The 144,179-nt window shown below is 41.1% G+C and overlaps 1 protein-coding gene across 1 annotated transcript; it reads right to left on the bottom strand.

Annotated features, from left to right (window-relative positions):
• Window positions 1-55,278: 55,278 nt before the first annotated feature.
• Window positions 55,279-120,956, bottom strand: LOC148016634 (5'-methylthioadenosine nucleosidase-like). The gene is made up of 9 exons (XM_087664604.1): window positions 120,837-120,956; window positions 120,677-120,752; window positions 120,482-120,545; window positions 96,685-96,776; window positions 95,401-95,507; window positions 56,598-56,672; window positions 56,431-56,505; window positions 56,138-56,230; window positions 55,279-56,062 (listed from the first exon to the last, which is right to left on the bottom strand). The coding sequence occupies exons 2-9, from the start codon at window positions 120,744-120,746 to the stop codon at window positions 55,865-55,867; spliced, it is 774 nt and encodes a 257-aa protein (XP_087520730.1). The 5' UTR covers window positions 120,747-120,752; window positions 120,837-120,956; the 3' UTR covers window positions 55,279-55,864.
• Between the last annotated feature and the right edge of the window lie 23,223 nt (window positions 120,957-144,179).

Below are 144,179 nucleotides of genomic sequence, written 5' to 3'. Positions count from 1 at the left end.
AGCTTAGATGGCGATCTAGACAGAAGATAGGTGAAGAGCTTAAGGCTAGCTGGAACAACAACTCTGACTGGGTGAAAGATGAGTGTAAGATGGCTGCGAAGGGGTTTAGCTTTTATAGCCCGTGAAGGTCGTTAGGTCGGCCTGCTGACCGACCTACCATATGAGCCTCCACTAGTCGGGCAGGGAATATTCCAGGGAATATTCCCTTTATCATCGGGCCGGGGGCGCTGCCCTCGGACCCCTGCCAGGGGGGCCGCTGGCCCCCCTGGGACCCCCCAGCCAGGGGCCGCTTCCGCGGCCCCCGGACCCCACAATAGGGGCCCCTTTTAACTCCCTTACTACGCAACTCAATGCAATGTGCCTCGAGTTGCTACCAGCTTAACCACTCTATCTAACCCAAAGATTAGACCCACAACAGTCACCTTTTTGCCATCCGGTCACATAGACCTCATCTGATATACAAGTCAGGACTCAACCAATGTCCGGGCTCACATTTGGCTTCTCCTCATAATGGGGGCCTTACAACTTTGAGCACCATGGATCATTGGTAGCATCTAATGAGGGTGGGGGCATTGATCATATCTAACAAAGAGAAATAATTTTTCTAGTGTACCTATCTTTGTTCAATGCAAAGTGTCCTAACCCCAAAACATGCTTTGCAGATGGACTCAGTGCTTAATCACTCATGATTTGATAAAAAGTACAAAAATGAAATCTATGTCATGCAATCTATGTTATGCTATGTATGGATTTTAACGCATAGCAACGTGAAGCAATTTACTTCTCTTGACACATGCACTTCGCAAACTCCATCTTCGAATACTTGAGATGAAATTTATCCTTTTAGTTAACCTATTCTCGTGTGGCATAGTACGGACTAATGCATCTCATGCGGAAATCAAAGCAAGCATCCATCAATTTTGAAATACATTACTTACGAACGGTATGGCAACTAGATTGGCAGTGATGCCTTTGCCTGAGGTTGCGTTGCAGATCATGGGATCTCCGCCTACATTTGACATACTTTGCTTGGGGGCCATTCACGAATGTCCTTTCTTCGATGTGCAATTCCCATGAGATTTTCAAGAATCTCCTTCTCAAATAGCGAGGCCAATCAAGGAGGAAGTTAAGCTTGCAAGGTGGAGATTAATCTTGCAAGGAAGGGAATAACTCAGAAGAGAGACAAAGAAAAGCATGTTTGGTCACCCTCCCTCTAAGGAGTGGAAGGGAAACAAACCCTCTTGATCACCCTCTCTCTCTCCCTATATCTCTCTCTCTCACCCTCCTATCCCTCTTTCTCCCTCTCTCTCTCTCTTGCTTCAGCATGCTTGGGCATTAATGCCTCTCCTCCTTCCTTTCTGTCAGCATTCCGTTCAAAGCCTCCTCCTCTTCAGCTTGTTGCTCAGCATGTCTATCCCTCGGTCTTTGATTCCATGGGGGGGGACGTAGAGAGGAGGTGGAGTGCTGGTATCTCCACCAATCACAGATGCATGGTGGTAGTCTACGGAGGTGGCCTAGGGGGTGGTAGGCCACATGGCGTCCCCCTCAAAATCATTGACATTGCCTTCTTCTCCTCCTTTGTCATCATCATCCTCGTCCACGTTGACATTTACTTCTTCTCCCTCCTTGGCATCGGCATCATTGTCATCCTCCTTCCCCTCACCACTTGTTTGGCGGGTGGCAAGGGAGTGGGATTGAAACTTTTAACTACTTTTATTGGAATTGTAGGGGGGGGGAGTTCATATGCAGGGATATTACATCATCTCCCCCTTAGAGAACTCGAGATGTCCTCATCTCGAAAGAACTAGGGATTTTGTTTTGGAACCTATGGGATAGGATGACCCATCATGCATTCGTTGCAATACTCCAATCACTCAAAAGCATACAGCATTTTGAAATAACAACTTATTGTAATAGATATATCTAAGTCTGGATTACAATAGAAAATTTTTTGCAATTACATCTCATGAATATATTCTAGGTTTTTCCTAAGTATCTAGTAGATTTTGGATCACTAGAGCGTGTACAATTTCATTCCTTGTAAATTCAAGTTCTCTTTGGGTCCTAACTAACATGGATATGTCCAATGTTGGGGCACTTAGAGCATCGTTGTTTAGAGTGCTTTGAACATTCCCTTTTGAAATGACCTAAGTCCCTACAATAAAAACAATGCGGAGCTTTATCATTTGTGGTCACAAGATTCCTAGTTGTCCTTGGCGGGATTTTCTTCTGTATACCAAATTGTCCTAGGATCCTCTTAGCGGATGAAAGTGTTCCATTATCTCAGAAATTTTGTTCCCAAATTGTCCTTTTCTTAGTTCGGGACTGAGCTCCATGGACAATCAGCTTTGCTTGCAATACTAAAGAATACTTCCAAGCTTCAACATTGTGGTAAGACCCAATCTATATTAGTTGAGAAGACATTACTTAAGAGAAAATCATTGCAAGTTATAACAATCATTTCTTACCCGAGGATCTCTGATTATTTGCAAGTTCCAGGCTCAAAAATAGGTGCAACTCATATTACTCAAGTTAACAGTACTTACAAGAGTAAGGTTTATTCCAATAAAAGTTGTATTACATGTCGGAAAATTCTTGGGATTTCTAATTATCCTAAAGAGGTGTAGTGGCTTCTAAGTCTTTGTCCTCATCTGATTCCTCTATATATCTGAAGACTCCACTTGTGTAGCTTCATTTTCTTGGAGTCTCAATATCTTTCGGTCTTAAGTCTAGGGCAGTCTACTTGGATGTTCCCTAGCTCATTGCAGTTGAAGAATTGACATTAGGAACATCTCCTACGGATGTGCCCTATCTCTCTGCACATGTGGCATCTCTTATCGCAATCTAGGAAATCATCTTTGTCACAATTTCCCAATCCAAGTTCTTGGATGATTGGCTTCACTCGAAGTAATGCATCTTGCAAGTCTGTTAGATGCATTGCTTCAAGATGGTAGTTCAGAGGAGTGTTTAGGCCATGGCAATACTCGCTGCACAATATCCACAGGTAGCGCATATTTTAGTAGGGTTACAAAATTTGAGTAGTAAGCTTACATGGTTAATTCCATTTGCTTGAGCTTGAAGAATTTATTCATCTTCAAAGTCTGGTAGGTTGGCGGAAGATATCATCCATGTACAGCATCTTTCAATTGAGCCCAAGTAACAGCGGCTTCAGAAATACCTTGATCTGTGCCCCATTGCTTCCACCATATCCGAGCCTAATCAACTAACATAAGTTTGGCTATCATTGCTTGATTGGTAGAGGCAGTTCCTAAAGCAAAGAAATATACATCCATTGACTCAATGCATATCTCTTCCTCTACTCTCACATCTATCCCTTTTCCACCAAACTCGAGTGCCTTAATTTGCTTGATAAGGGATTTCTTCTCTAGCATGTTAGCATACATGGGTGCAGAAGGTGCTTGGCAATCAAGCCATAACACTTAGGTTACTCTAATTAGGCTATGTCTATGAACCATATGTTAATCAATCACATGTCATGATGAAGTTTTGCTCTAATACCAACTGTAACATGCCCACCTATCAGCTATCTAGGCATGTTTTTAGCAGTCCATTGAGAGACAAGTCTAAGTGACGCTGCCCAGCACTCCGATGGAATGTCACGAGGTTTATCGCTTAGGGTTTCTCGAGTCCATAGAGCATAGTCCCACCCCAGTCCCCTATAACATCATGAATTTGGGCTCTAACGTAACAATTTCTAGGGTTTGAAGTTGGCAAAACCTTGCGAGAATCCTCCAGTTCTCTGGCACCACCCTACTGTAGGACAGACCCATCGAGGGTTCTGCCCACCCACTTCCCTCAAGAGGTGTTCTTTAGTTATCTAATTAGATCCTATCACATTTGTATGTGGCATTTAATATTAGATTCCTTAATTAATCCTTTTAGAGAACAGGGTTCCTTTACGTAATTTACAGCATAGACACAAAAACAATGCAAGTAGTCCTTTTGACACCCAAGTTCAAACAAGCACCTTAACTTATCTTCAAGTTAATCTTCGTCTCCTGCCCATACATGAGAAATTATATATCCCTTATACCTTGCAAAAGTAACTGGCCCAAATTACATGGCACCATAATTTTTCGTCCTTTATCTAGAATAGGATCTTCCAATGCCAAAGACGTTGGGCTCATGGCAGTCTTCAACTCCCTTGCGAACTAGGCAAGGGGTGTCCAGAGCTCCACCTGACCTCAAGTAGCCTAGGAGTAAAACACAATTTCTGTGGTTGGGCTCATGGCAATCTTCAACTCCCTTGGGAACTAGGCAAGGGGTGTCCAGAGCTCCACCTGACCCCAAGAAGCCTAGGAGTGAAACACAATTTCCGTGGTTGGCCTTTTCACCACTTGACCTTCGGCCCATGAATCAAGCAATCCCCTCTTGGGTTAATCCGCGGTGCAATCTTGGAGATGATGCACCCATGCAAAATATCATTTCTTTAATTAATTCACATAGGAATCAAGCACAAACAAGGCAATCGGCCCAATATCATCTTCCAGGAAAACATTCATTTATCCCCATGGCAATTTGTCATCACAAGCCCCTACCATGAATTTACCATCAATCACAAGCACCTGAAATAATCATCCAAATTAGATTCCAACAATTGGTTTAATGCAAAAGCATTTAGGATGTTGTTTGATCAGCCAACAAAAGCAATGGTATTCTTTTTCAATTGTTGCAAGAATACTCACGATCAACTTTCCAACCACATTTTTGCTCCCCCCCCTTGGGATCAAGAGCAATACCATGCAGAATTTTAACTTGACTTTATCTTCATTTCAATGAATGTGAGAAAAATTTCTAACGGTGCAAGACTATCTTCTAATGTAAAATAATCCCCAAATTATTGTGCGAGTTGTAATCAACTCATGGTTTGGTAGCACAAGGTAAACTCCTTAACCGTTATTCAATCGAAACCTTTACAGGACAAATGCAAGCCTTCTTAAACATGAACATGGATGAGAAGTGCTTTTAACTTCTTGAATGATGTGATCATACTATAATCAGCTAACTTAAGCTTATGTTTGATGCTAGTTCTCCATCATAAATACATGGATTAGAACATTGCATAAATATCTTGTACCATTGATATTGTAGGCTATCAAGATTGTCCTCACTCCTTTCATCCTCAAAACAATCAAAACTATCATGGCTCTTATCCTACCTCAACTCTCCAAGCTTTCTTATCTCTTTCGATCTCCCCTCAAACTCAACTCCATCTCTAGCTGATCTCTCTCTATCAAAAACTTACCCGCATAGCCCTTATGCTCCAAAGTAGTATTCGTAAATCCCTCCTTATCATGTGACTCGGTAGTTGCTCTACTACAATAATCTATAGTCAATGGATAAGAGCTCACACTCCTAGATTATTCACTCCAATTATTCTTAGTCGAATAGGCATTTTTCTCCTCAATCTCCCTAGATATTTTCTTCCCACAAACTATGATTGATTCCTCACAAGTAAACTAATCCCTCCTATATAAAGATAATAAGCCAGACCTCTCTCGAGATCGGCATAACTAACTCTCTCCTCCTCAAACACATTTCTTTCAACTCTCATTGAACTCAACCTCTCCCATGGTTCCTAATTTGCTTGAGAGAATGGGAGTAGAAAGGAGGGGGCCCCCTTGGTTTATTCTCTCTCTCTCTATCTCTCACCCTCTCTGTCACCTCTTTCTCTCTCCCTCTCTCCCTATCTCTCTCTCTCACACCCTCTTTATCCCTCCCTCTCTCTCTCTTTCTTGAGCATGCTTGGCCATCAATGCCTCTCCTCCTTCCTTTATGTCAGCATTCCGCTCAAAGCCTCCTCCTCTTCAGCATGTTGCTCAGCATGTCGAGCGCCCTCGCCCTTTGATTCCATGGGGGGGAGCGGGGGGGAACATAGAGAGAGGAGGTGGAGTGGTGGTAGCTCCAACAATCCCAAATGCATGGCGGTAGTCTACGGAGGTGGCCTGGGGGGTGGCAAGCTAGTGTTCTCCCCCTCACAATCATCGACATCGCCTTCTTCTCCTGCTTCGTCATCATTATCCTCGTCCATGTTGGCATCTACTTCTTCTCCCTCCTTGGCATTAGCATCATTATCATCTTCCTTCCCCTCACCACTTCCTCGGTGGTGGCAGGGGGTGGGATTAAGAAAATTTTAACTAATTTTATTAAATTGTAGGGGGGGAGTTCATATGCAGGGATATTACATCCTCTCCCCCCCTTAGAGAACTTGAGATGTCCTCATCTCGAAAGAACTAGGGATTTTGTTCTGGAACCTGTGGGGTAGGACCCATCACGCATTAGTTGCAACAATCTAATCACTCATCAGCATATGGTCTTTTGAAACAACAACCTATTGTATTAGATATATCTCAATCTGGATTATAAGAGAAAAGTTTATTGTAGTTACATCTCATGAATATCTTCTAGGTTTTTCCTAAGTATCTAGTAGATTTTTGATCACTATAACTTGTACAATTTCATTCCTTGTAAATTCAAGTTCTCTTTGGGTCCTAATTAACATGGATATGTCCAATGTTGTGGCACTCACAGCATTACTGTTTAGGGTGCTTTGTACATTCCCTTTCCAAATGACCTAACTCCTTGCAATAAAAACAATGCGGAGCTTTATCATTTTTTGTCACAAGATTCCTAGTTGTCCTTGGCAGGATTTTCTTCTTTATACCAAATTGCCGTAGGATCATTTTAGTGGATCAAAGTGGTCCTTTATCTTGGAAACTTTGTTCCCAAATTATCATTTTCTTAGTTCGGGACTGACCTCCATGGACAATCGGCTTTTCTTGTAATACTAAAGAATACTTCCAAGCTTCAACATTGTGGTAAGACCCAATCTATATTAGTTGAGAAGAAACAACTTAAGAGAAATTCATTGCAAGTTATAACTATCATTTCTTTCCCGAGGATCTCTAATCATTTGCAAGTTCTAGGCTCAAAATAGATGGAACTCATATTACTCGAGTTAACTATAGTTACAAGAGTAAGGTTTATTCTAATAAAAGTTGTATTACATGTCAGGAAAATTCCTAGGATCTCTAATCATCCTGAAGAAGTGTAGTGGTTTCTAAGTCTTCGTCTTCATCTGGTTCCTCTATATATCAGAATATTGTGCTTGTGTAGCTTCATTTTCTTGGAGGCTCAATATCTTTCAGTCTTAAGTCAAGGCAATTTGCTTGGACGTGCCCTAGCTCATTGCAGTGGAAGCATTGACAGTAGGGACATCTCCTACGGATGTGCCCTATCTCTCCTCACATGGAGCATCGATTGTCCTGATTCGTGAATCATCCTTGTCACAATTTTCCGATCCAAGTTCTTGGATGATTGGCATCGCTCAAAATAATGCATATTGCAAGTCTATTGGATGCATTGCTTCAAGATGGTGGTTTAGAGGAGTGTTCAAGCCATGGCAAAACTTGGATACTCGCTACGCGATATCCACTAGTGGTGCATATTTTAGTAGGATTACAAAATTTGAGTAGTAAGCTTCCACAATTTATTCTAATTGCTTGAGCTTGAAGATTTCATTCATCTTCAAAGTCTGGTAGGTTAGCAAAAGATATCGTCCGCGTACAGCATCTTTCAATTGAGCCCAAGTGACAGCGGCTTCAAAAATACCTTGATCTTTGCACTATTGCTTCCTTCATATCCTAGCCTGGCCAACTAACTTAATTTTGGCTATCATTGCTTGATTGGCAAAGGAAATTCCTAAAGCAAAGAAATAATCATCCATTGACTCAATCCATATCTCTACCTTTGATGTGACGTCTATCCCCTTTCCACCAAACTTGGGTGCCTTAATTTGCTTAAGAATGAATTTTTCTCTTGCATGTCAACATTTGTGGGTGCAGAAAGTGCCTAACAATCAAGCCATAACACTTAGGTTACTCTATTTAGGATATGTCTACGAACCATATGTTAATCACTCACATATCATTATGAAGTTTTACTCTGATACCAACTGTAGCGCACCTACCTATCAGCTATCCAGGCACCTCTTTAGCCATCCATTGAGAGACAAGTCTAAGTGATGCCATCCGCCACTTTCTTGGAATGTCACGAGGTTTATCACTTAGGGTTTCTCGACTCCGCCTCGCAATAGAACATTCACGGCCGAACCCACTAGGATGGACCTAAAACTTGGATCCCTAGTGGTCAAGGTCTCCTGATAGCATTCTAGCGTTGGGTCATGGGCCTCCTACTTTACGCAGAGATATTCAAGCCGAAGTGCCTTCAAGAATTAGCAACATCTTTACTTTCCAGTCAAGGAATCCTTATTCCTCGAAAGTGAGGAACAAAATGTTGTCCAAAAGGAAATTCATTGAAGATTATCGAATTTGACATAGCTGGCTAAGAGAATACGTACAATATAATATCACAAAATCTACACACCATGTATTAAATGACGAGATGACAAAAGTGCAGCACAACAAATCATACGCAAAAGCTATGCTGTAAGAAAAGACGTTTAGTTCAAAAAACATACTCCAAAAGAAAGAGACTCAAGATAGATGAAACATGGGTAAGAATAAAGCAAACCAAAATAGACAAAACATGTGAGAGAAAAAAAAAAGCGGTCCAAAATAGATGAGAAATATGAACAACACTCAAAACATTATTGCTTTAATTTTTGGCCAAGAATAGATGATGATCTAGCAAATTTTGGTACAAATGTAGAAACACAAGAGTGAGTAATTATGACGAAAATTGTGTCGTAGAAGTCTGCACGAAAAACTATTGTCCTCTTTGTTTTTTAATTTCAAGTCCATTTTACCTAAACTGTCATAATTTTTGACACAGAACTCCAAATTAAGCACGGATTTGACAGGAAGAAAGCTTGTGGGTCCTAGCACATGAAAAAAACTTGTTTTCTTGAGAAAGGCATTCCCTTAAGAGTTTTCCGAATATAAACTTTTAGGGTATCCACCCAAGGCATATCTACAATTCAACATAAATGCAATCTAAATGATTATTGATGAGGATCGAGTAAGCTTCTTCTATGCTTAAAATTCATAACATAAGATGCTCTAACATACACAATACATCAAATTTAAACATGTAAACAACATGAATCAATAATTGGAGAGGATGTAGTTCACTTGGACTTGACAAGGGCTGTTATATATGCTCAATACCCCACCCTCATAAGGTTCCACCAATGATCCATGGTGCTTTAAGTTAAGGCCCCCATTATGAGGAGAAGCCATGTGTGATCCTAGTTGGGTATTGACTTGTATGTCACATGAGGTTTATGGGATATTGGAAGGTAAAAAAGTGATATTTGTGAACCTAGTCTTTGGGATAGATAACGTAGTGATGCTAATACCAACTCCAGACACAATACATCGAGTTATGGGATATGGGAGCTATCAAAGACACCTATTTTGGGATTCGAAGATTGTGCAAGTAGCCTTTGCCTATGTAATCTTAGGGGGGCTAGCGACCCCATCATGGGGATTTGAGGCTAACGACAAAGAGAATTTTTAATGGCCAACTAAGGAAGGTTCATAATATGGTTAGATAAGTCTACTAGACTACCTTTTGGGACTATAAAAGAAATACCCGTTCAAAGCTATCATCAATATATCTTTCACCCAGTTAGAGTTCTTCCAACTAGCCTTAATCTCTTCATGTATCATATGTCTTGATTGCCATCTAAGCTTTACAATGGAGTGCACAGGTGGATAGAGCTATCTTTTTATCAATTTTCTGAAAATTAAAGCATTTTCTATTCTTCTCATATTTTTTATGTATTCTCTCCTCCTTGCTCAAATTTTGTCTAGTACATCATCTAATTTCAATACATAGTGCATCCATCACCACACAGCACACTTCACGTATATCCATCTACATGCACAATACATTTGCTTGTAGATAGTGCATCCATTTGTACCTAAAGTACATCCAACTACATACGTAGTGCATCTCACCACATGTACTTACACATTCATAAACCATCCACATTGCACCATGCACTAGGATATCCAAGAGTGTCACAAAAAGATACATTGCATATTGACATATACCTAAAATACATCCTTGAGCACAAGTAAGAACTAGTAACTACACATGTGTGACCCAGTGTGCTAGTGTGCATCCATGTGTACTTGTGGAAACTCGTACAATACATCCTTGAGCATACGTAAGAACTAGTAACTACACATGTGTGACCCATTGTGCTAGTGTGCATCCATGTGTACTTGTGGAAACTCGTACATGCTTGTGAATACTATTGCACATAGCCAACATCCATTCTAACATTCATAGCTCTTAGAGTCCTCATCCTACACACAAAGATATTACAACACATGCATAACTTATTAAGTACCTATGAATATTGTACACTTATCTTGCATAACTAGAGTCCCAATACATACAATTACAAATCCACTTAAGCACCCTAGATGTGTATGTCTACTTATTTGTACTCAGATCATAAAGTGAATATGAATGAGCATCAATATGAACATGTAGGCATATTTGTGTATTCATGTATCCCTATGATAAGCATTTGTGCTTATGTGAGCGTACCTATGTTATCGTGCCCCTACACAAACATAGTATAAAAGACCCTAGAGTGCATCATCATCTGGATTTCTTACTAATCTAAAGAGTCAATGTCATATTAGTAATTAATGTTAGTGTTCATTGTATAGATGGTTCAAAAATACATGATTTTTGAACCATTTTAGCCTTTTAGCCAATTTTGAAAAATCTCATGAAAAAGAAGAGCGCTCAATTTTCGCGGCGTGCGATCACAATTTTTAGGTAGTAGCAAACAACACTTCGAATCGGAAGAGAGGAGGAGCGATTCATGTGAAATTTGGCCATTCCTCTTGCAGTTTTACCCCCTTTTGGAAACTTGCTAGCAAAAAATAAGCTAATATTTGGTGCATGTTTTGGGTATAACAGGAAGCTCCATGAGATCTAATGCTTGGATATTGCTTCTAAGTAGTAGTAGACATTGTCTAGATAATCCAAGAACCATTTATCTTGGAGTTTTGCCATCAAACAATCAGCATATGACTATCCTAATAATAGGAATAACAGTTTTGAAGAGTATTTGGAGTCCTATATACAAGGTTTTTGTTTACCTTCTAAGGTTCTATCAATATACAGTGCTTCTGGGAAAAGTACTTGAACACAATATTAGTGAGTTTGGGAATCTCACAATTTCCATTTTTTGAATACTAAAAAGGTGGCACCCGAATAACATGCCGATACGTTTCTGAAATTCATATGATGTGACCTATCATTGGAAAGGGCTTCAAAAATGGAATCTATTGAGCTATAGAGTACTCGATTTGGAGTTATAGTGTACAAGTTATGACATATCCAAAGATTTGACCATGTCTCCCAAACTTATGGGAAATTCCCATATTCCCCAATATGGTGTTCTTGGGCTTCTCCTACTAAGAAATCATCTAAACCTATTGATATTTGGATTGTTTGGACTCTTTTTCTTGGATGTACAATAGATTTTAGATATATTACATATAGATTTTGAATCATTGAGCTTGTCTTTATCTTGCGTAAAGGCTTTGGCAGACTTGGCAGAAGGTTTTATGATTGATTCATAATATATGGATATGTCTTGAAGAGAGCTTGATTTCCAACATTCTTGGGATTCATTTGAATATCATGCCTATTATTTTTTTTCTCTTCTATCTCCTATTCTCTACTTACTTCTCTCTCTCATCCCTCACGGATAAACCTTTCAACTAAAATCCTTTCGACATTAGTGAACTTGATGTGAAAGATCATCAAAAGAAAAGGTAGGATGAGAGGACCTTCAAGCACAATTTCTAATGATGTTTTGCAATAGTTAGTATTGAGTATAAACATACTTATGTAGGCACAACAAAAACAACAAGTGATGTAGACTTCTACTCAAACAAAAACTATTGTGATGAATGCTTTACATCATGTAGTAGAGCAAGAGATGAAGTCGTTTAATGGCAAGAATGTATCTTCATATCTTCATACCTATTATCAAAAGATGGATTTCTTTGGGGTGGCTCGACTTGCATAGAGCTAGTATTTTATATAGGTGACTGTACAAGAACTGTGAACCCGAGTTACTAAATTGTATATATAGGATATTGACTCGGTAGGTTTCAAGAAGGCACTCTCAAAAGAATTTTACATCGAAGATACTAGTTTGATTACGCACAAGATTTTCTAGGAGTGGACTCTAAAACCTAGTAAGGATCTTCTGGCTAAAGAGTTATTAAGATAATTTGAAAGTCAATTTGAGTAGTTAGATCTTACAAGACAGCAAGCTCTTGCGAGTGAGAAAATTAAATTATTTCTACAAGTGGTAGATCATGAGCTTCAAGACAAGATTCATGAATTGTTAGAGGATCTGACTATAGAGACCGAGCTTAAAATAGAGTGGAGGCATGTTGAGAATGTTGTCACTACATTGGTGAAAAAGCATAGAAGAATAGAAAGATTTCATGTATCTAGCTTGTCCACTATTACATGCAAAACAATTGATGTATACAGTAAACCACATGCTTCTGTGGTGGCTAACCCTATGGCTGCACCTCATATTCCCACTATTAGAGAATATGTATTAGATGAATTTGTTAAAGGAATACAAGATCCTCAATTGAAGGTAGAAATTTTGAATGAGAAGGGACAAAAAGAAAGGGGACATGCAGCAATCCTTCACTAAACCAAGGGAAAGACGTATGTGGTGATGGTTTTGCTTTAGAAGCAAGGATATGAGAAAAGAAGTCCAATTTCTTACTGTTTATGTGAATCAACTAGAAATTCATGTGAATTCTCGATTTATAGCAAAGAGTTCATGTTGGTCTAAGCCTATGGAAGCTATGTGCAAGGCTGAATGCATATCTATGAAATGGGCTACTAAGAAACTGAGAGCATTGGGGTCGTTATCTAAAAAGGGAGGCATTTTAGACCTCTCTTATGGGTTGAATATTAATGACACTATGGCTAAAATTTTAGCAACCATACATGCAAAAAATGAGGCTGAAAATAGAGTATTGCCATAATCAACCTAACTAGACCTGGATAAAAAAACATAGCCATCCAAGACAAAAATGAGTCCATCCTAAACAACTAATCACTCATAAAACAAAACATATGATTTCTATCATCGAAGGAACATATGATTGAGGAAGTATAACTTCTAAATAAATTCCAAGCACAAATCCTAGAGTTGAATGCATGAAATATTGTATTTTGACATACCTTCTTCAGGAAAAGCTCAAACCCCCCTCATGTCTTATAAAGAGAAATGATTTTTCTAGTGTACCTATCTTTGTTCAATGTAAAGTGTCCTGATCCCAAAATATGATTTGTAGATGGACTTAGTGCTTAATCACTCATGATTTGAGAAAAAGTGCAAAAATGAAATCTATGTCATGCAATCTATGTTATGTTATGTATGGATTTTAATGCATAGCAACGTGAAGCAATTTACTTCTCTTGACACATGCACTTCGTAAACTCCATCTTCGAATACTTGAGATGAAATTTATCCTTTCAGTTAACCTATTCTCGTGTGGCATAGTACAGACTAATGTATCTCATGTGGAAATCAAAGCAAGCATCCATCAATTTGGAAATACATTACTTACGACCAGTATGGCAGCTAGATTGGCAGCAATACCTTCGCCCGAGGTTACATTGCAGATTATGAGATTTCCACCTGCATTAGACATTCTTTGCTTGGGGGCCATTCACGAATGTTCTTTCTTCGATGTACAATTCCCACTGGATTTTCAAGAATCTCCTTCCCAAATAGTGGGGCCAATCAAGGAGGAAGTTAAGCTTGCAGGGTGGAGATTAATCTTGTGGGGAAGGGAATAACTCGGAAGAGAGACAAAGAAAACTTTTATGGTCACCTTCCCTCTAAGGAGTTTAAGGGAAGGAGACCCCCTTGGTTTATTCTCTCTCTCTCTCTCTCTCTCTCTCTCTCTCTCTCTCTCTCTCTCTCTCTCTCTCTCTCTCTCTCTCTCTCTCTCTCTCTCTCTCTCTCTCTCTCTCTCTCTCTCTCTCTCTCTCTCTCTCTTCCTTCAACATGCTTGGGCGTCAATGTCTCTCCTCCTTCCTTTCTATTAGCATTCCATTCAAATCCTCCTCCCCTTCAGCATGTTGCTTAGCATGTCGAGGCCTTGCCCTTTGATTCCATGGGGGGGTTGTTATAATCGTAAGGGGGGTATTATTGGGGGGGAATGCAGAGAGGAGGTGGAGTGGTGGTATCTTCACCAATCACAGATGCATGGCGGTAGTCTACGGAGGTGGCCTGGGGGGTCCCGGTGTTGAGATATTTGCAATCACACCTACTTTAGTCCCTTTGTGAGAAGCAGTGAGGGCTCAGGACGAGAATCCCATATGCACAGTAGGAGAAAGTGCCACCACTCAATTCCTATAAAGAATTGTACTTGCACTCTTTTTCTAATGCAATAATAGTACTCTTTTCTTTCCAGTAAAGTATCATATCACTATCAATACACAAGATTGTGTTTATGAGTCCAAGTCTCAATCTTGGAACCTAATTCACTTGTGTAACAATTTGTCCTAGTCAGGGTCAATGTCTTCATGTGTTTCTTTTTCCTCTTTCAACCTCCATAGCTTTCGCATCTGCCATGCTCTAGATCCTGCGTATTTCACATGGTATCAGAGCTCAGTTGAGCATGGCCCAACTCTCCTTTCACTCCTCTCAACTCCTTTCCATCTCTGATTAGCTCAGTTTGAGTATTGGACCCTATCTCCAACTTCATTTGCATTCCTACCTTCAACGAAGCTTTCATGGCAGCCATAGCCAGCAGCACCCTGTCAGTTTGAAGCTTTCATATCTCTCTCCACATGTCAAATATCTTTGAATTTCCTTCTAGATAAGTATTTCTCTACTTCTAGAGCTCCTCCTTGGCACCTCAATCATTGAGATTGGGCAACTATAGCTTTAGCATTCCCTCTTTTTAGAGTTGCTGCCATAACTGTGTCTGTGGACAACACCTACCTACCTCTGTTGGAGCAGCCATATCTCTTCAATTAGGCCATATCTCTTCAAGATTTCTTCTTGAGAGTTGTTATTCACGTCAAGGCAAAACTTCTTGGCACAAAAATTGAGAAGATTGATGCACACCGTGCCCGGCATTTGCATTTTCCCAAATCTGGGTGCAATTTTGATAGCGACCACTTTGAAGACTTAGATCTCTCAACTCGAGCAAAATGAGTATAAACCCTCTTAGGGGGAGTTAGATCCATTAGTGAGGGCCCTCCATCTCAAAGGGTTTGAGAATATTCAACTTGTGGAGCTTGTGGGAGCTCATTTACCAAACGTTGGTCTCTGTTTTGACAGGACAACCATAGCCACTTACCTTCAAGCTCATTTTTCCTTCATTGTCTCTCTCCTCCCACTTAAACCAAGCCAAGGCAACTCTAATCTAAAGTTTTCAGCAAGTATTCAACCATCAAATCAGTAACGAGGGGAAGCTATGAAGAGGTTTTGAAGATCATCAAGTCCAACTAAAGCAATAAACATCAAATTTCAAACTAGTATCTTTTGATACTTCATTGTCATTGCTTATGTCTTTTGACAATACAAAGATCAACTCATTGCTGGTTATTCTTAGTCATTTGAAGCTGATTTGCTGCTGGTCTCTCAAGTCAAACATGGTCAAAGATTCTCCAACTGCCCATTTCAAAGGAGTCGGATTTCATACCTCACAGACCCGCATCAAATGATCCTGATGAAGAAGGGCCTCTGGGCCATTACCACTGGAAAAGCAAAGAAGCCTCATGATGCGGATCTTGCTGTCACTTGGCAAAAGAACAATGATAAGGCTTAGGCCATTATCAAAATGGAGCTAGATGACAGCTATATCCACCATGTGGATAACTGTGAGACCTCACAAGATACATGGAAGAGACTTGACACCTTATTCGGTGCACAGTCTAAATCATCAAAGTATGGTCTCTTGATTGAGTTTTTCAGGCTTGAAATGAAGTCCAGCACATCACTTGCCACACATCTAAATTACATGGAAGGACTTCTAACCCAACTTGCAAGAATCAACATTAAAATGGAAGAAGATGTTTGCATCGGTGTTCTACTTAAGAGTTTGCCTCCCGAATATAATAATGTATCAACAACTTTAATCAACATGCCAAATCTTCAACTTGTTGATGTCCAAGCATCACTATTAGAGGAGGAAAAGAAGCTAAAAATTAAGGAAGAACCAAGTACCTCTAGAGATGAGCATGCATTATATGTTGGCAACAAGTACAAAGGCAAGAAGGATCAGCTCTTCTGTGACTTCTGCAAAAGGACCGGACACACCGAGAAGTTCTGCCATGCCAGAAAGAGGTCCCAAAAGGCCTATCTAGTTACAGTCAAAGAAGAAGAAAAAAATGGAGCAAAGGAAGAAGAAGAAGAAGAAGAAGAAGACCACTAGGAGAAGGACAAACCTCATCAGTCCTTCTATTTAGATAGACTTTTTTAGTTTTATATTTCCTAGCCTCAATGCCTCAAGCATAAACTTGTAAACTCCTCAGTTATCCTTGTACTACAGCCTTTGTACACTTTGTGAGGTCCGTGCTACAGCCTCTAGATATCCATCATTTTTGTGGTACCCACACTTAGCCTTTTCTACGAGACAGCCTCTGGTGTTTTTTGCCATGTTTATGGTGTGCCCACACTTTGCACGTGTTGCTTTCACTAAAGCCTCTACACACTTTGTACTTTTGGTTGTGATTGAGGAGGGGTGTTGAGATATTTGCAATCACACCTACTTTAGTCCCTTTGTGAGAAGCAGTGAGGGCTCAAGACCAGAATCCCATATGCACACTAGGAGAAATACCACCACTCAATTCCTATAAAGCATTGAACTTGCACTCTTTTTCTAATGCAATGATAGTACTCTTTTCTTTCTAGTAAAGTGTCATGTCACTGTCAATACACAAGATTGTGTTTATGAGTCCAAGTCTCAATCTTGGAACCTAATTCACCTATGTAACAATTTGACCTAGTCAGGGTCAATGTCTTCATGAGTTTCTTTTTCCTCTTTCAACCTCCATAGCTTCCGCATCTGTCATGCTCTAGATCCCGCGTATTTCACAGGCAGGTCACCCCCTCAAAATCATTGGCATTGCCTTCTTCTCCTGCTTCATTGGCCTCATCCATGTTGACATCTACTTCTTATCTCTCCTTGGCATTGGCATCATTGTCATCCTCCTTCCCCTCACCACTTGTTCGGCGGGCGGCAAGGGGTGGGATTGAAACTTTTAACTACTTTTATTAAAATTGTAGGGGGGAGTTCGTATGCAAGGATATTCCATCTCTCCCCCTTAGAGAAATCGAGATGTCCTCATCTCTGAAGAACTAGGGATTTTGTTCTAGAACCTGTAGGGTAGGACGACCCATCACGCATTCGTTGCAATACTCTAATCACTCATAAGCATATAGTCTTTTGAAACAACAACAAATTGTAATAGATATATCTGAGTCTGGATTACAAGATAAAATCTTATTGTCGTTACATCTCATGAATATCTTCTAGGTTTTCCCTAAGTATCTAGTAGATTCTGGATCATTAGAGCTTGTACAATTTCATTCCTTGTAAATTCAAGTTCTCTTTGGGTCCTAATTGACATGGATATGTCCAATATTGGGGCACTCAAAGCATCGGTGTTTAGGGTGCTTTGAACATTCCCTTTCCAAATGACCTAAGTCCCTGCAATAAAAACAATGCGGAGCTTTATCATTTGTGGTCACAAGATTCCTAGTTGTCCTTGGCAGGATTTTCTTCTTTATACCAAATTTCCCTAGGATCCTCTAAGCAGATCAAAGTGGTCCTTTATCTTAGAAACTTTGTTCCCAAATTGCCCTTTTCTTAGTTCGGGACTGACCTCCATGGACAATCGGCTTTGCTTTTAATAGTAAAGAATACTTCCAAGCTTCAACATTGTGGTAAGACCCAATCTATATTAGTTGAGAAGAAACGACTTAAGAGAAAATCATTGCAAGTTATAACTGTCATTTCTTGCTCAAGGATCTCTAATCATTTGCAAGTTCTAGGCTCAAAAATATATGCAACTCATATTACTCGGGTTAACTGTACTTACAAGAGTAAGGTTTATTCCAATAAAAGTTGTATTACATGTCGAAAAATTTCTTGGGATTTCTAATCAGCCTGAAGAGGTGTAGTGGGTTCTAAGTCTTCGTCCTCATCTAATTCCTCTATACATCTGAAGATTACACTTGTGTAGCTTCATTTTCTTGGAGGCTCAATATCTTCCCGTCTTAAGCCCAAGGCAGTCTACTTAGATGTGCCCTAGCTCATTGCAGTGGAAGAATTGACAGTAGGGACATCTCCTACGGATGTGCCCTATCTCTCTGCACATGTGGCATCTCTTGTCGCGATCTGGGAAATCATCTTTGTCACAATTTCCCAATCTAAGTTCTTGGATGATTTGCTTCACTCAAAATAATGCATCTTGCAAGTCTGTTGGATGCATTGCTTCAAGATGGTAGCTCAAAGGAGTGTTCAGGCCATGGCAAAACTTGGATACTCGCTGTGCGATATCCACAGGTGGTGGCGCATATTTTAGTAGGGTTACAAACTTTGAGTAGTAAGCTTCCACAGTTAATTCTAGCTACTTGAGATTGAAGATTTCATTCGTCTTCAAATTTTGGTAGGTTGGAAAAAGATATTTTCTGCGTACAACATCTTTCAATTGAGCCCAAGTGATAGCGGCTTTAGAAATACCTTGATCTTTGCACCATTGCTTCCTTCATATCCGAGCCTGGACAACTAACTTAATTTTGGCTATCATTGCTTGATTGGCAAAGGCAATTCCTAAAGAAGAGAAATAATCATCCACTGACTCTATCCATATCTATGCCTCTGATGTGACATCTATGCCCTTTCCACCAAACTCGGGTGCCCTAATTTGCTTGAGAAGGAATTTCTTCTCTTGCATGTCAACATTCGTGGGCGTAAAAAGTGCCTGACAATCAAGCCATACCACTTAGGTTACTCTATTTAGGATATGTCTATGACCCATACGTTAATCAATCACATGTTAATACCAAGTTTTACTCTGATACCACCAACTACTATCGAGGCACTTTTTTAGCAGTCCGTTGAGAGACAAGACTAAGTAATCCCATTCGACACTTCCATGGAATGTCACGAGGTTTAGCACTTAGGGTTTCTTGAGTCCGCCTCACAACAGAATGTTCGTGATGAACCCACCAGGATCGACCTAAAACTTGGGTCCCTAGTGGTCAAGGTCTCGTGATAGTATTCTAGCATTGGGTCATGGGCATTCTACTTTACGCAGAGATATCATAGCTGAAGCTGGCCGATGCCACACTTGGCTCAAGGAGAATGGGAAACAAGAGGGATGTGTTAATCAACCTCTCTGCCCGTAGGGCATAGTCCCATTTCGGTCCCCTAAAACTGCATGAATCAAGATTCTAACCTAACAATTTCTAGGGGTTGATGTCAACAAAACCTTGTGAGAAGCCTCCTAGTTCTCTCGGACCACCCTACCGTAGGATAGACCCGTTAGGGATTCTGCCCACCGCAATAGGCGTTCTTTAGTTATCTAATTACGTCCTATAACATTTATGTGTGACATTTAAATTTATCTTTCTTAATTAAGCCTTTTAGAGAACAAGGTTCGTTCACATAATTTACAACACGGACACGAAAATAGGAGAAGCAGTCCTTTTGACACCCAAGTTCAAACAAGCTTCTTAACTTATCTTCAAGTTAATCTTTGTCTCCTGCCCATATAGGAGAAATTCTATATCCATTTTACCTTGCAAAAGTAGCTGGCCCAAATCACATGGCACCATAATTTTTCATCCTTTATCTAGAGAAGGATCTTCCAATGCCAAACAAGTTGGGCTCCCTCACGGTAGTCTTCAACTTGGTTCCAGGTTAGACAAGAGGTGTCCAGAGCTCCACTTGACCCCAAGTGGTCTAGCAGTGAAACAAAATTTCCGTTGTTGGCCTTTTCACGACTCAACCTTCGGCCCATGAATCGAGCAATCCCCTCTCCGGTTAATCCGCGTTGCAATCTTGGAGATGATCCACCTGTGAAAAATATCATTTCCTTAATTAATTCACTTAGGAATCAAGCACAAACAAGGCAATCAGCCCAATATCATCTTCCAGGAAAACATTCATTTATCCCCATGGCAACTTGTCATCACAGGCCCCTACCATGAACTTACCATCAATCACAAGCACTTTGAATAATCGTCCAAATCATATTCCAACAATTAGTTTAATGCAAAAGCATTTAGGGTATTCTTTAATCAACCAACAAAAGCAATGGTATTCTTTTTCAAATGTTGCAAGAATAGTCACGATCAACTTTCCATCCGCATTTTCACTCTCCCCCTTGGGATCAAGAGCGATACCATGCAAAATTTTAACTTAACTTTATCTTCCTTTCAATGAATGCGAGAAAAATTTGTAACGGTGCAAGACTATCTTCTAATGTAAAATAATCCCCAAATTATTATGCGAGTTGTAATCAACTCATGGTTTGGCAACACAAGGTAAAATCTAACCCTTATTCAATGTAAAACCTTCATAGGACAGATGCAAGACTTTTAATGCAAGATCCTTTCATGTACCATTGAAGTATGTTTCGTTTAATCTTTCCCATACATGTATCATCTATGTGCATAACCCTTAGGGTAACCTTGTGAACCCTAAACAATATTGTCATAGGTGAGGATTAATTTGAAGCCTTATTGATGCTTAATAGTTTAGAGTCTCATATCCTGCTTATGCTACGCATGGATTTTAATGCATAGCAACATGAAGCAATTTATTTCTCGTGATACATGTTCTTCGCAAACTCCATCTTCAAATACTTGAGATGAAATTATCCTTTCAGTTAACCTATTCTTGTGCGGCATAGTAGGGAATAATGCATCTCATGCGGAAATCAAAGTGTAATATTTCCATGCAATTAAAACTTAGTTGGTTAGTTTGAAAGTTAGTTAGTCAATTAATAAGTTAGTAAGATTACTAACTAAAGACTGACTAAGGTTAAAAACTAACTAGCATTAATAACTAATAATTTTTATTTAATTAAAATATTTTATTTAGAAAAATTGAGAGTCGTAAATCTGATATTTTTCTCGGATTGACAAGGACCATAGCCATCCTTCAGGCAAGTTACAACATGAATGAGACTTATGAGCTATATTAATCACTAGTATTAATGTGTATAGTTTGGATAGTCCAAAAATATTAGATTTTGGGCAAAACTAGTATATTTTAGATATTATCCTTAAAAAAATATGAAGATTTCTAGAACGATATGTCATTTAAAAGAAAAGACAAGTGATGTTTTAGTTAGTTTTGGATATTTTATCAAAAAAAAATAAACAGAGGGATTTGTGAGATCACACGTGCCGCGATCGCAGCCTATATACAGAAAATAGCATTTCGAAATAGAGAAAAGAAGGAGTGAACTGAGAGCTTTCTAATCAAGTGTCTTGGGGTTTTACCCCCCTTTTGGAGCCAATGGAACCATCAAATTTATGATCTGAGCATCAAATCACTGATCTTTCCAAGATCCCCCTCCACAAAGAGCTCCACTTCTCATTCACAAGCCCTCTTCTCTAATTCACTATAAAATATGAGGCATGGGGAGGCACAAGGGAGCATAAGGAGAGCCTGAGAGGCTGTGAGAGAGAGGTAGAGAGAAGGATACCCCTCCAAGAGATTGTGAGAGAGAGCTTGAGAGAGAGAGAGAAAAGAGTCAACCCGAGAGGCTGCAAGGGAAAGAGTTAGCTCAATTCCCTCTATCTCGATCCTCAACTTAACCATCTTCTCTTACACTCTCCTATCTCGAATCTATTCTGCCTTCTTTATCTCTTGAATCTACTTGCGGATGATGGCCTCCAAGCGAAGAATGTCACACGCGAATGGCAATCTCATAACCAACAACGAAGCTTCAGACGAAGGTATCACCATCAATCCAATTACGGTACTGGTTGTAAGTAATGTATTTCCAAATTGATAAATGCTTGTTTTGATTCTCGTATGAGATATGTTAGGCCCCATACTATGATGCACAAGTATAGGTCATTTCATCTCACATATTCAAAAGTTCAAGCTTGCAAAGAGCATGTATTGAGAAAATTTCATTGCACCTAGTTGTATATAGCTTATTCATTGATAGAGCAATTACAAGGAAGAATTGGTTAGGGATTATGAATGGCATAATCATGACATTAAAATTTGTGCATGCAAGTGTTAAGTAAATTTTACATAGAATCCCTCTTTGATCCGAAGGGGAAGAGCTAATATGCGATGGTAATGTTATCGCGACTATTCTTGCATTGTTTTGCAAGAATACAATTGGTTTTTGTATGTTGATCTAACAACATCCTAAATGCTTTTACATTCAACTAGTTATTAGTTTGTTGTTTCGATGATTGTTCCAAGTGCTTGTGATTTATGCTAAATGCATGGCAAGGGTCTGTGATGACAAGTTGCCATGGGGATAAAGGAATGTTTTTCGAGAAATTGATATAGGACCAAATGCCTTGTTGTGTTGGATTCCTAAAGGATTTAATTAAGGAAGGATATGTTGCACAGGTGGATAACCTCCATGATCGCACTGCAGATTAACCCAAAGAGGGCACTGCTCGATTCATGGGCCGAAGGTTGAGTGGTGAAAAGGCCGACCACATGAATGATCTTTCGCTCCTAGACAACTTGCGAATCAGGTGGAGCTCTAGACACCCCTTGCTAGGTCTAGAATGGAGTTGAAGACCTCTGTGGCCCCTAACGTCTAGGTATGTTGGGAGATCCTATTCTAGATAAAGGATTGAATTTGTGGTTCCATATGATTTGGACTAGTTAATTTTTCCGGGCATAAGGGATACTTCTATTGGACAAAAGGGATACATAATTTCTCTTGTATGGGTAGGAGACAAAGATTAACTTGAAGATAAGTTAAGAAACTTGTTTGAACTTGTTTGTCAAAGGATTGCTTGCTCTGTTTTTGTGTCTCTGCTGTAAGTTATGTGAATGAACCGTGTTCCCTAAAAGACTTAATTAATGAAGTTGGCTTTAAGTGTCATACATTAATATGGTAGGACCTAATTAGAAAACTAAAGCTATTAAGGGAAGTGGGTGGACGAAACCCCTGACGGGTCCGTCCTATGACAGGGTGGTCCCAGAGAACTGGGAGGCTTCTCACAAGGTTTTATCGTCATTTGACCTTTGGCTATTGTTAGGCTACAACTCGATTCATGCTGTTTTAGGGGACCGAAATGGGACTATGCCCTATGGGTAGAGAGGTTGAGCGGTGCATCCCTCTCGTTTCCCATTCTGTTTGAACCAAGTGTGGCATGGGTCTCCTTCGGCTTGGGTATCTCTACATAAAGTAGGATGTCTAGGATCTGACGCTAGAATGTTGTTAAGAGACCTTGGCCACTAGGAGCCCAATTTCAGGTTGATCCTAGTGGGTTTGGCCGTAAACGTTCCATTGCAAGTTGGATTTGGGAAACCCTAGATGGCAAAACCTAGAACATTCCATGGGAGTGCCAGGCAACGACACTTAGATTTGTTTCTCGGACAAACCGCTAAAAGGGTGCCTGCACAGCCAATGGGTAGGCACCTTACACAAAGCAAGCATCCAACAATTTTGAAATACATTACTTACTACCGGTATCACAACTCAATTGGCAATAATGCCTTCACCCGAGGTTTCATTGCTAATTATGGGATTTCCACTTGCATTCGATATTCTTTGCTTGGGGGCCATTCACGAACACAACAGCATTTATTAGCATTGGATGATTTTTGCATACAAAGAGGCATGACAGTGAACCTTGGTAAAACCAAGGTTTTTATATACCATACATCACCTCAGATACGCAGACAGAGTATTTTCATGGCAGCAAGAGGGAGTATTGAGGTCACTGGATCATATGTATATTTGGGAGTCACCTTTACAACAGCTTCAGGGACTTTCTCGATGACACAGGCAGCTCGTGACTGCCTCACTAGAGGTTACTCAGCATTGGCTCTTATGGAGCGACAGTGTCATCAGGCACATTTCCAAGAGCCCCGCACCAAGGGGTGGCTCTTTGATACTCTAGTCACTCCAGCACTGATGTATGGAGCAACTATATGGGGGCCAGGCCTTGCCGATTATGTATGGACATTGATGGAGAGACCTCGGGTGATCATGATATCTAGATTGATTCGCAACAAGGCCTCAGTCCCACATGACATTGTGCGAGTAGAGCTTGCCACACCGCCCATGCTAGTCGAGGCATTATTTCAGACAGTCTGCTTCCTACACAAATTTCAGGATATGGACAGAGATCGCATTGCATACAGAGCATATATGGCATCTCAGGAGATGGCTCGAGCGGGGGATACCACATCATGGTATGCACAGACTAGAGCTTGGTTTGACAGACATGGGCTGGACATTGATAGACTCCCACCTCTTCTATATGATACTCAGGCTCCCACTTACACCCTCTCTCTCTCTCAGAGGAACAAAGTCATCAGACAGGAGATATGGCATATTTATATACAGAGGACATGGGTCAGCCCTGCACAGCCACTGCCATCGAAGATGGCACATTATTATACACAGTTCTTGAGCATATCAGAGCAGGGATTCATAGAGATTCCGAGATATATGCAGATCTATATGCCACATCGATTGAGAGTTCTTATTGGACAGCTCAGGGTATCATCACATCAGCTTATGATTGAGAGTGGCAGATCCAGTGGCATCCCACGGGAGGAGAGGATATGCCCCCTTTGCAGATCAAAGGTGGAGAGTGAGGAGCATTTTGTTCTCAGATGCCCGGCATACTCAGAGTTGAGATCTAGATACACATTGAGCAGCTCACTTCAGGGATGTATGACTGATATGGATCAGAGATCATTTGGCTATTTTCTGGGAGAGGCATGGCACATCAGAGAGCAGAGCACACAGTGGGTCCCAGTCAGAGAGGGGCCACCCAGATGACTATTACACAGTTCTTTCAGACAGATAGAGTGAGAGCTACTGTACCAGCCTCCAACCAGACCTCCGGGCTCACACTACAGCAGGCTGAGGACCAACGTACCCGATGCCGCACGAGGATCCGTGGGTTTCGGACCCCACAACCACACCGACAAGAGATCCGGAGGATTCTTGATCTACATCGATAGCAGACTGAGATCCGACGACACTCAACACATTGGATCTCAGATCTCCAGTTTGCTCTTTCTCCAGCGCCGATGTACCACATCCTGCATCCAGGAGGGATCACCTGCTATTAGCGACTTCGATGACTGCTACTACATCCCAGGATAGTATATCTCCCTGCATCTGTTACATATACACATCGCACCACTTTATCACAGCCGACAGTTGTTCCCCTATCACAGTCGACATTTGTTCCCCCTTTGTAGCCATTATCTAGAGTACCAGAGCTACATACGCACATACACATACACGACACTTATCACACTCACAGCACCGTATTTTCAGTTTCCAGTTTTTAGCTTTTCATTCAGCACTTTTATTTTGGATAGCTGGACCTCATCAGTTGTATCACAGTTTGTCTCATAGGCCAGTTTTGGTCTTTAGAAGATGTTAATATAACTTTCTTTCTTTATCTCTCTCTCTCTCTCTCACTTTAGTGTGCTTGGACATCAAGGCCTCTCCCACTTCCCTTATGTCAATGTTCCATTCAAAGCCTCCTCCTCTTCAGCATGTTGCTCAGCATGTTGTGCCCTCCCCCTTTGATTCCATTGGGGGGGGGGGGGGGGGGGATGCAGAGCAAAGGTGGAGTGGTGGTATGTCCACCACTCATAGATGCATGGTGGCAGTCTAGGAGGTGGCCTAGGGGTGGCATGCCACATGGCCTCCCCCTCACAATCATCAACATCACCTTCTTCTCTCCTGCTTCATCATCATCCTTGTCCATGTCCACGTCGACAACTACTTCTTCTCCCTCCTTGGCATCAGCGTCAACGTTGTTGTCATCCTCCTTCCCCTCGCCATCTGTTCAACCGTGACAAGGGGGTGGGATTCAAAAAAAGTAAATTAATCTTCTTAGAATTGTAATGAGGGGGAGTTCGTATGCAGGGATATTACATCCTCTCCCCCTTAGAGAACTCACGATGTCCTCATCTCAAAAGAACTAGAGATTTTGTTCTAAAACTAGTGGGGTAGGACCCATCATGCATTCCTTGCGACACTCTGATCACTCATAAGCATGCATTCTTCTAAAACAACAACTCATTGTATTAGATATATCTCAGTCTAGATTACAAGAGAAAATTTTATTGGAGTTACATCTCATGAATATCTTCTAGGTTTCTCCTAAGTATCTAGTAGATTCTGGATCACTAGAATGTGTACAATTTTATTCATTGTAAATTCAAGTCCTCTTTGGGTCCTAATTGACATGGATATGTCCAATGTTGTGGGACTCACAGCATCGTTGTTTAGGGTGCTTTGGACATTCCCTTTTGAAATGTCCTAACTCCTTGCGATAAAAACAATGCGGAGCTTTATCATTTGTGGTCACAAGATTCCTAGTTGTCCTTGGCAAGATATTCTTCTTCATACCAAATTGCCCTAGGATCCTTTTAGCGGATCGAAGTGGTACTTTATCTCAAAAACTTTCTTCCAAGATTGTCCTCTTCTTAATTTGGGACTGAGCTCCATGGACAATCAGCTTTGCTTGAAATACTAAAGAATACGTCCAAGCTTGGACATTCTGGTAAGACCCAATCTATATTAGTTGAGAAGAAACGACTTAAGAGAAATTCATTGCAAGTTATAACTGTCATTCCTTGCTAGAGTATATCTAATCATTTTCAAGTTCTAGGCTCAAAAATAGATGCAACTCAGAGTAAGGTTTATTCCAATAAAAGTTGTATTACATGTCAGCAAAATTCCTAGGATTTCTAAACATCCTGAAGAGGTGTAATGGGTTCTAAGTCTTCCTCTTCATCTAATTCCTCTATATATCTGAAGACTGCACTTGTGTAGCTTCGTTTTCCTGGAGTCTCAATATCTTTTGGTATTAAGTCAGGGCAGTCTGCTTGGACGTGACCTAGCTCATTGTAGTGAAAGCATTGATAGTAGAGACATCTCCTATGGATGTGCTCTATCTCTCCGCACATGTAGCATCTCTTGTCGTGATTCGAGAATCATCTTTGTCACAATTGCCCTATCCAAGTTCTTGGATGATTGGCTTCTGTCAAAGTAATGTATATTGCAAGTCTATTGGATTCATTACTTCAAGATGGTGGTTCATAGGAGTGTTCAAGCCATGGCAAAACATGGATACTCACTGCACGATATCCACAGGTGGCGCATATTTTAGTAGGCTTACAAACTTTGAGTAGTAAGCTTCCAGGGTTAATTCCATCTACTTGAGCATGAAGAATTTATTCATCTTCAAAGTCTGGTAGGTTGGCGGAAGATATCATCTGCGTACAGTATTTTTCAATTGAGCCCAAGTGATAGCAGCTTCAGAAATACCTTGATATGTGCCCCATTGCTTCCACCATATAAAACCCCATCAACTAACATAAGTTTGGCTATCATTGTTGGATTGCTAGAGGCAGTTCCTAAAGCATAGAAATATACATCCATTAACTCAATACATATCTCTACCTCTGCTCTCACGTCTATCCCTTTTCCACCAAACTCGACTGCCTTATTTTGCTTGAGAAGGAATTTCTTCTCTTGCATGTCAGCATACGTGGGTGCAGAAGGTGCCTGACAATCAAGCCATACCACTTAGGTTACTCTAATTAGGCTATGTCTATAAACCATACATTAATCAAGCACATGTCAGTATGAAGTTTTGCTCTGATACCAACTATAACATGCCTGCCTATCGGCTATCCAGGTATGTTTTTAGCACTCCATTGAGAGACAAGTCTAAGTGACACCGCCCAACACTCCGATGAAATGTCACGAGGTTTGTTGCTTAGGTTTTCTCAAGTCCACCTCGCAACAGAATGTTTGTAGCCGAACCCACTAGAATCGACTTGATACTTTAGTCCCTAGTGGTCAAGGTCTCCTCACAGCATTCTAACGTCACATCATGGGCATCCTACTTTACACAGAGATACCCAAGCCGAAGCTGACCCATGCTACACTTTGTTCAAGGAGAATCGGAAACAAGAGGGATGTGTTGATCAACCTCTCTGCCCATATGGCATAATCCCATTTTGGTCCCCTAAATCAGCATGAATCTGGGCTCTAACATAACAATTTCTAGGGGTTAACGTTGGAAAAACTTTGTGAGAATCCCCCTAGTTCTCTGGGACTACCCTTCCATAGGACGGGTGACCCGTCGGGGGTTCTGGCCACCCGCTTCCCTCAAGAGGTGTTCTTTAGTTATCTAATATATCCTATCACATTTATGTGTGACATTTAAAATTATATTCCTTAATTAAGCCTTTTAGAGAACAAGGTTCGTTTGCGTAATTTACAACACAAACACAAAAACAGGACAAGCAGTTCTTTTGACACCCAAGTTCAAACAAGCTCCTTAACTTATCTTCAAGTTAATCTTTGTCTCCTCCCATATAGGAGAAATTATATATCCCTTTTGCCTTACAAAAGTAACTGGCCCAAATCACATGGCACCATATATTTCCATCCTTTATCTAGAATAGGATCTTCCAACGCCAAAGATGTTGGGCTCACGGCAGTCTTCAACTCCCTTCCAAACTAGGCAAGGGGTGTCTAGACCCCAAGCAGCCTAGGAGTGAAACACAATTTCCATGGTTGGCCACTCGACCTTCGGCCCATGAATCCAGTAGTGCCCTCTTGGGTTAATCACCGATGCAATCTTGGAGATGATGCACATGTGTAAATTATTATTTCTTTAATTAATTCACTTAGAAATCAAGCACAAACAAGGCAATCAGTCCAATATCATCTTCCAGGAAAACATTCCTTTATCCCCATGGCAACTTGTCATCATAGGCCCCTACCATGAATTTACCATCAATCACAAGCACTTGGAATAATCATCCAAATTAGATTTCAACAGTTGGGTTAATGTAAAATCATTTAGGACATTGTTTGATCAACCAACAAAAGCAATGGTATTCTTTTTCAAATGTTGCAAGAATAGTCACGATCAAATTTCCATCCGCATTTTCGCTCTCCCCCTTGGGATCAAGAGTGATACCATGCATAATTGTAACTTGACTTTATCTTCCTTTCAATGAATGTGAGAAAAATTTGTAACTGTGCAAGACTATCTTCTAATGTAAAATAATCCCAAAATTATTGTGCTTGTTGTAATCAACTCATGGTTTGGCAGCACAAGGTAAACTGTTTAACCCTTATTCAATGTGAAACCTTCATAGGACAAATGCAAGATCCTTTCATGTACCATTGAAGTATGTTTCGCTTAATCTTTCCCATACATGTATCATCTATGTGCATAACCCTTAGGGTAACCTTGCGAACCCTAAACAATATTTTCATAGGTGAGGATTAATTTGAAGCCTTATCAATGCTTAATACTTTAGAGTCTCATATCTTGCTTATGCTATGCATGAATTTCAATGCATAGCAACGTGAAGCAATGTACTTCTCCTTACACATGTTCTTCGCAAACTCCATCTTCAAATACTTGAGATGAAATTTATCCTTTCAGTTAATCTATTCTCGTGTGGCATAGTACAGAATAATGCATCTCATGTGGAAATCAAAGCAAGCATCCATCAATTTGGAAATACATTACTTATAATCAGTATCACAGCTGGATTGGCAGTGATGCCTTCGCCCAAGGTTTCGTTGCAGATTATGGGATTTCCACCTGCATTTGACATTCTTTGCTTGGGGGCAATCTCCTTCTCAAATAGGAAGGTCAATCGAGGAGGAAGTTAAGCTTGCAAGGTGGGGATTAATCTTGCGAGGAAGGGAATAACTCAGAAGAGAGACAAAGAAAAATGTGTTTGGTCACCCTCTAAGGAGGGGAAGGAAAGGAGACCCCCGTGGATTATTCTCTCTCTCTCTCTCTCTCTCTCTCTCTCTCTCTCTCTCTCTCTCTCTCTCTCTCTCTCTCTCTCTCTCTCTCTCTCTCTCTCTCTCTCTCTCTCTCTCTCTTCAGCGTGCCTGGATGTCAAGGCCTCTCCTACTTCCTTTTTATCAGTGTTCCATTCAAAGCCTCCAATAACTCACGCAATTTGCTTCTTTAGTAGTGTTGTCAAGTGTAGCAGCATATGCTATATTATGATTTAAATCAAAATGCCTCTTGAAACATAGATGGGTTGGATGATCACTCTATTTGCAATAGTCAAAAGGAGAATAATTTGTGGATAAATGCAGTTGTTTATTTGTAATATCATGTTCTTCATCATATTGTTTTTCCCAGAAATCATATGTAGTGTGACCATTTCTATTGCAATAAGAATAATGTTTATTAGGAAACTTGAGACAAGAGAAGTTACCACCACAACAACTCCTATGTGTAGAGTGTTGAAAGGGATGCCTTTGAGCAAGTAAAGCTTAGTCGATTTGAGCGTTGAAAGGGATGCCTTTGAGCAAGTAAAGCTTAGTCAATTTGTTCTACTTGTGTGTCCTCTTGTGAGATCATAACTATTTCTTGATTTTTGTGTCATCGTTCATGTCCTTGTGAATATTCAATCAAAGATATACAAGCTTGATCAAAATTGATCCCATCTTTGTTAGATAATATGGTAACAATATTATCATAAGCAAGATCCTTTACAATATCAAGAAGCTGTCTTACCAATTTCTTTCGTGGAATAGCATCACCAACAGCAGCAAACTAATTGATAATGTTCTTGAATGATTTGATATGTGTTGTGAAACAAGTTCTAATGTTATATTGTAACTCATGAGCTGACTACAAAGATAGAGTATTTTTGTAATAGATTTCTTCTCAAAATTTGCTATCAAATACTCCCATATAGCTTGTGAGGTTAAAAGATTACATGTATCAAGCATAAGAGATTCTTGAAGAGAAAAAAGAATATACCGGCAAGCTACTTTGTCATGTTTGACCCACTCATTCTAAAGAGTTTGCCATTTTTCAAATATAGGTCATTCAGTTACAAGGATATTATCATGAGCCTAATCAATTGGTTGAGGCAAACATTCATAATTGCCAAGAACAATATCATGTCTTTACGTTCCAGAGCCAAGGAATCCTTGTCCCTTGAAAGTGAGGAACAAAACATTGTCCAAAAGGAAATCCATTGAAGATTATCGAATTTGACATAGCTGGCTAAGAGAATACGTACAATGTAAGATCACAAAATCTGCACACCATGTACGAAATGACGAGACGATGAAAGTGCAGCATAACAAATCATACGCTGAAGCTATGCTGTAAGAAAAGATGTTTAGTTCAAAAAACATACTCCAAAAGAAAGAGACTCAAGATATATGAAACATGGGTAAGAATAAAGCAAACCAAAATAGACAAAACATGTGAGAGAAAAAAAAAAGCGGTCCAAAATAGATGAGAAATATGAACAACACTCAAAACATTATTGCTTTACTTTTTGGCCAAGAATAGATGATGATCTAGCTAATTTTGGTACAAATGTAGAAACACAAGAGTGAGTAATTGTGATGAAAACTGTGTCGTAGAAGTCTGCACGAAAAACTATTGTCCTCTTTGTTTTTTAATTTCAAGTACATTTTACCTAAACTGTCATAACTTTTGACACAAAACTCCAAATTGAGCATGGATTTGACAAGAAGAAAGTTTGTGAGTCCTAGCACATGAAAAAAACTTGTTTTCTTGAGAAACGCATTCCCTTAAGAGTCTTCCAAATAGAAACTTTTAGGGTATCCAACCAAGGCCTATCTACAATTCAACATATATGCAATCTAAATGATGATTGATGATGATCGAGTGAACTTCTTCTACGCTTAAAATTCATAACATAAGATGCTCATAACATACACAATACATCAAATTTAAGCATGTAAAGAACATGAATCAATAATTGGAGAGATATTACATAGATATACTTCATGATTATCTTCTTCAAGGAAATGGTTGTAGTCCGTTGTGATAGCTCTAATACCATGTTGAGATGTAGAGAGAGAATATATGTGGAGATGCAATAGGGAGAGAAGAAACACATCATATACACTCCTAAAGACTACATCATATCGATCACAATCTACATATATATAGGTGAGACCTAGTCTAGATAGGGTGAGCTAAATATAGCTATAACACATTGGACTTGCATGATTACATAGATGTAGATTAGACTGGTAGTATTTTAGACATGAGATCTACTAGTATAGAGGTGCTACAATAGTAGCAAGTGAGGTAGCCTGGTTACACAAGCTACTTAGTGATTTGAAAATGTAGGTGGATAAAAAGGTTATCATCTATTGGGATAACGTTAGTAGTATTCAATTGGCTAGAAACCTAGTGTATCATGCATAGAGCAAACACATAGAGATCCATTACCATTTCATTCAAGAGTAGGTTATTGCGGGTGATATTCACTTGGTTTATGTCAACACAGATGAACAAGATGCTCATATTTTCACCAAGCCCTTGTGTGCAAAGAAGCTTAGAGTGCATCATCATCCTAGAGTGTATCATCTGGATTTCTTACTAATCTAAAGAGTCAATGTCATATTAATAATTAATGTTAGTGTCCATAATATAGATGGTTCAAAAATACAGGATTTTTGAACCATTTTAGCCTATTTTTTATATTTTGACCATTATTTCTTGTAAATATCCTCAAAAGATGTAGTAAAATTCTAAAATACAGTGATAAGTAGAAAGCGAGTAACTTTTTAGTCAATTGTGAAAAATCTCATAAAAAAGAAGAGCGCTCAATTTTCACAACATCTGATCACACTTTTCAAGTAGTAGCAAACAACACTTCGAATGGAAAGAGAGAAGAAAGAGTGATTCATGTGAATTCTGACCATTCGTCTTGGAATTTTACCTCCTTTTGGAGCCAATGGAACCATTAGATTTTCTATTTGGGTAGCAAAAAAGAAGCTAATGTTTGTTGCATTTTTTGGTTTTAACAGGAGGCTTCATGAGATCTAATGCTTGGAGATTGCTTCTAAGTAGTAGTAGACATTGTCTAGATAATCCAAGAACCATTTATCTTGAAGTTTCTCCATCAAACAATCAGCTTATGACTATCGTAATAATAGGAATAACAAGTTTGAAGAGTATTTTGAGTCCCATACAAGGTTTTTGTTTACCTTCTAAGGTTCTATCAATACACAGTGCTTCTGGGAAAAGTACTTGAACACAATATTAGTGAGTTTGGGAATCTCCCGATTCGCAGTTTTTGAATACTAAAAATGTGGCACCCGAATAACATGCCCATAAGTTTCTCAAAATCATATGGTGTGACCTATCACTGGAAATGGCTTCAAAAATGGAATCTATTGAGCTATAGAGCGCTCAATTTGGAGTTAGAGTGTACAAGTTATGACAAATCCAAAGATTTGACCACGTCTCCCAAACTTATGGGAAATTCCCATATTCCCCAATATGGTGTTCTTGGGCTTCTCCTACCAAGAAATCATCTAAACTTATTGATATTTGGATTGTTTCGACTCTTTTTCTTGGATGTACAACAAATTTTACATATAATACATATAGATTTTGAATCATTGAGCTTTGTCTTTATCTTGTGTAAAGGCTTTGGCAGACTTGGCAGAAGGTTTTATGAATGTATGGATATGTCTTGAAGAAAGATGGATTTCCAACATTCTTGGGACTCATTTGAATTCGTGCAATTTTTTTTTCTCTCTTCTATCTCCTATTCTCTACTTACTTCTCTCTGTCATCCCTCATGGATAGACCTTTCAGCCAAAACCCCTTCGACATTAGTGAACTTGATGTGAAAGATCATCAAAAGAAAAGGTAGGATGAGAGGACCTTCAAGCCATGAAACTTAGATAAATCATCAACCATCTCAACCAATTATCAATCACAAGCAATCAACACTAGGTCTCCCTCAAATCAAATAACCATGACAAAGTCAATTTTGACACTCCTCAATGGGGGCACCAAAAAAAATGTCACAGGAGGATTGATTAAGGATATTGATCAAGGATAATCATCTCATACAACATGAAGACATGATGACAAGGAGTTTCAAGCAGGATGCATGACTTTGTCTAAGCACTAAACTTGACTAGAAACTATGACAACACATGACCAAACAATAACAATGCCTCTTGTAGCTTCAAGCATACACAATGTAGAGCAATAACAACTACAAAGCACATATCTTGAATTTGATTTCATCCAAAATACATTCTAAAACCTTAGGAAAACAACAAAATAGTGCCTCATATAGCTCAAGGTAAACGTCAAGGCAAACAACTTAATCATCATCAAAATCACATGCTCTCTTTGAAGGTCCAAAGTATACATTATAACAACCAATCCTACATCTATTTTAAAACTTTTAGCTCCGCACAATAAAAATTCATTTTCTTAAAATCAAAAAATGGCCCCATCAATACATTGTTTTTTTAAGTAATCAATATCAAATCTAAACATAGCTATTTGTCTCATTCATATAATTGAAGGATGAAAATTCTTATTGATGAAAATTGTAGTTTACATCACAAATAAGCTATTGCCATAATCAACCTAACTAGAGCTCAAGAAAAAAACATAGCCATCCAAGACAAAAATGAGTCCAGCCTAAACAACCACTCCTCATTCACACCTCTGTTTTCTAACGTGAAGTACACTCCCTTCTCCACTTATATTGCCATACATTTCCCCCCCCCCCCTTCTAATTTCCAAAACAAGCCAATCAAACTAATGTGGGTAATCCCAAAAAATTGAAGTCTACTCAAAAAGTACTCTCTCCTTGCAAAACCAATTTGTGACCATGAAAATTATCTTCATCCTCTTCTCATAAGATAAATTTGAACCATATTTACCATCAATGCATGCTAATAAGATCTATGAGATCATGTAATCAATGGCTCCACTTATTCTCAAGGGCAAGGCAAACCCCAAAAAAACATATGGTTTCTATCATCGAAGGAACATATGATTGAGGAAGTATAACTTCTAAATAAATTCCAAGCACAAATCCTAGAGCTGAATGCATGAAATATTGTCTTTTGATATACCTTCTTCAAGAAAAGATCAAACCCCTTTCATGTCTTGTAAAGAGAAATGATTTTTCTAGTGTACCTATCTTTGTTCAATGCAAAGTGTCCTAACCCCAAAACATGCTTTGTAGATGGACTCACTGCCTAATCACTCATGATTTGAGAAAAAGTGCAAAAATGAAATCTATGTCATGCAATCTATGTTATGATATGTATGGATTTTAACGCATAGCAACGTGAAGAAATTTACTTCTCTTGACACCTGCACTTCGCAAACTCCATCTTCGAATACTTGAGATGAAATTTATCCTTTCAGTTAACCTATTCTCATGTGGCATAGTACAGACTAATGCATCTCATGTGGAAATCAAAGCAAGCATCCATCAATTTGGAAATACATTACTTACGACCGGTATGGCAGTTGGATTGGCAATGATGCCTTCATCCGAGGTTGCATTGCAGATTATGGGATTTCCGCCTGCATTCGACATTCTTTGCCTGGGGGCCATTCACAAATGTCCTTTCTTCTATGTGCAATTCCCATAGGATTTTCAGGAATCTCCTTCTCAAATAGCGGGGCCAATCAAGGAGGAAGTTAAGCTTGCATGGTGGAGATTAATCTTGTGGGGAAGGGAATAACTCGGAAGAGAGACAAACAAAAACATGTTTGGTCACCCTCCCTCTAAGGAGTGGAAGGGAAGGAGAACCCCTTGGTTTATTCTCTCTCTCTCTCTCTCACCCTCTCTATCACCTCTTTCTCTCTCTCTCTCTCCCCCTATCTCTCTCTCTCTCTCTCTCACCCTCTTTATCCCTCTTTCTCCCTCTCTCTCTCTCTTGCTTCAGCATGCTTGGGTGTCAATGCCTCTCCTCCTTCCTTTTTGTTAGCATTTCGTTCAAAGCCTCCTCTTCTTCAACGTGTTGCTTAGCATGGCAATCCCTCGCCCTTTGATTCCATGGGGGGGTTTATAATGGTAAGGGGTTTTTTTTTTGGGGGGGGGGGGGGGGGGGGGGGGGGACGCGAAGAGGAGATGGAGTGGTGGTATCTCCACCAATCACAAATGCATGGTGGCACTCTATGGAGGTGGCCAAGGGGGTGGCAGGCCACGTGACGGCCCCTCAAAATCATTGACATTTCCTTCTTCTCCTACTTCGTCATCATCATCCTCATCCACGTTGACATCTACTTCTTCTCCCTCCTTGGCATCGGCATCATTGTCATCCTCCTTCCCCTCATCACCACTTGTTCGGCGGCAGCAGGGGGTGGGATTGAAACTTTTAACTACTTTTATTAAAATTGTAGGGGGGAGTTTGTATGCAAGGATATTACATCCTCTCCCCCTTAGAGAACTTGAGATGTCCTCATCTCAGAAGAACTAGGGATTTTGTTCTGGAACCTATGGGGTAGGATGACCCATCATGCATTTGTTGCAATACTCTAATCACTCAAGCATACAGTCTTTTGAAACAACAACTTATTCTAGGCTCAAAAATAGATGCAACTCATATTAATCGAGTTAACTATAGTTACAAGAGTAAGGTTTATTCCAATAAAAGTTGTATTACATGTCGGTAAAATTCCTAGGATTTCTAGAGGTGTAGTGGGTTCTAAGTCTTCCTATTCATCTGATTCCTCTATATATCTGAAGAGTGCACTTGTGTAGCTTCCTTTTCTTGGAGGCTCAATATCTTCCCATCTTAAGTCAAGGCAATCTTTTTGGACATGCCCTGGCTCATTGCAGCAACTCATTGCAATGGAAGCATTGACAGTAGGGACATATCCTACAAATGTGCCCTATCGCTCCGCATGTGTAGCATCTCTTGTCCTGATTCGAGAATCATCTTTGTCACAATTGTCCAATCCAAGTTCTTGGATGATTGGCTTCACTCAAAGTAATGCATCTTGCAAGTCTATTGGACACATTGCTTCAAGATTGTGGTTTAGAGGAGTGTTCAAGCCATGGTAAAACTTGGACGATGTGCGATATCCACAGGTGGCACATATTTTAGTAGGCTTACAAACTTTGAGTAGTAAGCTTCCACAGTTAATTCCATCTGCTTGAGCTTAAAGAATTTTTTCATCTTCAAAGTCTGGCAGGTTGACGGAAGATATCATATGTGTACAGCATCTTTCAATTGAGCCCAAGTGGCAATGGCTACAGAAATACCTTGATCTTTTCCCCATTGCTTCCACCATATCCGAGCCTAGTCAACTAACATAAGTTTGGCTATCATTGCTTGATTTGTAGAGGCAGTTCCTGAAGCAGAGAAATATACATCCATTGACTCAATCCATATATCTGCCTCTGCTCTCACGTCTATCCCGTTTCCACCAAACTCGAGTGCCTTAATTTTCTTGAGAAGGAATTTCTTATCTTTCATGTCAGCATTCGTGGGTGCAGAAGGTGCCTGACAATCAAGCCATGCCAATTAGGTTACTCTATTTAGAGTATGTCTATGAACTGTACGTTAATCAATCACATGTCATTATGAAGTTTTGCTCTGATACCAACTATAACGTGCCCGCCTATCGGCTTATCGAGGCATCTTTTTAGCAGTCCATCGAGAGACAAGTCTAAATGATGCCGCCCAGCACTCCCATGGAATGTCACGAGGTTTGTCACTTATGGTTTCTTGAGTCCGCCTCGCAACGGAACATTTGCGGCTGAACCCACTAGAATCGACTTGAAACTTTAGTCCCTAGTGGTCAAGGTCTCCTCACAGCATTCTAATGTCACGTCATGGGCATCCTACTTTACATAGAGATACCCAAGCCAAAGCTGACCCATGCCACACTTGGTTCAAGGAGAATTGGAAACAAGAGGGATGTGTTGATTAACCTCTTTGCCCAAAGGGCATAGTTCAATTCCGGTCCCCTAAAACAGCATGAATCCACGTTCTAACCTAAAAATTTCTAGGGATCCACATCGGAAAAACCTTGTGAGAAGCCTCCTAGTTCTCTGGGACCACTCTACCGTAGGACAGACTCGTCGGGGATTCTTCCCACCCGCTTCTTTCAATAGGCATTCTTTAGTTCTCTAATTAGGTCCTATCACGTTTATGTGTGACATTTAAAATTAGATTCCTTAATTAAGCCTTTTAGAGAACAAGGTTCGTTTGTGTAATTTACAACACAAACACAAAAGTAGGACAAGCAGTTCTTTTGACACCCAAGTTCAAACAAGCTCCTTAACTTATCTTCAAGTTAATATTTGTCTCCTCGCATATAGGAGAAATTATATATCCCTTTTTCCCTACAAAAGTAACTAGCCCAAATCACATGGCACCATATCTTTCCATCCTTTATCTAGAATAGGATTTTCCAATGCCAGACACATTAGGCTCACAGCAATCTTCAACTCCGTTTGGGACTAGACAAGGGGTGTCCAGAGGTCCACCTAACCCCAAGTGGCCTAGGAGTGAAACACAATTTTCATGGTTGGCCTTTCAACCCCTCGACCTTTGGCCCATGAACCGAGCAGTGCCCTCTTGGATTAATCCCCAGTGGTGCAATCTTGGAGATGATCCACTCGTGCAAAATATCCTTTCCTTAATTAATTCATTTAGGAATCAAGCACAAACAAGGCAATCAGCCTAATATCATCTTCCAAGAAAACATTCCTTTATCTCCATGGCAACTTGTCATCACAGACCCCTACCATGAATTTAGCATCAATCACAAGCACTTTGAATAATCATCTTGAATAATCATCCAAACCACAATCCAACAATTAGTTTAATGCAAAAGTATTTAGGACATTGTTTGATCAACCAACAAAAGCAATGATATTCTTTTTCAAGCATTGTAAGAATAGTCGCGATAAACTTTCCATCCGCATTTTCGCTCTCCCCCTTGGGATCAAGAGCGATACCATATGCAGAATTTTAACTTGACTTTATCTTCCTTTCAATGAATGCGAGAAAAATTTGTAATGGTGCAAGACTATCTTCTAATGTAAAATAATCCCCAAATTATTTTGCAAGTTGTAATCAACTCATGGTTTGGCAACACAAGGTAAACTCTTTAACCGTTATTCAATGCGAAACCTTCACAGGAAAAATGCAAGACTTCTTGAACATAAACATGGATGAGAAGTGCTTTTAACTTCTTGAATGATGTGATCATAGTATAACCAACTAAATTAAGCTTATGTTGGATGCTAGTTCTCCATCATAAATACCTGGCTTAGAACATTGCATAAATAGCTTGTACCATTGATATTGTAGGCTACATGATTGAAGTGGTAACATCCATTTAATTAGTTGAAGCATGTAAACTGAAGGTGCAATTTTAGAGGCTATCCATGTGGCTATTAATAAGTGAGCTAAATCAAAATATTAACAACACCATCATTAATACCATGAACATGTTAATTTTGCAACTTTAATAGTGATCTTTTGATTCATAGCATTATGTTGTTTTTCAATTTTGTGTATGTATGTGTTTCTATGTTGAGAGATTGTAGCAATGACAAGGGAGCCATAGTCTCGCCATTGTCATATAATTTTTTGACATAGAGTGTGAAAGTAGGGTACGCTTTATCTTGTGGAAGAGTTCATGCTTTGTCAACAAAATTGATGAAGTGTGAGATCAAGAAGACCATTAAGTGTAGATTTAAGGGCACAAAAAAGACTAATTTGACAGTTGTTGTCCAATAGTGCCACAAAGGTGAAGGAAATGGCATGCTAATTGGGAGAGAACACAAGGGAAAGATGGGAGGGAAGGACAAAAAAAGTAAGTGGCTAGAGACTCGTACATTAGAGGAGAGGAATAGAGGATTGGACTATTTGTAACAATAAAAAAACAGGGAAGAAGAAGGCAAGAAGGTGTCCTTAAATATATTCATCTCTTACACGGTTTTGGAGGCAATATCTCATGTGATTTTTGGTCTTGAGTTTTGCCACTGGATTCTTAATCTCTACTTTTGGTAGACATAGTACAAACAACAAAGATAGAGTTTTTATTAGATTTGGAGATGCATATGTCTCATTAATCACTTTTGCAATAAACACGAATACCAATGTTTAGTAGAGATTCATTATTTATTAGTGTGAATTTTGAGCTACAACCTCAAAGTGTGTTGGGCTATCCTCCCAAGTATTTAAGTTTTCTCTTATTGTGGTAGTTCTATGAGATATATAAGATATATTGCAAGATACATTGGGGATTTTTAAGGTTTTAAAAGTGCCTTTTAGTATGTATGTATGTATGTATGTATGTATGTATGTATGTATGTATGTATGTATGTATATATATGTATATATATATATATATATATATATATATATATATATATATATATATATAGAGAGAGAGAGAGAGCGCTCTAGACTAATGAGAGAAAAGCCTCTATATGGGAAGTTCCATTTTTGAAAATATAAAAAATGATTTCATAAATAGACATAGATATAGCATTACTATGAATATTTATTATGAATATTTATTTTTATCATCTCCTAATTATAATTATGATATCCTTTACATTAATGATATAAGGCCTTGGCCGCTTTGTATTAATCACGTGTCTAGGATTGTTTGATAATGATAATTGAAATTAAATTCAAATAATAAAACACTACAAGATATAGGCCTTATACCGACGTTAAAAGTGATGAAAATGTTCATAAAGAAATTTTCCCCCGTCGTCATAAAAAGCGTCATTATTGGTGACGCCATAGAAAAGTTGACGCTGATAACGACACTAATAGTGACGCATGCAGTAAATTTGTAATGCTAATAGCGACGGTAATATGGGAAAAATTTTTGTGACAGGGCAAGGGCTATACAAAATAGTTTCAGTAATGTGTACAATGCTTGTGTAAATAAAGGCAAAGTGTACTTAAATCATAACACTGATACATGAAATAAATACATGATTGCATAATGAAAGCAACCGGTACAATCATGGCAAGATATTACTACTACATAGAAGATGTCTACACAGACCACGTAACCAAAAAAGAAGGGTATGTGAGCTCCAGGGATCCAAGAGCGAGCTACAGATCCTTGCCATCCGAAACCTCGTCCCACCGCAAAGGAGCATCGAACGGACTCTGCAAAAAAAGAAACAACTACACATCAGTCCACCATACAATAATGCATTCTTATTAAACATGGTAACTACGGACAAGAAAGATGAGTGACTTACAGGGCCGCCGTATCCATACAATCGGCCAATCAATGCAGTGAGACCATGCCTCTCTGTATATCAAAGTCTCAAGGCCAGTGGGATCGCAATTTGTAATGGAGTGCTACAAAGAAAACAAAATACAACTGTTAGAAACACGATTGTCAGTACAAATGATATTGCAAAAAAATAAGCAAGCAAAACAAAAGAAAAACTTACAAAGTCCTCCAGATATGTCCTGTGGCCACCACTCCCAAGATGACGGACCACTCCAGCCTCTAGTCGTGCCCTCGCTGCCTCGCACTGCTGTCTCCAACGTCTTAGAGAATCTATAGCCTCCTCCCTGAGTCGGTGCCAGTCGTCCACATCTACCCACTTGGGCTTTGAAGCCTGAGTGGGGCTTTGAAGCCCCACTCTTGAGTGCCTTGTATGCGTCCAATTGTCTGTGTGACATATATGCATGCATGCACTGCATCATCTAGCCTGTAGAAAACCTATTTGTTGCGACTGGTACCAGAAACTCCTCATGCAATGATGCTATTATGTAGTCCTTCCTCCCCTCATGTATGTTCTTCCAATGATCCAAGACGTTGTGCTGAAAAACTTGTCGGCACAACTCTCTCATGCGACCCATCACCCTTCTCCATTCATGATGATGGCTCCTGACCTATCATCTACAAGGTAGGTATATCCCTCTGGGGTATGCCTAAGATGGGTCCTCTCCCACCTGTGACCACGCTCCTGGGCATATCCAGGAGACCCATGTACATCTGGTGTACCTAGCAAGATAGTATCTATCGGAGTAGCACCCATAGGGGTGCCACCTATGGACGGCTGAGGAAAAACCGGAGTGAGTGGAGTAGACGTCCCCATAGGTGTGACAAATCCCGAAAAAGGTGACGCAACTCCAACAGAACGATGAGACGGAGACACTACATCCGTACCTCCACAACAACCACGTGACCACGCTCTCTCGAACCACCACGAGAGCGAGGAGTAGTACCTGTATCCCGAGCCGACCGCGGGCTCACTGCATCCAGATCTCTACAGCATCCCCCTAAACCACTCCCTCCATCTGGCCAAGTCTGGAGTGTCGATCTCGTCTGCTAGAAACTGAAGCATTAGAGCGCGTCAAAGTAGATCTAATAGAGTGGCCTGACAGTGTCTGAGATAGCTCCTGGTCCGTTATATCTCTGAATCTCGCCATCTGGTCTGGAGATATACGCATGAAGATCTCCTGTAGCTCCTCGTCGCTCATCCCTCGACTCATCCTGATGATCTAAATATCCACAAATGTCACTTGCACAAACAAAAAATGATGTTAGCATAATCAATATAAATCATACAAAGCACGATAATATAAATCTTTAAAAAATGAACTTACCTAAAATGCATATCTTATGTACCCTTATAAGTGATTCATCAACGAATTGAGTAGGTGGATGCTCCAAGTATGTATCCTATGGTCCCATGTCAATCTCCTGACACAACTCCGCATACACTGGAAGGTCGATAGACATGTCACCACAAAAGGATGAGTCCACCTCGTTCCTAAAGATTTCTTGGACTCCTGTATTTCCATCATTGTTACCCGATGATGGCACCTCTACATGCTCTAGGCTTTTGGTAGCCTCCACCCCTTGCAATATCGACCTCTCTATTTGCATATTATCCTCATTTATGCTCGAAACATTGCTTTGATCATATACTCTCACACTTCGGGGAGCTAAAGGTATAACATACCACCATCGAGGTTATCAGGGGTTTGGATAGAAAATTACATATTCACAATCACGTACAATAGAGATTTAACTATTCTGACATGTACCATATCGTAACACAATTAAAAAACACATGAGTTCATGCACATGTTCACAATGGGCCGGCAACACAAACGTGTCGCGCAAATTTGTCCTTTTTTTTCAGAATCTATTTCGAGAAATCCAGATGGACCTTGTCGAACTGTTGCTCTAGCTCCTTCAAGTACCACTTTGAACCCCTGCATATCGAATAGGATCATGGAGAAGCTACGATAATCCACCGTAACAATACTTTGCAAGTTCTAAAAATACTCCATCTCATCTATAACCATGTTTGGATCTGTTGCTCGTCGTCAGCTCTCTTGCTCGAACATTGCCATGATACCACAATCTGTTGTGGAGGAGCGCATTTTGTCAATAGGTTCCATGCGAAAATGTCGTCCGTGTGACCACGCTGCACTATATATTTTGTACTGTACATTGAAACACTCAATTAGTTATCACATATAAAATATAGATACGACAAATCCTAAACAAGTCATCACCTTTGGACTACATCCCCTCGAGAATTCCCGCTCCTCAGTTGAGACCTCCACCCCTTCGCGAGACACTGCGGTCAAAGCTCCATGCAGCCATCATGTTGACATAAACCGCGGCATCTCCTCTATGCCCTTGGGATATTGAATCGGTCAATGGTGCGTACTACGTCAAAATTTAGATCGCGCTTCCTCTCAATCTTTTCTAGCTTGTTGGTACCTAGCGAGCCACATCTCCATAGAGGCATGGTGCAACATACAAAATCGATTGACTTTCTACTCCATTGCAGCATCCATTCTTTTTTCTACCCCATTTCCAACCAGCACATCTCTGGTCAGTCTATCATCGTCCTTCGGCGACCATAGCATACTGTTGTCTCAATCCACTGTAGGTAGCCATTATGAAATATTCACTAGTGCCTCAGACACCAACCAACCTTCAGCCATGTTACCTTCTGGCCGAGCTCGTTGTCGCATCAAGCCTTTTAGGGTTTTCATGAAGCACTCCAAGAAGAACATCCATCGTGTTTGGACAGGTCCAGCAATCTCCACTTCATCTACAAGATGCACAATAAGGTGGATTTGTATCGTGAGCATGCTGGTAGGCAGGTATTTCTCAAAGAGACAGACTGTCTCCACTACTCCCCGCCTCATGGATTCAATAGAGGACGTCTTAATCTCCTTCTGTGAGATCCATTGTACTAAAGTCAACAACCTATAAATCGCCCTACGTATTTCTAGAGTAAGGCATCCTGCGATCGCGATCGGTAGTACAAACTGCCACAAACGAGAAAGCATTATGAACAACGACTACACTCTAAATAGCAAAGTACGCAGGCCACTTACAATCCATTCGTAGTACAAATCTCATATATCTTATGCCAATCATAGAATTTTAGCCCTGATAATTGGTCCTCTTTAGAAAACGCGGACCTGAGAGAATGCATCATACCCGCCGTCGAAGTGCGAATAGACTTGACTATTTGCTTCACAATGCGCTCTTCTTTAGTGGACAAAACCCGAGCGCAAGGTAGCTGCAACAAGTGACCATCAGCATACTCGACTATGGCCAAAGCACCTCCATCTTGCCTACCTCCTTCAAATCCATTTGTGCCCCTACAATGTCTCTCTTTCCTGTGATGCGGTCCCATAGCAAGCTGCCCACATTCTTGAAAATATACATGGGATCCAACAAGTGGTTGATCTGTAACTGGGTCAAATATGGCAACTCGTAAAACACTAAGAACTGTCACATTCTGTTTGGATGTGACTCCGTGTGGACCATTTTCAGCTCGTACCAGATTTGGGCATTCATACGTGATGGATGTCGTCCAAAAAAACCTTCCCTGAGTTCATAACCCTCTACAAGAAAGTGGCATGTCCTTGATATACCATCTTCTTCATGGTTCGTGACCTTCGAGAGTCTAACTGTGGCCCGCACAACCTCTATCCGAGGAATACAAACTTGAATGAGCTATGATAGATATTACCAACGAGAACGAAAGCCTACTTACCTAAGCACTCTCCGAATCCCGAAAAGTCATGCTTGAATATTGGCGGACAGTTGACCATCATGCTTGCTCATATCTTGCACGATGACTCCCTCCTCCCACAAAATCTTAAGCTCATCAACTAATGGATGAAGATACACGTCCATATTTTTGACTTTGTAGCGGCCGGAAATGAGTAAGCTAAGAATGAGATGTCATTTCTTCGTAGAAAGCTATGGAGGGATATTGTAGTTAACAAGGACTATAGGCCACACACTGTAAGAAGTTGACCACAGATCGAATGGGTTCACGCCATCCATAGCAAGACCGAGCCGAAGATTCCTTGGCTCTCGAGCAGAGCCTGGGAAGGTAGAGTCAATGTGGCTCCATGCGCATGAATTCGATGATATTCGTTGAACTCCATCTTTGGACCTATTCTGTGAATGCCACGTTGTCAAGCTCGCCATGTCGGACGTACGAAACATGTGGTTTATGCAGGGGATAAGCAGAAAGTGTCTAAGAACTTTTTGAGGGATGGTTTGCCCTTGCAAGTTCTGTCGATACCAGTGAGCACCACACTTTGGACATGTCTCCATAGTCTCGTATTCTTCTCAAAATAGTATGCAATCGTTGATACATACATAGATGTTGTTGTAATCCATGCCAAGCTTTCGTAAAATATGTCGTGCATCATCACGAGACTCAGGCATGGTATTTGCAAGTGGTAATATATGATACTTCAGTAACCTGAAAAAAAATCACAAAATACCTTGAAAAAGCACAAATATTTTTAATGATAGTGCCGAAAAGAAATCAATGAAGCATACATACAAGGTACTTAAAAAACTTAGTCACACTCTCATCGCTCCACCCGCATTTTGCTTGCACACTTAAGAATGCAAGCAGTGTCTTTAGGCAAGATACTCGGCACCCATCATATAATGGTATGGATACTTTCTCTCTAAGCGGATCAGAAGTCTCAACATCCATGGGCATCAATGCATCGATCATTGGCTCCATCTCAGGTTCCAAGATTGTAGGTAAGTCTGGAAGGTTGCATGTCTCCTCTGGTATTGATGGTATAGATTGGGTAGTACCTTCCAAGTGGTGGATTGGCTCATGCACTCCATCCATCGCACACCCACAAACTCTTTTAACTAGCTGTAAAGAGTGCACTCCTCCTTGGGACGGGATATCACCTCCTTGGATAGAAAATTTATCAGCCACACCCAATGTTTTTGTATATGGTATTCAATTAGCTTGCGAATACAATGCATGATTGATATACACTTTTCTTACCATTTGCTCAAAATCTGAGATCGTCGAATCAATGATCTTAGATTAAAACTCGCCAAAGCATCATGCATGTTCTAGACAATCGACATTTTTGTCTAATTGCAAGCTTACATTGAGAGCAAGGACATGGGACACGCTGATTAAGATACACCTCGTGATCTTGAACATCAGGACCTTCATCGTTTTCCATTTTCTCTACGTTACGATAAACAATTTGTTTTTTTATCATTCTTTTTTTCTTTCTTAAATTGTTTGAGAATGGATTTCTTCTCTTGTAACTCAGCAAAATTAACATATGTAAAGTCTCCATCCACCCACAAATTAACGTATGTCGGAGTGTTTTCCATCTCGTGGTATTGTATTGGACCTGGCCACCACTCTCTCTTTGTTTTTTATCCATTCATTCTCTTCTCTCCTTCCATCTCTCTCTCTTTTTCTTTTTCTTTATTATGTTGTATGTTTATTCCCTCTCTCTCATTCCTTCTTTATTTTTCTCTTCCTCTCCCTCTCTCATTTCCTTTAGCAAAACATCTCTCTCTCTACTACCAATTTCCTTTAATAAAACATCTCCCTCTCTCTACCACTACCACTACCACTACCACTACCACTACCACTACCACTACCACTACCACTACAATAAACAAGAAAAGAAGAAAAAACAACAACAACAACAACAACAACAACAACTACTACTACTACTACTACTACTACTACTACTACTACTACTACTACTACTACTACAAACAAGAAAAGAAGAAATAACTACTACTACTACCACTACAACAACAACAAACAAGAAAACTAAACAATAATAAATAAGAAAATAAAAAAAACTATTACTACTACTACAAACAAGAAAACCACTACTACTACTACAACCGCGACTACTACCACTACCACTACCACTACAATAAACAAGAAAAGAAAAAATAATAACAACTACTACTACTACTACCACAATAACAACAAACAAGAAAAGAAGAAAAAATTACTACTACTACTACAAACAAGAAAACTAAATAACAATAAATAAGAAAAGAAAAAAAACTACTACTACAATAACAACAAACAAGAAAACTACTAGTACTACTACTACAATCACGAATACGACAACTACGACCATGACTATGACTACCACAACAACTCTCTACCACTACCACTACCACTACCACTACCACTACCACTACCACTACCACTACTACAAACAAGAAAATAAGAAAAAACTACTACCACTACTATAACAACAACAACAAAAAACAAGAAAACTACTACTACTACTACAAACAAGAAGACTAAACAACAATAAATAAGAAAAGAAAAAAAAACTACTACTACTACTAAGGAAACTAAACAACAATAAATAAGAAAAGAAAAAAAACTACTATTACTACTACAACAAACAAGAAAACTACTATTACTACTACTAGTACTACTACTACAATCATGACTACGATAACTACGACCATGACTATGACTACCACAACAACTCTCTCTCACTACCACTACCACTACTACAAACAAGAAAATAAGAAAAAACTACTACCACTACTATAACAACAACAACAAAAAACAAGAATACTACTACTACTATAACAACAAACAAGAAAAAAAGAATAAACTACTACTACTACTACTACAAACAAGAAAACTAAACAACAATAAACAAGAAAAGAAAAAAAAAACTACTACTACTATAACAAACAATAAAACTACTATTACTACTACTAGTACTACTACTACAATCATGACTACGACGACTACGACCACGATTATGACTACCACAACAACAACAAACAAGAAGAGAAGAAATTAAACAGCAACTACTACTACTATCACTACCACTACCACTACTACGACTACCACAACAACAACAAACAAGAAAATAAGAAATCAAACAACTCCCACTACCACTACCACTACCACAACAATAACAAACAAGAAATAAAGAAATAAAACAACAACAACCTCTCCCTCCCTCTCTCTCTCCCTCCCTCCTTCTCCCTCTCCCTCTCTTTCTCTATTTCCCTATTATATTTAATGTTTTCTCCCTCTCTCTCTCGTTCCTTCTTTCCTTTTCTCTCTTCCTCTCCCTCTCTCAATACACATGATTTTTAACAAAAACAAGTAAAAGAAAAAGAGAAAAAACAAAAACAAAGCAAGAAGGAACAATGCACTCACCGTAAAGGCCCGAGGATGGATTCGGCAACTCCTCTTCGTGACGGCGGCTCCTCTTTGCCCTCCGTACACTTCATTCTCTTCTTCGCGAATGGCGGCAGTGGCGGTAAGAAGCTTTCCTTCTTTCTCTTTCTCTTTCTCTCCCTCTCCCTCTCAAATGCAAGATGGAGTTCGATGTCCCTTTCGCTCTCTCTTTCATTCGTTCGCGCAAAATAACGCGCTTGGGTTTCGGCCTGTATTTTTTATTTGAGCACCATCGCTATAGCGATGCCGCTATTTTGCGTCGGAAAGTGCCATCGCTATGTCTCCATATCCTTGTAGTGAAAAAGCTTAGTCTTAATACTTTTTCCCTTCCTTGTTTTAATATTCTCATCTCTTTCCTTCCTTGGTAGTTACTCATTTCTCTCCCTCCCCTCTCTTTGCCACGGATACAAAAATTCAACCTTCAATAAGTTACTCAAGCTCTGAAATCACATCCATATCTATATTGAGTTCATTCCAAATAGATGGAAGACGAATTTTTGCCATTATTAGAAAAGGAAGCTAGACTACCATGCAACAAGCAAAACAAAGGAAAAGACAGATATGTGAGAGCTCTTTCATTTCTGCTTGGAAGGATAGGATCAAAAATTTTAGACTTGGAGCAAATAAAAAAAGCATCAAAGAGGTTTAATACAACATGTATTTATACTTAGAGAGTTGCATTTGGAACTTGGAGCTTCAAGTCTTCCATTGTATAGATTGAATTGTAAGTATTTTATTCTCAATGTTTTTCTTTTACTCAACTTGGTATTAGGTTTTATTGTGAAAAGTTTTTTTTTTTTGTAGATATCTATCCTTTGAATCTTAAGGAATGGCAACCTATTGAGCCTATTATTGATATTCTTGATATTATGCATGGTTTGATTGGAGAAGAAATGTACAAAGCAGGAGAAAAATATAGCTTGTAGAGAATAGAATATTTTTTATGACTATTTTTATATTATTTCTATACATAATGGCCAATGGAAAGCAATATCCCCACTTCCTTTGCCTGATTTTATAAGACTTGAGTGGTCTTTACCAAGACCAATCACTAGTCAAAGCTATAGATGTAAAATCTATTCTAAGATACAGAAAACATTGAAATGTAATATCTCAAGTATTCTAAGCAAGATTACTTTGTTTATACCTATTAATGTATTTCTTGATTTTTTTTTCAATGCTGAGGTACAAAGATAAAGGCAATGGTGTCAACATATGGCCATGTCCTAGAATTTGTTGATTAGGGGTTAGATACAATGATAGAAACAAGATAACTTATAAGATAGATCAAGACTCTATTGCTTGCAAATATATACTTGCTACTCAAAATTTTATCCTTAGTTTTTAGCAAATGACATTATGTTAGTAGTATTCTAATGGCTTTGGATCAGAATCTTGAGTATTTTAGCAAAGTTCCTATAGTAGACATTGATGTTTGGCTCAATGAGAATATTATTACAATACTAAAGGTTGGATAATCATATATACTACATCAAGTGAGACTGAATTTATAGAATGAAGATATCAAATTGCCATGTTCATTTGCATTCGAACTTAATAACAAATGAGTAAGTTTGTACATCAAGTCGTGTGTGTGTGTGTGTGTGTGTGTGTGTGTGTGTGTGTGTGTGTGTGTGTGTGTGATTCCAATTTTTTAATGATAAACAACTATGCTAATTCTTTTTTACAGATATCAAAGAGTCTGATTTTATACAATATATAGAATGGTGTTCACTAGTCATTATCAAGAAGCAGAAGAATAATCAAATTCTGCTTTGCATAGATTTCAAAGAGATTAATAAGTAGACGGTTAAGGATACTATTCATTACGGTTCATTGATCAAATTTTATATCAATTAGTAGGTAGGGAAATCTATTCATTTATGGGTTACTTTGTTGGATACAACTAAATGGCTACTGCGGAGGGAAGATAAGTTGAAAATGACATTTATCATTGTCTTTGGTACCTTTGCATATCATGTTACGGTCTTTGAATTATGCAATGCGCTTGGTTCTTGGCAATGAACATGTGATAAGACTTTTAGTGACATTTCCCTAGAGGGGTTAAAAGTTTTCATCAATGATCTACGAGCACCCACTAGAAGGAATAAAGAGTTAATCATTTTAAGGAAATATTTTCAGCAATGCACACAATTTTGCATTGCTCTTAATCCATAAAAGTGTCTTTGGAGTGCCCTATGGGTTGTTATTGAGCCATATGGTTAGTTCGGCTGGTATCGTGAAACTGATCCTGAAAAGATAAAGGTCATAGTCGCTATGAGCCCACCATACACTCCAAAAGAGGTACACAACTTTCTATTATCATTGGAATATTATCAAAGATTTATCAATGCATTGGTAGAAAGAACATTGACATTGGACAAATCTATTATCTTTTAATTGTCTATTTAATTGGAGGAAAGTGTGTCAGATATCTTTTGAGGATGTGAAGTAGGAACTAGCAAAAGTGTCAGTCCTAAAAGTACCCAAAAGATATAGGGTTTTCTATATATTTTTAGCAACAACAATGCATAGTATTAGCTTTTGTTTAGCCCAAATTTGGGAAGAGAAATAGTATCATCCAATTGTCTTTACTAGTCATAAATTTGGGATATCTATATTCTCTATAAGAAGGTGGTATTTTTTACGAAGGCAGAAGGACTTCAATTGTTGATGAACAAGTTGCAATCGCCTGACCGTTTAGCAATGTGGTTAATCACTTTGAAAGGGTTTGATTATGAGATTAAGAGTAAGCCATGAAGGCTACAAGGCATTGTGAAATGTCTTGTGGATTTCGGGGAGCCAAAGGAAATTCTGGCTTAAGGAAGTGACATTGAAGGTTTATTCAAAATCGATACAACTTCCATTCCTTCCTGGTATGTAGCTATGATGCATTATCTATCTACATGAGAGGTTGGAGCTACTCTATCAAAGTCTGAGAAGAGAAAGATTAAGTAGCCAGCACTATGTTTTTCAATCATAGCAGTTGTCATGTAGTATCGGAGGGATGTGGATGAGATTTATTGTCCATTTTTGTACTTGATGGGGTACCATTTATTCTTGAGGAATGTCATGATTCAACATGTGGGGGACATTTTGTTGGATGGCTTATCGTTAAGAGAGCTCTACGTATTGGATATTAGTGGCCATTCATTTTCTAGGACGCTTGCAATTATGTTAAGTGATGTCGTGTTTGTCAAAGACATGATACAAGGGAGAATCGTAAGTAACCATTGAATCCTATTTTAGTTATGTTACCCTTCGAAAATGGGATATCGATTTTGTTGGACCAATACACCCTTCATTAACTACACGGAAGTGTTATATCATTGTAGCGATGGACTACTTTTCAAAGTGCTGTGGAGATCAAAATTGAGCCAAATTTTGATAGGCATGGCCTTTTGGCTTTGGGGAGAGGGAGTAGAAGTGGGAGGGGGGGGGGGTTGTTTTTTAATGGCAAAAATCAGCAAATGGCGCATCCTCTTTTTCTTAACGATTTGTAGATTTGGAGATTTGGGACTGAAAGCAAGCTATTGAACTGATCGTACTAATGAAATCTTTGATTTTTTCACTTTCCAATCGTCGCCTTCTATATGTGAAATGGCTACCTGAATGAAAATTCCAGAAATCAATATTTCTCTCTCCTCCCTCTCTTTCCTCTTGATGTATATTTTTATGTCTTAATCTATAAGAGAAGGAGGTGGGTTAATTGGAGAGACTTCGATTTTGAAAGATGATGCTGAGATACAATAGAGCCTAAACCAATGTTTTGAGGACTATTAGCGATGGTTAGTGAGAATCATCAACCTTCCAAATACGAGATACATGTGAGATAAAGCGTAGTTTTATAAGTGATAAATTTCATCATTTTATGATAAATCTTGATTGCAAGTGGTTGGAAATGATTGCTCTTGATTATCCATTATCTGTTTTATGGGAAAAATTAAGAAAATTAGCAAGAATTAGTCATCTATTGATTTTTCCATAAACACACAAAATCCATAAATTTACGATTTTAGAATAAATTATGGATTTTTTTGGGATTTTGATGAATTAATGATATTCTCATAGAATGAAATGAGGGATAAAAATAATTATCATCAAGTCTACTCAAGTCATATTAAAAAATAAAAAATATCAGCCTTTATTTATAGATAAATTTTAAAAAGTAAAAAATATAAATTTTTTACCCTTTAAAATAGAGAAAAATAATATATGTGTCTGTGGATGTATGGTAGGATTGAAGCATGAGATTTAGCCTTATATTTATGTTAAAGTGAGTATTTATCACTCTTTATGAAGAGAAATATATCAAAATGCTCTCTAAACCCACTATCGAATGCACAACTCTAAATGGTAGGGAGAGAAGGGGTAATAAGTGTTGATTACATGTTGAATCAATTTTTTTTCTAATACACTTTGCATGTAAGATACGTGTGTTTTGAGAATTAAGGGGTTCAATAGCACGAGTATGCTCGGTGCTGACTCTAAGCAATGCAATAATTACACTTAGAATAAAAGTATTAAAAAAATGGTTTCACATTGTCACAATGCTATTTTAAATATATAAAAATGAGTGAGCACTATTAATCATTCACAGTTGCATCGCATTCAACAAGTGGTATCATCCTGGATGCATGGCAATTGTCTTCATAAACATTGACCTACACTGAGAGAGATATCCCAAGCTGTAGGGTGAGTGATTCATTTTCTTTAGAGAACTTACTCAGTTAGGATTATCTTTTATCTCCTAGAATGATTGTTTAAAATATAGGATTATGTATCGTACATGTTTTATGTGTTCATGACGAATCTAGGGGCCAATCCTTGAGGTGTACGAGAGTCATAGAGGGGTCGTGGTAGTTAGCTGAGAGATACTTCATGTGTTTGTTTTACCTGGTCTACAACACCAATATGTGTAGGGACTCCTTGTGAGGAGTTTGAAAAGGATTATATATTGGACTACGATCCATACAAACACTCATTTGGTTAGATCATTGTGTAGCCCCTAAACTCTCCTAGTCGCAAGGCCATAAGGTATTTTGGTTGAGCATAGAGGCTCAGGTAGAGCCTTAAAGCTAGTGTTGGACTCATGTTTGATCCTGATACTCCATGCTCCATTATCACACATGAGACAAGAGAAAAAAAAAAAAGAGAAGAAGAAGAGAGGAGAAAATTGAGAGCTTCTCCATCACGGTCCCTCATCCTCGCACACTCACTCCCTCTCTCACTCACAAGCACAAACAAGAAAGAATAAGAGGAAGAAGAAAAAGAGGAAAGCTAGTTTTGACCTCACATAAGAATAAACTTTTTCATTCACTTTTTACCTTTTATGCAAGTTCTAATCCCCTTTGAGCACCCATTTCCTTTGTTTTTTACATGACTAAACATTTAAGCCTGGGTTTTCTTTCTCTATTTCTTTCCTATTTACATTATGCTTTCACCATGTCGTTTACATTTACAAATTGCATAGAAGAGAGCTTAGTGCTCTCCGATAAAAATTTAGGGTACACCTTTACATTTAAAATACACCTCTTTTTTGCACTTGCCTTGAACTTTTAAGGTTGTCCTTGTGATTTTGGCCTTTTTTACTTCTATTTATTTAGTAAGACTATATTTTTTCACTACCTTCTTTTTTTTTTGCACTAGGGTCAACAATAACTAAGAAATAATCTTCCCTAAGATTAAAAAAATATTGAATGTCAAAGTAAAACATACTTTTTTTTGTTAATAAGATAGGTAGAAAATATGGGGATATAATCCAAGGGGCCTTCTTCAGTTTGTGTACTCAATTCCATCTCCTCTTCTTCTATATTTGTAATGTTCTAACTCTTTAACATAACAAGATCAAAACCTTGCACTAGCTGGTTCTCAACATCCTTTTGAAACATCTTTGCCTTCTCTTCGATCTCCTTACCCATGTACGTAACATCCTCACCCTTCCTCTCTTACCCTTCCTCTCTTACCCGTCCTCTAAATGAAAATCCTTCATATATTGGAGGAACATTAAAAAACCTATGTCTTATTGAATCAAAAGGCATTGCTCCTTATCTCTATGAAAAAGCTGATTTATTTCACGCCTTCGTAAATAATTTTTTCTTGGTAGCATTAGTTTATTGGATCACATCATTAAAATGGACATAATTATCAAATAAGAGAGACTCTACATGTCTAGAATAGAACTCTCTATATTCCCGAAGCTTCTCATCAAGATCACTCAACACCTCTTGCAAATCAAAAGGGACATTGAGCATCTTCCTAATGTACATACATTTGGATGAGTTTCTTGTCTTCTGCAGGAAATCAAAAATCCTATCATGACAATTATTCTCAAGCTCCTCTTGCTCCGTTGCAATAAGGAAAAGCTTTCTCTTTGACATCCCTAAACACTGCAATAATAAATATTATGAAAGCATACCCCTTACTAGCCCAAAAAACAAAAAAACAAAAACAAAAAAAAAACTAGATTGTATAACAAAATCCTAATCCTTGACGTGTAAAATACGAGTTTAGTAGAAGGCACCAGAACTTGAACTGCAACAAGGTTGCAAGCAAGGAGTGAATGTACTCATTATTTGCACTTGAGGCAAACAGCTTGCAGCCTTGCTCACTGGGGGGGACTGGGCACAGCTGCTCTCAATCAAATTATTTTAAATTAATGTAAACATTGGAGAAAATTACCACTACTGAAAACCCTAGTTTATGAACTTGCAATACTGGGTGTTGTAATATAACATTACAGCGATGCAGAATATTAAAGCATGTGTATTGGCATTCAATAGAAGCAAAAGTTCTCTAGAGAAACCATGTGCCAAATTATACAATAATATAAATAAGGTTTGCTCCAATGTTGTGATAACATCTTTGGCAAATTGTCTATATTTGATACTTGAAATTTCATATCTCTATGGAGTACTTTATATCACATGAATGAGCTCTGTGTATCTCCCCTCTATTTGTCAATTCTGAACAAAGCAAACGGCTCCACTCAATCAGAGTGTAGGTTGAATTTTTCTGCCTACAGCCCAAGGCAAATTTACAATGACATCTTTTCTAGCATTATGAAAAGGCCAGCCTGTTTCCTATTTTGATACTTGAAATTTCATCTGTACGGAGTACTTTATATCACATGAATGAGCTTTATGCATCTCCCCTATATTTGTCAATTTTGAACCAACCAAATATCTCCACCCAATCAGAGTGTAGGTTTTTTCTGTGTGTTGTCCAAGGCTGGTTTGAGAATTATACAAGATGCAAAAGTGTATTTCTCAAGGACCAGAGGAATCTTGATATTCTAGTAAATTTTTGCATGGATGTGTGGCTTACTACAAATCACTTAGCTGCTTTCCAACAATAAAATCTAAGACTCTTTTTGCAGTTTCTAACAATACAGTAGCTGAAGCTGACAAATTTTCAAGAAATTCCTCTGAAGTTGGTCTGTCTCCATCTACAATGTCAGAGACTACTTTCAGTAGCACCACAGGCACTGATAGAAGACTTGCCACATACAGCACTGCAGCACCCTGTGGAATTCACAGCTCAGTAAACTTGGCATTCACTCATCGGGAAGGCTGACAATCTCAGTTATATACGCATACCTCCATATCCTTCACAGATGCATCGTTTGCTTTGATCATTTCTTCATCCTGAGGTGTCATATCTAGAGAATTACCAGTTGACAGCTTACCTTCCTGAAAAAACAATTAATCATGCAAGGATCTACTCAAGCAGCTCATCTCATAAGACAACTTTAGCAACAGGAAAGAGGAAAACTTCAGTGAATCACAAATCTGGAGGTTAACTGTTTTGCTAGACTTCAAATTCAAAGCCCTTGTTTTCAATACTTCAGATTAATTATGCATGATAAGTAAAGCTAAAGTTAAATAAAGACCTTCAGTTGCAAAGTTTCTACAAGATTCGGGGTTGAAGTTGCTGTTTTGGCACCAACACCATAGTTGTCAAATATCTGCAAGTTTTTTCAAGAACCTCACAAGAGTTAGGAAAGTGGGAAAGTTAGCAGAACTGAATATATCTACACTTGAATTTGTGAATAAATACCGGTATTGGTATTCGACGGTCATGATGAGCTACCTCGGTAGCAACAAAAGCATCCCCTATCCTGGCACCCTTTGCCTGAACCAGTCACCAACTACAATTTTAAGCACCAGAAATGTAGTGGACCAGGCAAGCAACAACATTCAAAATTTGTTGACAGCATCAATAAGAAATCTTCCTTGCATTCACATGACAACTACCAAAAAAAGCACAATGAAACATCTCAGAAAAAAATTATGATACTTTTTCATTTATAAAACTAACAAGTGGTGGGCCATTTAGCTATTACCAAGGAGGCCTCCAAATATCACTCAATATATTTTCCATGGCATGCATGGACATCACGGCACCATAAAAACCAATAGAGAATTTATTTTGTCACATACATGGGTCATTTGATCCCAGAAGTCACCATAAAAACCCCTGTTACATGCAAGGATCATTTAATACTAGAAGAGCTCTGTCGATTAATAGGGCAGCAGGATAGCCAGAGATCCAAACCCCACTTCTAGAGACTAGTCTGGACAGGAGCAGTTGATTTGTTGCAGTCAGACTTGGCAATTGATGAACAATTATATGAAATTATTGGAGCCCATTTCTAATCACGTGCACACAAGGCCCTGATCTGTTGTCCATCTGACCCTGGCCAAATTGTGTAATACACTCTTACAGTCCTTGTGTGTCAATTTTCGAAAGTTGCCTGTTCAGTAAATTTCCATCTCAAGGCAGTTACATATGGTGTTCAACTCACACATATGATATAGAACACACATTTATGAATTAGCATGTGCCCAGTTAGCATTCAAAGGTCTTCCCTTTGGCAACTTTGCATTCAATGCAGTCATATATATTGCCCAACTACAACTGCCCAATCATAGTTAGGTACGTAACATATGATACAGCATGAGATAATACAGTAACTAAATGGTACCTTCAGATTTTGTAAGGTATGTTCTTTTAATTTAAACTAACTTGATCATTTTGGACAACATACGATAGAATGCACATTTACAGGCAAAATAACAATGCCATTAGAGTGTAACATGAACCAAGGGGTTAATAAACCAAAATCTACTAGCATATGTCACATGCCAATATGCGCTAGAAGTATATAGATCAGAGTAGTACATGATACATCATGCAAAAAAGATAAGTATATAGGCCCATTTTTGGTCCTAATGCTCCATGCTCCATTACCACACACGGGACAAGAGAAGAAAAGAGAAGAGAAGAAGAAGAGAGGAGAAAGTTGAGAGCTTCTCCATCACGGTCCCTCACCCTCACACGCTCACTCCCTCTCTCACTCACAAGCACAAGCAAGGAAGAACACGAGAAAGAAGAAGAAGAGGCGAGCTAGTTTTGGCCTCACATAAGAATAAGAATGAGCTTCTTCATTCACTTTTTGCCTTTTATACAAGTTCTAATCCCCTTTGGACACCCATTTCCTTTTTTTTTACATGACCGACCATTTTAGCCTAGGTTTTCTTTTTCTATTTCTTTCTTATTTACATTATGCCTTCACCATGCCCATTTACATTTACAAATTGCATAGAAGGGAGCTTGGTGCTCTCCTATAAAAATTTAGGATGCACCTTTGCATTTAAAATGCACTTTCCCTTTTTTGCACTTGCCCTGAACTTTTAAGGATCCACTTTGTAACATGAACCAAGAGGGTAACAAACCAAAATCTACTAGCATATGTTGCATGCCAATATGCACTAGAAGTATATAGATCATAGTGGTACATGATACATCACGCAAAAAAAGATAAGTATAGGGAAAATGGAGAGAGAGACCTAGGATGAGATATCACTATCATCATTATCATCACTATCATCCACATCGGAGTGCTCAACAAGAGAGTCCAAAGAGGACTCCTCGTGGTGAATGCTAAGATGCTCGGGATCATTCTCATTGAAGAGGTTAGCATTATCATCACATTACCTACAACCACACTAATTGGGAGTGTTATGACTGTCCACTGTCGTGAGATCTCTATAGAGCTCCGGAAAAATCATATCCTCATCCCCACTGACCTCCTAATGCACATTGCAAAGAGTGTCACCTATCAACCTAAAGGTGTAACTTTGAAAAGTTTTAGGATTGCACATAGCACATTGCAATTATGAGGTTTAAAACTTAAAAGTGAATTGCTAACGCCCCCCTTACATCCTACCATGCTGCCCGCAATCCCTCTTCATTAGAGATTAGTCATCCCTTGGACTAGCATTCTCAAGCTACAATTGATGCAGCCAATTCTCTCGGTGGAGTTACACATTTTCCTATCAGTTTTTGGCATTTCTAGCAATCACCATCGCAATCACCATTTCTTGGGCAGATCAGATAGTAGTCGGGCACGCAACAATGCTATGTGGTGGCCAAGAGGGAAATCGCCGATTATTTTATTGTTTGAGCAACAATCGACAGCTTTATTATGCTAGTCTGCCAGTTTGCTAGCTGCCTACATTATTTTATTGGTCCTTTTCTTCCTATTTATAGTCAGTGGGCTACTTGCCCTGCTCACTTATCTTTCCAGGTGGTGGAGAGAGAGACCAGCTCGAGGAGATACTTCATCTGCCTTCTTCATTTCAACATTCATTGACTACAGATTTTTAAGTTCTTATGTCTCTTTTCTCTCTCCCTCTTCTCTCGTGTTCACTGTGTTTTAGTCTTGTCCATACGCTTCCACATTTGCTACACTCTGACATGGTATCAAAGCAGTGTACAATGGCTGATTGATTGTGGGAAGACATGATTGGGAGGATCTAACAAAAGTTTGCATTTTCAGCTTCGGAGGTTGAGGTGAACTGGTGAAGCGCGCAGGAGTGAAGTAGCTGTTTTTTGCAGGTTTTTGCTGTTGGTGAAGGAGAAAAGGCTGCATTTTCAGCCTTTTGGAGCAAATTTTCAGTTTTCATCACCTTCAGCACGTGAAACTCTTAGAGGACGAATGGAGGAAGCCCTAGCGGCTCGCGATACACTCCACGATTCAAGGGTTGAGATAGTCGCTAAGGAGTGGCAGACACAGGATGGCTAGCGGCACTCTTGGAGGAACCCTGCACATTCCACCAAGCTTGTTTATACTAATACTATTTTGATGACTCATGCCATGCAGGGGAGCCAACCTCCATAAAGGAGACTTTAAAGTCACAACATTGGAAGAAGGCTATGGAGCAGGAGTTGGATACTATTGAGTAAAATGGCACTTGGGATCTTGTGCCTAGGCTCATTCATAGGAAGGTGATTGGTGTTAAATGGGTCTTTAGGGCCAAATACCACAATGATGACACTTTGGATAAGCACAAGGCACAATACATTCCAAAGGGCTTCACACTACTGTCAATGGCTAGGGGTGGATTTCCATGATGCCTTTGCACCTACAACTTGGATGGCTACCATTAGGGTTGTTCTTGCCTTGCCCAACCATAGCGGATGGCTGGTTTATCAACTTGATGTGAAGTTTGTCTTCCTCAATGGTGATTTGAAGGAGGAGATCTATGTTGAGCAACCTCCTAGCTTTTTCTCATTTGATGGATAGGTGTACAAGTTAAAAAGGCTCTTTACGGCCTCAAACAAGCTCCACATGTTGAGCTAAAAATGCATTAGCTTTACTTAAACAGCCCCAAAACATGTTTAATTAATGAAGAAACCTTGTTTATTTAAAAGAAACACCATCCTATAGAGTTCCTGCGTCCCACATGCACAAATCCTTTTGGGAGGGCTCAAACTTTCTATAAATAGGTATGCTACCCTCCACTCAGCCCTAGTCTCGTTTTTGCAGATTTCACGTGTTTCTACTTGCTACCCACACCCCGTTCACAGAGGACATCTCAGTCGAAGCTATCCATTGCTGTCTCCATCAATTGGCGCCTAATTTTCAGCCCTCTTCACGTAGTTTGGAGCTGATTCCAGCCAAGCGACTATTATTCATGTGCAGACCTACAGCCGTACAGCCTGCCTTGCCTACGTTTTTAGTCTTTTTTTTCTTCTCCAAGCTGCCTTGCCTACGTTTTTAGTATTTCTCTCTCCTGCAGCCTCCGTCTTTAGTCTTTCTCTCTCCCTTCTTTGAGAGCGAAGACCACATGTACAAAGAGATCACACCGGAGGAGATAGGACTCAACTGGGCATCACAGGACACAGCTGAATGCACCGAATATGGTGAACACCTACTGGCGTTAGGGGGGGCACACGGACTAGCCATCCTCAACGGTCTCGACAAATGGCCCGGGTCGGAGGCCCTCACATGCTTTCCACACAAGCACGCGGCCAATTGCATCGGACGGGGGGCACATGGAGCACCCATACAGAATCTGGGAGCAAGCATAGTGGACTATATCCTCGGCCCTCTATCACTTATCCCCGACATCTAGTCCTTTAAAATATCACCTCGCCCACTCACAGTGGCTGCCGATCATGCCTACCTACAATTTGACATAACCTGCAGGTATGACCTAACCCCCCAACAAGCAACCCCCCCCCCCCCCAAGATTCCCCAGGTACCACTTTACCAGGCTAACTGCGAGCGCATACTCCGACCATCTCTGCTGGAGCCTGCAGGAAATGGACCCCCACGCACCCCTGGAGGAGGTCACAGCACAGTTGGCGGGCATACTACACACCTCGGCTACTGAATACTTCCTCCACACATCCCCCCACTTACCCCTCCGAACAAGAATGTCCCACAAAATAGCTAGTACGACGCAGAGTGCAGGGAAACCCGGCTCCGTCTTCAACAGGACGAAGCACGAGGAGTACACACGCATAAACAGGCACGCTTGATCTTCCGTCGTCTAGTGCAACGGAAGAAACGAACCTACCTCTCCAAAGTGGAACACGAATTCTACCAGCTATTCTTAGGACAGGACAGCAGAGAGGCATGGAAGGCGTTTCAGGAACCCAAAGCCCAGACGCCCATCACCTCCCCGGACACTTGGCACACATATGCAACCTCACTACACCAAGTACCCAAGCAGCCCCAGCTACCCAGGGCCCCAGGGAGCAGACCTAGATCATCCACATTCTTCAGTACGGGGCGGGTTCGGGACGCCATTGATAGACTCCAAAATGGCCGTGCCCAAGACCACGAAGGCTTGGTAGCAAAGCATTTGACCCATGCCAGAGACATACTAGCACCTCTCCTAGCACACATGTTCAACAGAGCCCTATGCGAAGGCTTCCCTACCAGCTGGTCAGCCAACACCATAATACCTATCATGAAGACCGGAGACCCCATGGTTCCCACGAACTACTGAACAGTCATGGTTGGCCATGTACTAGCCAAGCTCTATGGATCCATACTGGACCACGAGCTGAGCAAGTGGGCAGAGCAACACCAACATCGGGCGGCAGGACAAGCAGGGTTTAGGAGGGGTTTCTGCACCCTTTACCATATCCTCACACTGAGAGCCATCATAGAGGAGGGCAGAGCACATGGAAGACGGGTGTACTGCTGCTTCGTGGACTTCCACAAGGCCTTTAACACAGTCCCACGAGCGAGGCTCACACAGAGACTACAAGAACTGGAGGTCCCAACCGAAATGCGATGGGGGATACTCGCACTATACGAATCGGTAACGGGCCGAGTCTGGGCACCAGGAGGACTGTCAAAGAAGATAACCAGCACCATCGGAGTCAAGCAGGGATGCCCACTCTCACCCACCCTATTTGGCCTCTACATTGATGAGATCTCAGAGTACATAGATAGATTGGGCGAGGAGGGATCGAGCTTGGGAGGGACACTGATACCCATCTTACTATATGCGGACGACATAGTCCTCATCTCCAGCACACCCGAAGGGCTACAGCGCCAACTGGACGCACTACAGACCTGTCAAGACAAAGACCTAACGGTGAACCTGGGGAAAACCAAGGTCGTGGTGTTCAACACGTCAACCCAATGGCTCCGACGGTCGGTACCCCCCTTCACATATGGCGGAGAGACCGTGGATGTAGTCCAAAGATACGTCTATCTGGGGACTACATTCTCTGGACCGAGATTTACCCTGAGAAAAGCAGCAAAAGATAGACTAACCCGAGGCTATGCAACCCTCGGGTCAATGGAGAACCAATGTGCCCGCATACAGTTCCAGGAACACCAGACAAAGCTCTAGCTTTTTGACACCTTGGTCACGCCATCCCTCATGTACGGGGCTCCCATATGGGGGTCCAGTCTCTACCACACGCAAAAGGCCCCACAGGACCAGCCACTGCCTAAGGAGGAGGCCACCTATGAGGGATGGGCGTAGGTGGAGAGACCCTTAATACTTATGATCTCACGGATGATCCGAAGCAAGCCCTCCGTACCACACGAGGTCATCCGCGCAGAGCTGGGGGCATTGCCCCTCGTGGCTGAAGCCCTCTTCCAGACCGTGACCTTCTTGCACCGAATATGGGACCTGCCCCGGCACCGGTACCCTAGACTCGCCCTGGAGTCATCCAAACAACTAGCAACACAAGGGGACACTGAGCACCGCCCCTCGTGGTTGAGGCCCTCTTCCAGACCGTGACCTTCTTGCACCGAATATGGGACCTACCCCAGCACCGGTACCCCAGACTCGCCCTAGAGTCATCCAAACAGCTAGCAACACAAGGGGACACTGAGTGCTGGTATGCCCGAATAGAGACTTGGCTATGGCTCCATGGCCTGCACATGGACCACCTCCCCCCACTACAATACAGCCTAGACTGCCCACACCTGGAGCTCAGTCGAGAGGAGGTGAATCGCATCATCAGAATGGATATCATCCAGACAGACACAGCCAGGACATGGGTGACCCCCACGTCGGAATTAGGAACCAAGAAGGCTTTCTATCGAGAGCATTTCATGCACATCTCCCCGGATGGCTTCATCACCCGCCCAAGCTACATGGACACACACTTGTCTCACGGGGTCAGAAGTGCCATCGGACAGATCCGCACGTCCTCACACCAACTACGGGTCGAAACGGGCAGATACGGGGCCAACCCCCTCCCCCCAGAAGACCGAATCTATCAACTCTGCCATCTCAAGCCAGAGACAGAGGAACACTATATCTGTAGATGCCCAGTATACTACGAAATCCAGGGACGCTTCCACTGCCTATTCAACGAAGGATTCGGACCACTCTCCAAGGTGATGGAATTCAAAGACCAAAGATGCTTGGGGCTCTTTCTACTGGAAATACGACGCCACAGAGACCACCTCCTATGAACCAGGGAGCAAAGACAAGGAGCCACCAACCAACGCACACTCAACGAATTCTACCAAATAACAGCTACCCTCCCCACCACCGAGCCCCCACCAGTCCAACCGGCCTCCCGACTTAGAAATAGCCACAGCGAGAGGCAAAGCCTGGCGCCCACGCCCCGTCGGCCCCCGTCCCCGCAGAAGACACATGTCGAAGATACAAGGGATACTACGCCGCCATCGGAGGGCCCTGCCCCGCCGCTTTAGTCTCTCCATGTTAGACCCCGACCCATGCGGGACATCCTAGGATGAACACTCTAGGAGCAGTTCCACACCGCACTGGGAGTACCTCTAGATTGTATCTAGTCTAGATATCATTTTGTACCTACTCAATTTAGTTCAACATAGCATAAACGTTAGCTTCACTAGGACTTTTGAAATCTCCCAAACATTTTGTATGCAACATTTTGGTCTCATAGGCCAACTTGGCCTGTTGTAGACTTTAATATAACTTTCTTTCTTTCTTTCTTTCTCCTACAAGCTGTCCTACCTGCGTTTTTAGACTTTCTCTCACCTGCTGCCTGCGTTTTTAGTCTTTCTCTCTCCTACAATCTGCGTTTTAGTTTTTCTCTCTCCTGCAAGCTGTCCTGCCTGCGTTTTTAGTCTTTTTTTCACATGTTGCCTATGTTTTTAGTCTCTATCTCTTCTCACTGTTGTTTGCATCAAATCCAACTTCTCACTGCTGCGTTTGCTGGTGTTCAACATCCAAAGGCTGCCTTGCTGCAATTCGGGATCTGTTCAGAGTACGACACTCTCTCTAGCTCATTACCCCTGCCCTGATCCTGGAGATATAGGAGTTTGAGGTTTAGTATTCATTCACTGCATAGTGTGCTTGTTGCGTGAGCATTGTATTTTCAATAGTCATATCACTTCATTCATTCATTGTGTTCGTTGTCTTTGAGTTACCCTAACCCTAACTGTGTTCTTTTATTAGTCTGTGCTTTGTCGTACAATTTCTGTTTATATTTCTGTGTCAGGGTATTTCTTTACACCACATGCTAGGAACAAGAAGATAGACCGATTCCTCCAAGGAAAGTTAGGATATCCATATTCCTTTTCCAATACCCAGTTGTATGTCCATACCTCAACTAGAGGGCAAACATTGTTCATGCTCTATGTGGATGATCTTATCTTGATAAGTGACCATGTCCAAAAGGTCAAGCAGATCAAGGAGGCACTACATGAGTCTTCAAGATAACAAATATGGGCATTTTCATTTCTTTTTAGATCATGAGATTTTAGCAAACTCCGAGGGGAATTTTCATCTCCCAACGATGCTATGTTTGACATGGAGGAATATAAGGCCATTTCTACTCCTATGGATCCAAATTGGAAGGCTATGGCACATACAGATTTTCAAATTGCGGAAAGGATCCGCTACCGGCCATTGATTGGGTCCTTGATTTGAATTCTTAACACTCAGATTGATTTGTGCTTTCTTGTAGGTTTTAATCACCAGTCGTAGTCACCATTTCTTGGGCAGGTTGGATAGGCGACAATGCCACGTGGCAGCCAAGAGGGACATCATTGATTACTTTATTGCTTGAGCAACAATCAGCAGCTTTATTATGCTGGTTGGCCAAGTTGCTGGCCGCCTGGATTATTTTATTGGTCCTTTTCTTCCTATTTATAGTCAATGGGCTGCTTGTGTTAAGCCAACATAAGCATTACATGCTGAAGTAGCCACTTAGACACCCCCCAAAAATGCTTAAGTAATTAAATCCCTAAAACAATGCGCAGTTGAAGAGAGTTTTAAAATGGTGTGTGGTATGAGGTCTCAAAACTCTCTATAAATAGACATCAACCCTTTTATGCATGGTTTAGGCTGACCTTCTTCTTTAGTGCTTAGATTAGATCAATACTTAGATGAGAGATAGATAGGAGAGTACAAAGCATGTGGCTGAAATTTTAGCATGGGAGCTTATTCCCAATGAAAAGAGAGACATCCAATATATAGGTGTGGGGCTTTGGTGCTCAAAAGTGAAAAGTAAAGGTTACAAATGACAATTGTAAGGACACTTGTCTCTTCAAAATGACACATGTCCTATTCTAAGATGCCACATGTAATTTTTCTAAAGAAAGAAGCTTTCAAACCTTCTACTCTAAAAATCTCTCTAATGGTTAAGAATTTGAGATAGTTGTTGAAGACAAAATTGTTCTTGTGAAGTTTTGAAGCCTTTGATACACACAAAATTTCCATTTGAGCAACTTTCAAAAATAGCAACCTCCTAAATTTTAGAAGTCACCAAATTTAGATTGTTGAGAGCTTCATTATTATAGGTTCACCGGTTCAAGATTTGTTTCCTTCATCATGAGCATTTGGTTTCACTTTTTGAAACCACTCATTATATGGGCTTCTAGTCAATTTGACTATCTAAGTGTAAAAGTCTTAGTCATCTGAGCTTTCTAGTCAATCTAACCACCCGACTAAACTTTTAATTTCTCTTAGGCATCTCGACAATGACAACCCAAGTATAATTATAGAGCGTTTCAGCCATTGGTCACCCTTAAATAGAAAGATGCACATTTAATCATATCTTGAATACATGAGCATCAAATTAATTTGAATCATTGAGCCAATATGTGTTGATAGCAATTGATATACACAAGGTTAGTTACAGTAGATTAAAGGTAAATCTGAGCTTTCCCCTTTAGATTCGGTGCGCTAGTCTAATAATTTTACAAGGACCAAAGTTTCCACAAAGGATTGATCTTCCTTATGGGGAAATTGACATGGAGTATAAGCCATTCTCTGCTCCACCTTCATTCACTCCCATATCATGTTTCCATGCTACTTCTCGATCCTTTAATTTTACTCCCTCTTTTTCGCAAGATTTCAAAGATACTCATGATAAAGGAACTATTTATACCAAGTATTGGTACACTAGCCCTAAAGAGGATAGGTATTTCAAATTGCACTCAAGAAAAGATGAACAAAAATTACATGAATTTGTGATGAGTACTCCATCTTTTCCTTCACTGTTTACATCGTATATTCAACATGATTTTGGTGATTTATCTACTTCTCATTTGCATTTAATGAACAAAAGGAACCTAGCTTTTTTCCATAACAACTAAAATGACAAATCCATTTAATCTTCTAATCATCCCACCCATTATTCCACTACACCTTCCTTTCAACCTCCATTAAGTGCACCATACATATCTTCTCACATCACACCTGGAGGTCCTTCACCCATATGCACGCCTCTTAGGACCTCATCTTTTTCTCAGCCGAATGGTGTCCCCATGATGGACGTTCATCCTTCCATCCCCACACTTTGGGGTTTTTCACGCCTTGGCAATGCTACCTAGACACCACCAAGTGTAGATCAGTTGGTTGGTACCACATTTTGCCTCCATGGCATTACCCAGTGGACCTTCTAGTCATTTTTCTATACCCTAGTCATCTATTGGATAGAGCTTACGTGTCTCGATGCCTCCACCTCCATCGACACTTCATGAAACATTCATGTTCCAATATCTCTATATCAATTGGCACCCATTGGACACTATTAGCCTCTTTTTGTCTACCATCTCCCTCTCCTACTTATCCCTCTTCTCCGTCTCCTTCCTATTCCAGTTTTTTGATACCTCATGGTCTTCGTCCTCATCACCCAAACATGCCTTTAATGATAAGACTCATTTTGATGGATCGAACTTCACTACTTGGTCAAACCTGATGAGACATGTCCTTGACTCTTGGAATCTATGAAATCTTGCACAAGTGTTAGAATCCCACCCTAATCCCGAGGTTGTCCGCCCATGAAAGGCTAGAAAGGCCTCCACTATTGTCGAGCTAATGTAAGATCTATTATCTAAATTTCATTCACAACTTCAACATTTTGACTTAGTATCCGAGCATTGGGCACACTTGACTATGACCACTGTTGAGATCCTTGACTCTCAAACTAGTTTAGTGATTGCTCGCAATAAGACACAGTCTAGTGGCATGTACCACATGACAGTTGTCTTTGGCATTTTCGCTTAGGGAATCTCGAATACAACCTGATTTATGAGTTGTCGCGCTGGCAGATGCTTGATAGCCTCCCTCGCGTGAAACTATCGTGGGATATCTATAAATCCTGTCAACTTAGGAAACAACACCATACCCATTTCCTCAACAATCTACACATAGAGCTAAGGCGCCTCTTAGATTGATTCGTGTTGATCTTTGTGGTCTGCCAACATTCACCACCACCTTGAACGGCACATTGTACTTCTTTTGTATTGTGGATGATCATTCTTATTACATGTGGGTGTACTTTCTCAAGTATAAATATAACATCTTCACATATTTCTCTACTTTGACGCTATTGGTACATAACCAAATTGGTCGTCGTAAAGGATGCATGAGGAGTGATAGTAGGGGTGAGTTCACCTCCTACGAGTTTTCTGAGTTTCTATAAGAGCATGACATTTCATGCTAGCTCACCTTTACCCACTCCCTCTCATAGAATGGAGTCATAGAGTAAGAAATGGATCATCCTGAGCATGGCACACTTTATACTATTCGAAGCAGAGCTCTCTAAGCACCTTTGGGTCGAGGCTGTTAACACTTCGGTGTACATCCTCAACCAGTGCCCGACTACAATTGTTTCTCAAAGGACTCCATATGAGGCATTCTTTGGCTCTCAGCTTGTAGTTTTATACTTTAGATTCTTTGGGAGTTGTGCTTGCACACACACCCCTAATGACAAAATAGACACCCTCACTCCCCAAGCTGATCTCTTGATTTTTTTTAGAATACTTCGCTGAAGTAAAAGTCTATCATCTTTCAATCCCCGGACAAACAAGGTAATCATTAGGAGAGATGTAGTGTTTGATGAAAGGGACATTATGCAATCTTCTATACTCGATATTGTGCTCTTTCCTCACATTGTTTCTATTGAGATAATGCCTTCTGAGCCAGGTCTCCTATCTGCTCCTCACCTACCCACAGATTCTTCACCTCCCAAGCCCCCTCTACAAGACCCATTACCTCGTTGGTACCAGCAAACCATGCACGATTTAAAGATCCTTTCACCAAATTCCAACACGATTTGGAGATCCTTTCACCAAATTCCACTCTAGAGGGCTCTAGAAGATTTATCCAACTTGCACCTCAGGCTTCATTTGCATCCTTGTTTACAACTAATTATATAAAGCATTTTGAGCCGAATAGTTGGTAGGAGACTCCTCAACACCCCCAATGGCAAGAGGTGATGAAAAAGAAGCTTGAGAGTATTGGCCAAAATAAGACTTGGACCTCGATGGATCGTCCAAGCCACAAGAAAGTCATTGGGACAAAGTAGATTTTTAGGACTAAATCAATAGCCACCTCGCCTTTTTGAAACAATGATAATCACAACACAAAAAGCAAAGAAAAAGCTTACTATAGTTCCATCCGCCTTTCCACGACTTGGTAGGCCACTAGACAACCAACATGCATCCTTTGTCTGATGTCCTAGCCTCTCTAGGGTGACCACTTGGACTTCCTTGGTAAGATAACTAGCGCCTCTGACTCTTGGTAGGCCATGGTGACTACAGTGAATTGCCGGGCAACTACTCCTACACCTATGTTTGGATCTTCCAGCTGCCACCCAACACTTTTCTCTCTTGAAACTATTGCGTTTGGTCCCTACTACTGCCACCCAAACTGCCTACACTCCACAAGTATTTGTGTTTGTTGTTTTCTCTCTCATCCATTGCATGTCTGCATCAGATCCGGCCTCCTTGGCTGCATTTGCTGGTGTTCGACTCTCAGAAGCTTCCTTTGCTATGTTTCGGGATCTGTCAAGAGTACGACACACACTCCCGCTCAGGACCTTTGCCTCGGTCCTTGAGACACGAGAGTTCATGGTACGATTTTCATTCCTGCACAATTTATTTGCTACATGAGCATTGTACATTCAACATTCATTCATTCATTCAGATTCTTTGTGTTCATTGTCTTTGAGTTGCCCTGATCCTAAACGGTGTTGTTCTCAGTTTATGCTTTGTTGTACACTTTAGTTTATGTTTTTGAATTAGGGTTTTTCTTCACAGCCAATCCTCTTCACTTGTCTTCTCAAGTTATGGAGAGAGAGACCGGCTCGAGGAGATACTTCGACAACCCCTTGTACATATGCCTTCTTTATTTCAGCATTCATTGACTGCATATTTCTACGTTCTTCTATCTCTTTTCTCTCTCCCTCTTCTCTCATGTTCACTCTCTTTTAGTCTTGTCCATATGCTTCCACATTCACTGCACTCAGACACCCTCATGCTATTCACAAGCATCACCTTGTGTGCTAACCACTCATGCCACACACCACACTATGCCTCTCACCTCTACTTCCCACCTATTCCACTTAGCCACTGACATTACTTCCAAACACTGTCAAGACCTTTGCAATTCATAATAAATTCCCCCAATACTTGGTGACCCTTTCCCCAACTAGCAAATGGGTACTGCCACCTAGTGGAGGACTTTGTGTGCCTTTTTAGCACGGTCCTTCCTCCCTTATGTGTTGATGCAAGGATGTACACAGGGGTTCCAAAAGTATGGGTAGCAATGAAGTACACCAAGAAAATCCCCAAGTGACAAGACAACCAAGAAAGGCACAAATTCATGCAGCAAATCATATCGACAAGACAACCAGGAAAGTGCCTTTATTGCCGTAGCTTTGGGCACCAGGCCATCAAATGCACACACTTCAAAGTCAACACCACATAACAAGCAATTGCACATGTGGAGGATAATTGCTTTACTAGGGTCCAAAGACACTGAGGTAGAAGGTAGCTAGAGCCCACAGTGCCTTTATTACCTTGGCTTTGGGCACCAGGCCTTCAAATGCATACTCTTCAAAGCTAGCACCACATAACAAGCAATTGCACATGTGGAGGATAATGGCTTCACTAGGGTCCAAAGACACTGAGGTAGAAGGCAGCTAGAGCCCCAGCAAACCACCCAACCCCAACATCCTTAGTCGAGGGTGGGTGGCCGCACTAGTACTCACCACCAAGGAGTGCCCCTATAGCAATCATCCCACCCCCGGGGGCACCCGAAAGAAATGAAGGGAGGGGAGCACAATCACACCCCTATAGTGGCAACCCCAATAGAAGAGGAGCCCGTGATGTCTAGAGGACCCTACATTCCATAGGCATTATATCTCACTAGGTTTCTCTTGGGAATATATGCAACTGGGTGGTATACTCCTAGAGCAGCTAGACAGGTTCTATGCGAGAGAGAGGGGCTGCTAATAAGGAGGGCAGGTGGGGCAACTTGCAAGGACTACCTTATCAAATCGTGCCCCGATTCTCCTCGTACTTGATACCTATGCTTCAGCCCTTGATCCTTGCTCCTATCATATCCCAGACTAGACCTAAGGGCATGATGAGGTGAGGAGACAGATTATGCAACTATGGACTAGAAAATGGATACAAAATATATTAGCTTGCCTTAATTAGTCTGTTACTCGATCATCTCCTGTTGTTAGCCCTAGTCAAAGTCTAGCAGGGACATCAGAGCTCTGAATGTGTCTTCATTCATTTTAGTGTGCATTTCCAATGTTTGTCAGGCATTTCATAGCCTGTGCTGCCCCTACAAGATGCTGTCCAGTCCCAGACTGCAGGCAATTTTCCCTGGACCTACCACCCTATCACATTTTGCCGTATTAAATGCAGCCGTACTGCATTAATTGCAGTCGGCCAGGATTGACAGGTCGGCCATGTCAGCAATCAACCAGTTTTTTCACTTTTCTGCTATTTATAGTAGTCGCCAGGGCTGGATAGATGATCCTTTTGTCTTCTACGGGTGCTCCAACAGTTTGCAGCAGTCTTCTCCATCTCTGTCAAGGACTACAGGCTGCACACTCTCCGTCTCCACCACCGTCAATGTCTCCATGAGTGTCACAAGTGCTGCCATCATTTTTCAATCTGATCTGGTGCCTTCAGTGATGCTTTGAGCTACGTGCAGGGACTGATCAGTCCATTCCAGATTTCTCCTCTTCTTGTTGTCTTTTCTCTTCTATTTCTCTCATGGTGTTCATGATTCTCTTCTATTGTGCACTCTAACATGGCATTATCGCCTACATGAGGATAGAGAGTTTCCAACCAAAGAGGAGACCACATTGTTGCTAAAAACTCAAATTTCAGCTTGCTGTTCACTGTTATAAACACAATGTAGTGGATGGGTTCTTTCGATAAAGGTGTCCACAACTCTTCTCTTGCAGGCGTTGTTGATTTTCCCTCAGTTTGGGCTCTCCTACAGCACAACGCAGCAGCCATTGTGTGTTTGCAGGTTATACGAAGATATCTTATTGCCGGTTCCAAGGCTTTGATGACTCAAAGGAGGAGGTTTCTCATCACTTCTTTGAATGGCAGTGTGATTATTGTGAAGAACAAAAGTCACCGAGCCATTGTGTGTTTGCAGGTTATACGAAGATATCTTATTGCCGGTTCCAAGGCTTTGATGACTCAAAGGAGGAGGTTTCTCATCACTTCTTTGAATGGCAGTGTGATTATTGTGAAGAACAAAAGTCACCGAGCCCTTTTGTATGGTCTCATCATTCGGAGTAGCCTTCTTCTCCCCCTTCTCTCCATGTTTCACACAAAGGCCACTCTACTAGCTTTAAAATGCCTAACATGGCACCTCCCGTTCAAGTGTCTATTCTCCCTTCTTTACCCAAAGAGAGAGAGGACCAGCTAGATGGTGCCAACTATTCACTTCGGTCGTGTAAGGTGAAATGCATCCTTGACACCTTTGATCTTTATAAGCTTGTTACTCTACCTATATCCCGTCTCGTGGAGGATCCCAAAGAGAGATCATCAATGGATCATGCAGTGTTGTGGGATCGGCTCAACTCTCAAGCCCAATCCTTCCTTTTCATGAGCTTACAGGATTCTTTCCGAGTGCATGTTCACAAGTTAAAGACAGTGGCAAAAGTGTAGAAGAAGCTTGCATCTTTGTACCACAAAGGACATTTGCCCACAAGATCTCTCTTGAGAAGAAACTTCAAATGCTCAGTGTTAATGACTCTTCTTCCATAAAGGATCAAATCAACAAACTACAAGACATGAGGGATGAGCTTGCATCCCTTCGGACGACGATACCTTCGGAGGATATGGCAATGATTATTCGGACTCAACTGCCATCTCCAAAGTTTGATGTGCTCTATACCAAACTTCTTACATCAATGACTGAAGAGAGACTTCTATGGGAAGAGGTAGCCCCACTAATCTTGGAGCATAACGAGTAGCTCAAAGAGCTCGTAGCTAGTGGATCCGGCTCCACGAAGGCTTTCACAACAAGTTCAGGAGGATGGAAGAAAATGAAGAAGCCAAGGGCAAAGAAATGGGAGGAAAAGAAGGACAATAAAGAGAAGCCCAAGTGCACACACTATTAGAAAGGGTACAAATCCGAAGGATAAGTGTTGGCAAAAGTACCCCCATTTGAAGGCCAAGGAGGGGTCTAAGGATTCAAAGGCAACCCCACCTACCACTCAGTTCGTCTTCGATTGTCCATGTGTTCAAGGAGAAGGATATAGCTCTTGCTTCTTCCGTCACGAAGAGGCCTTGGCTCATGGACAATGGGACTTCTTCCCACATGACCTATTGGCAAGATTGGCTTCATGACATGAGTTCTAGAAGGGGATCTATCACCATTGGTGGCAATTCTTCTGTACACGATCATAGAGTGGGAACCATTTCTCTCTTGTTGAATCGGCACCATTCTTCCGCCAAAGTACTTTATGTGCTAGATTTGGGTTTTATCCTGCTATTTGTTCATGGTCTTACACAACTAGGTACCCATGTTGTTTTTACACAAGATGTAGAGACTATGGAGGATGCTTCTACAAGAGCGGTTCCTTGGACATGTACATGAGAGGGTGGGCTTTATATGCTCACAACCCTTGCCGCAAGGACTTCCCACGAGCTAGGACTGCTTTGGCATGCCTGATATGGGCACCTAAACTTTAATGCTACTAGATGGGCTTCTCAAAAGAAGATGGTGGAGGGCCTTTCTAATTCCCCTCCCATTCACACTCTATGCCCTAGCTGTTGTTGAGGGGCAAGCAGCATAGGCAACCCCGTCCACAGGTTGCCACTCGAAGGGCTTCTACACCACTTGAGTTGGTCCACACCGACCTATATGGTCCTATGGGCATAGCTTCCCTTGGGAAGACCAAGTATTTTATGTTGATCATTGATGACTTCAACCATCATGTGTGGCCTTATTTTTCAGAGTACAAAAGCGCGGCGCACTCCAACTTCTACGATTGAAAGGTGTTTATGGAAACACAAACATCTTTCGAGATTCGAGGTATTCGAGCAAACCATAGCAATGAGTTTTGTTCTAACCTCTTTTCTAAGTTTTGCAAGGATAACAACATTCGAGTGGATTACTCCCATTCAAAAACACCATTCTCAAATGGTGTTGTGGAGCATGCCAATTGGACAATGCTAGAGGTGGCGCGATCAATGTTGGAGCATAGAAGACTTTCTCACTCCCTTTGGGGTGAGGCGGTGGCTATTGCGGTTAACATCCACAACCGATCTCCTATCTTCACGTTACAAGATATACCTCCCTATGAGGATTTCTTTGGAAAGAAATGGGTGTGATACTTTTGTCCATGTGGACAAGAAAAAGATGTCAGAGTGCAACGATGCGGAAGCGTAGGACAAAGACTGAGAGAGAGTGAACACAGAGAGAAGAGAGAGAGAGGAAAGGAGACTGTGTAAAAGCAGAAAATCTGCAGTGTAGTATGCTGTATAAGAGTGCAGAAATACACAAGAGGGTAGAGGAAATATCTGCATATGTCTCTGGCTCGATAACCTCGATCTCCATCAGCCCGAGCACAGTCCCTCTCAATCACCAGATCTCAAGATCAAAATCTGAAATCACTGAATAATGTACAAACAATGTGCTGGAGAACTGCTATATAAAGCAGAAATAAAAGGCATAAAATAAACAGGTCGGCTCATTAAATGCAGCCGACTACAATAAAATAATGCCTAAAAAAACAGTCCGACTGCACTGCAGGCTGCCACGTGGCACCTACGTAGTCTGCAGCCTGTCCAAGGGATGACTCAAATGCTAACACCCCCTCTCAGATCCTGGACGAGGCATCAAACTGAGGGATCTCGAATGTTGCTGAAGAAGAGCCTGGGGAAGCGCCTTCGTAAACAAATCTACAAGGTTAGCCTCCGTCTTGCAATACTCCACATCAATGGTTCCCATCCAAAAGCTTCTTCCGAATGAAGTGGTACTGAATCTCAATGTGCTTCGTCTGAGCATGGAATACTAGATTCCGTACCAAGGCAATGCAACTCTCATTGTCTCACCGCAAAAGAGTAGGACGAGTCTGGGGGCAGCCAAGCTCCTCCAACAATCTCCAAAGCCACACAACCTCACATGTGGTGGAAGACGCAGCCCAATATTCTACCTCAGTAGAAAAAAGGGCTACCGTGGACTGCTTCTTGCTACACCAAGAGATAACACTTGTACCCAAGGTAAAACAGTAGCCTGTAGTAGACCGTCGGTGGTCCACATCGCCATCCCAATCCGAGTTACTCCAACTTGCAAGAACCAAATCTAAAGCCTCTGTGCCTGCGGGATAAGAAATCCCTAAGTCAGAGGTCCCCCTCAAATACCGAAGAATCCTCAGGGCAGCCTACCAATGCACCTGTTTGGGTTCCGTCATGAACCCAGCCAAAAGACCCACAGCAAAACAAAGATCAACACGAGTGTTAAGAAGCCAAATCAAGGATCCAATCAACTGACGATAGCGTGAAGCATCCATCACGAGAGAATCTGAGTGTGAAGTGGCCTTCCAATTCGGATTCATAGGAGTAGTAATGGGCTGACAAGTCTCCATCTCAAAAGTCACCAAGAGCTCCTGAATGTACCTCTGCTGAGAGATGAAAATCCCCCTCTGAGACTGATAAATCTCGTGACCCAAGAAGAAAGGAAGAAGCCCCAAATCCGTCATCTCGAATGCCTAATGTAAAGCTGTTTTGGTCTCTCGGACCTTCTGTGCATGATCCCCTGTCAAAATCAAAACATCAACATACAACACAAACAACACACGACCAACCTCGAAAGTGTGCACATAAAGATGCGGATCGGCCTTGGAGCGCCAATATCCCAACTTCGACTGAAGAAACAAGTCAATCTTCTCGTTCCATGCATGCGGAGCCTGCTTTAGGCCATACAAGGCCTTCTTCAATCTGTAAACTTTCCCATCCGAAGATCCAAAGCCAGGAGGCTGCTCAACATATATCTCCTCCTGCAAGTCACCATTTAGAAAGGCCGACTTCACATCCAACTGATAAACAAGCCATCTCCTATGGCCAGCCAAGGCAAGAACACCTCGAATAGTCGCCATACGAGCAGTGGGGGCAAAAGTATCATGGAAATCAATGCTTGGGCGCTGAGCAAAACCTTTAGCAACAAGGCGAGCCTTGTGCTTGTCCAAAGAACCATCGCTAAGGTACTTGGTCTTGAAGACCCACTTGCCACCAATCACCTTCTTGTGAGAGGGACGAGGTACAAGAGACCAAGTGCCATTCCTCTCAATAGCCTCCAACTCGGCTTCCATGACCTTCCGCCAATGATCAGACTACAAAGCCTCCTTCACTGAAGTGGGCTCTCGATCCTGTATAACACGGGTCAGTAAACAATAGTTGGAGCAAACAAGCTCTGAAGAATGTGCTCGGTTCCTCTGTGACCTCCACGGTCCATCCTACGGTTCCCACTCCTCAGGGATCCCCTCGATCCTTGAATCTCGGAGTGTGTCGCGGGCCCAATGAGGAGAAAGACGAACTTCTCCCCGTCGCTCTCCATCTACAGAAGACTCAAGAACATCCACCGGCAAAAGCTCCTTGGGGGTTGCCGATGGAAGAGAAGACTCTAAATCAAAAAAAGAATCGCCATCAAGAGGCTTTGGCTCCAAAGAAAATGTCTCAGGATCCCAACTCTCCCCTGGATCTCTAAGAACGGGGTGTTCCTCACCCCCCTCTATGGTCGGAACCTCCACGAACCGCACATCTCGGCTCGTATAGACATCCCGCTTAACGGGATCAAACAAACGATAACCTTGGAACTGGGAGCTATAGCCAACAAAAACCTACCGTCGGAAAGCCGCCTCGAACTTATCACACTGCGTCTTCGGAATGTGTATATAAGCGTCACACCCAAAGATCATAAAATAAGAGACATCAGGCTTAGTCCCAAAGTAAGCCTCAAAAAGAGTCATCCTATCAACGGCCGAAATGGGAGATCAATTGAGGATGTGAACTGAAGTAGCCACTCCCTCGGCCCACAGAAACTGAGGTGCCTGTCAGTGCTCCATCATGGTGTGTGCCATCTCGATCACACTTCAGTTCTTCCGCTCCAAAATGCCATTCTCTTGGGGAGTGTTGGCATTAGCAAACTCCTGGTGAATGCCTCTATCTGCACAAAAACGAGCAAACTCGTTAGACATAAATTCACCTTCCTTGTCTGAACGCAAGGTCTTCAGTCGCCGGCCAGAACGGTTCTCCTCAAAGAGGAGCCAATCCTTGAAATGAGAGAAAGCCTCCAACTTCAAAGTCAAGAAGTAGGCCCACGTCATCCTGCTGTAGTCATCTACGATCAACATGAAGCACAAGCTCCCCTTCAAGGACTCAGTCCTCATCGGGCCACAAAGATCCGTAGATACAAGCTCCATGGGTAAAGTAGACCGTCTAGAAGCTTTATTGGAAATCGCATCCCGATGCAGTTTTCCACGAATGCAAGAGACACATGGTTGATGGCTCACCACTATGTCCGACAAGCCTCGGACAAACCACCCTCGCGATGCCTTCCGAAGATACTCGTAGTTCAGGTGGCCAAACCGAGCATGCCATAGCTCAGACTGTGTCTAAGAAGTAAAAAGGAGAGAAATAAGAGTTAAAGAAGACTTCAATTTACAGACTCCATTCTCCTCATACCCTGCAAAGAGAACCTTCCTCGATCCACGATCAAGGACTCAAATAGTATCATTGTCAAACTCCACCAAGAGGCCAAGAGCACAAATCTTATGAACCGAAAGTAAATGATACCCCAATCCTGGCATATGCAACACCTCAAGGGTGTGGATACCACCACGTCCATCTGGAATAAGCTGCATCTCACCCCGCCCAGCAATAGACACAGAAGAGCTCTCTCCAATGAGAATCTACCCACACGAAGGTCGCAAATGGGCAACACCAATGGAAAAAGGAGTCATGTGCCGTGAGGCACCACTATCCACAATCCACTCTCAAACCTGGGGAGCTGTCATCGTAGCATCAGAAGTTGTCGGTGTAGAGTCCTCAATGACTCTAAGTGTAGAAAAGCAGCTGATGAGGGTGCAGCCACCGCTCCAAAGTCCTTCGTGCCCTTCTTCTTGGTATCCTTCTTGTCTTTGTCGGGGCAATCCTTCTTCCAATGACCGGTCTTTCCACAAATATGGCAAGTCGATTCCTTCTCATTGTCCTTCTTGGATTTGTTGTCCTCCTTTTTCTTCTTTTGGTCCTTCCCCTTCTTCTGAGAGGCTTAACCAACCAATGCCTCCGATTTGAAAGCATTCTGTCCCTTCAATTATTCCTCTTGGTCCAAGACCATAGGAGTCAACTCTTCCTACCGAAAAGTCGACTCCCGCCCTGAAGCAATAAGAGCGGAATAAAAAGTACCGAATCATGGCGGCAACTGGGATAGTAAAGTGATCGCCATGTCTTCGGATGAAATAGGCTTCCTTGCATTTTGAACTTGTATCTAAAGCTGCCGAAGCTTGTTGATGTGTTCCCGAAGCGAAGAAGACTTATTCACCGACAAAGTCCGCATCTACACCTCCAAAGAAACCCTCTTCATCGAGGTCATCCGGTTGTACATCTGGTCGAGCTCCAACCATATCTTGCGAGCCACCGTCAAGTGCTCGATGTGAGCTATGACAGCTGTGATGCAAGACAGAAATAAAAAAGATCGAATACTGGCATTCAGTTTGTCCCAATGAGATAGGGCCTTGGACAACTCCGCACGAGCATTGGAAGAGAGTTTGGACTCATCCCTCACCGAGGGCATATTAATCTCCTCCATCACCAATCCTGCCAAATCATAAGACTCTAAAGTGGCCAACATCATCACCCGCCATATGCGGCAATTATCACCATCAAGCTTTTGATCTGTTGGAAGAGCCGATAGGGCAGACACCTTCCTGTCCATGATCGCATGGAACTCCAAATCAGTCTCTGTAGACATATTGACCTGCAATACCTGCACAAACGCAAAAGTAGCCCCCTCTGACTGTGAAAACGCAGCCTTCTAGGACCGATTCCTCTGTTGCCCAAACCTTCTCCACTGGAGGTGATGAAAAGGTAAAATCTGCAATGGAAGGCCTCAAATGCAGCCCTCCTCCCCTTCAAACACCAATAACTTGCAGCAAATTCACCGATTAGACTCCTTTTCCGCACGCCCACGCTTGCTTCAGCCTTGATCCGATGCGCAGCCTTCCCGCTCGCCCTCGAAACCTGGAAATGCAGCCTTGTGTCACACTGAAATCTCCTATTCAGATAGGTTCAGACCTCAATCAGTCCATCTTCACCACTCTGATACCATGTCAAAGTGCAACGATGCGGAAGCGTAGGACAAAGACTGAGAGAGAGAGAGAAGAGAGAGAGAGAAAAGGAGACTGTAAACGCAAAAAATATGCGGTGTAGTATGCTATATAAGAGTGTAGAAATACACAAGGGGGCAAAGGAAATATCTGTGCATGTCTCCAACTCGATGACTTCGATCTCCGTCAGCCCGAGCACAGCTTGTCTCAGCCAACAAATCTCAAGATCAGAATCTGAAATCACTGAATAATGTACAAACAATGTGCTGGAGGACTGCTATATAAAACAGAAATAAAAGGCATAAAATAAACATGTCGACTGCAATAAAATAATGCCTAAAAAAACAGTCCGACTGCACTGCAGGCTGCCACATGGCACCTGCGCAGTCTGCAGCTTGTCCAAGGGATGACTTAAATGCTAACAAAAGAGAGGGAGCAAACTCAACTCCAAGTCAAAGAAGCTTATCTTTGTGGGCTACAACATGACCACGAAGGGGTATCAACTCTATGACCCAAAGAAAAGAAAAACCGAGGTAAGCAAGGATATGATCTTTGATGAGGCTTCAACCACCGAAGATCTTGTTGATGGTTCTAACTTCTTCTTGTACAAGTGGTTCTTCGTCAACAACTCTTTCTCACTCCCTTTGGGGTGAGGCGGTGGCTACTACAGTTCACATCCGCAACCAATCTCCTACCTCCACGTTACACAATATGCCTCCCTACGAGGCTTTCTTTGGAAAGAAGCCTTCCGTTTCCCATCTTCGCATCTTTGGGTGCAATGATTTTGTCGATGTGGATAAGAAGAAGAGAGGGGGAAAACTCGACCACGGATATGATCTTCGATGAGGCTTCAGCCTCTAAAGATCTTGTTGGTGGTTCTTGTGCAAGTGGTTCTTCATCAACAACTTACCCTCCCTTCCCCCCCCCCCCAAAAAAAACACCAACAACCCCTCCCTCTCCATCCAAGTTACCTATATACACTCCTCTGCTTACGACTCTTTCCCCTCCTCCATCTCCGCCTGCTTCCCTTCCTCCTTTGATGGCTCCTTCATCTTCTACTACTACATCTTTGGGTATTCCTATTCCATCCCCATCCCCTCAAGTTTTTATGGGGGTGTTAAGCCATCAAAAGGAGAGCTTTCCTCTTCGAATGAGAAGGATTTACCTTCACCTAGTGAGGGGGGGTCTATCTCCCAGACATGTATATTGCACGTACGAGAGACTACTTAGTCTCCTTCGAAGTAGGATAAACCTATCACCATTCCTAGGTGGTATTGGCGACTTATGCAAGAATCAAGTGTTTCTATGATCCCTTCATGCCCACATAGATCACCTAAATTACAAGCCTAGCGAGATAGTTCACTTTGTGTGAACTATGCCCTTAAACAAATTCTTTAAGATCATGAGTCTACAATAGTTGATGAGGCTCTTGCATAGGATATCTAGAATCATGCTATGTAGGAGCAGCTCAATTCTATTGAGCGTAACCAGACTTGAGAGTTGGTTTCACATCTACAAAAGCGGCGGGTCAATGGTGTGCATTGGATCTATAAGACCAAGTTCTTGGCTGATGGATCCTTGGAAAAGCATAAGGCTAAGTGTGTTGCCAAGAGATTTGCACAAAAGGCATGGTTAGATTATGTGGAGACTTTCGTACCTACAGCTCAGATGTCTCCTATATGAGCGACCTTGGCTCTTGCAGCCCATCACCACTAGTTGGCCTTTCAAATGGATGTGAAATCTGCCTTTTTGAACAACATCCTAGAGGAAGAGATTTATGCCTCATAGCCTTTTAGTTTTCTTATACAATGGAAGGAGGATCATGTTTACAAGTTGCGGAAGGCCCTCTATTGCCTAAAGCCTGAAGCAAGCTCCTAGGGCTTGGTATCGGAGGATTAATTGATTCTTTTTATAGAGTAGCTTCCATTCATTAGATCATGATGCCAACCTTTATTATAAGGTTGTAGGTGACAAGTGTGTACTCGTCCTCTTGTATGTGGATGACTTGATTATCACAAGGAGTGACTCATAGAAGGTTGATCAGACTCAAGAGCTCTTGAGATATGAGTTGGACATGATGGATCTAGGGATCCTACACTTCTTTCTGGGCTTGGAGATCTATCAAATGGCATGTGGCATCTTCATATCCCAACACAAGTACATCTCCGAGTTACTTTCAAAGTTTTGTATGGTAGAGTGTCACCCTATTTCTTGCCCCATGGACCCAAAGTCCAAGCTTTTGGCTATTAGAGATCCCCTTCTAGATGCTACTCATTATAGGTGCCTTGTTGGTTCCTTCATCTGGCTTATTCATACTTGGCCGAACATTTCCTCTATGGTGGCATTGCTATCTTATTTTATGAAGGCTCCTACTCAAGCTCATTTAAGAGCCACTTTGTGCGTTGTGCACTATTTACAAGGGACTTGATCCTACAGGATCATGTAGGGAGAGGGGAGTCACTCATTTTGGATGGAGTGACTCAGATTGGGCAGGTGATGTGGATTTGAGATGATCCACTACAGGTTATGCTTTTTCCATTGGATCGAGAGCTATATCATGGAGCAGTAAGAAGCAGCCTACTATGGTGCCTTGTTTGATAGAGTTCAAGTATCGTGCCCTATTCTACACCTATGGAGGCCGTTGGCTCCGTCAAATGTTGGAGATTGGCTTTCCGTATATAAGACCCACTCAGCTGTGCATAGATAACCAGAGTGTCTTAGCTCAAGCAAAGAACCTCATATTTCATGTCATAAGAAGCACATAGGGGTTCAGTATCATTATGTACGGGAATGGATTGTGGATTCTGAGTTAGCAGTGGCCTACTGTCCTATGGCAGACAATGCGACGGATCTCTTCACGAAGCCTTTGCCCAAGGCTTCTATACTTCATCACATGAGATTGTTGGGTCTTCAAACACTCCCGTGATTTGAGAGGGGATGTTAGCATGCCTTATTCCATGATTTGAGAGGGGATGTTAGCATGCCTTATTTAGTCTATCAATCTATCGTCTCTTGGTTGTGAGCCCTAGTCAAAGTCTAACAAGGGCATAGGAGCTTGGATTGTGTCTTCATTCATTTCAGTGTGCACTTCCAATGTTTCTCAAGCATTTCATAGCCTGTATTGCCCTACCAGGTGTTGTCCAAACCCAAACTATTGCGATTTTTCCTGAACCTGCCAGGTCATCACTTTTCAATACATTACAAGCAGTCATACTGCATTTATTGCAGTTGGCCGGGATTGATAGGTTGGCCAGGTCAGCAATCAGCTGACAGTTTGCAGCAGTCTTCTCCGCCTCCATCAAGGACTGCAGGCTGCATACTCTTTGTCTTTGTCACCATCACAAGTGCTATCAACATTTTTCAGCCTGATCCAGTGTCCTAATTGACACTTTGGGCTACATGCAGGGACCGATCAGTCCACTTGCATTCAGCATTTATCTCAAATTCAGTGCAGAGTTCTATCCAAAGGTTGCTACAAGAGTCTATCAATGATCCTATCCTCCACACCCACAAGCTGCAAGCACGGATGCCCCTCACAAGCCTAGAGGACAAGGAACAATGTTCTCTTTTTGCACCTCAACTACTTTTTGGGCACATAAAGGAGACACTATGTGTAGAGAGCTCTTCTAAATACACTAGCTGCGCATCTCAAGGGACTAAATCTGCAGCCTCCATGACCACTATGGGAGGGATCTTTCATGTCCTAAGGAGGTGATGGGACTCGCCTCTAACTTCTACAAACAACTTTTTCAACGGGAGATGGTTTCAACTTGGGTGACGCAATGCAAGTATTAGGATTAGGACTACATCCCACCCCTAGCTCATACTCATAATAATAGAGCCATAGATCTTGGCCAAATGGTAACAAATCACAATCCTTTGGCAGTTCATGGGGATCACAAGGTTTCCCCTTCCAAAAGCAGCATAAAGCTATACTCAATCCAATTGTCAAGAAACCCCTCATATTAGAGCCAATGTAACATGTGTTGAGATATCGAGCTCCACTCATGATATGCCAGGGTGACCGTTGTGCATTTATGTCACCGACTTGTTAGCTGTAGATACGGTTGGTACACTGCCCATGAATAATAGCTAGATTACAGCTATCCTTATCTACTCTAGTTCGTGGCTCAGTTAGTATGCCACCTTAGTTAGTTGAGTTTGATTTGAGACCCATATATAGGGTTCTTCTATTTCTATGTACTTGAGTTCTTTTTGGCTTACACAACTAAGAAGATGAAAATTGTTTTCAGCCTCCACCTGTGTGTGTATTCTCCCATTGTGCAAGCAAGAAAGCTACAAGTGAGACTCCTTCCTTCTCTCCCACAATCTTGACAAGGTATCAGAGCCTGGTTCGTGGTAAGGAGCTCAAGAAAGCAAACCAAGTTCGCGGTGTTCTGGTAAGAGGACCAGTGTTGCTTTCATTTTTCGAGTTTGGGAGCAAGTCTCTGCAGGTAGCACAGCCGGAAAGTGCAAGAGTGCATTGTCTCTGATTGAGACGCCCTTCGCAGTGTAGAAAGAGAGCAGTATATGCTGCGAGAAGAAGCTTTAGCCCTCCGTTGCCCTGTTTTTTTTATTCGAGGCCATTTTAGGGCCTGTTTTGGAGGCGGAAATTTTCCGCATACACTCAGAAAAATGCCCTGTTTTATGCTGTGTCTGTTCTACAGGTCGGTGAAAAGTTACTGTAGAAATTGCATCGTATGCCTGTGCACAAAGACATTGGGAGTTACAAAATCATCCTTGTTACCTGTTGATACAAAATTGTCACTAAGAAGTGACTGTGTGGTCAAATACCACTTTCATCAGTTTTGCAGATTTGCCCTTGTGAGGCTAAAGTTATGTTCTTTGCAGTGACAGAATTTTTTACAGTGTTTCTCTTTCACAAATTGTCACTGAAAAACTTGACAAGAACAACTTCCAAGCATGGAAGTTTAGAATGACGAATTTCCTTATGGGAAAAAGATATTGGAAATTCGTTGCAGGAAATGAAGAAGAACCAATTCTTCCTGATGTTCCCAATCAACAACAAATGCAAGCATTTAAAGGATGGCATAAGAGAGCCGGAAAAGTTATACATTGGCTGTCTATCAGTATTTCAAACTCTATGATTGTGCATATTCAAGATGCAAGTATGCCAAAGGAGGCATGGGATACTTTGTCAAAAATGTATAGTACAAATACGCAAGCCAGGAAAATGCAGCTCAAGCAAGAGTTACACAATGTGCAAAGAGAAAGTATGAGCATCAATGACTACCACATGAAGGTAAAGAAGATTGCAGATGCACTTGCTTCCATTGGGTCGCCAGTGGAAGATGATGATTTAGTTTCTGTGACCTTGAATGGTCTAGGAAAGGATTATGCACAGTTCCGAACATCCATTTCCGTCCATGAAAGATTTCCTGATTTTGAGGAGTTGATTGCTCTTCTAATTTCTGAGGAGCAGAGAAATGGTGGTGCATCTTCATCAGGAGGAACTTCAAAAGAAATTGTCTTCTACTTAAATGCTGGAAGAGGTAGAGGCAGAGATAGAGAAGGCCGATCTGGAGACCGTGGTAGAAATCAAAATATGCAACAAACTCAAGAAAACCAGTCCTATGGAGGAGGACGTGGTAACTCTAGAGGCAAGGGGAGCCAAAGAGATCGTGGTGGATGGCAAAGAGGCCAAAATGCAAACAACAATGTTGAATGCTACTACTGTGGTAAAATGGGTCATATAGCTAAAAATTGCTATAAAAAGCAGAATGACATCATGAATGGAAATTTGCAACAAGGGAATTATGCATCTTCTAGTAGACAGGGTGATGATAGAAATGAGCATTTGTTTATGGTATAGCACATGACCAATTCTGTGACAAGTGCAAAAGAAAGCAACAATGTATAGTATGTTGACTCATGTTAGAAATGCGGGATCTAGAGCATGACATAACCGGAAGCTATGGAGGATGGAAGGAGAAGTGTAGACTCATGATGGAATGGACACTGTTTGTTACACAAGTGAATTAGGTTCCAAGATTGAGACTTGGACTCATAAACACAATCTTGTGTATGTGGACAATGACATTGACACTTTACTGAAATGAAAAGAGTACTATCATTACATTAAGAAAGGAAGCAAGTACAATGCTTTATAGGAAAGTAGGAAACTGCAGTAGGCACTATTGTGCATATGGGATAAGTTAGCCTGCATATCCTTAACCCTGAGATTCCATACAAAGAGGCTGTTTGAGCGTGATTGCTGATTCTCAACACCCCTCCTCAATCACAACTAGAAAAGGCACAAAGTGTGTAGAGGCTATAATGAGAACCACCTGCAAAGTGTGGGCATACCACACACATGGCAGAACACCAGAGGCTGTTGCAGAAAAAGCTAAGTGTGGGTACCATAAACATGGTGGACATCCAGAGGCTGTAACAGGGGCCTCACAAAGTGTACAGGGACTGTAATGCCAAGTTACATAAGGAGTTTACAAAGCTTATGGCAGGAAACATTAGGGCAAGGAAAATACAAGGCTATTAAAACAGTCTATCAGAATTATGAGAGTACAAGGACTGATGAGTCTTGTCCTTCCGATCCTGGTGGTCTTCATCTTCATCTTCCTTTGCTTCATTTTCTTCTTCTTCTTTGACTGCGACTAGATAGGCCTTTTGGGATCTCTTTCTTGCGTGGCAGAACTTCTCGGTGTGTCCGGTCCTTTTGCAGAAGTCACAAAAGAGCTGATCTTTCTTGCCTTTGTATCTGTTGCCAACATATAATGCATGCTCATCTCTAGAGGTACTTGGTTCTTCTTTAGTTTTTAGCTTCTTTTCTTCTTCTAACAGTGATGCCTGGATATCAACAAGTTCAGGATTTGGCATGTTGATTAAAGTTGTTGATACGTTATTATATTCAGGAGGCAAGCTCTTAAGTAGAACACCGATGCAAACATCTTCATCCATTTTAATGTTGATTCCTGCAAGTTGGGTTAGGAGTCCTTCCATGTAATTAAGATGTGTGGCAAGTGATGTGCTGGACTTCATTTCAAGCCTGAAGAATTCAATTAGGAGACCATACTTTGATGATTTAGATTGTGCACCGAACAGGGTGTCAAGTCTTTTCCATGTATCCTGTGAGGTCTCACAGTTATCCACGTGATGGATATAACTGTCATCTAGCTCCAATTTGATAATGGCCTGGTTGAAGAGTTATGGAAGCTCCAAGAAAGGTAGGTCCTGTTTGGCTATGGCAGACACAGAACAGAGATTTGGGATTTTCACAATGCTGAGCTCTAGATGGTCCAATGTCCTGGATTGATGTGATACAGAGAAGCTTTATGAGTTGGGGAATACTTTTCCAGAAGGAAGCTGTAAGAGATTTGACCTGTGGAGTGAGATATAAGCAGTTCAATCTGATAGGGTGCTGCTGGCTATGGCTGCCATGGAAGCTTCAGTGAGAGTAGAGTTGGGAGATGAAGTCATGAGCTGACATTGAGCTGGATGGAGGTTCAGAAGAATCAAGAGAGGCTAGAGAAGCAATGCCATGCCCAACTGGGACCTGATACCATGTTAGAAATGCGGGATCTAGAGCATGACATAACCGGAAGCTATGGAGGATGGAAGGAGAAGTGTAGACTCATGATGGAATGGACACTGTTTGTTACACAAGTGAATTAGGTTTCAAGATTGAGACTTGGACTCATAAACACAATCTTGTGTATGTGGACAATGACATTGACACTTTACTGAAATGAAAAGAGTACTATCATTACATTAAGAAAGGAAGCAAGTACAATGCTTTATAGGAAAGTAGGAAACTGCAGTAGGCACTATTGTGCATATGGGATAAGTTAGCCTGCATATCCTTGACCCTGAGATTTCATACAAAGAGGCTGTTTGAGTGTGATTGCTGATTCTCAACAACTCAGGTGCATCAAACCACATGACAGGTCATGCAGAATGAATACAGGACGCAAAGAAAATGGAAAAACCAGGATTTGTGGAGACTGGTGATGATACTGCACATCCTATTGTGCAGATTGGAAAAATTCCTTTGTCTATGCAAGATGGGAAAAAGAAATACTTGTCGGATGTATTTCATATCCCGAATATCACCAAGAATATGGTTTCTGTTGGTCAAATGGTTAAGCAAGGCTTGCAGGGCTTGCAGGGCAGATTTAATTCTCATGGATGCTTTGTTGAGGATATGAAAAATAAAGATCGCTTGATAGCAAAAGGAAAGAAAAATGGTAGAATGTTTACGTTGGATGTAGACATGCCTAAATTGAGTGTAGCAATGCTTGCACATGGAACCGATGTAGTTACAGATATTGATATCTGGCATAAACGCATTGGTCATGTTAATGTACAACGACTTAAATCAATGCATGCCCAAAATATTGTTGCAGGATTGCCTAAATTTAAGGTTGCAGAAATGCATAAGGTATGTGAAGCTTGTCAATTTGAAAAACCGGCAAGGAAACCATTTCCTAGACATGTTCAAGAAAGTAAGAAGCCATTGGAATTAATCCACTCTGATGTGTGGACTACTAAAGCTGCATCTATTGGAGGCTGTCATTATTTTGTCACTTTTATTGATGACTATAGCAAAAAAGTTTGGGTGTATTTTATGAAAAAGAAAAGTAAAATGTTTCAGCATTTCAAAACTCTCAAAGCTATGGTTGAAAAAGAAGCAAGCTTGCAAATAAAATACTTAAGGTCAGATGGAGGGGAAGGGTAGTTTGCAAGGTTCCTGCAGGAGCATGGCATAAAGCAGCAATATTCATGCAGTCATATCCCACAACAAAATGGAATTGCAAAAAGGAAAAACAGGCACATTGGAGAGATATCTCGTGCCATGCTCAACGAAAAAGACTTGCCAAATTTTTACTGGGCTGAAGTAGTTGCTACAGCAGTCTACATAATGAACAGGACTTCCACTGCAGCAATACATGGGATGACTCCAGAGGAGAGGTATACTGGTAGGAAACCAGATATTTCTCATTTGAAGATTTTTTGTTACATTGCTTATGTTCATGTGCCAGATGAGTTGAGATCCAAGTTGGATCCAAAAGCTGAGAAGTGCATCTTTATTGGTTACTCTCTGCAGTAGAAGGGTATAGATGCTATAACCCTTCTACTCGTAAGTTTATAGTGAGCAGAGATGTTTTTGATAAGATGAGTAGCTGGTATAAACCAGTAAATATGATTGATGATGTAGATACACAAAATGGTAATGATGCACAGAATTCACAGCAGCAGTCACAAAATATTAGTGGACCTGGAGTATCCTCTAGCAGTGGTTCACATTCTTCGCCATGGACAGGCAGATTGAGATCAGGAGAATCTCCTCAAAACAATGCAGATAGTGGTATGCAAGTTTCACGAAAAGGAAAAGAGAAGGTAGATCAGCCCATGTTTGATGTGAATGCAGGTCACTCTTATGTGGATGGTGAATCCAGTGGCTCAGAACAGAGCATTCATGATGAGTTGGGTATTCCTTCTATTGTTACACCTGGAGTAAGGAAGACCAAGGATGTTTTGAGAGCACCCGGGAGTGAACCTACTTTGCGCAAGTCTACCAGAGCTAGGTATCCTATGGATAGGCTAAAATATGATGGATTTACAGCCATTCACTATGCCTACATGGTCAAAGTGATGCAGAAACCAAAACCTACTTCTTTTGAGCAAGCCATGGGAAAAGAAAAATGGAAGAAAGCCATGGATGAAGAAATGGATGCCTTGGAAGCAAATGCTACATGGAAATTGGTACCTTTGCCTAAAGATAAGAATGCAATTGGTTATAAGTGGGTTTATAAGGTGAAGCACAATGCAGATGGTTCTATGAATAGATACAAGGTAAGATTAGTAGTCAAGGGGTATGCACAAACATATGGCATTGATTATGAAGAAACATTCAGTCCGGTTGCAAGGATGGCAACCGTAAGAGCTGTCATTGCTATGGCTACATCAAAGGAATGATCTTTACATCAAATGGATGTAAAAAATGCCTTCTTGCATGGTGATTTGCAAGAAGATGTATATATGGAGCAACCACCAGATTATATGCATGCTGTTCATCCTGAGTTTATTTGCAAGTTGAAGAAAGCCTTGTATGGCTTGAAGCAAACACCTAGAGCATGGCCTGACAAGATAGGACAGTATCTTGTCACTATTGGCTTTCAGATTTCCAAGGCAGATTTTTCACTTTATGTGAGAGAAACAGAGAAAGATATTATGCTGCTTGTCATTTATATTGATGATTTGATTATCACAGGTGATAGTGATGAAGATATCCTTTATGTGAAAATGCTATTGAAGTAAAAGTTTGAGATGAAGGATTTAGGAGAGCTGCGTTATTTCTTGGGCATTGAGGTGATTAGATCACCAAGTGGGATACGGCTCTTGCAGAGGCAATATGGATTGGACATGTTGTCAAAATATGGGATGACAGGCTGTAAGCCTATTTCAGTTTCTTTGGAGCAGAATATAAAGCTGAGTGCAGATGCAGGTGAGCTTCTCGAAGACCCTACTATGTACAGACGCATAGCAGGAAGTTTGATTTATATGGCTATTACCAGGCCAGATTTGAGCTATATTGTTGGATTGGTAAGTCAATTTATGCAGGCTCCAAGGAAACCACATTTGGATGCGGCTAGACGCATACTCAGGTATGTGAAGTCCACATTGCAGTATGGACTATTTCATGAGACTGGGGTTCAAATACAGTTGCATGGATACACTGATGCTGATTAGGCTGGTAGTATTTCTGATAGATGATCTACTAGTGGATATGTGTTCTCTTTTGGAAGTGCTACAGTCACTTGGAGCAGCAAGAAACAACCTACAGTTGCCTTGTCGAGCACAGAGGCTGAGTACAAGGGTGCAGCAATGGCTGCATGTGAGGTAACTTGGTTGCATAAGCTACTTTATGATATGCATCAGCCTACAGATGGGCCAGTTGTCATTTATTGTGACAACATGAGCAGTATACACTTGACAAATAACCCAGTCTATCATACTAGAACAAAGCACATTGAGGTGCATTATCACTATGTGCGGGAGAGGGTTTTACTAGGTCTTATTGATCTAGTTTATGTCAACACAGAGAATCAGGTAGCTGACATATTCACGAAGACATTGGGCGCAGAGAAGCTGCGCAAGTTCAGAGACCTGCTTGGTGTGCAGGAATTGGGATTGAGCTCGAGGGGGAGTATTGAGATATCGAGCTCCACTCGTGATATGCCAGGGTAACCGTTGTGCATTTACGTCACCGACTTGTTAGCTGTAGATGCGGTTGGTACATCGCCCATGAATAATAGCTAGATGACAGCTATCCTTATCTACTCTAGTTCGTGGCTCAGTTAGTATGCCACCTTAGTTAGTTGAGTTTGGTTTGAGACCCATATATAGGGTTCTTCTATTTCTATATACTTGAGTTCTTTTTGGCTTACACAACTAAGAAGAGGAAAATTGTTTTCAGCCTCCACCTGTGTGTATATTCCCCCATTATGCAAGTAGGAAAGCTACAAGTGAGACTCCTTCCTTCTCTCCCACAATCTTGACAACATGAGCACATGACAAGTGCTCAACTACTAAGCTATCCTAGTCATGGGCTTTCCTTGTCTACAATATATCATCCATGATCATCTCCATTGTAAAAAAGCATGTTATCTAACTAGCCTAGATGTGACTTGTGCATGTCTAAGTACATCATATCATAGTCATGCAATGCCTTGCATACGATGCATGAGTTGGGTGACCCTCTCTCCTAGAATATCCGCCAAGCCCTCTTATGCCCTATCCCAAGAATAGTTGGTAGAATTCTATCTCAACCTTGGTCAAGTAGTTATACTTCTTTCTTTGCACAAGACATTGAAGGAGCATCCTGTGAGAGTGTGCAACGGAATAGAATCACAAACACAAAGAGAAAAGGAGAGGAGAAGAGAAAGCAAAAAGAGAAGAATGAACTACACTAAACAATGAAGGAAAGTTGAATACAATGAGGATTAATCAATCGCTGCATGCAGCCCAAGGCATCTATGAGGACAAACAAAGAGTATGCAACCTACAAACCACAAAGGAGACGGAGAAGACTGCAGCCACCTGATAGAGCACTTGCAAGAGACAAAATGAGGTGATCTGCCCACAAACTGCCGACTGTTATATGTAGCAAAAAACTCAAAAAACTGGCCAATTGCTGCAACCAATTGCATTTAATGCAGCCACAAAATGCTGACCTAGCAATTGCAGCATCTCGAGCACACTGTAGCTGACTGCAACCATGCACAGTGTGAGTACACATAAGCCAACTGAGAGAAGAAATGCATGCTCTCAATAGAGCTGCCTCCTCCATCAAAACACATGACAGACATGTCAAAGCTCCTAATGTCCCCATCTGATTCAGACTAAAGCTCACAAGCAGGAGATGACAATGCATGACAAACATGGCTGCTAACACCACCTCTTAGATCTTGGATGTGGTTGAAGGCCGAAGAAGAGGCAAATCCAAGGGTCACAAGAAGGGTGCCAATGCCAATGAAGTTCGTCAATGGAGACCACTGATAAAGAAGGTCCTCGTGATCCTAGGGATCCCCCAACGAAACACTAGGGGCCAAAGAATCCACAGCCACACCACCAATATCGTCTCCCTTTAGAAGGGATGGGAGGTACAAGGAAACCACTGAAGGAGATGGTGGGGAATGGAATGAAACATGTGGGATAGATGGTGCACAAGCAGAAACAAATGCAGCAATAGACAACTGCCTTAGAGGACCCTACATAAGAGAAGGGAAATGGAGCCTATAGAGCTCTCTCTTTTACCGACTTGCCACTAAAATAGCTCCTAAAGAAGAATCCTTAATAATGAGAATGGCCTATTTGGTGAAGTCAACCCAAGTACCAAGTCTAGTAAGGCCATGAACAGAGAGGAGTGAAAGGCCTAAGTCTAGAACACGTAGGGCTTCTGAAATGGAGCTCGAAGAATGGTTTAGCAATAGCAACAAAGTACCAATACCACTAATAGGCACCGAACAAATGTCACCAACAGTAACACGACCCTCAGATGGAGGAAGATCCTGTAACACATCTCCTCATGGAGTCATATGACTCGAACAACCGCTATCAATAAGACAAGGCCTCGTGGAAGGCAAGGCATCCACTAAAGAGGGCTCCTTCAATGCATAAATATGAAGAAACACAAACCCATGGTTAATAATTCATGTAGAGGTAGAGAAATGCTCCCATACGAAGGTGAGGATACGTCTTCCAACATTTTTCTTTGGGATGCGTCCCCTTCCTATAGTGTGGGAATCTAGGCTTCTCTAAATCTATGTCACAACCTAAAGAATTCTCCTAGTTCTCCTTCTTGAGCTTGGCCTTTGTTTTCTCCTTCTTCTTCTTCCCCCCTCCCATACCTATAATAAAAGCTTTCGTGGAGCTGGATCCATCGGCTCCAACCTCTTTGTGACGTTCATCATGCTCCAAGACAAGGGGGGCCAACTCCTCCCATTAAAGAGTCTCTCAAGTCCTCAATGTAAAAAGGCTTGTGTAGAAGATATCGTACTATGAAGATGGCAACCGAGTCAAAATAATCATGGCCATATCCTTTGAAGATATCATCCTGCCAAGGGAGGCAAGCTCATCCCTCATGTCCTCTAGTCGATTGATGTGATCCTTCATGAAAGGAGAATCATCAACAGCAAGCATCCATAATTTCTTCCAAAGAGTAATCTGATGGTACAAAGAAGCAAGCTTTGTCCACACTTTTATTGCCTGCTACAACATGCATACATGCACTAGGACAAATCCTAAAAGCTCATAAAGAGGAAAAATCGAATTTTAGAATTGAGCCTATCCCATAGGACTACACGATCCATTGTCAATTTGACTCTAGGATCCTCCATGGGACGAGGAATAGGGTGGGTAACAAACTCCCAAAGATCAAAGGTGTCAAGGATACATTCTACCTTGTAGGACCAAAGCGAAAAATTTGATCCATCCAAACGATCTTCTTTGTGGAGAGAAGGAAGAACACGCACCTGCACTAATGATGCCATCATAGGCATCCTAGGGCTAGAAGGACGAGCCCTATGGGAAACATAAATAGAGGGGAAAGGAGACAGCTGCTCCAATCTATGTGACCTAGCAAGAGGGTTGCCATTCAAAACGGGGCTAGGACCTCCATTCTTCGCAATGATCACACCATCTCTCAGAGGGAGTATGAATAGAAACTTCATCTGAGTCATCAAAGCCTTCTAAAGGGTGATAAGACATCTTCGTCTAACCTACAAATACACAATAGGAGAGCCTAAATGGAGGGAAAATCAGCAACACCTACAAGAAAAGAGTTGTGGATTGCCTAACTTGTCAAAAACAACCATCCAATGCAAAAAAATTGTGTTTACAGCAGCAAACAGCAGGCTGAAATTTGAGTTTTCAGCAATAGGGTGGTCTTCTCTTTGACTCGAAACTCTGTGTCCTCACATAGGCACTGATACCATGTGAGAGTTTCGGCACATCTACAAGAGACAGAATGAAGTGATCTGCCCATTGACTGCCAACTGCTATATATAACAGAAAACTCAAAAAATTGGCAGACTGTTGCAGCCGAGTGCATGAAATGCAGTCCGACTGCATTTCATGCAGCCACAAAACGCTGAGGTTGCAATTGCAGGCAGTCCAGGGCTAATCACAGGCATCTCGAGTAAATTGAGGTTGATCACAGCCAACTAGGGCTGAACAGGTAGAAAATGCACAATGTGAACAAACCTAAGCCAACTAAGAGAAGAGATGCATGCTCTGAATAGAGCTGCTTCCTCTGTCAAAACACGTGACAGACATGCCAGAGCTCCTAATGTCCCCGTCTGACTCAGAGTGAGGCTCACAGGCAAGAGATGACAATGCATGGCATGACTACTAAAACACCCTCACCTAGTTATCTGCAGAAATAGGGGAAGTTTTCCGTTGTGATTGGGCTCGTGTATCAGGATTCACCAACCCACTGTTCTGAACAGTTGCACAATGCATAGGCATGCCCTTGGAGGTTTTATATGTGAGAATGAGTCATCTGCAAAGGTGTGCAATGCATCTTTGAAGACTCTTGTAAGCTCTTCCAAAGAGCTGTACGGATAAATATCACATAACCCCTCGAGACTATACTGTTATATACACTCATGTCTTGTGTAAAGCAGTATCTCTGTATGTACATGCATGTTGGGTGAAAAACTGTCACAATCAGCAGGCCGTTGAGAAAGAAAGGTGTGCTTTGTCTACAGCTGTTTCAATAGGTCCACCCGAGATGGAGAAGCCCTGTATTAAGGTTGGACAAACCAGTACAGGTGTGCATTCCCTAATGAAAGAAAATGTCTCCTATATTCAGTAACATCCCATGTATCCTAGGTGGTTCTTTGCAACCCCACATCATTAACTGCTAGCTCATAGTACATGACTTCATTAGAGATATACGGTCATATTGATTTAGGATTGTGCATGCACACCTAGTTTTTAATATCCCATCGATTCCCCATTTCTGTTCCCTCTGCCTCTCCCTTCCTGTTCTGTCATTCTCAGGTCCCCATTCAATGTTGCAATGGATTATATATTAGCATGCAGCGTCTTTAGCTTTCAAAGATGTCAAAAACTACATAATTTTTAGCTGGTTGGCGAAATGGTAAATTCATAAATTGAAAATAAATTCAAGACGTACTAATTGGTCTTAGCAACTCTCATCTGTGTGACTGAATCCTATCTTTTCCTCTCAAATAAGACTAAGGCCTAGGTTTTGCTCATACCATAAAAAGAGTTCTCTGCCTGATGTTAACCCTTGTTTAACCTAATACAGTGCATCTTAATCTCTGAACTTCCCTGTATAAGGAACCAAACCTTACACCCACAAGAGCGATACCTTTCTTTTGCTACTTTGCTCCAAGAATACTCATATAACAAGCAAATTAATCATATCAACTGCACATATTATCCACCTACAAAACCCACATGGATATTTTGATGTATCTCAACATTTAAATGCTTTCACCTTGAATCCACCAGCTGTTCCCATATTAATAATCAGATCTGGATGTAGAGCTTGGATGGAAGCATAAGTCACTAGAGCAGAAGGTACAGTCCCCACATTGTCAACACCTACAAAAACCCACTAAATATTTAAGTAATGGCCCACAACGACGCTATCATAATGACAACATAGTTAGAACTCAGGAGAGCCATAAAGCAAACAGTAAGAGGAACGTCAGCTCCTTTGTGGAGGAAAAAAAATGTTCCTTTTTTTATTAAGAGGGAGCCTTTTTTTCTTTTGAAGAGGAAGTGGTGAAGATGGAGTTGGGCGCTAGAGAAAGAGATATGACAAGATAGAAAAGATCAACAATAACATCTGCAAAGCCATTCACAAACCAAGGATTGCATATATAAATCCCATTTTCTTGGACCCTTTGTTTTCCCCCATCAGGACCAAATGTTTACTACAAGAATAGAACACCATATAGACACCAAGCTTTATTAAAAAGCCTCCTTGTCGCAAGTAATGGCTAATATGCAGCTGCAGGGGTGGCCAAAAGAATATAATTGCTATCTATGGCACAGTAAGACAACAGTGCCCTACCTAGCCAAAGCTCATTTATATAGACCTAATAGCAACATTTTTTACAAACATAATCATAGGTGGACAAATTAACTTGCTTTTGTGCTGCATGGCATCAAAAGAGAGAGTACAGTTCTCCAAGTCTGTTTGGTAAAGTTAAGCAATGTTGGACAAAGATCAGAAATTATGCTCAACAAGGCAACAAGTTGATTACATTCCTTTTAAGCACCTTGTAAATTGAAACCTGATTCTTTTACCCACTGTACCTTTGTTAGCATTGGTTGTAGGGGCATGCTATTGTAATGTTTGGAGTGCATCTTGGGTAAATCAAATAAATTAGATCAAGTTCTCTGGTACACGTTTTCACTTTCTCCCTTGCTTTTCTCTTGTTTTTTATTCTTCCAACAATCATCTTGTTGCACTTGGAGATATCAAAAACATAGACATATAATTTTCAGTTTTTTTGGTTCATTTGTAAGAAGCCAATGATGATTACAGGCAATGGTAACACACACCCCATGTATCCTTCTTATCCTATTCTTGGGCAGAAAACAAATACATTCTTTAACTCTTTAATTAACTCTTGTAAAATAAGACAATTTATGAGGACATTGCTCTATATTCCTCTACATCTCAAAACACACAGTGCCAGTGACCTCATAGTTTCTGATGCAACTGTACACATAACTGCATGCTTGTTTGCAGAAATCATTGATAGCTCACCAAAAATCATGCACTTTCCAGGTACTACAACATTGACATGCAATCCTTGATATATTCCGTGGTACCTAACCCAGGGAACACCTTGCGGAAACCTGCCAGCAACAAAGCTTGAGAATTTCTTGAAACCTCTCTCCCTCTCCCTCCCTCCCTCTTTTTTTTTTCATAATGCGGAATTATATTAATCACACGAGAAGTACAAGAGTCACAACAGCGTAGTAGAAGAAACTGTTGTATGCCAAGAAACTGAATCCTACCAAGGGAGAAGGCCAACATGCTAAACAAGATCCAACTGCTAGTGGAGAAGACCCTTCAGCCTAGTGACATGACTTAGAATCCCAAAGGAGGAACCAAAGATGAAGGCATTCTAGGTGACCCAGTTGTGCCAACATCCCCAGAATGTAAGAAAATGAAATAATATCTTCATATGTGGCTGCATAGGAGTGGGATATTTCACCTTGCCAAAGACCCAATCAAAGAGCAGTAAAGGTCCTCAACAGCTCTCTAAATGTCAGATAGGAGGGACCAGATCTTCTTGGCTAATGGGCATAAAGTAAATCTGCAGCAGGAAGATTCCACACTAGTAGTACAAAAGAAACAGTTGCCATGAGAGATATGGTACCTACAAAGGGCCGATGCAAGGGGCAAACCACCAATCAACATTCTCCAAAGAAAGATTTTGCATTTGAATGGAGTCTTATTGAACCACCCTTCCAAAATAGCTAGTTTCCACAAGATCCTACTTTTATTGAGTTCCCAAGCAACATTAGTCCTGGGTCACCAACCAATGATAATCCCTAATCAAGAGGTGGTAAGGATGGTGGACCAAAGCACCCTCCAAACACAATCAACCCGCAAGTCTCCAACCATGCCAAGGATGTGCAAGAGTGTGCAATGGAAGAGGAACATGAAAAAAGAGAGAGAAGGGAAGAGGAAAACTGCAATGAAAGAAGAGAATGGAAGAAGAAAATCTGCATTGAACTCCAAAAGAATGCTGAATACAAAGAGGGCTGATCAGCCCTTGCATGCAGCCCAAGGCATCAATGAGGGCATCAGATTAGGCAGATGACGGAAGGAAGCACCAGAAGATGGAGGAGTGTGCCAAAACCTCCAAAGGATGATTCACCAACCAACTAAGGGACAGGCTATAAATAGCCAAATAACCCGAAAACTGGCCGACCTGATCAATGGGATGATAAATATGTTGGCCGACTAGTATATACTAATAAAATATTCTAGAAAGTGCAAATCACCTACATAAATATTGGTCATCCCATCCCAACCAATGTGAATGCAATCTAGACCCACCGATAAAGAAATGCAGTAAGCTGGAAAATAACCAGCCAATGTGAGCACACCTAAAACCAAATGAAAAAGAAATGAATGCTCTAAATATGTTGGGAATAAAGGCCTCGTGCCTTTAAATGTGCTCGGGTGTAAACACACCCTTCGCACTTGTACTTACACATATATATCTATCTAAAAACCTAAAGGTACACTCTCGTCATTGTACCTACAAACGTGCTCACTCTCTGCTCTGCTCTGTCTCACTCTCTCTATCTCTCTGTGCACAACGAACACCTACTGTCTCGATCTTTGTGTCGGACCCATCTCAACAAACTCGTATCAGAGCCGGCAGGAGACAGCTCAGGTGTTGCAGGAGTCCCAAGTGGACACGACGAGTCTCAATAGGTAGTCAATTACGAGCGGCAGTCGCTAGCAGGCAATAGTCGCAGGTAGTGAGGATAGTCGACAATTGTTTGCAAGCACCGTCGGCAGACAGCAAACTGTCGATGGTGTGAGTTTGTTAGCAGGCGACGGACAGCAGCTGACGTGCAACCAAAGGGCAGCACAAGCAACGTCTACAAGCGACGTTGCAGACCAAACGACGACAGGGCACACGGGCACCAAACACGCCATGCCAGCGATCAAGCGCCAGCGCGAGGCATCACGGGACAGTAGTCGGGCAAGCGACTCACCTAGACGTGGGTCAACAAACCCCCGTCACATCCTTTTTTTTCAAATCTTGAGTTTGCTTTTACCTCCTCTCCTCCGGGTGTTCGCACGCGCAAGCACAGTGTGCAAATCTGTGCAGGTTTAGGCCCAAAAATTTGGGGCTTTTCCTGAATTTGGGGATCTCAACGCAGAATTCGACAATCTGACTCAGAAATTGCAAAGTCAGTGCACATTTGCCAGGGAATTTTGGGGCTTTTCATATTTTAGTGAATTCTTTCAATTTCACTGAAATTAGTGCACGAAGGACTTGGAAAATTTGGGGATTTGTCCAGATTTGGTGCGAGCAAGATGCAATAGTGATATTTGTCTCAAAAATTGCAGGAATTTGTGACATTTTGTCCCCGACATTTGGGGCTTTTCATGTAAGTGCACAAATTGGGCTGAAATTTACCCAATTTCTTGACATTGATGCACATTGGACCCCGTGCAATTTGGGGCTTTTGTAGTTTGGGCAAAATCTGTGCATTTGTAGTTTGAGCAAAATCTGTGCAGCATTTGGTCATTTTATGTACATGCAGGTTGAATTCCACGCAATTTGGACATCAACACTTTGTGAAATTTGGGGATTTTGCTGAAATTGCTCTATTTTGGCAAAATTGGCATGTTCTATGCATGACAAAGAAAATGCAGATGTGTGTTTGATGTTTTTTAGCACAAAATTTTGGGACTTTTGACCATTCGTGTCAAATTTTATACCTGTGGGCACATGTACAACAGAAATTGCAACTAAAATTTTGGGATTTCTCATGTAATGTGATGTATATGCCGTTGGAACAGCTATAATCAGTTGTGGAATGCTGTAGCACATGGTTTGGTGCTTCTGAAAATTTAATTACAGATCTGAAATCTGTGCTTCTACGTGGTTATTTATTGCTAGTTGGTACTTGTTTGTACCTTGGTCACTTGGGTGACAGTTTTGGGCCTGCATTTGCTGTTTTTTGGTCACATTTGGGCTAAGAATCATTGCTGGCAGTAATGACAGTAGTAATCTAATGCACATAAAGAAGCTTGAAGGAGCACACAACTTTGCAGTTTGGCAAAAACAATGCTACAATATCCTCTTGCAAAAAAAGCAAGCAAAGCCAATCAAAACCAAAGGGGCAAAGCCTGCAGACATGGAACAGGACGATTGGGATGAGTTAAATGAGCTTGCACGCTCAACCATAGAGCTATCGATTTCTAATGCCTTGCTGTTCAACATTAAAGGTTTGGATTCTGCATATGCTATTTGGACTAGATTGGAAGAACTGTATGCACAGAAGAGTGCTGCAACCAAAGTGTATTGGCTGAAAAGCTTATGGATTTGCGTATGAAAGAGGGTCCAGCAATGTCTACTCACTTGAGTGAGTTTAACTCCATTTTCAGCCAGCTGGTTGCCTTGAAGTTCATGATTGATGAGGAATTTAAGGCTACTTTCTTGCTTTGCACTCTACCAGAGAGTTGGGATACATTCAGGACTCCTATGAGCAATTTTAATGTAATCCTTTTGTATGTTGATGTAGAGAGTGCTCTACTTATGAAAGAGATGAATCAACAAAACAATGCATCCAGTAAGTCTTCCAGTGCTTTGCATACTAGGAGCAGATCACAGCAAAAGGGCAAATATGATAGCAAGGAACGCAGTAAATCACGTGGCAAAGATGTTGAATGTCATCATTATGGCAAGAAGGGTCACTTTAAACGTGATTGCTACAAATGGAAGAAAGAGAAAGGAAAAGGCAAGAAGACAAATGATAGCAAGGAAGAGAAGGACAATCAACTTAAGAAGAGGAGTGTCAAAATTGAAGAGGTGAATGTAGTCACTCATGACAGTGATAGTGGGAGTGATATACTCTTTGAGTCTTCACACTTTGGTACACATGCTTTACTTGCAGATACGGATAATGACATGCATACCTGGATTCGCGATTCATGTGCTTCCTTTCATGTCACCCCTCATCGCGAGTGGTTCTCCACCTATACAGGGGGTCAACATGGTGTTGTCCATCTTGGGGACAACTATGCATGTGAGATTGTAGATATTGGCAATGTGCAGTTACAATTTCAGCATGACTCTGTCTTTACACTTCAACATGTACGGCATGTACCTCAGCTCAAGAAGAGCTTGATTAGCACAGGGCAACTAGATGATGATGGTTTTCATATCACCTTTGGTGATGGAAAATGGAAGATCTAGAAGGGATCTAGGGTTATTGCTAGAGATTGCAAAAGTGATACTTTGTATCCACTTCATGTATCTAGTGTGCATGACCATGTTATTGCCGTGATCGAGAAGCCAACCGTTTCTTTGTGGTATGGCCGGTTGGGACACATGAGTCAAACACGAATGAAAGTGCTTTCTCGTTTGGGTTACTTGCCTTGTCTTCGTTATGCTGATTTTGAGCACTGTGATCATTGTATTTATGGCAAACATACACATACGTCTCATAAAAAGTCTCTTTCTTTAAAATCTTCTCCTCTAGAGTTAGCACATTCGGATGTATGTCAAATGCCAGGATTATCTTTAGGGAAAAAAAAATGTTTTGTCACCTTTGTCGATGATGCTACACGGAAAGTATGGGCTTACCCTATTCATAGCAAGTATGAAGTGCTTGACAAGTTTAAAAATTTCTTGGCATTGGCTGAAAATCAAACAAATAAGACACTTAAGTGTCTTCGCTCTGATAATGCAGAGCGTATGAATCGGACTATACAGGATAAGGTCTGTACGATGCTATCTCATGCTGCATTATCCCATGGTTTTTAGGCAAAGGCTGTTATCACAGCCGTTCACTTAATAAATCGGTCACCAAACAGGTCTTTTGGGGGGGGAGGGGGGGAAGTTCCCCAAGAAGCGTGGTTAGGCAAGCCACCTTCATATACTCACATGAAAATGTTTAGCTGTGAGACTTTTGTGCACATTCGTAAAGAAAAACGCAGCAAACTTGAGCCAAAGTCCCGTAAATGCATTTTCCTAGGATATGGTGACGAGGGTGAAATGGGGTATAGATTGTAGGATCCCAAGAAAAAGAAAGTGGTACGCAGCAATGATGTTATCTTCCAGGAAGATCGCATGCATAAACAGCCCAAAAAGTCTGAGGAGGTCCGTAGGGTTGTATTCCGGGAATAAATATCTTTTGGACAGCAAAATGTGCCCGCTATACAGCAGCAAATACCTGCTGTAAATGAACCTGTAAATGCAGAAAATGATGTTGGAAATGATCAACCAGCTATTGCCCATGATAATCAGCCACTACATGTGCAGGAACAGCCAAGACAGCAAGCTGTTAATGCTGATTTGCAGGCTGAAATGCCAGGACAGCATGCTGAAAATGAAAATTTGCGAGAACAGCCAACAAACAATGTTTATTGGGTTAGGAGATCGTCTAGTGCTACTAGACAACCTGACAGATTTGTTCCTGGTGCAAATAATGTGGCTGATTATGTTATGTTAATAGACTGTGGTGAATCATCTTGCTTCAAGGAAGCAATGGACAAACAGGACAGCAAGAAATGGTATAAAGCCATGTTGCAAGAGATAGAATCTCTTGAGAAAAATGGCACTTGGGACTTGGTGCACTTGCCTAAAGGGCAGAAAACACTTCCATGCAAATGGGCTTATAAGATGAAGGTCACTTCTAGTTCCTCACCAAAGTACAAAGCAAGATTGGTTCCAAAGGGGTACAAGCAAAAGCATGAATTGACTTTAATGAGATTTTCTCTCCTGTAGTCAAGATGACTACATTGAGAACCATTTTGGGCTTGGTTGCAGTTGAGGATATGGAACTCATACAGATGGATGTAAAGACTGCATTTTTACATGGTGATCTGTATGAGGACATATATATGCAGCAGCCTGAAGAGTTTGTTGAACAAGGGAAAGAGAAGATGGTATGTAAACTCAAAAGGAGTTTGTATGGGCTGAAACAAGCACCAAGAGAATGGTATTATAAGTTTGATACATTCATATATAGTCTCAAGGCTTTTATAGAAGTCGAGTGAATCACTGCTTGTATACCAAAAAGGCAACAGATGGCAGCCTGATTATCTTGGTTTTGTATATTGATGACATACTGATTGCTGGCAGGGATACTCATGCCTTGGAATCACTGAAGCAAAGTCTTCATAGCAGCTTTGACATGAAGAATCTTGGTGATGTGAATCACATTCTTGGCATACGAATACTCAAAGATAGATCAAAAGGCTTACTCTATCTATCTCAACAGGAGTATATCTCCAAGGTTTTGCAGCGTTTCAATATGAAAGGGGGGAAAACGATAGGGGTTCCATTGCCTCCATATGTGAAACTCAGTGCATAGGACAGCTCTACATCTGATGATGAGAAGGCTGAAATGGCCAAGATACAGCTATTGGCAGTTTGATATATGCTATGGTTGCTACACGTCCTGACATTGCCTTTGCAGTGGGAGTGGCTAGTAGATACATGGCAACCCCTCGCAAGAAGCATTGGGATGCAGTGAAAGGTATTATGAGATACCTCAAAGCCACAAAGGAGTTGTGCATCTATTTTGGGAAGCAGAAGGCATCTGTTGTTGGCTTTACGGATGCAGACTATACTGGTCATGCAGATTGCAGGAAGTCCACTTCTGGGTATGTGTTTATCTTCACAGAAGGAGCAATCTCTTGGATCTCCAGGCTACAAAAGTGTGTTGCATTGTCTACTACAAAGGCAGAGTATGTGACTGCCACTGAGGCATGCAAGGAGGCTTTATGGCTTTCACGTCTAGTGGGAGAGCTTGGCATCTCAAAGTTACCTGTTCTCCATTGTGATAGTCAGAGTGCTATCATGCTAGCACGGAATCCTATCTTTCATGCAAAGACAAAGCACGTACAGGTGAAGTACCACTTCATTAGAGATGTACTTGACAGCAAGAGCATTGAGCTTGTCAAAGTACATACAAATGATAATCTTGCAGACCTTCTCACGAAGGGTCTTCCAACAGAGCAGTTTGCTCATTGCCAACAGATGATGGAAGTTGGATAGATATATATATTTCAGCTTTGTACATACCTAGACTTAGCTGATTCTTTTCTCCTCTTCAAGCACATTGCCTTTAGGTGGAAAGTTGTTGGGAATAAAGGCCTCGTGCTTTTAAATGTGCTCGGGTGTAAACACACCCTTAGCACTTGTACTTACACATATATATCTATCTAAAAACCTAAAGGTACACTCTCGTCATTATACCTACAAACGTGCTCACTCTACTCTGCTCTCTCTCTCTCTCTCTCTCTCTCTCTCTCTCTCTCTCTCTCCCCATGCACAACGAACATCTGCTGTCTCAATCTTTGTGTCGGACCCATCTCAACAAAATAGAGCAACTTCCTCTATCAAAACACATGGCAAACAGAGTGCCAAAGCTCCTAATGTCCCCGTCTAACTCAAACTGAGGCTCACAGGCAAGAAATGACTATGTAAGACACATATGACTGCTACCAAGATGATTTGAATCAAGAGTGAAAAAGGGCTGTCGATCCTACAAATGTGTTGAGATCATGTTCCACAAATCATAGTACCTATAAGGAATACGAAAAACCCATCCGACTATGCAAAAAGTCACACTACGAGGTGAGAGAGTCGCACTACAATAGAAACCAAACCCAAACATGCCATCCAATTAAATTTGGAGTGCTCATCTTGTTCTCCTTTCCAAGAGCAACCAAGACACAACCAACAACTCAATCTGCAAGGAGTTAGCATGTAATCTTTCTTTGGAGAATGTTGGATGGCATGCCTTTGACTCCAAGTTCAATTGGATAGCAGGGCTTCTAAAGGACAACATTCCATGAGCATACCAAATAGGTCAAAAGAACAAAAGAAGTCCAATAGCTAGGAGTCAATGTCCATGTGCCACCATGAACCCTGAATTTTAGAATTCCTATGCGCAACTCCTTGGTCTTCAAGGAAAAAAAGAATAGTAGAGACCTAAGTTGATGACCCGCACACATGGCTTGAAACAATGACCAACAAAAGGTAACCATGTGAGTGTAGACATCCAAACATAGTTGCCAAGAAACGTGTTTTCTACATGTAGGAAACATTAGAAATGACCCAATGTTTTTGAAACATAGGAAACAATTGAATTAAAATTTTGTCCTTCAAGATTACAGTCAACCCAATTTTGCATGTTGGATCAAATCTAGCACATTTAGTAGCAGCTTTCATAATTCATGTGACACATCACACTTTGATGTCCTATAGAGACATGGATTGTTATTGCTATTTTGAATGATTGTAATCATATATTTGAGCAGTTTTTAAACTATGGTATTATTGCTCTCTTATACTCGTGAAATCTAGATGATGAATCATGGAGTACATGTACTAAGTATGTAAATTGTTGGTCAATTGGTTGTTCGCTTAGATTTTCTATGCAATGCTAAATCATGCTCAATGTGTGTTCTATTGTGGCCCATGAGACTTGAAGTGTATTACACAAATTAAATTTCAATAATTTTCATCTCAAATGAAACCCGTTTCGTACATTTTAGGAAATTTTAGTAAAACCTTTGAAACCCATTTCATACTTCATGTTTCTGAACCCCCTGGCAACAATGCATTCAAAACAGCCCTACTACCCATGCTTTTTAAAGTGTAGACATGGCTCTATGAAATCCAAGAAATATCAGCCACAAAATTCTTTTAGTTTTGTCATTATGTGGCTATATACAGCTCAGCCCCCACACTTGACAAATCACTTCATTTTGCACGCTTTGCAAATTGCACTCTCCGTCTCCGATACTCTCAAACTTTGGTGCTGCCATTATCATCACCAGCCTGATCTGGTGCCCTCATTAATGCCATGGGCTATGTGCAAGGACTAATTAATTCATTCCCTTTTGTATCAACATTCTTCTTCAATCAGTGCAGCATTCTTCCTACATCTCTCTCTCTCTCTCTCTCTCTCTCTCTCTCTCTCTCTCTCTCTCTCTCTCTCTCTCTGTGTTTCTCTTCTGTTGCGCACTCGCATGGCATCATCGCCTAAAGTGAGGACACAGCTTAGAGATCTATTGTGGAGGAGATTCCCAATCACAAAACGTAGATGCTACAACTTGCCTTTGCTGCAAACATGGCCATATCTGAAGGATTTTTGCAAAGGCGATATCATCTAGAAGCCAATCCTCAGCTTTCTGGCAGGGGTAGTAGCATTCACTGTGAAGTCGTCAATATCCACTACCAAGCGGCAGCATTTATTGCCCAATTGATGGCTTCTACAGCCCATTGTCAACTTTCTATAGGCAACAGCACCCTTCGTGCAAGGGACATCCCTCTGGTGGTAGATATTGTGTACACGTGGCACATCTACATCCACTATACCTAATTGCTTCTTGTCTTGTATGTTGTTTCCATCAAAAAACAGTTTTCCATGTGATTGCAGAATCAAAGATGTCTTACCAATTTACAAGCTTTGATAACTAAGGGGAGAATGTTCTTTCCAAACACTTTTGAGTAGAGACGCAATTATCACTAGTATCGTCAGTAGGAAGAGTCTCCTATTTGAAACCGTCCCCCTTCTATTCATCTATCACAGAAGGCTCCATCCAAAGTGAAGGTGCCTTCCTTGATACCCTCGGAGAAAGTGCCTATTCTACCTTCGTTACCCAAAGAAGACAAACTACATGATTCAAACTGTTCATTGTGGTCATGTAAGGTTGAGTGCATACTCGACACCTTCTCTTGAGCTAAAACACGCTTTACAACTTATTGGCATTTTTAAAAAGCCCCAAAACATGCTTAATTAAAGAAAATGCAAAATTAGTGTACGATTTGAGAGAGTTTCAATGGTCCCCCAAAACCCTAATTTTTTGGGGCACCCTTCAACATCTATAAATAGACACACTACCCACCATTCAACCTCATCCTTTGGTGCAGGTTTCTCACTCTACCGTGCAGATTTCAACCATCAGCCATCTACCATCTACTATCCAACCATCACCAACTGCAGCCCATCACTATCCAGCCCTAGGTGGTTTGTTCTCAGCCATCACCCTACTATTTGGAGATCTCCATTTGCTAAGTCATCATAGCACCTGATCAACCTGCATTTTCAGCATGTGGTGTCAGGCAACAGGCTACTGCCATCTCTCCCATCGGGTAACTGCTACAATACCTATGTTTTGCTGTCCAGCACACCGTCTACATCAAGAAACACCTCTATTGTTGTCAATGACAGTTCTCTACCTTGGCTGATCAGTTTTCAGCCTTGCTCTAGTGGTACACTGTTGCGTTTAGTAGATTTCAGCCTCTGACTGTTGTGTTTGGTGACCAACCTGCTGCCCTTCATTATTCAGCACTCTCTCATCTCCCACTCATGGTTACTACACTTGGGATCTATCTCTGATGGAGGTCACTCTCCGACACTGCATCACTTCACCCTTGGGCATTCTGTATAAGCTCACATTCATTTACAGCATACATTCACTTCAAAGTTTCTTCTCTCTATATTTGTCTCTATGTTTAAGTTTTGAGCTTTTGTGTTTTGTGTTTGGCGTTTAGGGTTTGTTGTCTCTATCTAAGTCTTTGTGTTTCAATCTTGGTTGTACATGTTGTGTTTCCTCAGTGCAAACCCTAGCATATCTTCAAACCTTCGACCTTTGGACATGCCACCTTGTGGGATTGGCTCAACTCAAGAGCCAAATCCTCTCGTTTATGAGTTTGCAAGATTCTATCCTTGTGCATGTTCATAGGTTGAAGATCGTGACAAAAGTATGGAGGAAGGTTGCGTCTTTGTATCAGCACAAGACGTTTGCCCACAAGATTTCCCTTGATAAGAAGTTGCAGATGCTCAATATTGATAACTCCTCTTTCATGAAGGAGCAAATCATTAAGATGAAGGACAAGAGGAGTGAGCCTACCTCTTGGTCACATGATATCCTCTAAAGACATGGCTATGATCTTTTTGACTCAGCTCCCATCTCCTCGGTTTGATGTCTTCTACACTAGCCTTACCACATTGAGGACTCACATTCTTCATGACAGAGAGCCTACTACAATTAAGGAGACTCTTGCACAACATGTTTGGCGTCAAGCTATGCAGGAGAAGCTAGATTCTATCAAGCTAAATCAGACTTAGAAGTTGGTTCCACATCCATGGAGGCAAAAGGTAATAAGTGTAAAGTGGATCTATAAGACCAAGTACCTTGTAGATGGTTCCTTGGACAAGCACAAAGCTAAGCTTGTTGCCAAGGGTTTTGCTCAGAGGGCAAGTTTGGACTATTTTGAGACTTTTGCACCTATGGCTCAAATGTCTACTATTCAAGCTATCATGGCTATTTCAGTTCACCATTGTTGGAATGTTTATTAGATAGACGTCAAGCCTACCTTCTTTAATGGCATCCTTGAGGAGGAGATTTATGTTTCACGACCTCCACATTTTCTCAAGCAAGGAAAGGAGGATCATGTCCATAGATTGTAAAAGGCTATCTATAGCTTGAAGCAAGCTCCATTCCCCAAGCTGCCGAAATACTTGTAGCTTATGAAGAAACTCTAGAACCAAAAATAATTCAAACATCTTGAGGACAATATGGATTTTAAGAGGAAAAAATGTAACCAAACTTTTGTATATTAACTATTATCAAGTCATATTGACTCAATGATTCAAATTAATTTTATGCTCATTTACTCTAAAAGGCGATTTATATTATTTGAATATTTCAAACTACGAATAAATGTTCGTTTTTCTATTCAAAGATGGCCAATGGTCAAAACACCCCAAGACCAGATGTCCAAGAGAAATTACAAGTTTAGTCGGGCGGTTAGATTGACAAAACACCCAAATGACTAAGACTTTTTCACTCGGATAGTCACATTGATTAGAAGCCCATATAATGAGTGGTTTCGGAAAGTTGGATGCTCATGATCAAAAAAACAAACCATGAACCATCGAACCTATACAATTAAGCTCTCCAGAATCTAAATTTGGTGACTCTTAAAATTTACGAGGTTACCATTTTTTAGTTACTCGAATGAAAAAATCTATTCATATCAATGGCTCCAAAGTTTCACAAAGAACAATTTTGTCTTCAACGGCTATCTCACATCCTTAACGGCTATCTCAAATTCTTAATCATTTGAGAGATTTTTAGAGTAGAAGGTTTAGATACTTCATTCTCTAGAAAAGTGACATGTGGCAATATGTGTCATTTTAAAGATATAAATGTCCCTACACTTAATCATTTTCAACAAACACTTGTCATTTATAGTCTCTACTTTCCACTTTTAAGCACCTATATTGAAGGTCTCTTTTTTTACATCAAATAAGCTCTCGTACTGAAATTTCAACCATATGCTTTATACTCTCCTATGTATCACTCAACCAAGAAGCACTTTCTACTTAGCTTGATCTAGTCCATGCACTAAAGAAGAAAATCAGCTTGCTACCCGGAGGATACACAAATTAGGGTTTCAAAACTCCTTTCTTTTTAAATTGCAACAAATCAACCCTTTGTATATGGTTTAGGCACTTTGTGCCCATGGTTTGTTTCAATAAATTCCTGTTAAGGGAAGGGGACCCTTCCCCCCCCCCCCCCCCCCATTCTCTCTCTCACTCTCTCTCATAATTGATCAATTTGGTTAAATTCAAAATATTGTCATTTTCACATTCTTCCCCACGCTTACACTGAACACAACTGAAGCAGCATGAAACAATGGGCAGCAGGTTGAAGACTATCGGAATGATGCAAACAAATTCTCCAAGCAGAAAACGCAGCTGTAGGAGTGCTCTAGGCAAGCTAATGTCAGCTGGTAGACTATAAATACGGTCTGGAAGGGCCTGGCTGCAGCAAATGCAAGCAGTCAAGACTCAAAACCTATAGATGATGGCTAGCTGAAGGTGGAAACAGGCTGGAAACTGCCACCAACTCCAAACGCAAGGCCCTAATGGTTATACACCAATCGCCAAATGCTAAAGGAGGGCTGGATGCACATGCCTAGCTGATGGACAGCAACTCGAATCCGGAAGGGGTGTGGACATTAGAGAACAAGGCACCAACAATGTGAAAACAAGGTAGGGCTGAGTGGTGGGCAGCCTATTAAGATGCACCGAAGATGCACATATTCTTGGGATTGACAATGTTCTATGGCGGGTTCACAAAGCACTATACAAAGGTGGCATTGCCTCTTACAAATGCCACACAACAAGAACTCCAATGAATGTGCAAGCAAGAGGTGGACCAAGATTTCAAGGAGTTAAAGACTATCTACGCTTCAGATCCTATGTTGAGATTGCCAAAATCTCAATGAACCTTTTGTGGTGATTTGTGATGTACAAATAATGCTCTAGCAAGCTGCAATGTGGCCATTCAATGGCATATGAAAGTTGAAAACTCAAGGCAGCTGAGTTAAATTATCCCAACTAAAAGGAACTCTTGGTCATTATGCATGCCTTAAAGAAGTGGAGCACTATTGATTGCGCAAGATTTTTGTATCAAGTCTGATTGACAAGCTTTACGCTATCTTCTCACTCAATCACAATATGATATGCCTCTTTGGCAACGACGTTTGTGACAGTTCTCATCTCAATTCAATTTCAAGATTGAGTATGTGCCTAGGAAGGAGAATGGTGTAGCATACACATTGAGCCATTGACCACATATAGTAACAGTGTTTACTTTAGTGGAGTCTAATTTCTTCTCTTATGAAGGATCTCTCGGAGGCGACCCATGTTTTGGTTCAAAGATATTAAAATGCAAGCAAAATCTTCATTTAAATTATGTGCTAAAGAATGGGTAGATGCATTTTCATGATAGATTGTCTTGCTGCTGCAGGATCTTATAGGGCTACTATTGCATAGGAGGCACATGATACACTTGTCACCTACTATGGGGCATTGCAATGAAGGTCCTACTTTTACAGGTTTTCACAACATTTCTTTTGGCCATGAATAAAGTAAGATATAAGGGATGTCAAATCTCAAAAGAATTAGGACTCTGAGTCTTACACCCCGAGTGTATACCTAAGTATTCAAGTGCCCGACTGCCTCCTTGTGGTTATTATCCCAATCTTCCCAAACCTGATGGTTGTCTAGTCTTCAACAAGTATCTCAAATCAATTGTGTTTCAGCAATTTTTCGCATTACATGTGTGTTGAATGGTTCTACCTAATTATTGCTCTCAAATCAGCCACCATAAACTTCTGCATTTCAACCTGCCTTGCAACACACAACGCTGCCCTCCAATTTGTTTCCCCTTTAGATAAGCCTTTTGCTGCATTTTATAGTTTTCCCTCCTACTCACGTTGTTGTTAGCCTCATTGTTTTTCACAACCAAATTCTTAGCAAGTCAGCCTCGATTTAATTTTGTGTGTTTTTTCGTGTGCAACTTTCCACCAGAGCCTTCACCAAAATTGCTACAATTGCTAAAATGTCCATGAAGAATCCAACCTTCACACATGACATGGCATATATCCACAAACATATAGGGACTGGAGATCAAACTCACTTCCCAACCATAGAGCCAAACATACTCATCCCTTAGTCTGGGAACTAGCAACACTCCATGTCACGACCACATCCCAAGGACTAGCATGCCATACCTCCAACACACATTATCCCAACATACAAACACCTTAGCCTGCAAGCCAAGAGTCCAAGAGCAATGATCACACAATGGCATGCACAATAGGGCCTTAAGCCCTATAAATAGGACTCAACTACCCCAACCCTGAAGTGCCCTTATTGCATTCACACTAAACCACTTCATGACCACTATGACCAATGCTACTAATGCCCATCCGGATATCCAAGGATGTAACATTTTCCTCCTTATGAATGATTGTTGTCCTCAACAATATCCTCAAGAACAAAGTAAGAAAAACGACTTCATACGGACTCTCAAGTAGCTATCTGTCAGAGTGAAGCAATGCAGAAGCGTATCACCAAGACAGAGTGAATAGAGAGAGAAAAGAGAGAGAGAGAGAGAGAGAGTGTGGAACGCAGACGACCTTCCGCCTGCGCCCACCTGACCCTGCGAGTCCCTGTGCCCGTCGGGGCCCTGCGTGCCCGTCCGTCCTTGCGTCCGTCGGGCCCTCCTGCGCCCGTCTGGCCCTGCGTGCCCCGCCCCGTCGCCGCCCCTCTGACCTGCGGGCTTGGCGCCGCCCTGTGCGCCGCCCTGACCCCTCGCCTGTCGCTACCCCCCTGCGCCCCCTTCGTCGCCCCCCTGTGCGCCTTTCGTCTTTGACCCGCCTGCGTGCTGCGCCGCCCTGCCCTGTGATTTCTTCGCCGCCCTGCCCTGCGTGCCGCCTGGCCCCCTTCCCCCAGGGCAGCGTGGGCTTGACTGGATCCTGCGTGCAGCTGGGGACCAGCAATCCGTCCCTGCGCAGGATCGACCTCACCTAACCTAGCTCGCCTTCTGCCAGGACGAGTGTGAAGTCAGCAGTATGGCTGGCTTGGATATGGATTTTCTTGACCGAACGGTGGCAGCCCTTGGCCCTGATTCCGATGCAGAGGAGCCGGAAGATATGGTGCCATGCACGGAGGAGTTTCCGCCGAGTTCTGAACTGCCACCTGCCGGCAAACGCTCCAAGCATACGCCTGATGAGCCAATGAGTCCCTTGGAACGCTCCTATGTGCAAGTGGCCTCTGATCCTGTGGATTCGCAGGAAATTGACTGGGAGCATTTGCTGGACTTCGCCAATACTCTGCTCGGTGATTATGTCCAGCATAATACCGAATCTTTTTCTGTTGCGGGAACGGATGATGTGCTGGACGCCACGGTGGACCCCAAATCAGTCTTGCGATCCTTCTCGGTGTTTTATGATCGTGCAGTCATACTTTTCTTCACTGGCAGGATCCCAGTGCTTTCACATATTCGCCAGTGGTTGCACCATCTATTGCAAGGGGAGTCTGTTGAGGAGATCTTCCTTGGACCTCGCGGCTTTTATGAGGTCCTGCTGAAATCGGAAACGCATCGCGCTGAGCTCCTGTCCAAGTTGCCGCTATTCTTTGATTGCTGCCTGGTCCATGTTGTGCCATGGCGCCCCATGGCCGACTTCCAGCGTCTGCTTCAACGCGAATGCCCGGTGTGGGTAGAGGTGGAAAATTGTCCGGCGGTCTATTGGCCCATGTTGAAGGATGCGATGGCAGTTGTGGGAACAGTGCTGGTTCCCCCAAGCCTCAGGGCGATGAACCGCAACCGTTTATGCATGCTATGGGACACGGCCAGGAAAAGGCCCGCGTGGCTTCGCCTCAATTGTTCGGGCATGCATCCTTTGTATTTTCACTTAAAATGGGGCAACTTTGCGGGCCACTGCTTTTCATGTGGTAAATTGGGGCATTTCATGGCCGAATGCCCTGAAAAGCAATCGTCTTCGGAGGATGCGTAGGTTGTGCTGCCCAAGGACGATATGGTGCTTAATGCCACGCCCCAGGAAGCCCTTCAGTCTCCTCATGTCATGGATAAAGGCAAACAACAGGTCCTGAGTGTGGATTCCCGTCGCACTGATTGGATTGAGGCACGTCCCAAAAAAGGGAAAAAGTTGGATGCAGGCCTGGCGGATCCTGGGCCTACCACGCCCCAGGATTCCGTGCGCACGTATACGCGCCGGAAAGAAATGGCCACTTCACAGCAAGCTGCGCGTCCTACGGCCCTGTCTGCCCCCCGTAATCAGTCTCCAAGGAGAGCCTATACCGATGGCCCCGAAGGCCCACCTGCCAAGCTGGCATTCGATGCCAAAGGAAATGTTATTACACCCTGGGATCGGCGTTATCCCCGCCCCTCTCCCAAGGCAGTGGATTTCCCTTCTACCTCCAAAGCAGGTCGCCAGAATTCTTTTGCAGTATTGGCTGATTTTCTGGATGAGGGTGTCCTGGATGCTCTCGCGGAAAAGGTAAAATCGAGGCAACAGGCGCCTCGTTCCTGACTTCCTTCTTTGAGGATACATGAAGATAGCCACATGGAATGTGCGAGGCATTTGCTCTCGCCATAAGCAACATGCCATGTGGACCGTCTTGCATGAGAACCAGTGGGATGTACTGTGTGCAGTTGAGCACAAAAGTCACGGTGAAGCAGGAAAAGTGATGGATTGTCATGGATTCCGTCTGTTTTATGCAGGGACCCATGCTACGCACTATTCGGGCGTGCTGATGATTGTCCATGAGAAATATCAGCCTGTCCTTGTCAAAAATGATGTGCAGGGCCGCTTTCTGGTGATCGAAGTCTTATTTGAAGGAGAGATTTTATGGCTGTTGGGCCTCTATGCTCCGAATGATCCCGCATCCCGCCAGGATCTTTGGTCCACTTTGCAGTGCTCCATGTCACTCGGCCGAAGGGGGTTTTTGATGGGAGATTTCAATATGTGTGTTGACTCTTCTCAGTCCACTTCAGGGCATTCGGTAATGGATACGCCGGAAAGCCGGGTGTGGAGTTCCTTTGCTTTGCACGTACTCAAGCAAGATCTTTGGTCGTGGCTTCACCCTTCTTTTTCAGGATTTACTTTTCATTCCGCACAATATGCAAGTACCTGGTCGCGACTGGACAGAATGTATATCATGCAGGGGGATGATTTTCTTCCCGAGATGCTGGAAATGAAGGTCTTGCGGCAATATGCGTTGTCGGACCATTTCCCCCTCCAGCTTGAGATGTGGGCACGCTCTATTGCACCTTTTGTGCAATTCCTGGATAGGCTCCCTTTACGTTTCAACTCCTCTTATTTGAAGCATTTAATTTTCCAGGGCTATATGCAGCAGCTGATTGAGAGGTTCTTATTGGACTTTGCCTCTGAGGGCTTGCCTTCATTTGCACGGCTGCTCTCTAATGTGCAGCGGGTTGCTCGCCAATATGGGATCCATCATGCCTCGCTTTGCCGCCGACGTCGACATGCAACAGAAGACTTACTGGCTTTGGTCCGTTCCTTGCTCCTGGATTCCCCTAATGATGATTTTCTGCTGTCTCTGGAGAGGCGATTGGCCCATCTTATTCAAGTGTTTCAGTTGAAATCTTATCAACAGGCCAAGCTGCACAACTTGACGGACACATTGCAAGATAGCGCCTGCCAGTCTCATAAGTTCTTTCGTGCCTTGCATGCGTCTCCGGCTCGCGAAAATATGACCAGACTCCAGGATTCGGAAGGTCCCATGGTCACGGATCCGCAGACCATTGTCACTATGTGCAGAAACTATTTTATGGAACTTCTTGGTTCCTCTTCCTCGCCTTCTAGCCAGGTTACGCATGCCTGCTCGGTCTTCTATCATCTGGTCCGCCAGCAGGTTCCAGTTGATATGCAAGCCGCTTTGGAGACAGATATTTGCGAGGAAGAGGTTATGGACGTTTTGTTGCATCTGCCGAATGATAAAAGTCCTGGCTGGGATGGTCTCACTAATGAATTCTTTCAGACCTCGGCCACGCAGTTGGTGAAGCCATTGGTGGCCATGTTTCAGCAGGTGTGGGAAACGGGGGTCATGCCCTCCTCATGGAAAGAAGGCTTTATCAAACTAATTCCAAAGGTCCCTTCGCCGTCAAAGTTGCAACACTGGAGACCGATCTCTTTGATGGGCTCCATGTATAAAATCTACTCCAAAGTGCTGGCGAATCGGCTTCACAAGCACCTTCCAGCTATTGTGCATCCTCTCCAATATGGTTTCATTAAGGGCCGCAACATTCTGCATAATATCTTAAACGTGCAAATGGCTATTGACTATGCGCGGCACTCCGGTCAGGAAGTGGTATTGATCCAATTGGACTTGGAAAAGGCGTTTGATTATGTGGACTGGTCTTTCGTTGCAGACCTCATGTCGGCTATGGGCTTTGGTACCCGAATGTCCCGATTGATCTACACCATTAGTGCTGAGGCTTCCTCCAGAGTTATGCTTAATGGTGGAGTTACAGAGCCATTTGTCCTTGCACGCTCAGTCAGACAGGGTTGTCCTTTGAGCCCTCTCTTCTTTGCCCTGGCGACTCACCCGGTCCTTTCAATGTTATCCTCCATGGCAGCCTCTGCTCAGCTGGCTGGGCTGTCTCTTCCGTTGGGTCAGCACTTCGTTAGCCAATCCTTGGCTGATGACACCTTTATGATTTTGCAGGCGGACAGGGACAACATTCGAAGGGCATTAGATGTTTGGACACTCTTTGGTCAGGCCTCTGGGCTTCGCATCAATGCCCTTAAGTCAGCCATTCTCAGTTGTACGGAGCCTGATTTACAGTCCTTGGGCTGGAAAGGCCAAGTGGTTTCCCGTGGCTCCATTGTCAGGCATCTTGGATACCCATTGGGGGTGGATGTACGGCCAAAAGACCTGCTGGAGTGGATTTCACAAAAACTGGCAGCGAAGTTTATGTATTGGAAGTCGCAAGCGTGGCCATTCCATGTCCGCCTCAAAGTGGCCTAGACAATCATGCTTTCAATGCTAACGTATTTCCTGCCTTTGTTGCCATGGATGCCTACTACTTTGAAGGCCCTCACTCATCCCATCCGTTTCATGCTGTGGAAGAAGGATTCACTGCAGGCCGGCATTTCCTGGATTTCATGGTCGCACGCATGTATCCCTAAGCGCATGGGTGGAGGAGCTATTTTGGATGCACACACTCATATGTTAGCTCTCCGGTGGTCCCTTTTTCGTGCCATGTGTGTGGATCATCACCCATGGACCATCATAGCCCGTTATTTTCTTGAGGACAGCGGGCTCCGCCATGGCAACACACGGCTTCGAGCCTCCTGGTGGCATGTCCTTAATGCTGACTCTCGTGTTTCCAGTCCCTCTTCCTCTTTGTTACTGCACTTGGTCGGCTCTTGGAAAGTGGTGCTCCAAAAGGCCCGTTGGCACCCAGTAGGGGACCGCTTGCAGACTAACTCCTTTCAGCTGGAATTGTTGGCAGTATCCCGACTCCTTTCATGGGAAGATAAACATCAACTCAGACCAAGATTTAATCGCATGGCCCGTTTAGGTGTGACGTCGGTTGCGGATGCTACCCTTGCCACTCGCAATGTCCTCGTATCGTTTCGGACTGCTCGGCGACTCTTCAAGATCCCGCGTGGATACCATGATTTATGGGAGCAGCTTTCGTCGGAGCTTCAGAGTCGGCAACCCTTTCCTGCCTTGACTGTGGATCGCCCTTGGCAAGACTGGGACCTTGCAGGCCGCCTGAGTCTGGAAAAGGCCTCTACTAATCAGGTGTATCATCTTCTTGTTCAAGATCACCAATGGCTGGGAGAGAAAGCTAATACTATTTGGGGACTGCGGAAATCGTTGTCATGGTGGCAGAAAACGCTGATGGAGGGCTGGCTAAATAAGACACCTTTCAAATGCAAGGTTTTTCTTTGGCGGGTGATGATTGGTGGTCTTCCTCTGGCCTCGGCCCTTGCCAAGCGTCGCATTTCGAATGGCAATTGTTTCTTCTGTACCACACCGGCGGAATCGGCCCGACATCGTTTTCTCTCTTGCCCGCTCGCCAAGAATATCTGGTCACTCTTGTCGCACATTTGGCGCGCGGTGGTGGGGTCCTCGCTAACTCCTTTCGATTGGGTTTTTGTGCGCCCGAAGTATCCCGCACCGCCACAGTTGCATGAGAAGCTCTTATTTCACTTTTTCAGATATTGGGGATGCTGGCACATTTGGACCACGCGCAATGCTTTTCTCTTTGATTCGGCCTCTAATGTACCCCGACATATTGCCAGGCTTAAAGGGCTCTTGCATTGGCAGCTAGATATCATCTGACACTCCGACTTGCTCCCTCGGGAGGATTTGCATCCGTGGCATATGGCAATTGCCTCTGGGTCGTTGCCATGATTGGTGTAACCTTTTCAGTGCATTACTACGGGGCTTCCCCACACGGCCCTCGTGTATCTTGTAATCAGAAAAGAGAGAGAGAGAGAGAGAGAGAGAACCTCTTCACATGATGGCTTTGTGTCATCATGTATCTTGTAATCCAGTAATCTTGTATTTTTTTCGTAATTAATACAATTACCTTTTACAAAAAAAAAAAAAAAAAAAAGAGTGGAACGCAGAAAATCTGCAATGAAGAATGTTGTATAAGGATGCAAATATGTACAACGGCGCAGAGTATATGTCTACGTATATCTCCACCTCAAAGATCTCACACTCTAAGAACCCCAAAGGCAGCCTCCACGATCAGCAGCCTCGAAACCTGAGATCTAAACTATAAGTGTATGTGGAGGCTAGGCCAAACAAATAGCCCATAAAAAATGCCATAAATAATCCACGTCAGCTGCATTAAATGCAGCTAACTGCCCAGCAGCTGTCCAACTACACAATAGCTGACCGACCTACTGTGCCATGTGACACCTGCACTGCCTATTGCCTACTGACGTCACCTACACGGACTAGCTGCCGTGTGGCCTGCCTGCTGCTGCGACTACAAAAAACTGCTCAAAAATGTCACTACCTGTCCAAGGAATGCCAATCTCTAACACTATCACCTCCAAATAATTCTTCCACTTAATTAAATACTCAAGATAAACGATGAAACAATATCATTTAGTCCTATGGTCAAGAACCGATTCGTGTTAGAGTGGAACATAGCAAGCAATGTCCTCGAGCCAAGAGACCTCCTCAATTGAAACTATTAGTTCACCTTGCCCTAGTCGTTCTTTCAAATGACTCACATGGAATACAAGGTGAACTCAAATCTTCAGAGGTAAATCAAGCTCATAGAACATGCTACTTATCTTCTTGGTAATTTGAAAATGACCACAATACCTCAAAGATAATTTATAGCACTTGCCAATAGTTATTGAATCAAAGTCCTTTGGGACTTTAAGGTAAATCCACATGCCTTCGTGGAGTTTTCAAGTAATACAATGTTGGTTTGCATAAAACATGGCACAATCCTCGGCTGTTTTAATGCTTTCCCTCACAATCATCAACATCTCTTGCATATCATGTGAAAAGTCAACCAAGGACTGCATCTTTACCCTGTGGAGCTCAATGACAATCAATGGATTGTCTACAAGAAACATGTGCATGCAACATATCCTCCATAGTTTGATTTGATCTCTCAATTTGTCCATTGGTCTTAGGGTGCTCCGAGGATGACATGGACAATCAAGTCTCTCATTTTTAGAAGATTATCTGCCATAGATGGCCTTTGAACTTAGAATTTCGATCACTAACTAAAGTCTATAAAGATACTTAACAAAGAGACCAACCAACGCATGGCTTTTGACAATCATTTTCATGGGAATGAATCAAGACATTTTCCTTGATCGATGACCACAACCCAGATGGCACCATGACTTCGATTCATGCAAGGTATCCTACTAGAAATCCATAGAAATGCTACTACACTTCTTCCAAGGAATTTGTAAAGGATGTAACATCTTTGCTTGTTTGTGCCATTTAGCTTTATTAAGTTGACACTACAGACACTCACGCATAAGACCCAAAAAAAGTCTTCATGTGCAGCCAATAAAAGTAGCAAGCTACTAAGACCAAAGTCCAATGATGTATCTACATGATATGCAAAAGATGTTGGCGATTACAAGGGAAAGCATTAAAATGGCCCAAGCTCGTGCCACATTTTATGCTAACCAATATTGTACCCCCCAAGAGCTTCAAGAATGTATGTGGGTTTATCTTAAACTTTAAAGTTCCAAAAGACTAGAGTCCCACACCACCAACCCACACCATCCTAGTATACAAACACATTGGCCTATGGGCCAAGAGTCCAAGAGTGGTGATCACACAATGATGTGCACAATAGGACCTTGAGTCCTATAATTAGGGCTCGACTTCCCTAACCCTGAAGGGCCCTTGATGCATGCACACTAAGTCACTTAATAACCACTATGACCAATGCTACTACCACCCATCTGGATGTTGAAAGGATGTAATAACTGCTACTTTTTTCCATCAACCACCAAAATGAATCTTAAATTACAGCATTTTATAAATTACCTAACTAGTATCATGACAAAAAGTTGAGTAGGAAAAGCACATACACATGGAAATGAAGGTTGAGCGTGAGCACATAAGGCTCAAGCATGGGTTAAGGCAGGAACTCAGCATGAGGTTACCTTGCAAGCACTTGTGAATGAGATGGATCACATCCAAATAGATTCCAGGTCAGCCGTTACCACTCAAGCTTCCTCAAGTAATATGATAGTAAAGTACTAGAGTGGATGCCTCTTAAGTTTAACTCATTCTTGCATATGCTCAATACCTATTTCATTGCACATTCAAGCACAAATATGGAAAAAGCTCCATTCGCTGCATGTCGTCTTAATAGTGTGGCATGTTGTGCCCATTTTTCTAAAACACGACAATCCATAAATGGGCAAGTCCTCCAAATCCCAGTCCTCCAAACAGGCCATGTTGACCCCTAGAGCCTCTGTGTGTGTGTGTGTGTGTGTGTGTGTGTGTGTGTGTGTGTGTGTGTGTGTGTGTTGGTTGTTCTTTTTTATTTTTCTGCACAGGCCAATGCCACACAACTAGTTATATTTTGTACACTCATAAATGCGTCCAGTCAAAAGTTTTCAACAATCTTAAGCCGGATTTTCATTTGTAGCACTGTTCCAGAAGAGCATCACAAACAAGAACCCTGAATTACAACATGGAAACTAAATGCAAGGCATGAAAAACACATCCTGCACAAACTAGTGCGGAAACAAAGATGCGATAAGCGGTACAATGCTTGTCACATTGGCAAATGCAACATAACTGTCTACAAGCAGATCCAAGCACACTTTCAGTTTATCATGCTAGAGACACCTGCTCTCCTTTGAACCTTTGGAATTAAACAGGAGCAGCTTCTCAAACACGTAAGCTAGAGATAGGAACTCTATTAGTTGACTGTTCGAAACCATATAAAGACAAAAGGCACCAAGATAGGACTTTCTTACAGGGATCCGTCGTCTTGCTCGAGCTTGAGAACCTCTACTAAGGGGAGAGCTTCTGCCTGCATAGCTGTTTTTGTGGCGTTTCGAAGGGAAGAGAGGTCAATATGTAAGTCAGCCCCTCTCTCTCTCTCTCTCTCTCTCTCTCTCTCTCTCTCTCTCTCTCTCTGTGTCTGTGTATGTGTGGAACACAGGGCATACCGACGATGAAAACGATTGTGGAAATCGGCTGTGTAGCAAAATCTTCATCCGCAAGAGCAGTAGGAGCCATGGCGTCTGCAAGCAACACCAGCAGTCGAATGAAATGCTATGGCTATGAACTTAGGAAGTAGTGTTGTTAGAGGGAGAGTGTTGCGTCTCCGCTGTCTCTGCAGCAAATCAATTCGTGGGGGCATGCACTTCGCTTTACACGATTGTCGGCGGTCCATGCCACATGTTTTGATGAGCAAGCAGGCTTGACTTTTTATACCGGAGGAATTGGGAATTTATAGCAGAATGTCGTAAAGAGTGTCTTTAAAACAGCGGATTTTGCTCCCTGCGCAATAATAATGTGCGGGCCCCGAATACTCCCTCCTAGGGGCAAGGAGGCCCTAGAGTGTCACCACGACACGTGTCCATCGTCCAAAATATGAGATAAGCCAATGGGGTCATGGCGTAGTGGATCAAGTGTGGGCTGAGTTCTAGGGATGCGTCACGCGTGACTTCGATCCTCCTGAGGCACATTACAAATCTATTTGTGTCCAATACCCTGTCTCCCATTATGATGCCTAAAGCAAGGTTATGACTCATAGGGAAGCTTAGATTTTCTCTCTCCTCATAAGGACAAGCTTAAATATTTCTGTCAACTCAATGGATTGCCCGTGAAGGCGGCCTCTTTCACAAAAAATAGCATGACACTGAAGGCAAGAAGGAGGACAATGTGAAACAAAGCGAAAACCAATCAAAAGCTTTTGAATCTCCTTTCTTAGACGATGTGAGAATTGGGGATGGTGTGTAACGCTGCATAGGGGTCGTCACTTTATCAACCCCTTATGCTAACTTTTTTGAAGCTACGCTATACTTGTTTTCAATAATGCAATCACTTAGTTATTTAACAAAGGTAAAACATGTGCAACATCCATGAAAGGATACTCAAAGAACGAGCAGCTATTTTATCCCTTTAGATCTCTCATCAAAACCTTAACATTCTTGAAGCTCCTAGGAAAGGCATTATCTATGTCTTCTCTCATACATAGCTCCATCATAAACTCTGGGATTTCTGACTACCCAAACCCTCTTAACAACCACTCCTCTAATAATAGCCCACAATTTCCATTCAAGATCTTCATAATGAAACATTAAACTTTTTTGAAGGCATAGCACCCCAAACATACTTACAATGCCACTTCCAAACTTTCAAAGAGCCATGAGAAAGTGTTTATCCCAACTCCTTGACCTTCAAAATAAACTTTCGATTTACCTGCTAAAACCCGACCCCCCCACCCTCTTCTTTGCCTTTGCAAGCTTAACCTCCTTATAGATGACCAATAACACAAACAATTCCCCCTTATTGTCATGAACAAGGTAAGCAACATCACATTTTTCTTCAAAAATACTTCCTACATCTATGTCAATTCCTTAGAAGTAAGGTGAAACTCTTCTCTAATTGATTCCCATGACTTCTAAGTCAATCTTAGCCACATGAATAAATCCATCCAATGATGCATGACTTTGCCAATAAGCTTAGCTACCAACCTGGGTCTATTGGGCAAATGTAATACATGGGTTCAAAAGCTGCATTGATGTTGAATCCACACTAATTGCAACAAAAGAGTCACCCTTTTGCTATCACCGCACCTCTCAGCCTTATTGATTATGCTTCTCCAGCAATTAATCAAAGCTTGCATCATGTCGAAACCTTGAATAGCTCGCTTGATCTTGGTGCTAAAAAGCTTATCATCACAAAATAAATGTACATTCAACCTAGGCCCACTTTGACAAATGAAGTACCTTGCAATATTGGTCCATCACTGCACTGGGGCAAATCTCTATAGTAAAGAGAACACATCCTCTAATCTAAGACATCCCTTCTCTTTCCCAATAGTAACATGTTCCTAGCCAGTAGCAACCCAATTCTAGGGGTCTCTTAAGCTCTAAAGGTAGGCTTTGAAGAAAGCTTCAATCCTATTCTAGCTTGACTAAGAAAACATAAAATATAGTACCAACAAAAAGAGTAGAAGACACTAGAATAGTCTTCACTACAATGATCCTTCTAGCCAAATCGCAATCTTATCCCTCCCAACACTACAACTTCTTCTTGATTTTATGAAAGAGCAAATTAATCATTGAGATAAAGTCTTTATGTACTAGATTTGGGTTTTATCCTTCTTTCTATCCATGGTTTGACACAGCTAAGTCCATGTGTAATCTTCACCTAGGATGTTATCACCATTGAGGATTCTTCCACATGTGTTGTTCTTTGAAAAGGTATATAGGGGGGTGGGCTTTAGAACCATACCACCCTTGATGCACGGTCTTTCTACGAGCTTACGCTACTTTGGCATGCCCATTATGGGCACATGAATTTCAACTCCATTCAATGAGCTTCTCGGAACAAGCAAGTGGAGGGCTTCTAGATTTTCCAGTCATCTACACTTTATGCTCTAGTTGCTTACTAGGCAAACAACATAATAGGGCAACCAATAGACCTAAATATAGAAGAGCAAATAAAATCTTTGAGAGTAAAGAGATAAACTGATCCCACAATAGTAGGGCAACCAAGATACTTGAATACAGAAGAGGATTCCTATCAATCAATCAAGTTCTCCTAATAAGTTTAGGGGGTTATATTTATGAGTGATAATTAAAACAAAAGCCAAGACTTCCCCATTATCTCTAAACTAGTTTTAACATCCTATATAGATCCTTGGCAAGGAAACTAAAAGGTTTAGTAAAACTCAACATGTAGTCCATCTCGACCAAAAGACATCCTCCTCTTCATCTTCTTTTCTATAAATTCCAATTTAACTTGAGAAAATGGCCTATCTAGCAAAAGCCTCTTGAAGCAAAATCTATAATTTAGAAAATCTCCAATTTTAGGTTTTGCCTCAAAATTGTTGATAGGTAGAGAGCCAACAATATTAGATAAAAGCTAGTTGAAGACTTCACATTTTTCTGCATGATTTGAATATTATCTCTAGTCCTCATCCTTAACTAAGTCCACACTCTCCCTTATGTTTACTCTTAAGGGTTTCAAAATAGAAAGCATTGAGCCTCACCTTCAACTTCCTTGGTAGCATTAACCCTACCTTATCCTTAGATATGCATGTAATTCTCAAAAATTTGAAGTAACCAAAGCATTTAATCACCAACATCAATGGCAAGAGCAAAAAGACTAGGATCTTGGGTCATCTAATCAAATCACAAGCTATTCTCCTCCTATATGTTGGGTGTAAAGGCACATGTGCCTAGCCCACCGTGTATTAGTTACACTGACCATACTCGCATAAACCTACACACATATATTATTTATTCTTTCAATGACATTTGAATAAAGGGAAAGCTGGTACATTATGACTCTCTCTCTCTCTCTCTCTCTCTCTCTCTCTCTCTCTCTCTCTCTCTCTCTCTCTCTCTCTCTCTCTCTCTCTCTCTCTCTCCACCATAGCTCTTACTTCCGCTCCATGCTTCCACTTCAAGGCTTGCTCCCTTTAACTAGAATCAGAGCCATTGCACTAACATTGAGGAGCTCAACCCGACATTGCTTTAGCTTGTGAAGAAAAGCTTCAACTCAAAGTTTCAATGGTAGCCATGGCTTCTCATTCAAAGGTATGCTTTTGATACTTTGTGTCTTCCAAGCTACTTCTAGCTGCATTGGACCTCTTCTTGGCCTTCTTTGGCAACCCTTGGAGCTTGCCTTGTCCTCCATTTGCTTCAGTCTTCCCTATAGAACCTCCAAGGTAGGCAGTGTGATTTACGCTCTTGGGTTAATCTCTCTTGCTCCATCCAATCACTCCCCCAACCTCTAACATACTAGCACTCCTGGAATCCCTCATCATCATTGGCAACACCTCCCAGTACTTGTATTTGGAATTGGGCATTAGTTTGGATCTCTTGGGATTTGCCATTGATTCATAGTTTTTGAGAGTTTGCTACCATACAGTTCAGGATAGCATTTCATGCATTATCTAGAGGTCACTCATGCTTCTTGCAATGTCTATTTAATGCCAGATCATCTGTGAATGTTATGCCAATGTATCAAAATGCTTTGAAAATGATTTGAGCACCCTTTTTCTCAATCTTACAAAGGTTTTCCATTGCTATTTATAAAGGGATTAATGTTATTCTATCAATGAGAGCATATGCCTATTACTCCCGGGTGCTTACCGATAATTCTAGGTGATGTATCGATGCTTATGGTTCATGTTACATGCTTGGTTATGCTTCTAGATTGCCTTTGAGCATATATTGGCATTTTAAACCTCGACATTGATTGTCATTCACTATTATATATGGCTATTTGATGCTCCGATAAGAGCTTTATAAGATACTTGGGTCGGATGCTCTCATATATATGCTACTTGGATCCTGGATGTATGGATACCTTCCACACGATGCTTTGAGCTTTGTTTGCTTATTTGGCATTCGAATTTTGTTTTAGTGGGATCCATGCTTGAAATTTGGGTATTACATTGAGCTTTTTGGTTACCCAATTGAGCTTGAGGGTATTATAGTGAGACCGTGGAACTTGGTGACATGTACATACTCTTTTCATGCTTTGTGTACATAGTTAATGCTTAGTAGGATGATCTAACATTACTTTTGAGCTAGCACCTATCTTTTCATGATGTTGTCAGTGATGCATGCATCTTGGTTGGTTATGTACTAAGTTTCCATTACATTGCTCAATCCGTTGTGCCTCTAGTCGATCTATTATGTTACCTGTGAGACCCACTCTATACATGATCGTTATGCCTATGGGAGGTATCTCAATTTGACACACTAATTCTTTGAAAGTTCTCGATGCCAGTCACATATTCGCTCACCCCTAGTTGGAGCTATTCCCTGGCAATTGCAATTTGTCTTATGTTAGTAATTGCACCTCTTTTGCATTGATTTCTAACCGATGTACTTCATCTTCAGCATGATGTAATTGTAGTTTACTATACAACGTATGTAAGCAGTCACCTTCATTTGACAGTCCTTTGGATTGAGCTTGTGGATAGTTCATTAATTGGTTAGTACACCTTGTTTCTAGCTTGATATGGTAGTGATTTTAGGGTTGTTTGCAGTAATTACAATAGCCTGTTTTGATAGTTCATGCACTAATTTACCTTCATTATGGTTGGTGGCTTGACTGATAGTGCTATCTTTAATATTGACAAGTTGGATGACACCAACTATAACTACTGGGAGGCCCAGCCTGGCAAGTTTTAGTGTAGAAAATGCAAGTTAGGTCCTTGAATTAGAAGGGTGTCAAGTCCAAACTTATTGATGCAGATGATTGGACTAAATTAGATAAGCAATGTAAGTCCACTATCACATTATCCCTCTCTAAGAAAGTGTTCTATAATGTTGTCTCTGATGGGCAGTCTGCATGGGAATTATGGGAAAAGTTTTGCAATGTCTATGACAAGGAAAGTCCTTCTTCTCAAATGTATTGGGTGGCTAAAGCAACTCATGGACCTTCTCATGAAGGAGGGCACTTCTATGTCTACACACTTAAATGAGTTTCATTCCATTATCAATTATTTGTCTTCAAAATGGATTGAATTCAAGGGTACTATTCTTTTCTTATTTCTCTTAGTTACACTATCTGAATTATGGGATACCTTTCACACTGCTATGTGTGCCAACACACCTATTGATGGGTTATAGTTGTAGGATGTAGAGGGTGCACTCTTGATTGAAGATATTAACAAAAAGAATGTTGATGCTTCCCACACCTCTCATGATTTGACAGTTAGAGGCAATAATGGTAGGTGAGGTAATGATCTCCATGGCAAAGGCTCTCAGTAGTTTTGCTCTCAGTCACGTGGATAGTCTCATAGCGAATCCCATGGTTGTTAGTCCTCATTGACTTGTCATTACTATGGGAAATCAGGGCATATTCGGTTGCAGTGCCATAAGATGTGCGAGGACAAGCACAAAGAAAATGGAAAGGGTAAAGAACAAGACCAAAATAATAATCATAGGATTGTCCCTAGCAAGTCCAATGTAAAGATTGAAGAGATTAATGTTATGTAGACTGATATTCTAATGATGATTTGCACCTTCTTCTCTTGATACTTCACAATTAATTGATGCTTTGTCAAGGTATACTTAGTGTTAGCTAATAAATTCAGGGGCTTCCTTTTGTGTGACCTCTCAAAAAGAGTGGTTTCATTCCTATTGCAGTTTGACTAGATCTGTCCATTTGGGTAATGACATGGCATTGGAGATAGTTAGTATTGCTGATGTCCAACTACAATTTGGTTCACTCTTCATGATGTATGTTACAAAGAGCCTTATCTCTGTTGGCACTTTGGATTATATAAGTTATGTAGTTTCTTTTGGTGATTCCTCGTGGAAGATTACCTATGGGAATCTTGTCGTTGCACGTGGTGCAAAGTCCAATACTCTTTACCCCTTGCTTGTATCTTAGTCAATTGACCATATTTTGGCAGTGGATGTAGTTCCACATGTATCTCTTTGGCAACGTCACCTTGGGCACAAGTCCTTAAAAGGGATGAAAATGCTTACTTGTTTGTAGTATCTTCCGCCCCTTGACTATAAGTTCTTTGAGTCTTGTGATAATTGTTTATATGGCAGGTAGTCACGTAATACGCATAAAAATTTTGGTATGATAGGCTTGTGTGAGCCATTGGCTCTTGTTCATTCGGATGTATGTGGTCCCATGCCCCACAAGTCGTCAGGGGCATGAAGTATTTCGTTACTTTCATTGATGACTATATGCATAAGGTGCCAAATAATACTTTAGTTTTATAATTTAAAATTTATTATCCATAAGCAAGGCATCCCTGGCAACATAAAATATGTCAACTCCTGGGCATATCCTATCAAGTAGAAATCTAAAGTCTTGGCTACATTTCAACATTGAGTTGCTTTGATTGTGAATGAGTTTAGGTATAGGCTGAAATGCCTAAGGTCAAATAATAGGGGTAAATATGTCTCTAAAACCTTTGAGTAGTTTTATGACGAGAGGGGTATCAAGAGTTAGTTGATTGCCCCATACACCCCACCCCAGAATAATATGATTGAGTGCATGAATAGGACCGTTAAGAAGCGAGTTCGTAGTATGCTTAGCTAGACAAGCTTACCACATTATTTTTGGGCTAAGGTAGTTACTACTACTATACACTTGATAAATCGGTCCCCACGTATTGTTGTTGACTTTCATATTGTAGAGGAGGTATGGTCTAGAAAACCTCCCTCGTATGCTCATTTGCATGTCTATAGTTCTGAGGATTTTTTCCATGTACCCAAAGATAAGTGCAATAAGCTAGATCCCAAGTCTACAAAATGCATCTTTATGGTTATAGGGATATAGGTGAGATGGGCTATTGCCTATGGGATCCACAAATGAAAGGCTATCAACAGTCATGTTGTTGTTTTCCATGAGGAGAAAAATGCATAAGCAGCCTGAGCATGTCGTTGAGGCATGCATGGGTGATATTTCAAGAGGAGCCTCTTGTTACTGTATTGCCAGTTAGAAAACATGCAACAACAGTAGTGGAGGCTGATGCTCTAGTGGCCCATGTCCCTAATGCTTCCCATGATGTATAGACCCCACAGTTAAGGATCTACTAGAGAAATATGCTAGCATGCATGGTTTGAGCCCACTATGGATCATGTTATGGTGACAAATGCTGGTGAGCCTCTTACTTATGATGAGGCCATGTGTAGAGGTGATAGCGACTCTTGACAGAGGGTTACAGAGCCAAAGTATGACTCATAGTAGAAAAATCATATGTGGGATTTTGTTCCTTTTTGCCTAGTGGCAAGCGTGCTTTGCCAACAAGTAGGTGTACAAGTTGAAAAGTACCCTTGGACACCCCAAGCCGAGATACAAGGCCAGATTGGGTGCTAAGGGCTTCAAGTAGGAACTTGATGTGGACTTTGATGAAGTTTTTTCTTCTATTATGAAGATGACTACCCTATGATTGGTACTGGCTTTGGTTGCTCAACTTGACTTGGATCCTTTTTTAAGTAAGGTATGTAGATAACCTAATTGTCAATTTGTTGAACATCAGTCAAAAGGACAAGGAAGAGACTCGCGATTATGTCACTTATGTTAGGAGCCTCTGTAAGAGAATTTCGATGATTGAGCATCCAAATGAGAAGGAAACATCCATTGTTTTCATCAGTGGAAAATGGAATGAGGAGCTCCATAAAGCCCTAGCGAGTAACTCAAGTCTACAAAAGGACATGCTAGCAAGGGTCTTTGAAGAAGCAATACATGCGGATGACTTGCTGAAGGAAAGAAGCTCAAAAGCCATTCAAACAGCAAGTGCCACTTCTAGTTATGGTGAGAGAATCACTATTCACAGTGAACAAAGTATCCTTGATGCTCAAGGCAAAGGGAAGAGTATCGACCAATCATAAGAAATAGCAAACCTAACACTAGAATTGGCTAAGCTCCAAGAGGCAATACGAAGATGTATGCAACCTAATGTGCAAGCCATTCATTTTGGGGAAAACCACCTTCTAGTTGAATGCCTTGACCCTAAGCCATGTACTTGCACAAACTATGGTAGGTATGGGCATGAAGCAATACATGATTGCTTGTTACTAAGGAGGCTGCTTTATTAGTAGCCCCACCTACTATTATTCTATCCTGGGAATAGGCAATTCAATTTGGGAAAGGAGCCTTGCTAGCCTTGCTCAGCATCTAACCAGTAGAGACTGATAGCCCTTGCGCTTGATATTAATCGGATAGGAATACCTAGACCACACGGGCCCATCATAACCTATCCACCAAGCAATGTCACAGTGCACTTTGTGAAAGAACCACTAGATGAGGAGACATACGTGAACCCTCATGTCACCTTTGATGAAGAGGGTAATCTAGACTTGATGGATTATAGACCAATGTTGATTATGGCTTTAGGTAGGAGATGAGGTGTAGAGGTCTAGGAGGAAGCCAATGCCAATAGCCACTTACCTATTGCATCCAGGACATATCTCATCATGATGTCTCAAGAAAGAGCAAGCTGACAAGAATAAAGCAAATTTGAGATTTCCCAAACGTGGCATCACACACTTATATGTTGATTGCCTTAGGTAAAAACCTTCCACTAACTTGGTAATTGTGCCATATGTGCCACTAGGACTCTTCAACATTGAAACACCAAATGATGATGACACACCAATGTCATGACACAAAATCAAGCCAAATAGGCTAGCATTTCATTACTTGAACTTAGCAACTTGGACGCAACATCCATAGGAAAGAAAAACCAAAAAAGGAGGTAGAAGAAAGGTGAAACTAAACTTACATTGAAGATAGATAGTGCCACCACACTCACCAAAGGGAAGCATGTTAGAGATGCAGAAGCCAAAACATTCACTTCAAAAATTAGAGAGAAAGGAAGCGCACAAGTTGGAGAGTATCCTAATTTCAAACAACAATTGGAGATTGTGGATAAGGTTACGAAGAGGTGCAAGCACACCTAAAGGATGCTTAACCAATCATCAAAGATGCAATGAATGAACTAGCATGTGTGAGTCTACTTGGTTCTCCTAGATACGTGGGGGCAAAGGGTAATAAGACACCTCATATTCCATCATAAGTTCAGAACAAGATTGCCAAAATAAGACAACCTATTCATGACCACTAGGCAGTAACTCTGTAAGGAGTTTGAACCATGAGGACCCATTAATAACTTACTCACCACACTCACCTCAACCTAGTGTCCCTAGTATAGGGCAATGGCTTAAGCAAAGGGCATCATTGCGGGAAGCTTTGAAAAAATGGATTGAAGGACCTAATCGACCAAAGATGGTCACCATGCCAAGATACGATGTAGACATAAGCCTAAATCTAAACCCTGTGTTAAGGACCCTACAAGCTAATGCCTTTTGGGAGGGAACCAATGTGCACACTATCCTACCCATCATTGTAGTAGGTGATGCAATACAAAAGGGAATTGTTGACATAGAAGCAATGATTAGCATTCTAGGTCATGCGGTCTTGTAGACTTGGAATAACCAACTGGTAGAAACTGCACAATTTAATGTCACATTAACTAATGGGATGAAAGTTAGACCATTTGAAGTGTTGAAGGGTTGTTGGCTTAATATCGCAAGGATCCAATTCTTTGTGAACTTGATAGCCATGAAAGGGATAAACTATGATATCCTATTGGGACATCCATGGATGCGCAATGCTTGAGTGATCGAGGAAAGGCCAACGGGTTGATATTCTTTGGCAACTATTAGAAGAAAATAGAATAGAGATGGACACTTGGAAGACTTCAGTTGTTGTCAACTTAGATGCTATCTCTATATTACTTAGAGGGGATGTGAAGACTATGCCTAGCTACAATTGATTTGCCATTCTTAGATGATGAAGATGAGTATAAGAGTGCCACAAATCACACCAAGCAGACATGTTGAGTAGAAAGGAACAACCAATGTTGTAGGGGATTGACTAGAAGTGCTAAACTAGATGTGCTCACAAATGAAGTGGATTTAATGAGAATCCCAGAGTACCTCAAGGAAAGGCTACAAGGTAATCCCAGTGCAAATCTCAAACCACTTGAGGACCTTTTGGAAACTCGATGATGGAATTGGAAGAAGGTACATAACTTGAATCTGCTCTACAATTGTGCACCCTTGGAGAAGAATGAAAGTGTTGATGAAGAAGTAGTCACCGATGATGAATTCGTTGATGTAGAACATATAGAGAGCACCTACACAAATTGTGGATAAGGGGATGAAACCTCACACCTAGACTTAAATGATTGACTATGATACTAATTGGCATGCAATTGAGTAGATAATCGTCGATTCTAAACCCATGGAACCCCCAATGTTACTTGTCAATGGAATTGAAATGGATTGTGATCATACTTAGTTGGAATATCTAGGAGTATTGGATTGTAGGGCTGAACCAAGACGATTTAGTGACACTATGAAGTCAAAACTGCTTTAGAGCTACAACAACTTGGAGAAACACCCTCATCGAGTGAAGGCATCAAATTCAACTCTGAGTCAAAAGTTAATTTTCATAGTGATTCAAAAATCTTGTCACTTTCTAAAACTTGATGCACTAAAGGGGATCTTTTGGTTCAATTACAATGCAAATGGTTAAAGGAAGAAAGGAAAAAAGAAAAGAAGGAAAAACTCTAATGCCAATAAGCCAAATAAATCACACGATCTTCTAGAACATTTCACCGAATTCAAAAAGGGGGATAGAATAATAGTATTGTTGGGAGCTAAACGGCAAGGGTAATCTACTGAACCAATAGAAGGCCTGACAAAAGTCAAAATTTTTGACTTAGTTGAGGAAGGTGAAAAACACCAATTAGTGCTCATTTCTCATGACTTAATTGACGACGAGAAGAGTAACCTTATAATCCTCTTATAAGAGTTCAAAGATGCGTTGACCCTATCACTTGAGGTGCTCAAGGGAGTAGACACTAGCATTATCACTCACAATATTCCCATGGTACCAGATGTGGTCTTAGTCAAACAATTACTATACTCTATGAATCCCAAGCATGCACAGATTGCCAAATAAGAAATTAACAAACTATTGAATGCTAGATTCACTTATGAAAAATATCACACAGACTGGGCATCACCAATCATGATAGTGCCAAAGAAAAAGGAAAAATCTGAGTTTGTGTGAATTATAAGAAAGTGAATGCTGCAATGAAATGAGACAACTACCCGCGCCCCACTGATGTACACTGAGCAGATGTTGGAGAGAGTCATAAGAAATGAAGCTTATAGCTTCCTTGATAGATTCTTGAGCTATAATCAAGTGCAAGTCCATCTGGATGACATGCATAAAATCGCATTCGCCACTAAATTGGGCGTATTTATGTACATAGGGATGCCATTTGGATTGGCTAATGCCCATGCCACTTTCCAATGGCTAATGTGTACAATATAACAAAGACATGCTTTGCAAATGGTTGGAAGTGTTCATAGACAATCTCTGCATCCACACCAATTGGATTGAACATCTTAAAATTATTGAGCAGTCTTTGAACATTATAGGCAATACGCTCTCTCCCTGAATCCCTTAAAGTGCCAAATCTAAGTAAAACATGCATGCATCTTAGGACATGTGGTTTCAAAGAATGACATTGCTACTTACTTTTCCAAATTTGAGTCATTCTCGATTTGCCATCGCCAATAAACTACAAGGGAGTTCAACACTTCCTTAGCAACATTGGATACTAGCAATGGGTTGTGTTGAATTATCCACTCATTGCATAGCCACTTTGCAAACTATTGATCGCATTCGAGTGGACTGAGGAATGCCAATGTACTTACAAAGAATTGAAAAAGGTTTTGACTACCACATCAATCCTATGAGCCCCAAATTGGAGCATAATCTTCCACATGCACATTGACACTTCAAAATTTGCTGTGGGAGCAGTTCTGTGCCAACCTAGAGAACATAATTTGGATCATCCAATGAGTTTTGCCAACCACCAATTCACTGATGCAAAAATGAATTGTTCCACCAGTAAGAGGAAAGGATTAGCTATGATGTTTAATGTGAAAAAGTTTTGACACTATTTATTAGTAGTGATTTCTTTTATTTTCTTTGTGGACCATTAGGCTTTGTCGTACAAGCCCTGTACTACAGGATGCATAGCCATATTTCTATTGCTTCTCTTTGAATTTGACTTCTCACTAGTTGTGCAAAAAGGAAAACAACATTACATGGCTGATCATCTTTCTCACATTCCTAACAAGGAGTCGGCTGAAGAGGGCATTGTGAATGACCTACCAAATACTCATCTATTGGGGATTTCAAAAAATAAAGACCCTTTTAAGATTGATATCACTCCTTACTAGGCAAATGACATTGTTGAGATACTAGAAAAAGGAATACCAGTTAGACTAATAGAAAAAGCCAAACTATGTTGCCTGATGATCAAAGCACAACCATACTAGTTAATTACTGGATAATTGTACTGCTTAGGCCAAGATGGGTTGTTAAAATACATTGTTTGTGAGCATCAAGTCTTGTGAGAAGTGCATGCATAAACTTTGGGAGGCCATTTTGACAGATATTCCACTATTCGAAAAATATTGCAATCCCAATTATGGTGGCCTGCCCTGTTTCACGACATTGTGATGTTTGTGAAGTATTGTGACAAGTGCCAACCCATCACGATTCCAATTAGAAAGGATAGAATGGAGCTTAATCTAGTAATAGCCAGGTAGCCTTTTGAAAAATGGAGAATTGATTTTATTGGACCCATAAGCCTTGCAATGCAATACTCGCAAGCAAGATGCATCATTGTTGCCATAGATTATCTGACCAAGTGGGCCAAAGCTAGAGCTAATAGAAAAAATGAGGCAAGGACCACAACTAAATTATTATGGGAATAGGTGATCTCTCAAATTGGTTGTCCAATTAAGATAGTAAGCGACCAAGGGACCCACTTCATTAATGAGGTGATTGCACACTTGTTGTCCAACTTATGATCATTCACATAAAATCTTTCCCCTATTATACCCAAACCAATAGCCAACCACAAATAAAATGTTGATCAATGTCAAGACTAAAATTGTCTCAGCTTCTCAAAGTAATTGGGACAATAAACTCGTGGCCACTCTATGGGTATACCAGATGGCCTACAAAAGGGTAATTGACCAAACATCCTTTAGACCGACAAATAGCATAGATGTGATCATGCCTATAGAATTCTTTGTTCCAAGTCTAAGAATAGCTATCCAAGAGAGATGGGAGGTATGAGAAACATGGACTAACTACTTATTGGAGTTAGAGAAACTTTCTAAAACATGATTACATGCCACCCATGTGCTCATTCATGAAAAAGTGCAACGAAAGGCCTAGTTTAATAATTATGTCAAACAAGAGAATTTCAAAAAGGGTAACCTTGTGCTATTATACTCCATCAAGGGACATAAGCAAAAAATGAAATTCGGAGATCTAGATTCATTTTGTGTGTGTGCCATTAGTAGAACTAGTGATGTTGAATTTGAGATGCTTAACGATGAAGGCTTAGGCTTTTTTATGGCACTAAAATATTATCCCCTAGTAGCACAAAGCCTTGATGGCACCATTGCCCATTGTTATACTACAGACAATTAGAATCATCAAACTTGACCCTGAGGATGAAAGCCCCATATTATGGCTTATTTGAGTATCACCCTAATTACAAGGATATCTCACCACGTAATTACCTTGATAGATAAAGGTGTTGATTGTAACATGCTAACATATGATGACTAGATAGGAATTGGGCAATTGTCAATCATGCCTATGATGAAAAAGTAAATCTATATGAGGGATCTCCTTGTGCATTATTAGGGAAATGTTAGATTATCTCAACCAATCAACCTCAAACTACAACATATCCATTTGGAGTTGCCCAATGTCAAGATTATTATGACTTTCAACAAGGGTACTAACACCTCAATGGAGAAGGCAGTACCACCAACGCTCCCACACACCCCCATTAACCCCTAAAAAAGAGAAATGATGCTCTCTTCAATGATTTTCTCAAAGCTCAGGTAGCTCATAATAGGCCATGCAGTCATGTATATTCATCCAATATGAATCATCAACAATGGGTGTTGACAGAGAATAAGAAAATGCAAGGTGCCCACTCACACACATGTCCCTAGCATAGACCAAACCCTAACCAAGTATAGTGGCGACACAAACAATGTGTCCCAGATTTGACTTGATGGATTTCTAAAGCCTTGCTCATGTTGGGGGTAAAGGTGCCTCGACCTAGCCACCCATGTATTACTACATTGACAGTACCTACTACTGCACCATGCAGGTGGTGGGCGCCCGTCATCGTCACTTTATTCTTTATTCTTTTAGTGACAGTTTGAATAAAGAAAGGCATGATCACACATTGTGATTGTTGGAGTTCCCATTTGGTCTCTCTCTCTTTCTTGCTCTTGCTCTCCTGCCATAGCTCTTCCAAGCAAGCTTCGATCCTTCTCACCTTTCAACTCATATCAAAGCATAGTTGCTTGAGCATTCGAGCTTGGTTCGTGACTCCTTCAGCTTCCTATTGATTACCTACACTCATTGGGTCTCCTTCTCAACAGCCATAGCCGACTCTCTCGAGTTCCCATCACTCTCCGGCTTCTCGAGCACCTATCTAGCCCTTTTGGGCACTCTCAGGGCATTCCTTCAGAGGTATTGAAGCATTATTTTGAGTGTTTATTTCAATTTGTAGGGTATAGCAAGAAGGGATTGCAAAAATAAAAATAAAAAATCATTTTTTACTTCAGCCCTCCCTTGGCACTCACTGGTAGCTTGAAAACACTTCATTTGGCACTTGGGAACACCCTTTTGATGCTCCGCATTGGTGGTTATCATTGGCATTGATTTGTGGACTAATTTACCTCTATCTAGGACTATTTTCCACTGTCCACAGGTAGCCATAAACAATGTTACATCATCACTTTATTTTTATGCTTAGTTGGCATTGACATTTGATACCCCGGTTGGTCTCGAATGCTCCCCGAATGCTAGGGGAACTATGATGTGAGATGCTTTTGGGGATGAATTTTCTCAGCCATTGACTGTTTGACATAGTCCACAGGCAGCCCAAAACAAGGCATCCCCCTATCATTACACTTTATACTTATGCTACATGGCCATTTGATGCTCGATTTGTCCCGAGTAATCCCCAAATGTTTAGAGAATGTATGCCTATAGATTGGCCATCATTTGGAGCTGATTTAGTGGCCCGAAATACTCAGCTTTACATAGTAAATCACTGTTGTACACTCGAAGGCTGAAGCTTGTTTAGTCACTTTATGCCCTGCCTACTGGTCACAGGTGCTTTCTGGGTGTTTCATATGACTATTGGGATGCAAATGAAGGTTGGCAAATGCTTTAGATGGTTCCGGAATGTATTTTGAGCCTTGTTTGAGCTCCATATTGGTTGGCATTTACTTAACATTGGTCTACACTGGCATGCTTTGTGACAGAGGTTATACCTATGGTCTATGTATGACCTGTTAGTACATGCTTGATGCTTATGTTACCTACTCATGCTAGTTACATTGTTTGGACTTGAATGCTACTGGAACTTTGTTTGGGCTTGACTTTGGATATTTTCAAGCTTATTTTGGACTTGTTTTGGCTCATTAGAGATTGATTGGGATTGTCTTCATGCATTGGATGCTATCATTGGATGCTTGACTGCTCATATGCTCTGGGTGTCTTACTGGTGTATGATCTTGGATACTCCATCACTAGTGCTCTTACATGCTTTGTTTGAGCTTATTTGCTTGACACTTACGGCTTTTGTGCTAGTGGGAGTGTCTTTATATACTTATCAAACATTGAGCAGTGTAAGTTACGCATATTGAGCTTTTGGATATTTGAGATGAGGATCTCCTAGTGGATGATGTATGGTTGATATACCTTGGTCCGTGTAGATGTACTTGGGATGATTTGGCTTTGTATTCAGTGAGTAGACACTGACTTGTGTCAGGTCTTGGTAGTGGTATGTATATTTTGCCCAGTTGATTGGGGGGTATATCGACTTTACTGAGGGAATTTGTCTGACATGCTTGGGTGTTGGCTCATGTCACTTTGATTGTTACATGCTTGTTTATGCCCATTTGATGCTGGTTTTGCATTGAAAATCAGTGATTGACTTTGAATGTTGGGTTTTGCCTCCTGTCAGCTCTCATTGTACACTGTTGTCATAAATTACAACAAGCATATATCTCCAGACTGTCATGTATTTTTCATGCTGAATCATCTTGGTTTGATGTGCTTTTGATGGTACTTGGTTGATAGCATCATTAAATACTCGTTTCTTGCCAGCTTGCCTTGGTTTTGGTGGTTTTTTTGTCATTTTCTACAGTTTACAATAAGCAATTTTTGAACTGTCTGCACCATTTTGGACTACAGTATGACATCTTCTTCCACTGATAGTGCTATCTTCAACATCACTAAGCTTGATGGTACGAATTATGCATATTGGAAGAGCCAAGTTTGGTAGGTATTGGTATAAAAGTCGTAGATAAAGCCACTAAGGATGCATGGCGAGTAGCCTGAAACTATGACTGATTATGAATGGGATGAGCTTGATGAGTTATGCAAGTCCACCCTCATCTTGGCTCTCACTGAACAGGTGTATTACAATGTGGTTGAGGAAGCACAGAGTGCTTGGCAGCTTTGGGATAAAATCAAGAATCTCTATGACAAGGAAAGTCCAGTAAGTTAGACGTATTGGTTGAAGCAACTTATGGACCTGCACATGAAGGAGAATATGACGATGTTTGCTCATTTGAGCCAATTCCATGCTATTCTCAATAACTTGACTTCGCAAGGCATTACTTTCAATGATGAGGTTACTCCACTGTTTTTGCTTGGGACTCTCAATGAGTCATGGGATGTATTCCGCACTCCCTTATGTGCTCCTGCTACTATTTTGAACTTGCCTGATGAAGAGAGTGCTCTTCTACAGGAAGAGATCAACCGTAAGAACTTGGATGCCTCTCATGTGTCACATGCTTTGACTGTTAGAGGCAAAGATGGTAATGGAAAGAATGACTGTGGATATGGATGTGGCAAGAAGGGTCATATATGCTCACTGTGTCATGAGTTGCGCGATGAGAAGCGCAAAGAGAAGGGGAAAGACTCGTTTCACTCCTACCACACTATCTCTGGTTCAATTCGCTTGGGTGATGACAGGTCACTTGCTATTATTGGCATTAGGGATGTATGGCGACAAATCTCTACTGGCATTACTTTTCTCTTACAAAATGTACTTCATGCACTTGTGCTTACACGTAATCTTATGTTTGTAGGGTAACTTGATGATGTTGGATTTCATGTTTCATTTGGGGATTCTGCTTGAAAGATCACCTGTGGCAAACTTGTGCTTGCTAGAAGTGCCAAGGCTAGTAGCCTCTATCCTCTTGTAGTTGATGGGTTCTTTGTTGACCATGTTTTGTCAGTCAGTTCCATCCCGCATGTATCTCTTTGGCATGCCCACTTGGGCCATATGTCCTTGAAGGGAATGAAAATGCTTTCTGGTTTGCAGTACTTACCGCCCCTTGACTATGCATGTTTTGATTCATATGAGCATTGCCTTTATGGCTGATAGACTAGGAATACACATAAGAAGTTTGGTAGGACACACATGAGTGAGCCCCTAGCATTGGTACATTTGGATGTTTGTGGGCCCATGCCCTGTCAATCTATGGATGGTGCAAAGTATTTTGTGATGTTCATTAACGATTTTTCATGTAAAGTCTGGGCTTACCCCATTAAGCTTAAGTCAGATGTCTTGGATGTGTTTCAACGATGGCTTGCATTGGTTCAGAACCAAACTGGGCATAGGCTGAAATGCCTTAGGACTAACAATGGGGGAGAATATGTGTCACATGCCTTTGAGTAGCTATGTGACGAGAGGGTATTAAGCATCATTTGATCGCTCCTTATATCCCACCCCAGAATGGTTTGGCTGAGTGGATGAATAGAACCATCCATGAGCGTGTACATAGTATAATATTAAATCAAATTTTAACTAATTATAATGTTATTTTTTCAATTTAAAAAAAAGTCAATGACAATAAATAAATATTCTTCTCTTCACATAAAAACTACCAAATTTTGCCATTTACATAATTTTTGCAATTTATTTAAATATATCTTAATTATCTTGATTTTATTTATATTTATTCTAACTTATTTCAAATGTATCCCAAATTTAATTGTTGATCTTAAAATTTTTAATTTATTTAAGATATTTATTAATTTCGAATATTATTTTAATCATAATATTTAAATATTTCATAATTTTTTTAAAATTTTATAATTATTTATTTAAAATTTAACTTATTATAATCAATCATTATTTTTAAGATCCATTTTAAATTGTTATTATTATATTTCTTAATTTATTAAAAATTATTATCAAACTTTTATTATTATTATTATTATTATTTCTATTTTCCCCTTTTTTATTGAATAACTTATTTTGATAAGAATTGTATAAATTTTTTAACATGGAAGATTCTCCTAATTTATCCTTAATTTTAACTTGATTTATTTTTCAGACATTAAATAATTTTTTATAGTATTTAGAATGTTGATTTGTTTTTTCAATAAGTAAATAATATTGACGATAATGACATTAAAACGAATAAAAGAGAGAAATGAAATTGTGAATCCTTCCTCTATCTCTAATGTTGAAAATATAGCTATCAACATGTCTCAAGTTTAATTACTTTCAATTCAAGAAAACACGGCTCCACGAAAGTGTGACAAGATTGTGGATCCTTCCTCTACCTCTAATGTTGAAAATATGGCTATCAACATGACTCAAGTTTAATTACTTTTAATTCGAAAAACGTAAACTAGTTAAAAAATCAATTAACTTGTAAAAAAACTTAATCAATTAGAATTATACTTAATCCTCACCCATTAATTAATGTTTAATGTTTAAAATTTATTAAATATTAAAAATCATTGAAGCAAAATGTGAAAATGTATCAAAAACTAAAAATTGAAAGATAAAAATTACATTGAAGTTATGTAATTAACATAAATTTATGAATGATTAAGTAAAAATGTAAAAAATCTTGGATAAGTAAAAAAGTGATAAGTAAATCAAAATAGATGTTAAATCAAAATTTCTCTTAGGATATTAGCCAAAATAATAAATTAATATTGAGAAATTTTTAAAAATTAGATTTTAATTCTATAAATTTATTTAAAAATTTATCTTTTAAACTATTAAACTCTTAAGAATATTTTCTATTTAAGTTGTCATTGCTTAGAAATTATTCAAAAAGTCAATTCTTTTAAGAATAATGAGTGTTTTATTTACATTTCCCTTAATTAGTTGAATTTGATAAGTAATATCATTTAGTTTTCATATATTACTTTTCAAGCATTTAAGAATGATACCTTTCTACTTAGTTTTGTGCATACTTATAGACATAAATTGAAGGTAAGGCATGAGTTGATTGCAAGATTATTAATTAGAATAGATGTTATTGAGATTCCATTGGAAAAGTTACCTTAAACATTGTCTAAAAAGGATTATTTTTGTTCAATTAACTCACATGATTGATCTTGATTGAAGTAAAATCTTGTAAATGATACTATAATGAGGCTAGTGCCTAAGCTGGACATAATTAAGGCATTGTGCCATCCCAAAGGCCACACTTGAAAGCTCTCCACCCAAAGTCATAATAAGGCTGCCTAAGGTGGCTAGCCACTGCTTAGGCATTTGAGGTCATCTTATAGGAAGGTTCTCCCATATGGTTGAATAGATTTAGTGGAGCTCTCATCATATGATCTAATCTCGTACTTGGTCTTTTGATAGGGAATGAAAAATATATAAGCTTGAGGTGGTTTAGAGTCAAAAAGCTTGGAATGAACAAGGTAGGTTGGCAACCTAAGGTTTGGATTGGTTTTACTCTTCGAAGTTGCTATGATTACTTCAATAATGCAAATACCTTATTTTTAAAGGAATGTTTTTATGTTCATTTGTAAGAAACATGACAACAAATCATGCACTAAGAATAATTAATGAATCTATCTTTATTTGTTTCACATCATGAGCAGCATACTTGTTTGGAAAACTAAATACGCCAGTACTAAAAATGGATATTAGATAGACGATCTTTCAAACGAAACTATCCTATGGCAAGATGGATCGGAGTAGTAGCTAATTAGTGGCTTATTTCAAAAAATTTAGGAAGGGGCCATGAACCATTACCATCCTAGAATCAAGTCCCAAAACCAGTTTAGCTGCATTTTGGGGGAGTGGTGTGAGACTATGCCTTATGTGTAAAGGGGTTAACACTTCTATTTGACAACTTGCTCAATAGTGAACATGCTAGCTTGGTGCTTGTATGTTGCTAGAGATTGTAGATGTGTCTTTAGAAACCTACAGGTCGATCCTTGTGGGATGAGGTCAAATGCTTCACTTATGATGTAAATTTGGAAAACACCTATGGAAAATGACTATTTCTATTCAATTAATTCACACGATTGATTTTGAGTGAAGAAAAATCTTATAAATGATAAAGATGACATCCATGCCATTAAGAGTCAAACAAGATTAAGGCATTGTGTCATCCCTAGGACCATGCTAAAAAACTCTTCACCCAAACTAATAATAAGACTACCTAAGGCGACCATGCATGCAAGGTCGCCATATGTGAAGGTTCTTCCTTATGGTAGGTGAGAATCAAGGGAACTTTGATTGAACGATATAATTCTCGGACCTCCATCCTTTAGTAGAGAAGGAAATCTATATGAGCCCAATGTGGTTTAGCATCTGAAGGCTCGAGATGAACAAGGTAGCGTGGCAATTTGAGTTTTGAGTTGGTTTTGCTCTTCAAAGTGGTTGCAATTATTACAATAATGTAACTTCCTTGTTTTCTAAAGAAATGTTTTTATGTTTGTACATAAGAAACATGACAATGAACCCTAAACTAAGAATAATTAAGGAAGCTATCTTTATTTATTTTGCATTATGAGTAGCATGTTTGTTTAAAAAGCTAAAAATATGCCATGTCTAAAAATGGAAAGAGAGTGGATGGTCTTCTTGATGAAACTATTACATGGATGGGTGGTCCAATTAACCAGGTCGCTTCTCCTAAAAAATTTAGGAAAGGCTCATGGATTGTGACCATCCTACGATTAAGTCCTAAAATCTCATTTTAGGGGGCTAATGTAAGACTATGTCTTACGAGTAAGGGGGTTGATACTTAGCTTTGCCTCATTTCTCCCTCTCATTGAATAAAGTGTGGTGCTTGCCTACCTTGAATCTTTGAAAGCTCATGCAATAAAGTGTGGTGCTTGCCTACCTTGAATCTTTGAAAGCTCATGCAATAGTGACCGTCTTAACTCAATGCTAGTATGTGACCAGAGATCGTAGATGTGTCATTAAGAACTTGCTAGTCGATACTTGTGGGATGACAAATGCTTCACTTGCAAGACAGACTTAGGGAATACCTAATCACCTAAGTCTGCATGCTTATGAGTAGACGGGTGGTGATCGCTATGATCAGATGCTTAAACAACTACCAACCTACACTTTCTATGATTTAGGGTTAGGCTGTTTCACACACACACACACACTCTCTCTCTCTCTCTCTCTCTCTCTCTCTCTCTCTCTCTCTCTCTCTCTCTCTCTCTCTCCTCTTTGTGCACACATAGAGTAGGAGTAGTGCATGTGCATTCAAAGAGGCTTATTGAGCCTATTCTGTTTGTGTTTCCAAAGAGAGTTACAATCAAATGAGTCAACAACCAACTAACATATGTACTAAGGGTAGGAAGACTCATTATTACTATATTAACATATTCAAATATTGCTTCCAAACATACCAAAGAGACTTTCCATAAAGGACAACTTCTTTCTGTCATACAAAGTGATTGGAACAATTTATTAACACAATTATGTTGGCTCCAAAAAGTACATTGCATGGAGTTGTGTGTGCATGTGTGCGCGCGCGCGCGCGCGTGTGTGTGTGTGTGCGCGCGCGCAAGGTGGTGTCCAAACTATATAGAATGCTACTTGCACTAGCATATGCATAGTGTTACCACAATGCTAAGCATCCACTAGCAAAAAATTATCTATGCATCATTCCCTAGGGTGACTTATTGAGTGGTTGTTGATCTTGCATATGTGAAAGTACATTTGGAGTTGTTTGTTTTGTCTACAAGGCAAATAGTTTCAAAAAGAACTTGAGAGCTAAGGCTATTGTTAGCCATTAGAAGGCTAAGGGAAATTATGAAGCCTTCATGTGGATTTACCCTTTGAAGGTCCTCAAAACATGTGATTTGGAGCATAAGAATTGCCATATGTGAGGAGAGAAAAAGCTTAAGCTTTTTTTGCTATGGATTAGGAGGAGGACAAAGCAAATGATTGCAAAAAGAAGGGCATGTATGGCTCCCTGAATGGCCATGTTGAAGAAAAAAAGAGACTATCCTAAGGGTGAAATACCAAAATTGGATTACATGATCTTTATGACCGCAATAATAGCTTAGGTGCTGGCTAGTGTGCACGAGCTTGCTTCACCATGAATTGGATGGAAAGCAATGCTTGTTGTCATGTTGCCTCGATCTGAGGCTCTCCTCTCTAGCTACCAACAATCTATGGATGCTTGTAGTTCTAATGGAGGTAGGGAAAATTTGTGTAGACTATTGACTAGAGTTTGAAGCTAGTGTGAATGATGAAGGTTTAGCAGTATCAACAAGGAGCTGATTAATGTGGTTTGATGGTGGACATGCCCATTGTATTGTTGAAGAACTCAAGATAGTAAGGATGAGAAGATTGAGTGAGGTGTTTGAAATTGATCTTCATTGATCATGGCTTTAAGCTAGAGCGAGAACAGCAATGTTTTGTGTGTTTTCTAGGGCTTTTTGGCATGCTGAAGCTATCATGCTATAGCAAAAAATGAAACATGAATATAAGGACTATGATTGTCATCATGAATATAGTGGTAGAGAGTGTGTAAAACCTTGCATAAGAAGTTGATGACATGCCATTACGTGGAAGTCAAA

The sequence above is a fragment of the Lygodium microphyllum genome, chromosome 23, assembly GCF_053477565.2.
Source record: "Lygodium microphyllum isolate KBCC chromosome 23, Lygodium_microphyllum_v1.1.10, whole genome shotgun sequence".
Lineage (NCBI taxonomy): Eukaryota > Viridiplantae > Streptophyta > Polypodiopsida > Schizaeales > Lygodiaceae > Lygodium > Lygodium microphyllum.
Note: the sequence above shows the minus strand (reverse complement) of the source record. Positions and strands in the feature narration are given on the sequence as shown.

Coding starts and splice junctions, on each gene's coding strand:
- LOC148016634 (XM_087664604.1), bottom strand. CDS start 120,746: ATGGCTCCTACTGCTCTTGCGGATGAAGATTTTGCTACACAGCCGATT. Junction 56,506..56,597: donor ACCGTCGAATACCAATACCG/GTATTTATTCAC, acceptor AAAAACTTGCAG/ATATTTGACAACTATGGTGT. Junction 56,063..56,137: donor CATCTGTGAAGGATATGGAG/GTATGCGTATAT, acceptor TGAATTCCACAG/GGTGCTGCAGTGCTGTATGT.